A 144,179-nucleotide genomic window follows, 5' to 3' on the forward strand; every position below is an offset into this window, starting at 1 on the left:
CAGACAAATAGATAAGGATGAAGAGACACAAACAAGGAGACAAGAGAGAGGAAACACAGACAAGGAGTTGAGGATGAAGAGACACAAAGACGAGAACGAGGAGACATGGATGAGGAGACGAGGACGAGGACGAGGAGACAAGAAAGAGGAAACACAGACAAGGACGAGGACGAGGAGACCAGGTAGCTGTTGATGCAGCAGGTTCCACATGAGGAGCTGACAGGTTATTACCCCCCCCCCACGTCTCTTCGCCCCCCCCCTCCCCCTCAGGCCTGGACGGACAATAGCGGGACGGCGGGCGCTGACAGGTGCGTCAGGTGTGTGGACGTCAGGGATGAGAGGACGCCTGCAGCTCTGGCGTCACGCTGCCGACTCCGCCGTATCGCCTTTCATACGCCGCCACGGAGACGGGGACGAGGCGGCGGCGGCGGTTTGACAGCGAACGCCACGCTCCACCTGCCAGCAGGACCAGGACCAGGACGAGGACCAGGACGGTGTGCCAGATACTGATGCGTGAAAATGACGAGTTGGCCTCAAACACAACACGACATGTAGCTCTGTTCTCCTGAATGATGCATTCACTGTCCTGGACTTTGATGGTTAATCCCACAACTGTATTTATATATTGTGTGAAATAAAGTTTCTTCTCTTTTCTTTATTCATCATTAGTTGAGTTTTGTGTATTTGTGATGTCATGATTATACATTTTTCTTGTCCGAAAAATAATCAAAGTATCACAGTTAATATGCATGAATTAATTTCACAACACTATGAATGTGTAAAATCAATTATGGTCAAAATATAATGACATACAAAAACATTTTAAGTATCTATCAATATATTAATCCCCCAGGGGAAACGTTTGAAATATTCAAGTCATTAATTGTCATCTAGACCAAATGTTTAAGTTTGTTTTAATCGTTTTTTGTTTTTTTTATTGCAAATGACACGATAATATTTAAATTCCTACCAGTTCAGTGTTACGTTAAAGTCCAACATGCAGCTGTTGTGTAACTTTGTTTCCGTTCATGTGAGTTGCGTTGATCTGCCTCTGTGGTTCTGACATCATCTCTTTTTGGAAAGTGAAGGTAAATACAAATCTTTATGATTAATCAATTATGGCGTTTAATACCGTGATTAATTGTAAATAAGTAATTGTGGCGTTTTACAGAAGAATATTTTTACACCTTATTTCCTGTGTTATTTCATATTTGTGGAAACTGAAGCGACGTGGAGCTCTGAGCGGCGTGGGTGGCGTTCCTCAGCGCTGATAATGAAATAATTGGCTGTAATAGATGGGAGGTATTGGGGCGGGGGGGGGGCTTAACACCCCGAGCACAATTAGTGTGTAAAGGCGGAGATGAGGAGCAAATAATGGCGAGCCTTTCTTTGTCTGCGCGGCGCTGCTCCGTGGATGTGGATGAAGTGACCTGGAAAAGCACAACGGCAACTTTTGCCTCTTGAGTCGCAGCGGAAAAACAAAGGAGGCTTTCAGAGGGCGCCGTGATGTCATCGCCATCAACAACCTGCCTGTTGTCTTCCTCATTAGGAGCACACGCACACACACGGTGTTCCCAGCGTTCCCAGATAAGGAAGCTCCAGTGGAGCTGATACGGAGCTTTAAAACCTGGACCTGTGATCCAGAACCTGAGCCACAGTCACACTGTTCAACTGTTGAAGCCTCAGATCCGTTTATTTCATCTCTTCAGTCCTGAATTTGACCAATAAATAATAAATATATATAAATATATAATGTAATAATATATATCTCATATTTTAATCATCTTGCTGTGAAGAACTTGTTAAGGTTTCATCTACAGGTCGTTAATTACGTGATAATGAAATAACAGTCAATTTCATACGTGTTCTTCATAAAGGTGAAAGTTTACACATGCTTCTCATGCTTTGACCATTATTTCTTGGCAATTTCTAGACATTATGACGCAATTAATTGTTTTCTTGACATTATGACGCAATTAATTGTTATTTCTACATATTATGATGCAAATAATTGTTATTTCTTGAATATTTGTAGACATTATGACGCAATTAATTGTTACTTCTTGATATTACGACAAAATGACTTGTTATTTCTTGGCTACTTCTTAACCCTTGTTAAACTGATTAACAGTCTGATGTTTCTTCGAGTCAAAAACGACGGTGATGTTAAAAGGAATTCACATTAATGAGTTTATTATTGTATTATTATTGATGAAGCCAATAAATACTGGGTGTTAAAAACAAGTAAAGACTCTGACTCCACTCTTATTTGAACTCATATTTGAAATCCAGACCGTTGAAGTGGAGCAGCTCTCTGTGTTTTGTTCCAGTGGAAGCTGAAGTTCAGAGTCTGACTGTGAGCTCAGGAACCAGAGTCGACCTGTGTGTAGTTGTTGTTGTGTAGTAAACTGTAGCCAAATGTCCATTAACACAACATGAGCTGAAACACGGTGATGATGCGTCAGAACAAAGACGACAAACCAACAAACACACAAACACACGTTGCAGTTGCGTGTTGAATTGTGGGAAACTGGGCCGACAAAGTCAAATTCCTCCGAGCCGGGAGTTTGAATTATCATAATTGGAGGCCGCGGTGGAGGAGGAGGAGGAGGGAGGAGGGGGAGGGGGGAGACTTGGCAGCCAGTTCAAAATGTGATATTATGAAGTGAGCGCACAAACAAAAGAGGAGATGTGTCCAGATCTGGCATCAGTTTCTTCTCCTTCTTCTTTTTCTTTGTTGTCAATTTTCTTTTTGAAGAGATGAGAGAAGACAGGCGGCTCTCATTTCTACTCAGTACTAACCTCTTTCCAATTAAAATAAGACTCATTGCCTAAACATTTACTTTTACTACTTCTCACTTGTTTCAAACTAATTTTCACTTAAAGGACAATTCTGGGCAAATTCAACTCGGGGGTCAACTCTTGACTTGCTTCAAGTAATAAAAACTTCTGGGTGCATGTTTGAGTCGCCACCTGACGCTGTCTGTGGAAAAAAATGTACACTTGAAGCAAGTCAAGAGTTGATATTCCTGTGTTTATGACACAAACGGGAGCTTCCGACTGCACCTGAACACACCGAGCGTCAACTTGGGTCTCGACTCCGGGAGACTTTGAATTAGATCTAGTTTTACAAACATGTCGGCTTGCTGGAAGTAAATAAACTTCTGGGTGCATGTTTGAGTCGCCATCTGACGCTGTCTGTGGCTTTGAGGGATGTAAACAGCCTCAGCAGCAGAACTTCAATCCGCTCCCATTCATCGCACAACTACCGCTAAACAGGAGACATTAAACTGAACATCTTCAGATTCCTTCTGTTAGACCTAAAATGTCAGGAAAATACAGCCCCGAGTTGAATTTGCCCGGAATTGTCCTTTAAAATAAGTAGAAAAATCTGCCAGTGAAAGCAAGTTTTTTGTGCTTGTAATAAGGAAGAAAAACTTGCTCCACTATCAGATTTTTCTACTTATTCCAAGTGAAAATCTGCTTGAAAGAAGTAAAAAGTGTCTAAAAATAAACTACTCCTAACGTGATGAGTCTTATTTTAAGTAGAATGAGATTGTTTCGACTAGAAATAAGACAAATGTTCTTGGTAAGAGTTTGAGTTTTTGCAGCGTGACCATGAAACCACAGCGTTGTTTGATCCGGACGAGGAGGCCGAGGAGGATGACCGACCACAGATCTGTCATCGGAGTCCGAGTCTTTGTTGTGGAAGCAGAGGAACCTCAGTGACACACACACACATACACGCAAACATACACACACACACACTGCGGACCCAGAGTGTGTTTTTTAGGGCAGGATCACACCAACACATGTTCAAGCTGGGAGGAAACCCGGGGATTTGAGGAACCATCTGTTAACCAAAGCCTTGGGGAAGCACACTAGGATCATCTTAGGATATTGTTCTCCCCAGGTGGGAATGGCAGCGGCTCCGCGGGGCCCCTCGGGGTCGGAGAGGGGGGAAAAGGGAGGGAAACGGGGAGCTTAAGGAGCCGTAATCTCATTTTCATTCATAACACCCGGGCGCTCCAGGTCGGAGAAGGAAAGGAAACCCCGGCGACGCAGCATCTCAGACGCTGCGAGGAGGTTGCGTAACGTCTCGGACCAGAGCGGGTCAGAACCGGATCTGAGTCGGAGTCTGAGTCTTTGAAATCAACTCCACGGGCAGAAACAACAGGATTAGCTCCGTGTGCAGCCTCATCATCGGACAGGAAGGAGCAGCGGCAGCCGCCCGTTAACAAACACCCTCCTCCTCTATCACCTGGACAAACTCCCAGCAGGTCCCTGAACGCATCGTCCCATCAGTTCACACTGGTTTTAAAATGTGTGTTAATGTTAAAACAGTTCATCCAGTGGAAGATGAAATGATCTCCAAAAGACATAAAGTTACACATGAAACACTCTTTTATCAATATTTTCATCAATATCAGTGTATTATTTTAGTTTTCTACAGTTTCAGAGTGAAAAGGGAAACAAAGCAGCTATGGCACAAGTTATTTCTTGAGTATAAAGAAAAATGGGCTAATGATATCTGGTTTAAACTAAAGCTCAGAACCTATTGCCAGTTGAAAAATGTATATTGTTCAGAACCCTATGTGACTTTGCCACTGGATAGATCCAAGAGATCTTTATGTGGCCAGTTGAGGGCTGGATTCTCCCTCTGGCAGTAGAAGTAGGAAGGTTTAACTCAGTACCTGAGGAGGGAAGACTATGCTCATTATGTAATCTAAATGTAATCGAGGATGAACTGCATCTTGTGTTTCATTGTCCGTTATATGACGAAGCCAGGCAGTTTTTGTTTCAGAAAATGCAAAATGTGAAGCCGGAGTTGTTTTGGGCTGATGATGATGAGGTAAAGTTGGAATGGTTCTTCTGAAAAGAAGTCCCTGGTCAAAAAGAAAAAGTGAATTATTGATGTGAATTCCATGTGGTTTTTGTTTTGTCTGTGCTCTCATGATTTTGTTTGTTGTCTAAATATGAAATGTGTCTTGTAAGCCGCTATAGGCTGGCCGCCTTAATTGGTGCATGACACTTAGGCTAAATAAATATAAATTCAATTCCATTCAGCAGCCTGTAAAAGAATGGGAAACCCAGGAGACTTCAGCTTTCAGATAACTTTGACCAAGGTATCAGACAAGAGATTTACTATTTGGGGGGCTACTAGCTACTAACTATGCAGGGGGGGACAGACCATTTTTGAACATGGAAAAGATGGAAATGAAATATATTTATATATAGTTTGAATGTTTAATTTTATGTCTTTTGGAGATCATTTCATCTTCCACTTGATGAACTGTTCACATTAACAGACATTTGGACCGGAGGGGGGGGGCAGGTGAACTTTTGCATGACATCACTGTATGATCTGATCCAGATGAGTGACATCATAGGACGAATAATATGATTTACAGAGTCGCACTCAAACGTGACACGAGGCCGACGGAGCCGCTTCTGTTGTTCAGGTCAGTTTATCTTCATCAGTCTCTTCAGATCCACTTTCTGCAGCTGGGAATCGAACCTGGTTTGCGGCGGCCCAGTGGCGGTGGCGGCGTGGTGGTGCAGTGGTGCAGCATTGGTTAACTTAACGATCTCCTAAAAAGCGGCTTGAGCTCAGTTAGGAGCATTATGGATTAGTTACAGTCTGCAGGCCGCAATAATTACCACAACAAACAAGAGGCCGCTAAGCCGGCCACTTTACTGCTGCCAGGACTTTACTCCTCCTGCTCCTCCTCCTCCTCCTCCTCCTTCCATCCTCATCCTAATCCTGCTCCTCCTCCTCCTGCTCCTGCTCCTCCTCCTCCTCCTCCTCCTCCTCCTGCTCCTCCTCCTCCTTCATCTTCCCCTTCTTATTCCTGAATCCTTATTCTCCCTCTCTTGTTTTACATCTTCCTCCTCCTTTTTATTCACCTCATCATGTCCTCTTCCTTTCACCTCCTCCTCCTCCTCCTGCTCCTCCTCCTCCTCTCTCCTCCTCCTCCTCCTTCCTCTGGAGGAGGAACAGATTGTTGATGCTTGTTGACCTGTCAAAGCAGCAGAATTGTGGCACAGGATTGAAAATCTAAATCTGCATTAGAGGCTTTTGTTGGGCCTGAGGCGACTCGCTCTGCACGAAGGGTCTTTATCTCACCGTGGAGAGGAGGGGACGACACACACACACACACACACACACACACACACACACACACACACACACACACACACACACACACACACACACACACACACACACACACACTACTACACACAGACACACACACTGCTACACACTACGACGACATTCAAAGCCGACACAAAGTCAATGCAATGTCAGCGTCGCTCAGTTGTTCCCAGTTTCAAGGTGAATTTATCAAGAGTCCAGTTCCTTTAATGTCACAGCAGGAAAAACAATAGGTGGTGCGTTCAAGGACCCTCCGACTTCTGAGAGCCAAGTTGAAGGATCGGGAAATAAAATAAATGCAAACATCAATGAGATCATTTGAAAAGTTGTGTTAAAGTGTGAGAACATTGTGTTTTTATTATATATATGTATTATATAATATTATTAAAGCCACCGTATGGATTTAATCCAAGATTACCGAGGGGATTTACAGATTTAAACTCTAATTTTCAGTTTTATGGCTGAATTTATGATTCAAACCAGAATTATTTAGGATTAAATATGATATAATACAAAGATTATTGATCTGACTTCAGGATTTAAACTAAAGACTTTGATTTAAACTTTAATTCTGTGACTAGATTTCAGATTAAAATGTTTTTTACGGTAGAAAGTTGAATTTTGTCAGAAAATCAATGAATTTTGTGACTTTATTGATGAGATTTTAATCCAAATTGATGGTTTTAATCCAATAACTGTAATCCGCTGATTTAAGAGCTGACGTATTGATTAAAGGAAAGTTTCTGGTTCAGTGTTTTAACGTGATGAAGGTTGTGTGTCTAAACGATGATGATGAAGATGTGTAGGTGCAGCCCATGTGCTGAGTGTGTGTGTGTGTGTGTGTGTGTGTGTGTGTGTGTGTGTGTGTGTGTGTGTGTGTGTGTGTGTGTGTGTGTGATCCTGTAAATCCTGCAGCTTTAAGTACAGACGGAGCTTTAATCTCGTCTGCATGCTTTGTTTGTTTGTTTGTTTGCTGCTGCTGTTGTCCTGTTGTTGTCCTGTTGTTAATCTGCTGCTGGAGACACAAAAGCCCCGGCACACTTTAACATGGGGGGGGGGGGGCTACGGAGGCTCAGGAGGGACAGGATCTACTACTATACACTATTACTACTACTAATAATAGATAGATTGATCGTCTTTGTTATGGACTCGGGTCCATTATAAATAAAAGAAAACAATACACATATACAGAAGACACATACTGAGACTAATATTGCCACTACCACAAATATTCACACTACTACTACTACTACTAATAATAATACTCAAACTACTACTACTGCTACTACTAATACTCACACTACTACCTCCTCTACTGACACTTTTACAAATACTACAACAACTCTAAGTACAACTAGATTTATATTGCAATCATTCCACCAATATTTCTTCTACTATCTACTACTACTACTACTACCACAAGTACAAGGGCTACTACTCCTGCCCCTACCAGTACACATACTACTTGTGTACACAGAGTGTGTTTTGGGGGGGCGGTGGCGGTGAGGACGCGAGGTGGGGTGTGTGTGTGTGTGTGGTAGTGGGTGGGGGGGTTAATTAAAGTGATGCTGATGAAACCAGAGCGAAGCCGCTTCTTATGAGATTAATCTGCAACATTAAGCCATTAAACTCTGATCAGAGTCCTTCATTGATTCAGATCCGTGGTGATTAGCTTCAGTCAGGACGACAGACTGTCCCGTCCGTCCGGCTGGACGCTCATACAACACGGTTATCATTATTATTACCATTATTACTATTATTATTATTATTACACTCTTTATATCATGTCACATCCTAGTCCTGACTGTTCCTGCACAGTTTTCATTTTAAAAAACACAAAAACGAGCCTGAAAACCATTTAAAAATACAATGAAGAAACTTAAAACTGACTAAAAAGACAAAGAAGAGGCTGAAAACCGACTTAAAAGACAAAGACCAGACTGAAAACTGTATAAAAATACAATGAAGAGACTGAAAACCAACTAAAAACACAAAGTCCAGACTGAAAACTGACTAAAAACACAAAGACCAGACTAAAAAACCGTATAAAAAGACAAAGAAGAGGCTGAAAAGTGACTAAAAAGACAATGATCGTTTCTGAGAGTTGAAGGAATTGAATCTTCTGTGGCTGAATATCATAAATGAACATGAAGGTGCTGCTCAGTGTTTGGTTTAATGCGTGAGGAAAAGAAGTTGAAGTTTCTGCTCCACGTCACAGGTCATCCAGTGGATGTAGCTGGGTGGGGGTTGGTGGGGTGGGGGGGCTGCGGTCGCCACTAAACACACCTTCCAGTGACTTTTGTGCAGCTTTGATGTGAGATTACTTTCATAGCGGTGGAGAAAGCACAAGGAAAATATCGGAGTGTACATCAGCGCAGGTCCCTTCCGCTGTCTTCTTAACCGGCGGTTCAACTGTGGCCGTCTTTGTTCGCCCTGAAAAACCCTCGTGAAACACAATTGAAAACTTGGCAACGGCGCGGCAGATACATGGTAACTCAATCTGCTGTGGCTGCTTTAAACTCTATCTAAGGCAAGGTGGCTTTTGTAAAGCGCGGGACAATGGGCCGCTCTGTTGAAGGCACAGAGGTTGATTTTCACCTTTTAAGTGAGGACACCAGATACCTGCCTTTTCACCGCCGCCGCGCTCGGTTTGAGGACAAACTTTCTTTCTCCAGGCCTTTTTCTGAACACCAGCTCAGGACCCAACGCCACAGGAAAATATTGGAATGGTTGGGGAATATTCCTGTTGTTTGGTTGGTTGGTTGGTTGGTTGGCTGGATGGTCGTCCGGCTGTAACCGGATCGGCGAGCTGTCCGCGAGATGTGTCAGATTCAACCACAAGGCCGCGGGATTAAGACGCCACTTTAGAGCACTTGAGCACTTCAAAAGGAGCCTGCCTTTAATAACTTCATCTTCATTGGAGTTTGGCATCACTTTGTCTGAACATCTCATCGGCTCATGGGCCTTCTGAGGCTGAAAACCGACCAGAAACACAAAGACCAGACTGAAAACCGACTAAAAACACAAAGACCAGACTGAACACCGACTAAAAACACAAAGCCAGTTTTGGAATCGGCTCATTGGCCTTCCGTCTTAACCATGGAACCATCAGGAGCTTTTTTTCAAGTTCCTGGAGAACCCAGAACCAGGAACCAAAAGTTCCTGCTCCTGTTTGGTCTCAGAGCTTCTTTCTCCAGGCCTTTTTCTGAACACGAGCTCGGGACCAAACGCCACAGGAAAATATTGGAATGGTTGGGGAATATTCCTGTTGGTTGGTTGGTTGGTTGGATGGATGGTTGGTCGTCCGGCTGTAACTGGATCGGCTCCGAGGCTGAAAACCGACCAAAAATACAAAAACCAGTGAAAACTGACTAAAAAGACAAAATTGAGGCTGAAAACGACTAAAAACACAAAAATGAGACTGAAAACTGAATAAAAAATACACTGAAGAAACTGAAAACCGACCAAAACCACAAAGCCAGTATTTGGGATCGGCTCATTGGCCTTCCGTCTTTATAATATTGGAATGGTTGGGGAATATTCCCGTCGTTTTGTTGGTTGGTTGGCTGGATGGTCGTCCGGCTGTAACCGGATCGGCGAGCTGTCCACGAGATGTGTCAGATTCAACCACAAGGCCGCGGGATTAAGACGCCACTTTAGAGCACTTGAGCACTTCAAAAGGAGCCTGCCTTTAATAACTTCATCTCTTCTTTGGTCTTTGCTCTGCCCTCAGATAAAGTGACGGCCTTCAGCTGCTTCCTGACAAACTGCCCCCCCCCCCCCCTCCCTCCCTCCCTCCCTCCCCACCGCCGCCATTGAGCCAAACACGACCTCAAACCGCAGGAATATTGAGCTTGAATCGGTTTCGAGTGTAGTTTCTCACCGCCAGGCTTCATCAGTGCAACAACACGCAGTAAAACTCGGCGTGTGTTTTCTCCCAGCGACCTCCTGATCCCTCCTCCCCCACCGCTTCAACGCTTCAAACCACAACACATAACTGATGTGGCCATAAACGTCAGCGGCCTTCCAGACGACAGCGCCTTCAAAGACCTCCTCCACTTTTCATCCCTCCGTCTCCAAATCCTTTACAATAACACACACCGAGGAGCTGCCATCAGTCAGAGCTGGATCCTCCGCCGCCAGACACTCGATAGCAGAAAGAGGCTTACGCTCAGAAAGGAAGGGAAAGCAGATGTTTGTCGTCACGGCTCGGAGAGACGCGTACCTGCTGACCTCTGGACTGCAGGTGTCGGACCCGCTGGAGGATCATGGGAGCAGAGCCAAAGCTTCAGGACGGCCACTCAATGGACCAAATGTTGTGTTGAGACGGTTTGGTCCGAGGTCAAGAATGAACTTTTAAATCCAAACGTGGGTCAAAAGTCTTTTTTACAGTGTCTGGGAAAGCTCATGTGTGTGGAGGAGGAGGAATGTCACTGAAAGCTCCAGAACAGAACCACTAAATGGACTTTACGCTCCGACTGTTTAGTCAACGGCTGCGTCCCAGGTCAAGAATGAACTTGACCTCCACAAACGTCAACTCAACAGAGGCTCTTTATGAACTCGGCAGGAAATGAGGCCGAGTCTTTTCTTTATTTGACTTGATTTTCTGTTTCCAACATGAACCAGGATCAAATCGTCCCTTGGTCCAAAGCTTCAGGAGCTTCGGTTGAGTGCCAAAAGGGAGACCTTCTGGATTTCTAAACTAGATATCATGACCTATCCTGGCTTAAATGAGGAGACTGACTATTGCCCTTTGTTATTATAAATGTTAAATGCTGTAGTCTGGAATGGTATAATTGTCAGAAGTTCAGTGGGCAGACAGATTATTTGTGTTCTTGTTATTTTCACTGTTCGGTTTGTCTGTTTTGTTATGTTTCTTTGTGTTGTGTTCTTTCTCCAGGACTGAGATGACTTTCAACCACCTGTATTTCCTCAACATAATTGGGGTTTGGCATCATTTTGTCTGAACATCTTGTATTTGTAATCGGCTCATGGGCCTTCCGAGGCTGAAAACCGACCAAAAACACAAAGACCAGACTGAAAACCGACCAAAAACACAAAGACCAGACTGAAAACTGACTAAAAACACAAAGACCAGACTAAAAATTGACTAAAAACACAAAGACCAGACTGAAAATTGACTAAAAACACAAAGACCAGACTAAAAATTGACTAAAAACACAAAGACCAGACTGAAAACAGACCAATAACACAAAAATGAGACTGAAAACTGAATAAAAATTACACTGAAGAAACTGAAAACTGATTAAAAAGACAAAGACCAGACTGAAAACTGGCTTATGGGCCTTCCATCGTGAACTTCAAAGAGGAGGTGGAATCATCAGGAGCTTTTTTCCGAGTTCCTGGAAAACCCAGAACCAGGAAGCAAAAGTTCCTGCTCCTGTTTGGTCTCAGAGCTTCAGCCTTGACCTCTCCACCTCGGCATGAATCTCTGTTGCTGTAACTTCAGCTGGAGAAACGATGGCGTGACCTGGGCCGACCCCTGAGGAGGAGGAGGAGGAGGAGATGTTCTCACCTCCACCCACGCTGCTGCTCCTCCTCCTCCTCCTCCTCCTCCTCCTCCTCCTATGGAAACTGGTGCAGCCACTGGTGTCTGTGACAGGTTAGTGGGACTAACGACATGGTGCTAATCAGCTTTATTAGTGCCACTTAAAAACCAATCTGTGGGGATCAGACGTGCCAGCTGTCTGCGCTACAGGACGGTCGCCGCACAGGAAACGCCACTGAGGCGTGAGCGACGGCGGTGGCAACGGCGGCGTTAACAGCGAGCGGCACCGAGGATGACGACTCGGCCTCAGGTGAGCAAAGAGGAGGAAGAGGAGGAGGAGGAGGAGGAGGAGAAAGAGGGAAGTGGAGCTGTGATGGAGCTGCTGCCCTCCCACCTCCCACCTCCTGTAATCTGTTGGTGGATTAAACGATTCATTAGCTGATTAGCGTAAATCCATTAACAGCGCAAATGAAAACAAAAGGAAGGGAGCTCCTCTCCGAGTAGAAGAAGAAGAGGGGCGGGAAACCCAGATTGTGGTCCGATCAGACCGAGAGCAGCCGTTTAAAGCTGCAATTAAAGCTCTGGGTCTTAAAGGATAATTCCACTTTATTAACGACGCTGCGTGGGATCTGAACGTCCACACTGGAGAACATCTCATCTACAGGTGAAGATACTGATTCAAAGTAAAACAGGAAACAGCAACACAACAGGGAATGACAGACAGACTAAGACACACAGGAAAACAGGACACAGAAATACTAAATAACACAGGAAATAACTACACAGGACGTGACAGTAAGACAAGACACAGTGAATAAAGTCAAACAACACAAAGGACACAGGCCATGACACTAATAAGGGTTGGCAAGATGCACAGTTCAGAAATATCTTTAAAAATTGTCTTAAAAACTTGAATCAAATGTGTTAAAATGTACATTTTGTATTCATGTTGGTTTTATGTCATTTGAAATGAAATTTGAACCATTTTTTAACAAAAGCCAGACTGAATGCCATGAAAATGTCAAATGGTGTAACCATGAAAGAATTAAAAATATTGAATATTTTATCCAGCTACAGTGGATTTAAGTGTATGTAAAAAATGATGTAAAATATGTTAAGAAACATTGTGTTGCATTGTAAAAGTGAATTTACAAAGTTATTTCTCTTTTGTTGAAGAGTTCAAACTGTCAGGGATTTAAATAAACTGTGTTTTATGGGATGTTTGTTTGCTCTGCTCTATAGATAATTGACCACCATGATGAACATCGTTATCATGGTGGAGTTGGAGCAGCAGCTTCACATCAAACTCCTGACGTTTGATGTACTTTCTATCTGTGGTGTTTTAAAGAGGCGACGCCGGAGCTGTTTTGACTTTACGTATTCTCCTGAATGTAACACGACGCAGAGGCTGAGGCGGCGAGAGGCAGGTCGACAGAATAAAAGCCCCCGCCTGCAGCCGTGAGGCCTGACGTGACTCCGGCCTGGTTGTTTGCAGCTGCTGCGGCGGCAGTGGCAGCGGCGGCGGGAAAACAAAGCGAGAAGCGGACTTTGATGTTTCCAGAACCCTGGTGTTGTGCCGTGTTCAGACCCAGAGCTGCAGCGTAAACACACTCTGAACACCCGCTAATGAAGCCACGCAGCGAGGGGCCGGTCAGCCAGAGTTCAGGCCACGCGCTCGCCACATGTCTGAGGCAACAACCCCCCATCACCACCACCGCCACCACCATGACTTCCTCACCAAACGTCCCTCAGCTCTGGGTCCACATGTGTCCCGGTCCACAAACACAACAACAACACAACAGTGAACGTCTGCTGCTCTGGAGTCAGACACAAAGACTCAGGTCACAGCATCACAACAAACTTTATTGTTCCTGCAGGGAAACGTGTTCAGGCCTCAAATGCTGCTCATCGCAGTCTCCATCACACAGAGACGATACTAAAGAAACCTCCTCAGAGTACAAAGACCAGACTGAAAACTGACCAAAAACACAAAGACCAGACTGAAAACCGACTAAAAATACAATGAAGAGACTAAAAACTGAATAAACACACAAAGACCAGACTGAAAACTGACTAAAAAGACCAAGACGAGGCTGAAAACTGACTAAAAATACAATGACCAGACTGAAAACCGACCAGAAACACAAAGACAAGCTGGAAACGGACTAAAAACACAAAGACCAGACTGAAAAACGTACAAAAATACAAAAACAAGGCTGAAAACCGACTACAAATACAATGAAGAGACTGAAAACTGAATAAAGACACCAAGACCAGACTGAAAACCGACTAAAAAAGCTTAAGTGTGTGAAACGCTGCAGCGGCGAACGGCGAGGGGGGCGGAGCCTCCAGAACGCATCATCAGTCAACAGCTTCTCATGCAGGAGTTGAGTGTGTAAAACCTACAAACATGAACCTGCATTTCTGATATTTGACCTTTGATGTCACCGACACTCGAGGCGTGCGTAAACGCGTGTTTCGACAGGACTCTCCGTGGTTCCTGTCGTCACCAGGGTTACAACACGACGGTGACGCACCAACAAACATCCAGAGGTTGAGCAACAGCGCTGACACACTCCCACTTACTGTAAACCACACACACACACACACACAGGGTCACTGACACACACACGGACCCCAGGAAGCTATTTTATTTTAACTTTCATAAATTGTAATTTTAGTTTCAATTTGTGGAGGAAGAAGTTAAAAGCTCATGCTTACATCATTTTTTTTCATTTCATTTATTTATTTAAAAAGGACAGTGTGCAGTTGCATTAGTTATTGAAAACAATAAAAAGATGGCTGCACCAGATTTAGCAGAGCCGCTAATTTCCATCTGTAGTCCTGTAGTCATGCATGTAAAGAGTTATAATAAAACATTTCAAAATGCATGTGCAACTCGGTTAAATAAAAGTCTGTTGGTCCAGTCATATATTTTGTCATGGTAGTTTTCTTAAAATCTAGTCTCGTCTCGATCTCGTGAACCCAATATCGTGTCTCGTCTCGTCTCGTGAGATGAGTGTATCGTCACACCCCTACTGGAATCTGTAGAAATATAAGTTACCAGAAGAAAGACTTGCTTTATTTAGTTAAAATATGGTGGAATGTGCAGAAAATAGGTATAAATGTTCATTAATTTTCTTCAACTGTTGCATTTTATTCAACTTTCGCTTGATGCAATGTGAAGTTAAAAGATTTAAACTAATAAAACAGGTTTTTTAAAAAGAGACTGTTTCATTTCATTCAATTCTATATGATGGAATATGCAGAAAGAACAGAATGAGGCTGAAAGGTTGCTTTATAGCGTATTCAGGTTGTGCATCATGTTTTCCAGTTACTTTACTGGGTAACACTTTATAATATGTAAGCATTACTTAAGCATTAATAAATACTGAATTCATCATTTATAACACATGAATACTCAGTATGTAGTTTATATAAACAGTTATCACAGTTAGACATCATTGATAAACACTAACTATCTATAAACTACATACAAATGAGTATTCATGCATTATAAATGAAGAATTCAATATTTATTAATGCTTAACTAATGCTGATTATCAAGTGTTACCCAGTAAAGTAACTGGATTGCTTTCTTGGAGAAGTAATCAGTAACTAATTACTATATTCCAAGTAACCTGACCAACACTGCTGGTGTTTTAAGGTGTTTTGACCTAGTTTGTGTGGCGGAGGAGGAGCCTCATCACGACCTTCAGCTGTTATTCAGTTTTCAGTGAATAAAGTTAATTAGTCTGATCACTTTTACTCTCCTCCTCCTCCTCCTCCTTCTCCTCTTCCTCATCCTGCTTCTTCCTCCTCTGCCCCCCGTCCTCCCTCCCTCCTCCTCTCTGTACCAGATGGACACTTGGTGCCCTCCCCCCCCCCCCCCCCCCCCCCCCCCCCCCTCACCCCCCTCCCCCCACCCCCCTCACCCTCCTCACCCCCCCTCCCTCTCTGTGTATTGTCTCACTGGACTCTTTACAGAGATAAGCTCTGAGGATTTCTACGCACGCCAACCTCGTGAACTTGACCCCTGGACCAATTCATCAAAGGGAAAAGCCTGGTGACCCCCCACCAACACAAACAACACCCGCCCTCCTTCTTGTTGTTGTGTTTCTTGTTTTGTTGATTATATTCAGATTTTCTATTGATTTTTTATGGCATTAATTAAATGTATTTTCATGTTTGAACTTTGTATTGATGCAGATGTGTTTTATTGTGAAGGAGCTGCTCTCCATCATCCAGAATTTCAAAATAAAACATGAGAATTAGAAGAAGAACTATTTTCTCTCAGTACTTTATTGCTGAAACTATTTTAATGTATTTTAAATTAAATTAAAGAGATATAATGCTGCAGTCTCAGGTTTTAAACTCTCTGTCTTTAATCTAAATGAGAGTTGCTGTTTTGTTTGTTTAAAGGGATAGTTCACCCTAGAATGATATTTCGCTCATTATCTACTCACCCTCATGTTGACTAAGGGCTGGAAGAATTATCAGAGTCCACCGTCCCTTCTCTGAGTTACAGGGGGTCTCGGCGTAGCAGTGCATTTCAATGCAACGGTTGCAAAGGGACACCAGAGCTCTTCGTAAAAAAAAACACACAAAAAAACATCCAAATACCTCCATGATGCTCGTATGTAATGTCCGTCTTGTGCTGAAGCCCCAAATTGCGTAATTGTCCCGAAAAAAATTAAATAAGTCCACATTCCAAGCATGTTTGTAGCATTAGCTCCTAGTGTCTGTTGTCCGGCTCTTCCGCTGCCAGCGTGCATGCGCAAGGTTCGCACTGAGACCGACTCGCTTCCTTGTTTACCCCGGCGAAGGACTAGAAGCAGTCCGTAATAGCCTGCCTTGCACCGGGACAACACTTTTTCGTGCAATTTTGGCCTCTTAAAACATATTTTAGCCATGGCTGAAGATTTTGATGTCGAGGACGAGCTGCATTTCTTTGGAAGGAAGCGAGTCTCAGTCGGTCTCAGTATCAGTGCGAACCTTGCGCATGCGCGCTGGCAGCGGAAGAGCCGGACAACAGACACTAGGAGCTAATGCTACAAACATGCTTGGAATATAGACTTATTTAATTTTTTTCGGGACAATTACGCAATTTGGGGCTTCAGCACAAGACGGACATTACATACGAGCATCATGGAGGTATTTGGATGTTTTTTTGTGTGTGTTTTTTTACGAAGAGCTCTGGTGTCCCTTTGCAACCGTTGCATTGAAATGCACTGCTACGCCGAGACCCCCTGTAACTAAGAGAAGGGACGGTGGACTCTGATAATTCTTCCAGCCCTTAGTCAACATGAGGGTGAGTAGATAATGAGCGAAATATCATTATAGGGTGAACTATCCCTTTAAGTTTAACAAGTTGAGTTTAATCATCAGTTAATTGCTGTTTGTCCATTAAAATCTTTCACAGTCTGAATTTTAATCTGCTGTAATAATAAACACTGTGATGCCTTCACTGACCCTGGTTAAGTGTTTATTATAGGTGAAGAAGAGGAAGAGATTGGGAGAGGAGTAGAGGAAGTTGAAAGAAAGAGGAGGGAGGAAGAAGTGACACAGTGAGAGGAGGAGGAGGAGGAGGAGGAGAAGGAGGAAATTCTTATTATTATCATCATTTAATCTGTGTTTCCTCAGAGAGAAATCTGAGAATCGTTTCTTGTGTCTGACACATAAATCTAAACGTTTACAGACGCAGAGAAACAAAGATTCCTAGAAAACAGGAAGTTCCTGCTGAGTCATGTTCCTTCTGTCAACGATTATTGTTGTGGTTGTGTTTGGTTTTATGGTTTTTCCCAGTTATGAAACATGATCAGATCTCACAATGTTCATAATATTCACAAGAAGAAACGTTACTACATCATCATCATCATCATCATCACCACCACCGCTCTCTGTTCTCATGAAGACCAGTTCAGTCACCGCTCTGCAGCTCAGAGTTTAGTTTGTAGAAATGTTTTTATGTGACTGAACTGAATTTTAACCTGCAGTAATAATAAACCTCATGATGCCTTCACTGACCCTGCGAGTGTTCGTTATTATTAAAGTCACACAGGCTTTTAGATAATTATAGATCAGTCATTTCTGAGACAGAGGCCCAGTTCCACCTGGTCCACGGGCTGAGAGCTGGAACAGATTAGAGCCGTCAGAACCAACTTCGCTCTACGAACAGAATTCAAAGGTGGAAACTGGCGTCCGAACGCGTGACTTCTGCAATGACGCAAATTAATGTTGCGCATTGCAACGTTCGGTGTAGTAAAACATGTTGATAAAGAGCTGCAGCTTCAAATTTATGAGTTTTTTTGTAATTGCCCGTTTACGACACATGAAGGAAATACTCTGAACTACTTTCTCTTTTGAAGTCCCTGCGCCCAGCAGCTGTGTCTGAAAATTAAAGGGATAGTTCAACATTTTGACAAATTGGCCCATTGCCATAATGCAGTAGTTTCGTTACCTTTATTTGTCGGTGCAAGCTGTTTTTAGAACGGTGGAGCAGAGCCGTGAGCTGCTCAGAGCTACGCTACGGAGGCTCATGGGATTTCTTGGTTTCCCTCATCAAACTCATCAAATACAAAATCCAACAACTCCACAACGCTCTGGTGGACAAGTTGTGACCTGCACATTCACCACGCTATGAGATAATAACACGTTACCAGACAGAGTTGTTTTAGAGGGAAATACAGAGACTGCTTGATGAAAAACTGTCCCTGAAGGCAACGCACATCAGCGGTTTTACATGAATTGCCGTGTAATAAGTGGTATAATGTAAAGTTAGTCTGTGGTTATGGAGAAATTAAGACTGAGACGTCCTTCATCGTAGCCCAGACTGCCTCAAGATGGCGCTCAGAACAGAAACGGTAAATAAACAGTAGAAATATGATGAGCTAAAGAAAAAAAAACTTGAGTATAATTTGAATATTTAACATAAGCAGCGTTAGAAATGTGAATCTGTTGTGGGGGGGGGGGGGTTAGGGTTAGGTAGTAGAGATGCCTGGTGGTGCTGCTCTGAGCAGTGGTGTCAGGTTTAGGAGGTGGCGGCTGACGGCTGCAACAGCAGGAATGCCGCCTGCTGCAGCTGCCCGCCACTCAAGAGGGACCAGGTCCTCTCAGACCGCCTCGGCCCCCCCACCAGGCTGCAGCCCTTCACTTAATCCCCCCTCTCAGACCTCAAAGCTCAGCCACACACACACACACACACACACACACACACACTTGAGCGCGGCGGAGCCTCCATGATGTGGATGTTGATGGAGAGGAGGAGGCGTGGCGGTGCGGTGGCGGCAGAGAGAGACCTGGTCGCCTTCAAACACAGGAAACGGTTTGATCGCCAAAACCTTTAGGTCGTCAATAAACAATAATCAGGTCTGAGAAGGAACATGAAGAGGAACAGCCTGGCTCCAGGACTTCAGAATAAAAGCCTCCAGTTAAAGTTGCACCTAGTGGTTTTAAACTCACAGAAACCTCCTCCCTCCTGTTGTCCTCCTGGGTCAAAGAAGGAAGGAAGGAAGGATGAAGGGAAAGAAAGAAGGAAGGACAAAGGGAAAGAATTAAGGAAGGAAGGAAGGACAAGGGGAGAGATGGGAGGAAATAAGAATGGGAAAAATGAAGTAAAGATAGAAGGAAGGAGGGAACAGATTGGGTCAACTGGGTCAAAAAGAAAGGAAGAAATAAGGACGAAAGGAAGGAAGGAAGGAAGGAAGGAAGGAAGGAAGGAAGGAAGGAAGGAAGGAAGGAAGGGAACAAGGATTGTGGAAAGAAGGAAGGGAAAAAGGAAGGAAAGAAAGATGGAGGGAGGGTACAGATTTGTTCAAGGAAGCAAGAAGAAGGAAGGAAGAAGGGAAAAGGGAAGGAAAGAAAGATGGGGGTATATGGAACATATCAGGTCAATTGGATCAAAAGAGGAAGGAAGAAGAAGTAAGGACAAAGGGAAGGAAGGAAGGAAAGAAGGATGGAGGAAGGAAAGAGATTGGGTCAATTTGACCCAGAAGGACGACAGGAGGGTTAGACACCAGACCTGGAGAGTTCAGGTTTAAACCTGAATCCTGTCTTAAAGGTTCCTGCTCTCTGCAGCTGGATAACGCCATCGCTGCCGTGTAAACACAGCAGGTTTCCTCGCTACCGCCACCGCCAGCAGCGGCAGCGCCAGTAGCGGCAGCAGCGGCAGCAGCAGCGGCGGCGGTAGCGAGGAAACCTGCTGTGTTTACACGGCAGCGATCCGGAGGAGGATGCCTGACATTCCTCCGTCTGCAGGAAGCTCGTCCACGCTCACCTCATCACTCCGACATGTTCCCCCAACGTTTGTACACGGAGCATCAACAGTTTGACAGAAGGTCGCCGAGGGTCGTGGGTAAAATAAGAGGGAGAGGCGTTCAGGGTTCCCCGTAAAAATGACCATCAAGGAAGAATCAGAGTAAACAGAGAGGAGGAGTAACGGAGTAAATTTACTTGAGTACTCTACTTAAGTACATATCCAGAGGATTTGTACTTTACTTGAGTATTATATTTCTCTGGTACTTCTTATTCTTACTTGAATACATTTCCAAGACAAATATTAGTACTTTTACTGGAGTTAATTAGTAGGAAGGCTGAAAAGTACTGGTTACTTTCAGGTCTTTTTCTAAACTCCTATTGGACACAAGCTGTGTTTGTCAGAGAAGGAAACCCTAACCCCTAAAAGCAGCACATCAGTGCAGCTGCTTTCAAAGAGTTCATTCTCACTAACAAGAGTTAAAAGCTCCTTACATTCATTTACAAACAATTAGAGTCATTCATTGATGTGAAGAATAAGACATTTACTCTGACTCTTACTTTGACTTCAAGTACATTTAAAAGCATGTACTTTTGGATACTTTTAGAAGCAAGTACTTTTTTACTCTTACTGCAGTAACATGTGGACTGAGCTACTTTTACTTGTAACGGAGTACATTTTGACCAGTAGTACTTGTACTCTTACTCAAGTACTGGGGTGGAGTACTCTGTCCATCTCTGGGAGGAGGAGTCACTTTATTTTATTGATCGTTTTCTGATTGATCTATGATAAGATGAAAGACGCACACACACTGCTGCTCTTATCTGATGCTTACACACCTTTGAGGGAACACACACACACACACACACACACACACACACACACAAACACACAGACACACACACACAGAGGGAGTGTTGAGGTCAAGCTGCGGCTGCAGGAGGAGCAGAGATCAGAGCTGATAACCCCGCCCACCTCCAGGTCACAGCTACAAGGTTCAGGTTACCTGGGAGGAGGGGGGGGGGGGGGTTGTTTGGACCAAACCCCCCCCCCCCCAACCCCTCCGCCTCCACCACACACACACTTCTCCCTCCTCCTCCTCCTCCTCCTCCTCCTCCTCATAGCCTTGGCCGTGGACTTGAGCGGCGTCCGGAGGAGCAGCTGCAGGTTTGGTTTGTGAAAAGAGACGTAGAGCTGAGTGTGTCCTTCTCTTCCTCCTCCTCTCTCTCTCTCCTCTCTCTTCCTCTTGCTCCTCCTCTCTCCTCCTCCTTCTCTCTCTCTATCTCCTCCTCTTCCTCCCTCTCCTCCGCCTCCTCGTCTTCCTCCTCCTTCTCTCTCTCTCTCCTCCTCCTCTTCCTCCTCCTCCTCCTCCTTATTGTGGCTGCAGATTACAGAAGCAGCAGCTCTGGTTTGTTCCCACAGACTCTTCACACACCTGGACCTTATCTCACACACACACACACACACACACACACACACACACACACACACACACACACACACACACACACACACACACACACACACACACACACACACACACACACACACACACACACACACACACACACACACACACACACACACAGAGCTGCAGCACAGTGACGATAAACACTAACTACATGTACATATATGGTTGTGATCTTTTTCCGGTTTAGTTTCTCTTTTATGTTTGTTTGGTAACACTTTATAACAAATACACACTATTAAGCATTAGTTAAGCATTAATAAATACTGAATTCATCATTTATAACACATGAATACTCATTAGTATGTAGTTTATTAATACAGTTAGTACTTATCAATGATGAGTAAAACATTTTGAACTGTTAATAAACTACATACTAATGAGTATTCATGTGTTATAAATGATGAATTCAGTATTAATTAATGCTTAACTAATGCTTAACAGTGTGTACTTGTTATAAAGTGTTACTAAATGTGATTTTTTCCTTTTCTCTCTGTTATTTAATGATTTATTCTCTACTATATGTTTAATTACTGTTAACCTTGTTGGTTGTGGTCTTTTTTTTTAAATGCTGAAGAGTAGCTGAATTTGCTTAATTTGCTATGGAACCTTCATCGACGATCGATTGGACGGACGCCGTGGCGACGCAGCGATGACGTCGTCGTCATTAACCCCCCCCCCCAGGTGACGGAGCCGCTGACGCGTTCAGGAACCTCTTTCTTTCATCTGCAGCTTTCATATCAGAAGGTCAAACAGCCAGACGTCGATGACGTGTGGCAGAGCGCCGCCTGTCATCAAGGCTTCAAAGTGACTGTGGTTCATGGGAACAGAGGAAGACACACACAGGAAGCTGACCTTTACACACACTCACTCATTCATTCATAAACACACTACAGTGAGCCGTGATGCTGACGTCCCACAATGCACTGCAAACGCCTCTCGCCTCAACAACGTCTTGTTTTTTTTGTTCAAATCGAAAATTAGACCAAGGAAGGAAGGAAGGAAGGACGAAGGGAAAGAAGTAAGGAAGTAAGGAAGGAAGGACAAAGGGAAAGATGGGAGGAAAGAAGGAAGGGAAAAAGGAAGGAAGGAAGGAAGGGAAAAAGGACTGTGGAAAAAAGGAAATGAAAAAGGAGGGAAGGAAAGATGGAGGGAGGAAACAGATTTGTTCAAGGAAGGAAGAAGAAGGAAGAAGGAAGGAAGGAAGGGAGGGAGGAAAAAGGACTGTGGAAAGAAGGAAAGGAAAAAGGAGGGAAAGAAAGATGGAGGTATAGGGAACAGATCAGGTCAATTGGATCAAAAGAGGAAGGAAGGGAGAAAGGAAAGAAAGAAGGAAGGATGGAGGAAGGAAACAAATAGAAAATGAAAACTGGGTTCAAACTTTGTAAAAGACGTCGACAAAGAACGACAACAACTAACATCTTAACACCTGCAGCCGTCACAACAAAACCAAACGTCCGCCGCTGTGACCTCAGGAATTCTCTCTCTGTGAGCTCCGGGTCCCGACGCCTCATTTCCTCCTCGGGCCCGGATGGCCAGGAATCCAGACGCACGCACACGACGGCGAGCTCAGACTCTCTCTGTCTCTGTCTCTGTCTCTGTCCAGAGGAAATGCCTTGATCTGTGAGGCCTGAGCTGAGTTATGGAGCTGGAGGAGACGCGTCCTCCTCTTCCTCCTCTTCTCTTCCTCCTCCTCCTCCTGGACGTCTGACGGGGACAGGACAGCGTCTCCGTCTCCGTCTCAGGGCTCCAGATCCAGATCCAGATCCAGATCCAGACTCACGGTGTTTTTCACTGGGAGCAACAGTGAAGCTGAGAGAGACGTCTTCATGCAGAGACGGATGGAGACACAAGATGGATGCTTCTTCCACCTCCTCGTCCTCTGGTGCTCTTTCTCTCTCTGTCTCCCTCTTTTCTTCTTCTTCCTCCTTCTCCTCCTCTTCTTCTTCCTCATCCTCCTCCTGTTTCCTTCTCCTCCTCTTCCTCCTCCTTGTGTTTCCTCCTCTTCTTCTTTCTCCTGTTTCCGCCTCCTCCTCTTCCTCCTCCTTGTGTTTACTCCTCCTCTTCTTCCTCCTCATCCTCCTCCTGTTTCCTTCTCCTCCTCTTCCTCCTCCTTGTGTTTCCTCCTCTTCTTCTTTCTCCTCCTGTTTCCGCCTCCTCTTCTTCCTCCTCCTTGTGTTTACTCCTCTTCCTCCTCCTGTTTCCTCCTCCTCCTCTTCTTCACCTCCTCCTCTTCCTCTTCTTGTCCTTCCTCCTCCTCTTCTTCTCCTCCTCGTCCTGGTTCCTCCTCCTCCTCCTCCTCCTCCTTGTGTTTACTCCTCTTCCTCTTCCTCCTGTTTTCTCCTCATCCTCCTCCTCTCCTTCTTCCTCCTCCTATTTTCTCCTCCTCTTCTTCTTTCTCCTCCTGCTGTTTCCTTCTCCTCCTCCTCCTGTTTCCTCCTCCTCCTCCTTGTGTTTCCTCCTCCTCCTCCTCCTCCTCCTCCTCCTCCTCCTCCTCCTCCTCCTCCTCCTCCGTGACCTTTGACCTCTGTGCCTCCGCTGCTGAAAATGTCAAATGACTTTTTTTCTTTTCTTTTTGGCAGCGAGACGTTTGGACACGAGTTTCTAAATATTTGATGCGAGTGATGTGCAGCGTGAAACCACACACACACACACACACACACACACACATTGTTCCTGAGGCCAAACCACCAAACATTTTCCCTCCAGTGACGATTTGTCAGAAACAGTAAAAATTAAAAACTGGAAACTTTCAGTGGAAATGACGGAAAATTTTAAAAAGAGAGAAAAGACTCTTTATCTCAGTGTTGTCGTCCCTCAGTCGGCTCTGGTTTCAATCATCAACCTTCACAGAATCTTATATAAAGAGGAGGTCCTGGTCCTGGTCCTGGTTCTGGTCCTGGTTCTGGTCATGGTCCTGGTCCTGGTTCTGGTGGACTGTCGGGTCAGCTGGTCCTGTTTGTGTTGACTGCCCTCTAGTGGTGGAGGCTGTGGATGAGTCCAGGTCTCATGCTGCTCCACAGACTCTCCCCCTCCTGGTTCTGGTCCTGGTCCTGGTTCTGGTCCTGATCCTGGTGCTGGTCCGGGTCTGGGTCCGGGTCCTGATCCTGATCCTGATCCTGATCCTGATCCTGGTCCTGGTCCTGGTCCTGGTCCGGCTCAGGGATCGTCACGGTGGGTTCCTGCCCTGGGTGGAGGTGGAGAACTGAACTGAACGTTGGAAACAGGTGAAGGACTTGAGGAGGAACCGGATCGCTCCGTTGGTTCAGGTGAAAACACCCAGAGCCACCGCCACAAACTGATCTGGACCGGGACCAGAGGAGACCAGATGAGTCGGTCCAGAAGATCAGGAGGTGGAGTTGGACCACCAGGAGAGGACTGGTCACGCCGGGTAATCAATCAACCAATCAGTCCACTGTAACGACTTCAATAAATGAATCCTGGGAGCTCCGGTCCGGTCCGGTCCGATCTTAGATCCGGTCTCTGATCCGGTCTCTGATCCGGTCTCTGGTCATGGTTGTTATTGGTATGTTTTATTGTTGCATTGATTTGGTGACACTTTACAAAAGGTACACACAATTGTAGTAGTTACTCATTTTGATGTCTCACTTTACTTTAGGGTAACTAATAAGTAAAGTAGTAGTTAGTTCCTCATTACTTCCTCATTAGTTCCCCAGTAACTAGTCTAATTTTGTGTACCTTAGTTCCTCAGTAACTACTCATTAGTTACTCATTAGTTACTCATTAGTTATTCAGTAACTACTCATTAGTTACTTATTAGTTACTCAGTAACTACTCTAATCTTGTGTGCCTTATTGTAAAGTGTTAAATCTAAATCATCTTGACCAGCGTGTTGACAGTCGCTCCGTCCACCGGCTCAGAGAGACGTCTGAGCTCAGGTGCAGACGGAGCAGAACCGGTCGGAGCTGGTTAACCGGACTGGTTTGACATGATGGACGGGTCCAAACGGGTCCAGATGGATGGACGAGGCCGGACGCAGCAGAACCGGTCGGCGCTGGCGTGAAGCTGGCGTGAAGCGGCTCCCATGCAGCACACAGAGCAGTGAGAACTGGGAGCAGACTGGTGAGATGTGACGGGACCTCCACCACGAGGGGACTTGACATTCATCTCCTCTCAGATCACTTGAGTGTGACGTTCCCTTAGCCGGCGCCCAGCGTGCAGCCGCGGGCCCTCGGCGGCCGCGCTGACATGCATTGTTGGCGTGTCACTGGGTTTTGGAGAGGGCCACGTGCGTCCAGTGGGCTGAGACAAGCGCTCCCATACATGATGTCAGACATGAGAACGGAGCGTCTCCAGAGCAAAAACACGCTCCCATCTGCATCTGCAGGGGCCCCGGGGCCACAAAGGAAGAGACTTATCTGAGAGTCAGGGGCCCGAGGACGCCGCAGCCGCTTTGTGTCCACAATGACGTCTCGCTCCTTCTCCCCTAAAGCCGCCGCCGTTGAGGCCGATGCTCTCACACAGAACAATCTGAGCAGGTCCGGTTCAAGGACACTCGAGCAGGAAAAGAAAACCACACAATGAGCCGAGGAGGATAATCTGTGGAGCCACAGGGAGGGAACGCTGCCAGGGGGGATTATTGGAAAAAAAACCACCCACCCACACCCAGGCATGGTGTCCCCGTGTGTGTGTTTACACTTACTGCTGACGGAAAACTCTCAGTCGCAATGACGATGACGACAACGATGACGCCGACTCACCTGGAGGGATCCGGTTCATGTTGCATCTCAGACTGAACGATCTTCAGAGCTCAGCAGCTTCAAATGAGGACGTTTGAAAGAGAAATCAAGGATTTACCCACACTTGTTAAAGGAATAGTTCACCAAAAAATGAAATTCATTTTTACAAGTCATTATTGCCTCCCCCTCATGCTCATGAATACCCCTCATGCTCATGAATACCCCCTCATGCTCATGAACCGGAGGCCGGTTCCTAGTCCAACCAAAACTTTATATAGGGCCCGACACAAAAATGTGCATAAAATCCAATCCAAGTGTCCTGAAGGGATATAGTCCAGAGTTTACTGGAAACAACGTAATTTAGGACATTTTTACAGCCTAAACAGTCCTGGATTGAATTTGCCTGGGGCGCGCTCTCACATTCACGCGACATTCAGGACCGTTTAGGCTGTAAAAATGTCCTAAATGACGTTGTTTCCAGTAAACTCTGGACTATATCCCTTCAGGACAAATGGTTTTTGTGTAGTTTGATGGACATTTTTGTGTCGGGCCCTATTACTCTCATATAAAGTTTTGGTTGGACTAGGAACCGGCCTCCCGGGTCTCCAGATGCACTTTGAGGAATAAAAAACTACTCCGGAGTATTCATCAGCATGAGGGTGAGTGAATAATGACTGAATTTCATTTTTTGATGTACTATTCCTTTAATGGGTCCATTTTTCGGTTATATATATCGTTTTGTCTTTATAGTTATTTTGATGTTATTATTATTTCGTGGTTGACTCGTCCAGCATTTCCTAGTTTCTTGGTTTCCCGGATCGCTTAGCATCGTTTATGGTCGGAACTACGATGGTATCTGATCGTCTTCCAACCTCCGACTTTTCGTTCTTGATTAATGAATGAATGAATTCTTGGCAAATGTTTTCACTTTCGTCCGTCCAAGAATTTCACCATGCAAGTGGAGGCTCATGGGAAATGTAGTGTGAAAACACTTTGCTTTACAAAACTCCTCGTAGTCCCTTTAAAGTCCTGAGTTGCTGGTGGACGGACAGAAACATGGTGTTGAGAACGGAGTTTATTTCTGATGCGACTTGTGTCAGATTCTCACGAGCAGCTCTGTGAGAGGTGTTTTCATGATAAACACGGTTCCTGCGGCGGCGTTCCGAGCGTCAGGGGGCGGAGCCGCTGATGAACGTCCTCGGACCTGCTGCGTCTCAAAGACCCAGTGTCATCAGTTAGTGAGTGAGACAGCGAGACGGGACGAGACGGCAGGGGAGTCTGTGTCGACTTCATTGTCCCGCCGGACAGAGGCTGACAGATTTCACTTGGCCTGCAGCCAGCAGACAAACACACACACACACACACACACACACACACACACACACACACACACACACACACACACACACACACACACACACACACACACACACACACACACACACACACACACACACACACACACATTTACATACAAGCGGCACCCTACTCAGCATGGGAACTTTTGGGGCTGCTGGTTTCGATGAATGGACGGCGGAGGCGGAGGCCAGATTGTCAAACTATTAGTGTCAAACATGGATTCAGAGCTGTCGTCCCCCGCCAGCTAATGGAGAAACAAACACTGCAATCATTTATTTTTAATTGAAAAAGAGCGGCGAGCTCCGTGGAGGAACGCCGCTGAACGTGAAGAAAAATGAGGTGGCGAGATACAAACGCAGAGATTCACTCCGTCTTGTCGCGACGCGTGGGAAACAAAGTGGAATCATCTCCTTTAATCTGACGCTGCTCCTCCTGGAGACCAGAACTAATGGTGCGTTCAGGGTCTCTTTGTCAAACAGAAAAATGAAACACTCACTTTGTTGGGGCCGAGGCAATCACGTCGGACCTGAGCGGACCTCACGCCTCAGGAACAAAGACTGGAGGTCTGAGGTTGTGACCGGCCAAGGGTCGAGTCCTGAGGTCTCAGGTTTCAGGTTTCATGTCTTTGGAGATAAAGATCAAGTCTCTCTGTTTGAGGATGAACTTTGAGGACAAGTCCAAGTCTAGATCTGGACCTTTAAGGACAAGTTCAAGTGAAGACCTGAGTCTTTGTTGAGGACAAGTCTCCGATCCTGGAAGGAGAAGGTCCAGAAGTCTTTTACAGGTTTCACTTGTTGTAGGGTGAAAGAGAAATAAATGTTTGAACACCAGTAGATGTGCCCCAAAAGTTTATTAACTGGAAGGTCAAGGTTTCCATCAGAACAGATCTGTTTCTTCTGGACTGGAGGAAAAGAACTGTTTAGATTGAAACTTTTTTTGATCAAATGAATGACAGACATGCATACAAAGAGGATAGGTAAGAAGCCAAGGCTTATGAGGAACCTACCCCCAACTGTTACATTTACAATCTATCATGGTGTTAGAGACAAGATCATTAGGCTTTGCATTTAATACAGAGACAAATTTGAAATATAATTAAGTAAGCTAATCAGACAGTAAAACAGGATGCTCTTGCAGAATTCATAAATCACAGTTCAAGAGAAATGAGGAATAGCTTACTATAGCTTATTAAAGCAATTTCATAAACAAAGAAAAACAATGAAAAGCGAGAAATTATTAATAATTTGGATTCCTTGCCCTTCATGTTGATATTTTTTTTGTTTATTTAACTGTTTTTTTAATGAACAAAAGTTTATTTACTGGAAGGTTGAGTTTATCTGTTTGACCTTCTAGTTAATGAACTTTTGGAGAGCATCTACCGGTGTGCAAACATTTATTTCTCTTTCACCCTACAACAAGTGAAACCTGTAAAAGACTTCTGGACCTTCTCCTTCCAGGATCGGAGACTTGGACCCCGGACCTCAGGTCTTCACTTGAACTCGTCCTTAAAGGTCCAGACCTGGACTTGGACTTGTCCTCAAAGTTCATCCTCAAACAGAGAGACTTGATCTTTATCTCCAAAGACCTGAAACCCTCTCTGACCTCAGGACTTGACCCTTGGCCGGTCACAACCTCAGACCTCCAGTCTTTGTTCCTGAGGCGTGAGGTCCAACAGATAAACTTGACCTTCCAGTTGATAAACGTTTGGGGAGCATCGACCGGTGTCCGATTTCACCTTACTTTGCTTTTTGTTCTGCACCTGGACTCAGTATTCACATGCTTGTAGACCAGTTTAAAGCTCTGAGCCTTGGTCCTGGTTCTGGTTCTGGTTCTGGTGGACCAGCTCGTGTGGATCCAGTCAGATTGGACAAAGCCTCTTCCTGTTTTTCTGACAGCACCATCGCCGTCGTGGCCCCCACCCCCGTGGAACAACAGCGAGGAGACGGTATTAAGGTCAATAGAGGCGTTCAGCAGTCACAGCAAACACGGCAGAGACTCAGGTCTGAATCTGTTTACTTAGGAAAACCTGAGGTCAGGGGGGGTTAAGGCGGCGTTCCTCCAGTCACCATATCTGATTTAGTACGCCATCGGAGCGGGGGAGGCTGGAGGAGGCTGGGGGGTAGAGGGGCGGCAAATAAACTGAGCGGATATTAAAGGTCAAAGGGTCGTCCAACATGTGTTTTCTGAGACAGACGGAGACTGAAGAACCGGAGCAGATGAGTCACAGCCCAGACATGTGGACCAGGACTCAGACCTGGACCTGGATCTGTCCTGGACCAGTCACATGGGTCCAGACTAGGATCCACATCCAGGTCCAGATCTCCTGGTAATCTGATCCGATTCTGGATCGTGGATCGGATCAAATCTTGAAAATGGGTCGTTTCAAAACTTAAAAAACGGATTCTGAGACCAGATTAGATCAGATCACATGATCCGGTCTTGGTTTTAATCTGGATCAAACCCTCAGTTTGTGTTATGTATATTTACATTTATTGATTTATATTCTGCAACCATCACAGTGATAAAGTTAACTTTCGATTATTCCACAATTAAAGAACTTTTCCCTAACTACAGGATAATTTATTGAAATTTGTAATTTAAAGTTTGAATTTGAAAATATATGTATTTGACTGAAGTACTGTATATTAGCTTTTTTACATTTATTTAAACAGCCAGACCAGATAAAATGATCATTATCTGGACTTTGTTCTTCTAGAACTGATCCAATCCAACTTTGCTTTGAACAACTGGGATAAAAGTAAAGATGGATCCTGGATGGAAAAACGGGGGATTTCAAAATCTGGATATTTTTGATCCAGATTAAACCTCAGTTTGGTCCGAATCATCGCTTAGGGGAGAATCTCCTCATGTTGATGTTATATCATCATGTAAACTCAGAGTCTGGAGCTGGAAAATAAAGAGTTTTCCTCAGACTGATCAGTAAAGTTGTGTCCAGTATAAACACGCTCCTGTCAGAGTTTCAGGGTTTTTGGATCGGTCTAATTCCTGAGTCCTCCTGTTTACACAGTGACGTGCTGCTGCCTTGCTCCAGGGCAAGTCGCCGCCGTCCACAGTGCTTTGTTCCCGCGGTATAAAAATCCCAATAAAGCAGATTGTGGGGTTTTTCCCACTCTGGGGAGCGATGGGACTGCAGCTCTGTGGAAGTCATCAGGATCAGATGGCGAGATGTGGAAACCTTTTCTCACGCAACGGTTTTCAAAGATATTCAATCTTATTATGGCTCCGAGGGAAGATTACTTCCACATGGCCCGGGAAACACATCGCTCGTCTGCTACTTACGTCTTTTATTTTCATTTCATCCGAGTCGCTGCACCTGAGCCGACCCGGGTGGCGACTCACCTGGACCAGATCTGTCTGAGACCGGAGCACGCAGGGAAGTTACAGCTGGAGTGGATTCGTCTTTATCCGTTAAACTACTTCAGTTTCTTTATTCATGAACTTTTTAAAGACTTTTCATTAAGTTTTAACCTTTAATCTAAATGTTGAATGTGACTCAGGACTCAGTTTGTTTCAGCTCATTAGAGGTAAACTGAGTTTTCTGTTTAAACTGCTGCACCTGCACAGTTTGTCCACCAGGTGGCGCTGTTGGGTCGCACTCACCTGCTCAGTGTGTCAGTTTATCACATACACACATTCCCAGACTGGGAAAGTCTTAAATACATATCAATATTGATGATACAAAAAATTGAACGTCCATAAAATCGATATATAATAAAATAGTTTCTGTTTTAAAAACTACAGAACCGATCAATGATCAATATTTTAACTGTAACTAAATGAACTGAACCGTCTGTTCATCTTAAACTGCAGATATAGTTTTAATTCAGGAGGCTTTGAATTTATTTATTAACAATAAAACATTTTTCTACTGTTTTTTTTCTATGTCTGTCTAATAAAGTTAATTAAATTGAATTAATGTTTTTCTTTGTCTTCTTTTTCTAATGTAAACTGAAGTTATGATCAATAATCTGAATGTAACAGCAGCAACATTTATTAATATTAACGAGTCTCAGTGGTTGTATTTCTGTATTTCTGTGTGTTGCCTTCAAGGATCGGTGCATAATGGAAGCACGTTGGGGATGACGACCTATTTTTATTTCTTTATTATTTACTAATGTGGCTGTTTTGTTGCTGTGGAGATGTTCTACATGGTTTGGGGCGGGAGCTTTATGTCCCAGTGGTTTTTTTATTAATGTTTGGAAATAAATATAAAGATGTTGTTGTCTGGAGAACTCCTTTTATTTTCTGAATACAGGCTGTTGCCTTCAGGAACTGGTGTTTTAGAGCCATTAGATGTGAAGACAACTGTTTTAAATTCTCCTTCATCCTCACCTCAGGACAGAAAGTTACTGTAGCTGTCTACACCGTCACTGTTTTTAGGGTCCGGGCAGCGCAGCTGACAGGACACTATTGTATTCCTAGGAATTCTTCTTCTTCTTCTTCTTCTTCTTTCTTTCTTTCTTCTTCCAAGGAAGTCATACTTCCCATGGGCGAAAACTCACCAAACTTTGCACAAAGGTTCAGTCCCATGCCAGATTCACTCAACTCCAAGGACATGTGCCCCCCCCTCCTAGGGGGGGCACAATAAGCGTTTAAATTTAAAAACTTTAAAAATTCCTACCAAACCAACGGTAGATGCTACAGTGTTGAAACTTCACCACAATGTAGCCTCAATACTGCTGAAACTTTTGTCCACTTAAACTTATTACAAATTATGAAGTCCATCACTCTGTTTTTTTCAATAACTGTAAAACTTTTAAAATGTATCTCCTCCCACAATTTTTGCTCAATTGACACCAAACTTGCTACAGAGCATCTCCAGACCGTCCTCCACAAAACTTGTTTCTCGGATTTTTGATTAAGCAAAAATTGAGCCTACAGTGCATGAAAACGTTTGACTGCAAACACTACTGTAAACATATACCATCAAATTCTTGATAAATACATTTTCAATCTTCCTGAAAAAAAATGACAATATTCTGGAGTCATGGTTGATGAAGTTTGGCAAATATCAGAATTTTAACTCAAAAACTGAATTTTTGAGAACATTTTGAATTCTGCTCTCATGGGAACAACTGCAGTCAATGTGAGAGTGGAATTTATAAACATCAGATTTTCTCTTATGAAGCAAAACACTTATCATTAAAAACAAATCACCAATATTTCCATGCTGTCAAGATGCAATTTATGTATTATCAGATTTTTGTTTAGATGACTGAATTATTGACATTTTGACCATTTCATCACAACAGCTGCCCGGGCACTGGCTCACCTGAGTGGATAAATGAAGCTACACAGCAGGTCTCACTACCAGCCAATTAGCTCAGTGAGTTAGGAGCTGGTTCTTGGTGTCAGAGATTGTGAGTTCGAGACCCAGCAAGGGTGATGATGATGATGATGACGGATCAAAATGTCACATGTCCTTAAGCTGATTTGCTGTCTAAATGCAATTTATGTATTAAAGCAGATATCAGCTTCACGGCCGTTTCGGCTAATGCTGCGTTCAAGGCAGGCTTTTGAAACAGTAAGTTACAGCTTCAAGTCACAACTACGACTTGGTAGCGTTCCAGGTAACCCGTAGCTCGTGTTTTTACCATCCTGTTGTCTGTGAAAGTTCCCTATAACGGCCACTCGTAACTTCCGACCCGTGAACTCGTACCAGATCGAACTGGTATGACTTCACAGGAAGGAAAAACACAAAGTACGAGTTTCTTTGAACGCACCATGAGTTAGCAGCCCCCGCCCTTGTCAGGCATCAATTGGTCCTCGTGCTACGTCACCACATTCACGCGCATCCCTTGGCTGCACACACAGCCCTTCATGCCGTTCTCTCTCCTCATTGGATAACACTTGTATCCCACAAGGAAAATTTTCTCCTCGGGTTACAGCAGAGCAGAGTGACGGAGAGACTCGTGTTTAGGCTGAAATACTTCATGTAAGTGATTGCTGACGGAAAATAGGACTATTTAGGACTTATATTAACAAAAACATTCCACTGATATCTGCTTTAACAGATTTTTGTTTAGATAATAGAATTTCTGACTTTCTGAAATCTGCCTTGACAACAGCTGCCTGGGCACTGACTCCCTGAGTGGATAAATGAAGCTACACAGCAGGTCTCACTACCAGCCAATTAGCTCAGCGAGTTAGGAGCTGGTTCTTGGTGTCAGAGGTTGTGAGTTCGAGACCCAGCAAGGGTGATGATGATGATGATCAAAATGTCAGTTCACCTCAATATGAAACACAAGACAATTGTCCTAATGGTGGCATCACAGCAAGCCTCTAAATTAAAAAAAAACAACAAATAGCTTGGACTGGTCCATGCGCGAAGGCTCCTAACATCTTAGACTCATAGTAGATGTTTGACAAATATCATTATTTTACCTCAAAAACTGATTTTTCTTTTTACTGTGGTTTCAAATCTGCCTACACGACAGTGAATGGCTTAGTCAATTTGTGAAGCCACTGTTGAACTGCCACTTGTCAATTAGCTCAGTGTGATAGACAATGGTCTTTGGTTCCCGAGGTTGTGGGTTCAATCCTCAACTGATGCAAATTGAACATTATAAGGTCAATTGTCTTGTCTTCCTATTCTCCTGTTTGTTGCTCAGAATTGCCTAAATTTGCCCAAAAGTAGCCCGGACCCGACCCATTGCTGCGCAGCAGCTATAATTTTAGGTTTATATTTGCATTACTACTTTGCCTTTTACTATTTTATCTTGATTGATTTAAGCAATACTACATTTTATCCAATTTTACTTAAACTCTAAATGCACTGGGACTTCTGGGAATTTCATTTGAATGTCCAGTAGTTGGGAAAAGAAAAACATTTACAGTATGTTGTTCACTTATGAAGCCTGATGCTCTAAAAATCAGATAAACGTTTATATTCTACATTATAAATGTTGCTTATTTGACCCGTTTTAATTGAATTTAAATCCCATTTTGTTGCTGAATCCACCAAACTGCTGGGATCAGAATAATCCAGATGTTTTGGACCAGATTAAACCTTGTGGTTTTAACGTGTTACAGTAATGTATCTCCAGTGCAGCGCCAGCAGCGGCCACCAGGTGTCGCTGTTCGATGTGGAATGACAAACTGTGATTAAAGCTCAGCTCATTTACTGCAGAGATTCACACACACACACACACACACACACACACACACACACACACACACACACACACACACACACACACACTGTTTAATGATCAATATATTTATCAGATATTGATAGATACTTATTGACTGTTAATTCGGTCACACAGGTTCAGCCAGTCATTGATTATTTATCAGTTAGATTCTTTATCTGTATCATTTCACTGCATTTACTCTCCTTATCTGGTTTTAATTTAACACATCCACTTGATCATATTCACATCGTATCAATTTATATTAATTTGATCTGATTTGATATTTTATTGATTTGATTTGATTTTATATTTGATCTTTTTTCCTTCAGGCCTCAGAAACTTAATTTTATCTGTCCCTTTATTTTAATTCCAGATGTTTCCACATGTTTCTTCTTGTTCAGGTCAGCTTTAATTTGATTCACTGAAAAAACTAATCAGAGATCAATATTCAGATATTATTATTATTATTAATATTAGATCATTTGATTAAAGAGAGAATAGAATAATTTATCTTGAGACAAAGATGAGAAATACTGGACCAATGAACAAACAGCTGATTTTAGAAAATACTGAATTTAATTTTTCTGAACAAATCGGTTTATGACTAAATTATAATCAATAGTTTTGATTAGTGAACGGAACCTTTATGTTTGAAAACAGATGAGACAGAGTAAATGTAAATAAAAACACGCAGCTCTGTAAATATCACTTAATTATTTATAATAACCGATAATTGATCAACATTAATTGCCTTTAAAATTTAGAGTGATTATTGTTTTGAAACTTCGTCGATACTTTTTTTTTATTAATAAAACCTCGCGCTCAATCAATGAAATATTTTTGATCGCAGACAAATGTGAAGTTATTGATTATTTATAAACACACGGAGATAAAACTGCAGTTTAATTTTAAACGCGCTATATTGATTATCGGACGCGCTGGTGATCGGAGAGGGAGAAAGAGGATGAGGAGGAGGATGGAGGGAGGGAGGGAGGGAGGTCAGAGAAGGAGGAGAAGAAGTGAAGAGAGGAGGAGGAGGAGGAGGAGGAGGAGGAGGGAGCATCCTTCCTCTCTCTCCGCAGCATCCGTCAAACAGCCTCCGCTCCAAAGTTCCGTTTCCTCCACTTCTCTCTCTCCGCGGTGTGTTCGCTTCTTCGCACCAAGTTTCCCGCCGGGGGAGGAACGGAGCCGTGATGCGGAGACAACGAAACTCAACTTTTCACTTGCGACACTCACCACGCTGCTCCTCTTCCTCTTTTTCCTCTTTTTCGGTTTGTTTCCCTGTTGTTTTTGGAGGATTTCCCACTTTCGAGTGAAGTCGCGGCGCTAGATGGACTCACGGTGCTGAGGAGGAGGAGGAGGAGGAGGAGGACCTGCTTCTGCTGCTGCTGCTTCGAAAAGTTGGACTCGAGTTTAAAAAAGAAGAATAAGAGGGAGAAAAAGAGGAGAAAAGGGAGAGGAGGAGAGGAGGAGAGGAGGAGGAGGAGACGAGGAGCAGCGGAGACGGGACACGGGGTGAGTGAGAGTCGGTGTTTTCGTGCCATGTGCTCCGGAGCTCTGATGTCCGAGCTTTAACGCGGCACTTAAATACAACAGAGTGCAACTTTTTATGTCATATATGTATATGTATATTTATATATATATATATCTATAGTTGTAATAATCGATGTAAAGGTGATCGATCCGTCAGCCCGCAGCGGATCGAGGCTCCGGCCTGTGGAGGAATGTCAGGAATCTGCAACCTGAGATTTAAGATGCTGCTCCGCTCTCTTACAACACACACACACAAACACACACACACACACGCTTTAAAACTACTGTACAGATAAATAATTAATCAATTATGAATAAAGATTGATTTGGTTTTATTTTTAATAATAACAAACTGCATTTAAATAAAAAAATTTTTTTAAAGTATGTGCAGTTTATTGAGCCTGAGAGACAGAGCTCAGGGTGAATCATTAAATAAGGAAACACAACTGACCTGGAATAACACACACACACACACACACACACACACACACACACACACACACACACACACTCTGTCACAGTCAGTAGTTTAACGCTGAATGGCCTCTTACATTCATTTGCATCAGAAAAAAAGTTTTAGTGCGTTTTCTATTGTGCAGAATGAAGAGTTCCAGCAGTCAGTGTGTGTGTGTGTGTGTGTGTGTGTGTGTGTGTGTGTGTGTGTGTGAGAAGAAATAATGCCCCCCCTCCCTCCCACATTATTCAGCATGACATGGGAGGAGGAGGAGGAGGAGGAGGAGGTGTGGATGTCACTTTCATCCTGCCCAGAGCTGTCATTTAAACACACACACACACACACTCACACGCACACACATTTACACACACACATTTACACACACACTCTCACACCTCCTGCTGTGACGACTCAAAAGTCTCTTATCCCTCAAAACAACAAGTCCACACCAATTACTGCTGCTGCTGTGGCCCCCGGGGGCCAGTTGTCCCCGAGGAACAAGAGGAGAAAAGACTAAACACACACACATACACACATTCAGAAACACACACACGACGGAAACCTTTTTATTTCCTCTGCAATAAAAAGAAAAAATTGAACCAAATTGTCTGCATCAAAAATCTAAAATATTCTCCTTCATAAAGACAAACTGATCAATAATCAATAAAGCCTCTGATAAATCAACCAATCAATAAATCAATATGTCTAATTACAGTAACTTGCTTTTATCAATTAACTGATCAATTAACTCAAAGAGGAGGGGGGCAACCGCCATTCCGACATCCCACCAGTCCAATAGGCCTCTAATTGTCTAAATGGCAACACTTAATTTTCTATCAAACGTCCCGTCATTCCGACACTTTTTGCCTCCTATGGTCGGAATGACGGTATTTTTTTCTTTTTTTAAACATCTTGCCTTTCCGACAATTCCTTTAATAGCGTATTTTCTCCCCAAAAAAAGATTTTGCACTGTTGGGCTTAGGCAATGAAGAAAGGAGTTGTTTTAGAGGGAAATACAGAGACTGCTAGATGAAAAACTGTCCCTGAAGGCAACACGCATCAGCGGTTTTACATGAATTTCCCTCTAAAACAACTCTGTCTGGTAACGTTGTGTTATTATCTCATAGCGTGGTGAATGTGCAGCTCACAACTTGTCCACCAGAGCGTTGTGGAGTTGTTGGATTGTGTATTTGATGATTTTGATGAGGGAAACCAAGAAATCCCATAATGAGCCTCCGTAGCGTAGCTCTGAGCAGCTCACGGCTCTGCTCCGCCGTTCTAAAAATAGCTTGCACTGACAATTAAAGGTAACGAACCTACTGCTATGACTAAAGGGATTATGGCAATGGGCCAATTTGACTAAATGTTGAACTATCCCTTTAACAACCTCCGTTCAGCTGTTATAGATTTATGTTGGAGTGAATTACACTGTTTGCTTTTACACACACACACACACACACACTTGCACACGCACACTCGTCTTTGACCATGAGAAACTTCCTCTGACAGAAGCCGTGATTACACATGATGAAAACAGAGCTGTGTTTAATGCAACACACACACACACACACACACACACACACACACACACACACACACAGACGCACACACACACACCAATCAAAGGTCGGGGCCCCTGGGGGCCACAGCTAGAACTGGACTTTGATGAGTCTGTTAATTAACTCCTGAAGGGACGACGCAACGTGTGTGTGTGTGTGTGTGTGTGTGTGTAGCTCCATGCTGTGAACACACACGTCCACCATGACATCACAGATCTCAGAGAAGAGTCGGAGCGTCACATCCTCCTCCTCTTCATCCTCCTCTTCATCCTCCTCTTCATCCTCCTCTTCATCCTCCTCCTCTTCATCCTCCTCTTCATCCTCCTCTTCACCCTCCTCTTCATCCTCCTCTTCATCCTCCTCTTCACCCTCCTCTTCATCCTCCTCTTCACCCTCCTCTTCATCCTCCTCTTCATCCTCCTCTTCATCCTCCTCTTCATCCTCCTCTTCATCCTCCTCTTCACCCTCCTCTTCATCCTCCTCTTCATCCTCCTCTTCATCCTCCGCCTTTTAGTACAAGTACTCGCAAAGTACTCACTGAGTTAGAGTACTCACACAGTGTAGGACATTAAAATACTCTAACTCTTAAGAGTCTAAAGTAAAAGTATTCACAAGTATCACGAGTATCAGCAGTAAAAGTATTCACAGTACGATGAGTGGAAGTACTCATGTGTATCAGAAGTAAAAGTACTCACTTAGAAGTAAAAGTAGCCACAAATTAGCACCAGTCTAAGTACTCAGAAGTATCAGAAGTAGAAGTACTCATAGTGCAGTATAAGTATAAGTACTCCAAGGTTAAAATACTCAGAGTAATCAGAAGTAAAGCGGCGCGGTGACGTCTGACGCTCTGACTCACAGTAACGACCAGCGGAGTTTCTTTCTTCCTCTTTGTAGCTGTGCAATGTAGCTATTGCTGTGTTTGATATGAATAAAAACTAAATAAAACTCCGAGCGGAGTTCACGTCAGCTCAGGTGATCTGCAGGTGATTGTTTCACTTGAGCGCTCCGCCGCTGTGTGTGTGTCTGTGTGTGGCAGCGGTGCAGCGCTGACACACACACAGACACACAGACATCTACAGGAACTGCATGTTCTACACGTCGTAGGTGAGCCTACATATGATACGTGTTACCGCAGAATAAAGGACACGAGCAGCTCCGTGTTTTCACAGTGGGACTTTTCTCCTCCACTTTATGACCGTCGTATTAGGCTATAACACATGACGCCAGGACTCTGGAGATATGCGACCTGACTGGGCCGGACTCGTCTTATGAACTTTTTTTTTTCTTTTTTTCTTCGTCTCATGAACATTCACCGTCACTTTATTTACCATGGGCTCCGTTTCTACACATTTCCTGGAGAAGAGAGTCCCTCCCTCTTCTCCAGCTTTAGCTGCTGCAGACTTGGCTTGAGACAGTTTGAAGTTTCCTTTTTTTTTTACCATTAATATTATTTTTGCACTTAAAGAAACAATGCCTTAATTATAAATTAATTAATTAATGCAATTTGGAGTGATGGAATGTTTCAGTTCAAGTTCACTTTCCCTCAATTCCTTTTTTAATTTCAAAATTGCCCTTTTGAGACTTGGGACAGTTTTATTTACTGTTTAAGTTCAAACTGTCAAATTTACAAGTCTGCACTAGCTGTTGTTTATGGTGAAAAGAAAAAAATAAAGAACATTATTTTGTAATAGAGTTGAGCCATTTTCATTTTTTAAGAGGAGATTGAATCGATTCTAATCAAATCGAATCGAATCGAATCGAATCGTGATTAATCGATTTAGAACCTTAGGAATCGAAATCGAATCGATTCAGGAAATTGGCCACAAAACCCAGCCCTACTCAGGAGTATCAGCAGTAACAGTACTCATCGTGTTGTACAAGTAGAAGTACTCAGGAGTATCAGCAGTAACAGTACTCATCGTGTAGTACCAGTGTTGTGTTCAGTGTCAGAGTAAAGTGTCAGTAAATCTCAGACTCACCATGTCAGCTGATGATTGACGGCTCGGTGCAGCAGGAAGTGAGGTGTTCATGGTGCGGCGGTAAAACAGACCATTTGGCCGGCGGGGGGGGGGTCAAAGCAGACAGCCAGAGGTCGGTCGGTCGGTCGGCGTGGAAACCAAGCTGTGGAGACAACAGGATGTCAGTGGTGTTTCCCAGGCGCCTTGAACGCATCGTTATTTTATCACTTGTTTTAACCCTCCTGTTGTCCTCCTGGGTCAAGGAAGGACGAAAGGAAAGAAGGACAAAGGGAAAAAGGAAGGAAAGATAGAAGGAGGGAGGGAACAGATTGGGTCAAAAAGGAAGGAAGGAAGGAAGGAAGGAAGGAAGGAAGGAAGGAAGGAAGGAAGGAAGGAAGGAAGGAAGGAAGGAAGGGAGGGAAAACGGATTATGGAAAGAAAAAAGGGTAAAAGGAAGGAAAGAAAGATGGAGGGAGGGAACAGATTTGTTCAAGGAAGGAGGAAGAAGGGGTAAAGAAGGGAGGAAAGAAGGAAGGGGAAAATGATGGAAAGAAAGATGGAGGGAGGGAACAGATTCATTCAAGGAATGAAGAAGGAAGGGAGGGAAAAAGGATTGTGGAAAGAAGGAAGGGATGGAAAGATGCAGTGAGGGAACAGATCAGGTCAATTGGATCAAAAGAGGAAGGAACAAGAAGTAAGGACAAAGGGAAGGAAGGAAGGAAGGAAGGAAGGAACTAACAAACGAAGGAAAGGAAAAAGAATTGTGGAAGGAAGGGAGAAAGGAAGGAAAGAAGGAAGAATGGAGGAAAGTAACAGAAGGACAACAGGAGGTTTAATGGGACCAGTTTGACCAGAGACTGAACCATTTGTTCACCCCCCCCCCCCCCGACCCATCAGTCACTCATCGGTGAACCAGTCTGATGAGTCTGACTGTTACTTTTCTCATCAATTATTTAACCGATGAGCTCAAACGCTCCTGAACGCACCGCACACACACGACTTCACAGGACGATCAGTGCTATCACTCATCTTGTTGCCATAGTTACGCTGGCTGCTCCCCCCCCCCCCCCAGAATGCTCAGCGTTGGCGGCCATGTTTGTGTGCGAGCTGTCGGCTAAATGACGTCCATTGATCCGGACTCATCGATAATCGATCGGTTGTGTTTGATGATGTCGTGGTGGTGAAGCAGAGTGGTGCATTCACAGTCTGAAGTGACTGTAGGAAATTATGATGCTTTTTATCTGTGAGGTCGAAGCTTCTTCTTCCTATTCTTTTTCTTCCTCTTCTTTTTCTTCCTCCTCTTCTTTTTCTTCCTCCTCTTCTTCTTCCTGTCTTTCTCTTCCTCTTCTTGTTCCTCCTCTTCTTTTTCTTCCTCCTCTTCTTCTTCCTGTCTTTCTCTTCCTCCTCTTCCTCTTCTTCTTCCTGTCTTTCTCTTCCTCTTCCTCCTCTTCTTCTTCCTGTCCTTCTCTTCCTCTTCCCCCTCCTCTTCTTCTTCCTCTTCCTCCTCCTCTTCTTATTCCTCCTCTTCTTCTTCCTGTCTTTCTTTTCCTCTTCATATTCCTCCTCTTCTTCTTCCTGTCCTTCTCTTCCTCTTCTTCTTCCTGTCCTTCTCTTCCTCTTCTTATTCCTCCTTTTCTTTTTCTTCCTCCTCTTCTTCCTCTTCCTCCTCCTCTTCTTCTTCCTGTCCTTCTCTTCCTCTTCTTCCTCTTCTTCCTCCTCCTCCTACTCCAGAAGAGCCAAACCTCCTTCACTCAGCCATTCCTCCTGTTTATCATCAACCCAACAAACTAAACAAACAATAAACCATGACGATGGCGGTGGCGTTGTCGTTGGCGACGGCAGCAGGAGGCCTCATCAGTCGAGGCCTCGGGGGAGCACTTCCTGTCTCTGCTCGCCGTATAAATCCCCGTGTCAGCGTTAGCCTCTATTTGTGCACGATAAACCACCGTCTTTGGGTTTCGGGAGCTGCTGCCACCGCCGCCGCTGCTGCTGCTGCTTCTATTTTCGCCGCCGCTGCTGCTGCACCGGCCCGGCTGCTTTTATGGGATGGCTATTAGTCAAAGGAGAATAGGTGCAGGGGTGCCGGCCATAAATTCCAGCAAGTGGCCCTGGGTAAAGAGGCAGCGCGGCAATGGCGATGGCGGCGGCGAAGGCGGCGAGGAATTGACTAGGTGCTCTGTGATTTTACTCTGCTACGCCGTGACCTTTGGAGGCGAGACAGAGTCGTTTGTTTCGCTGACAGGAGGCGAAGCTCATAACTCAGGCAGCGGCGGCGGCGGCCGGGGAAACCGGTGATGAGCCAAACTGTAACCGCCGCTGCAGGAAACCCCTCATACTCAACTATCAGGGGTAAAACTGATCAATAACCTGATCAGAGTCTCTGTGTAGTGTTGTGTTCAGGAGCCACACAAGACTGTAGGAAAACAGAGATTCCACTAATTTACGTTAAAAAAACGTAAAAGTACTTGCAAGTATCACAAGTTGATGTTCACACGAGTATCAGCAGTAAAAGTATTCACATAGTACGATGAGTGGAAGTACTCATGTGTATCAGAAGAAAAAGTACTCACAAATTAGTACCAGTCTAAGTATTCAGAGGTATCAGAAGTAAAAGTACACATAGTGTAGTGTAAGTGGAAGTACTCAAAAGTATCACAGGTTAAGATACTGAGAAGTATCAAAAGTAAAAGTACTCACTCAGAAGTTCACAAATAACTACCAGGCTAAGTACTCAGAAGTATCAAAAGTAAAAATACTCTTTCAGAAGTAAAAATACTCACAAAGAAGTACCAGTCTAAGTACTCAGATATTTCAAGTACTTACGGAGGAGTATCAGCAGTAACAGTACTCATCGTGTATCAGAGGTAGTAGTACTCAGGAGTATCAGCAGTAACAGTATACTCACTCAGAAGTAAAAGTACTGACAAAGAAGCACCAGTCTAAGTACTCAGAAGTATCACAAGTAAAAGTATTCACTCAGAAGTAAAAGTACTCACACATTAGCACCAGTCTAAGTACTCAGAAGTAAAAGTATTCACTCAGAAGTAAAACTGACGACGTCCTGTGTAGTGTTGTGTTCAGGAGCCACACAACACTGTAGGAAAACAGAGTTTCCACTCATTTACACTGAGTTTCACATGATCAATAATAAAAGTTATTGATTATTAAACAAAAAAAGTGTTTTAATCATATTAAAGGATCATTGCAAACAAAATCTGCTGCTAAATTTACTTTTTATATGAAAGATGCATTAAAATTATTATTATCCGTAGCGTTTCAATTTTTGACGGAGCCGTCGCTAAATCACGTTTAGCTCAACGGAGCAGATCGCATCAGACAGGAAATCCGACACAGAATCAACGTAATACACTTTCGCCCCCTTTCAAAATAAAAGACTAAAAATACACAGTTCATATGATCACAACTTCACATCAACATTACGTCACGGTCTCGGAGATCTCTTTCTAATTATTTTGAGAAACTAAAATATAGAGGAATGTAAACGGCGAGGACTGCAACTGTTAAAAACCGTAAATGACTTTATGAAGCCACTTTGTTTTTGTCATATATATCAATCTTGATGCAGAAATTCGTCAGAGGAAGAAGCTGAATCAACAGAACAAACAGTCATTGACATTACGGGGGAGTGTGTGTGTGTGTGTGTGTTGGGGAGGGGGGGTTGAGGGGGGGTCATTGTTCAGTCTCTGTGTGACCATTGTCCTTAAATGAGTCCCAGTCAACAGTTAATCACTCTGATAACTGAGCTGTTTAAAGTAGTAAAGCACTGACTGTGTGTGTGTGTAGTAGTGTGTGTGTGTGTGTGTGTGTGTGTGTGTGTGTGTGTGTGTGTGTGTGTGTGTATGTGTGTGTGTGTGTGTGTGTGTGTGTGTGTGTGTGTGTGTGAGTGATCACTAATGTGTGAACAGCAAATGTTGAGCCTGACTAATAACAGTGATTTGTGACGGGAGATCAGAGGAGGGCCGGCGTGAAGGAGCGGCCATATATCACCTGTGTGTGTGTCTGTGTGTGGCCGCTCACACCTGTTAGACAGATAAAGACGGCAGCAGTGTGCCACTCACACACACACACACACACACACACACACTGTGGGTTATTTACCTCATCGTGTGTAACATTTATTTCTTATTGTAGGATCTTTTGGACGGAATAGCCCTTAAAACAGAGTGTTAAAGGGCTATTCTGTCCAAAAGATGGAGGTTATTAAGGGTTGTGCTTGAGGGTTTTTATTGACCTCCCCCTCCTGCCCCCCCCCCCCCCCCCCCCCCCCCCAGGTCTTTGAAGCCGGACTCTCATTGTTCTACGTGTCGGAGCTTCAGTCTCGGCCTGAATGAAGCTGCTCAAAGGTCAATAGTCAAATAAACTTTGATGAGCCCCCGCCTCTTCACCCCCCCTCACCTCTGACCCCCAGCCCCCCCCCTCCGTCACCGCTGCCAGAAAGCAGATTGAGTTGTAAACGTCAGTGGAAACACACAGAGAGAGAGAGAAAACGCTGCAACAGATCTGAGACCAGGCTTCTCGTGGTTTCAGTAGTCGATACCAACACCAGTAAAACTCCACGATCCGCGATATTTATTTGATAACACGATTAAAAAAATTAAAAAAGTTAAATAGAACCCTTGTGAAGTCGATTACACGCCAAAACCAAATTTTGAGCATCGCTCGATGAAGCTGTGCATGTCAACGTACTGAGTGTTCAAGTGTGTTGGAGTCTCCTGGTTCCTGACAAGTTCTCCTCCTCCTCCTCTTCCTCCTCCTGTGTCCTCCTCTTCTTCTCCTTCTTCCTCCTCCTCCTCCTCTTCTTCTTCTTCCTCCTCCTGTATCCTTTTCCTCCTCCTCCTCCTTCTATTCCTCCTCCTATGTCCTCCTCTTCCTCCTGTGTCCTCCTCCTCCTCCTCCTCCTCTTCTTCATCCTGTGCCCTCCTCCTACTCTTCCTCCCGTTCCTCCTCCTATGTCCTCCTTCTTTTCCTCCTCCTCTTCCTCCTGTGTCCTCCTTCTTTTCCTCCTCCTCCTCCTCCTCCTCTTCCCCCTCTTCCTCCTCCTGCTCCTCCTGCTCCTCCTTCTCCTCCTCAGGTCATGGACTCCTCAGACAAGAAGGACAAGATGGACGCTGCCGTCGGCGGCTTCGGAGACGTCCTGAAGAAGCCGTCGCCCTCGGAGACCAGAGGTAAGAAGCAGAAGAAGAAGAAGAAGAAGTCTGTTCTTCAAAACTCCTCAGCGATGGGACGAGCCGAGGTCCCGGGGGGTGGGGGGGTGGGGGGGTGGGGTGGGGGGGCTGAAGGTGTTGGGGGGGTTGATGAAATGAAATATACATTTCAAAGAGGAGCAGCTCCTCGCCAGTCAGAGGTGACTTACAGTACGAGTCTGACAGGAATCCTAAACACATCATCACTAATGCAGGAGGAGCCGGGGGGGGGGGGTCGGTGTGGGGGGGTGGAGGTGTGTGTGGCAGCGTTGTGTTTGAGCTTGTAAACGCTGATGAGTCGGTAACATGACAGGAGAGGGGGGGCGGGGGGGGGCAGCAGGTGAGAAGCAGTGTTTGTGTTGTTGAACTAAATGAAGAGCAGCAGCCGTCGTCCTCTGAGCCGCCGGGGGGGGGGGGGGGCATGTTTTAAAGATGTCAGCCGGTGTGTGATGAAAGCAGCGGATAATGAGGCTCAAAGACCTTGTTCTTACCTCCAGAGGATAAAGACGCCACAGAAGAAGAAGAGACGACAGAGTTCACGCTCTGAGTGGCGGATCAGTGATCATCTGACCAGTCGCCAGCGCTCCTCAGACGTTATCGCCAGCGTTGAGCCTCAACGCGTTCAATGAACCATCGTTCATGAACTCCTTCATATTTTGGGCGAACGTGAACTGAACGTACTGTATTTCCACTTGATGAATGTTATTGTGAACGCGTTCTGGCGTTTGTGAACGGCGCTCTCTCAACTAGGGATGTCACGATTACTTGTTTTCACAATTAATCGCGGTATTAAACGCCACAATTAATTAATCTTAAAGATTTCCAAATACCGTCACTTTCCAAAAAAGATTGTTGGAAACACAGAGGCAGATGTGCACCAAAGTGAAGGTAAATGTAAGAAATACTGGTCCATTTACCTAATGTAACATATAATTGGTAGGAATTTAAATGTTAGCGTGTCATTTGTGCTAAAAAACAAACAATGATAAACTTAAACATTTGGTATAGATGACAATTAATGACTTGAAAATTTAAAACACTTCCCCTGCAGGATTAATAATTGGTTAATGGTTATATATTAATAGTAGAGACTTAAAATATCTAGTGTAAATGATTAGTAATGTAATTATATTTTGACTGTATTTGATTTTACACATTCATATGATGTAAAGGAGTGTGCCAGGTTTCCATAGAGCCTTCTGGGTAAAAACCAGCTAAAACACTGTAAACAGGCGTTAATATGTAGCGGAAAAACCAGCCAATCTGGGAACACCTATCAGCTGTTTGGATCAGCGGAGTGATACAGCGCGTGGCGGAGCCATCTGTGTGGAGGAACACTGACCCAGTTGGTTAGTAAAAGATAAACGGTGTTAGAGAGGGAAGTCCAAGTCATTTGACATATTTGAGAATTTTATAAAATAGTAATGCAATAGTAACTTTCCTGGTAATTAATTACTTTCATCACATTCTAACTCAGTTACTTTTTGGGGAAAGTAATACTGGTTAAAACTGCTAAAATAATAGCTGTCTGTAGTTCGATATGGTCTGAGGCAATAATTTTGAAAAATAATAGCTTGTCGCAACATATTGAAAAAAAGAAAAAAGAACTATGAACTAGTTTAGTTTTGGGGGTCCATGCCTATGTTCCCACAGCCTTATGTTCCCACAGCCCTATGTTCCCACAGTTCTAAGATTTTTCTCAAAATTAGGCCCTATGTTCCCACTGGACTCTCTCTATCTGGCCTGTCTAGCCTTTACCGGGTCTTTTTACTAAACTTAACCAACTCTTTTCTTCATTGCCTAAACCCAACCAATGGTGGGACCAAAGGGCTGTGGGAACATAGGGCCTAGTTTTCAGTGACAACAAAAGTTAGAAATGTGGGAACATAGGGCTGTGGGAACATAGGAATGACCCCAGTTTGGGAACCGTGAACTGATTTCAAAATGTCGAATTATGAACTATGAACTGAACTAGTTCATCTGAAAGTGAACTTTCCCAACACTGGTTATCGATCATTAACTATCGATTATTATTTGAACGTTGAAGCCGTTTCTTTGGCGTCGTTCCATCTGCTTTAAAGGGATACTTCACCCAAAATCGATAATTCACCAATCATCTCCTCACCGTCATGCCAAGGAAGGATTTGGAGAACTTTCAGAGTCATCAAAACGCTTTTGGCAACGAGTTTTCATATAACGGCGCCGGTTGGATGGAGTTCACTTTTGAATGGTCCAAAACACACACTATGAAGCATCCAGATACCTCCATACTGCTCGTCTGTACTGACCCAAGTGTCCTGAAGCCGCCACATGAAAAAGTTGTTCACATCAAACATCCAATGGTTTACAACAACGAAGCTACTGCTACAACAAGGATAAAAACAGAGATCAACTTTTCCATGTGGTGGCTTCAGGACACTTGGGTCAGTAGGACGAGCAGTATGGAGGTATCTGGATGCTTCATAGTGTGTGTTTTGGACCATTCAAAAGTGAACTCTATCTGACCGGCGCCATTATATGAAAACCCGTTGCCAGCCGGACCCCCCCTGGAACTCCTAAAGAGTTGTGATGACTCTGAATTAAAAGTTCTCCAAACCCTTCCTTGGCATGATGGTGAGTAGATGATTGGTGAATTATCGATTTTGAAGTGTAGTAACCCTTTAATACAGACAGCTGTCCTGTTGACTGTTCTGTCACCGAGTAAGGTGAGGTAAATACAGAGACTGCTTGATGAAAAACTGTTCCTGAAGGCAACGCACATCAGCGGTTTTGCATGAATTTACCTCTAAAACAACTCTGTCTGGTAACGTTGTGTTATTAATTCATAGCGTTGTGAATGTGCAGGTCACAACTTGTCCACCAGAGCGTTGAAATCCCATGAGCCTCTGTAGCGTAGCTCTGAGCAGCTCACGGCTCTGCTCCGCCGTTCTAAAAATAGCTTGCACCGACAATTAAAGGCAACGAACCTACTGCTACGACTATAGGGATTATGGCAATGGGCCAATTTGACAAAATGTTGAACTATCCCTTTAACACAATCCTTATTTGAGGCTAAAACAGGTTCTTGTTCAAACTGACGTCTCATTAACGGACTCTCCTGTATTTTAAAGGGAACCTCCATGTTTTTTTTTATCGTAGCTCCATTAATTAAAGATCAGAGTGCGTGACCGAAGCTCCGTCGAACACGGACCCCACATCCTGTCGCTGCGTTTTCCAACGGCGAGCGAGCGAGCGTGGAGGACGACAGGAGGCCGGAGGGAGGGAGGGAGGAGGAGGAGGAAGAGGAGGCCATGTTTTAGAGATGTCAGGCGACGCATGATGAAAGCCGAGGATAATGAGGTTAAAAGAGCCGGAGCTTCACCTCCAGAGGACGGAGGTGTGAGGCTGACAGGACACGTTTGAAGTGGAAATGGTGACACACACACACTCTCTCTGTGTGTGTGTGTGTGTGTGGCGGAGATGTCGGTGGCCTGCCACCATGAAGAGACGCCACCGCCGCCGCCGCTCTTTAACCGTTGATGAGAGGACGTGGGCGTCTCCACACGTCGTCAATATTTCAACAAAGCTCGTTCGTCACATGTCGTTTAAATCCACACGGAGACACCGAGTGTGTCTGTGTGTGTGTGTCTGTGTGTGTGTGTGTCTGATCGGGTTTCACCTGCTCACACCTACTCTACAACTTCCTGCTTCGTGTGATGTCACCGGAGTGGGCGGGGCTTCAGAGAATCAGAGAATAACAGCAAATAAAAGCTCAGATTTTATTCTTTGTTTAAACTTTAACTTTGACTTTGGTCACTTCCTGCTGCGAGGCGAGGTTATTAGTGTTTTAGGAGAAAGCCTCTGTCAGACCTCTGAAGATTAACTTTTTCCCTTTTAGTTGCATCCATCCCATAATGTTCAACCTAAAAACTCAAACTAAGCTGATGTTATCTGACTCAACTTTAGTTTTACATTGTTTTGATTTAGTTCTGGTTTTTGGAAACATTTATTTTTATTAAGTTTAATTTAGTTTTAATTAACTGTAACGACCCTGCTGCGAGGCGTTCGTGGGCCCTGGTTATTTCCTGTTGCAGGAGATTTACTGGTGAAGGCTGAGTGGGTGTGTTTTATTTTTATTTTTATCTCACTTGTTCTCTGAGGTTTTAATCTTCCAGCACCTAAAATAAAAACTCCCTCCATAACTCTTCCTCCCTATCAGCTCCGTCTGAGCCTCGTATTTTAATCTTAAATAAACAAGAAGCGGCGACGCAGCCCCCGTCTCGGCCAATCAGATACAAGAGCTTAAAAACCATGAAGCGTGTGTCTGCCACGGCGGCGCAGAGACAGAGCAATTACTTATGGCAGTAATATGCATTATTATTCCAGTTGCCAGCTCCTGATAAGTGAATATGCAGCAGATGAGACCGGGTCCTTGAACCGCGTGCACCTGAACGCACCGTCTGATAATATACGGCCGCTGTTCCAGCTGCTTTTATTGTCGCCGTATGTTTCGGCGTTGGCTGCAGGATTCCTGTCACCTCAGTCATGCCCACCTCTGAGCCCCCCCCCCCCACCACCGCTCAACCCCCCCCTCCCCTTCCTGTTTTATATTCCCGTCCCGCGTTATTTATTTAGAACAATTTCCTCTCTATCAGAGGACAGGGCTAATGCCGAGTTTTAATATGTTATTTACACATAAAAACAACCTATTTACAGCAGCGGAGCATGTGTGTGCAGGAGGAGGAAAATGAATGCCCCCCCCCACCAACTCCGTGCCTAACCCCCCCCCCCATCGCCCCCTCTCCACTCTGTTATATCACAGTTTAACAATCTGGATTGCTAATAGAACCATTTATCATGGAGCGGTCATTTGTTTTATGTGAGCGGCCCCGGTCCTGTTCCCAGAGGGGGGGTTGGGGGTTGGGGGGGTGAGGGGGGGGTGTTGGGAATAATGAAGCTCAAGTGAGAGAGTCACTTTGTTTAAACAGTGGATCCGTCGCCCCCTCCCACTCAATTAGGACGGACCCAGGTGCGCCTGTCTCTCCTCCTCCTCCGTCCGTCCGTCACCACCTTTGTTCACATCCGCAAAAAAATAAATAAAATGTCTTAATCAGATTAAAAACTTCTTGAGGGATTAGAAAATCTGAATCCACTGTTTATATGGGCGCAAAATCAAATAGTATATATATATATATATAGTAATCAAACGCTTATATGGATCAAAAGGTACAGAAATGCTGTTTAAATAATTCAAGAAATCCGCTTATAGAGTTCATTTTGGGTCATTTTATGAATGAAAACATGTGAAAAAACTATTTTAAAACTACTGTTAGCAACATGTATTTATGTTATTTCTTACTCCCATGATTCCTTGCTGGACGTGTTTGCAGTTTATGTTCAGTAAAAAATAAGAAATAAGTCACCGATCTGCACTACGAACAAACAGTAGGCCGACTGTTTTTTACTAAACTGCAATTCCCTATTTATAGTTTTAACTGCAGTAGCTGTACATTACTGTGCTGCATTGAGTTGTGTCTGTGCAGGGATTAAACTTGCACGGTTAACCTGACTGCACTATGTTTGCATGACATGATACAACATGAAATAAAATTCAGTAAATGCTGAAGCTGAACATTTCCTTACATTGTTCTCATTGAAAAACTATACAAATGGCATTTAGATGATGTTCTGCGTGAAAATTGAAGTGAAATAATAAAAAAATCGGTTATAATAGTCTCTGCTCTGATCACTATAAACAGTTTCCACCCTAATCCAATCAAGTTTTATTCAGAATAGCAGCATATTGACGTCCAGAGTCGTCTAATTTCCCTAAAATAGACGCGAAAGTGGCTCAATTTTTCCCAATCCATGGTTTTTCCCTGCTAGGGATGCACATGATGAACCGTTTAACCGATAACTTTGACCGATTCATCAACTCATGGGGGCGTGTCGACACGTGCAGACTTCCACTCCTACCTCCACAATTTGTTTTCCGATTGAGCCAAATCAGATCAGAATCTTCCAATTGAGACGCATTTTTATTCCGATCAGCCTTTTATTCTGAATATTTGTGTCCATGTAAACATAGATACTGTAGCTGCAGACTTTTATTTTGAAGGACCAAGCTGCAGCATCCAGTCAGACTGGCGGCAGCGTGACTCCTGGACTCAAGTTCAGTGTCATTTACTGGGACTTGGCCTCAGCAGCAGCAGCAGCAGCTTTTTAGGCTCGACTCCCCCCACCTCCTCCCCCTCCCTCCCCCCTCTGGCCGGGCCGGGGGCTCTGCTGCTGCCCGGCTAATAGATTCAAATGAGCGCTTGTATTTCCTCTGACAGCACACATCTGTCTGCCGGTCGGGGCCGGGCTGGGGGGTGGGGGTTGGGGGGGGCCGGGGTCCGTTGGTAATAATAATAATAATAATAATAATAACGGAAGGTTTTTAGAGAAAAAGAGTGAAAATGACAGAGAGAGGACGGTTATCGTTCATTCAATCTGATTTCTGCTCAATTGGATAAATGTGGAGTTATTGCCTTTTCAGCAGCTGCTGCTTTATTTAGAAATATATTATATATCATATATATCATATATATAGTGTATGATATATGAAGCACAGAGGGGCTGAAGCTGATTGGCTGCAGGCGTCGGAGCCTCTGATAGGAGGATTCAGTGAGTTTGACCCTGAGGCTGCAGGTAAACCGGTTCAGATCTGGATGTTTGAATACGTCGGTGACCTTTACCGTCGAAGCCGTTGTTGTCGCAGGTTCGAGCCCGCCCGTGCACACCGCCGCCGCTGCGCTGCGCTCTGCTCTGTAAAGTAAAGTAGGCCAGAGGAAACGAGCGGCGCTGCTAATGATTTGATGAAGCGGCTCTGGAGCCTCGTCACATACATCTCACTGAGAGTGAGTCTGTCATCTCAGAGGGAGATTGATGGATCCTCCCTCCCTCCCTCTCTCCCTCCTCCCTTCCCAGTCTTTCTGCTGAGTGTGGCCGGTCCACAGGGAGGGGCCCCGGGTACTTAGCGGCCCCACAGCTCTCTGGGTGGGGGGGCGGTCGACCTGAAGAGGCTCAGAGCCGCACGCCGTCGGACTGCTGACGAGCACAGACACACAGGAGGAAGGAGAGGAGGAGGAAGTTATTCTAACATAATAACCATAATAACAATAATATTAATAACAATATCTGTTTATAGACTGATTTGTTTTAGATCATAAATATTGGTTCAATAAGGATTTTTATATTTTATATTTTATTTATATATATATATATATATATATATATATATATATATATATATATATATATATATATATATATATATATATATATATATATATATATATATATAATATATATATATATTGCTGCTACATCTGTCTGCATTAAGTATTTTGTTTCAGAATGTTGAACAGCTGACAGATGATCCTTCGGGATTAATCTATCTATCTATCTATCTATCTATCTATCTATCTATCTATCTATCTATCTATCTATCTATCTATCTATAATAACAATAATCTGGTTTTATTATAACAGGATAAACTCATTCATAAATGATGACACTTTACATTTTACAATCCGGCTGCTCTGATCAATTATTAATAATCAGTTTTTTTTATTTTATTTGATTGTTCACACTGTTTTAATCATTTATAAGAACTAATAATTATTATAACATGAAGTTGTTTTTACACATTACATTAACCCTGTAAATCACATTAATTGATCAGAGATCGCAATGAAAACTATGTTTATTATAGTTTATATTTCATTGAGTGTTAACTGAATTAAAAACAGAATTATTGATCATTTATTGATCCTTATCTTTACTGTGATTTACCACCAAAATTTAATTTGATTTAATTTTGCAGTTTGAATTAGAGAATTATTTTTATTTCTAGTGGGCGTTTTTCTACATTTTCTGATCCCATGTGAACGCAGCTCGGCTGAGTGAGTGAGGAGGGTTTTAAAAGAGCTGCTTTAGCGATAAGGACACGTCTCGTTATCGAGGGGGGTTAGTGAGTAATGGATGGTGCAGCAGAGCAGCACTGGGACCAGTGGGGGGGTGAGAGGGGGGGGGTCAGGACCAGTGGCAAAGAAAAATGTGTCAGAGAAAAAGACGACCACTAATCTTCCTGAGAAGAAGAAGAGGTGGAGAAGACGAAGACGAAAGAAAGAACTGTCACTAACTCTTCTGGGGGTTAAAAGCAGCTCAAACGCAGAGATGGACAGAGTACTCCACCCCAGTACTTGAGTAACAGTACAAATACTACTGGTCAAATCACAATGTTCTATAAAGCTGCAGAAACACCTAGAAAAACAAATACAATGAATGGGATCATAAGAGGACAGCTACTGTCATTTTCACGACTCAGGTATAGTTTTGAGTTGACAAACGCAGTCGAGAGCGTGGCTACTTTGGCGGTATCCTCATGGGGAGGGAGGACGTAGATCCCAGTGGAGAGCTGCACTGTGATAGGTTTCCTTCTTTGACAAACACAGCTTGTGTCCAATAGTATTTTAGAAAAAAAAGAGCAGACCTGAAAATAACGAGTACTTTTCAGCCTTCCTACAAATTAACTTGAGTAAAAGTAAAAAATATTTGTCTTGGAAATGTATTCAAGTAAGAGTAAGAAGTACCAGAGAAATCTAATACTCAAGTAAAGTACAAATCGTCTGGATATGTACTTGAGTACAATACTCAAGTACATTTACTCCGTTACTGTCCACCACTGCTCTGTAGCTGGTTCTGCAGCTCGAGGCCCCGGCTGTACGGCACCGTTTACCAGTAATCACAGTCAGTCAGTCGGCTCAGTGCACTGGGACTCACACACACACACACGCGCGCGCGTGTGCGCTTTGTAAACATTTAGCTTGATGACTTTCCAAGATGGCCTGCTCCTCTTTTATCTGCAGCCTCAGTGAGATAGAGAAGTAGAAACAGTCTGTTTTTAGCCGGGCGGAGGATCGCTGATGAAAAACCCGTTGGTTGTTTTCAGTCATTACGGAAACTTGTAAAAAAACTTGGCCTAGATATTTAAAAGCAGCGATGTAGAGGAAACGGTCTGGTGGCTGCAAACATGAACGTTTACTGGCCAACAACAACAACAACGCTACAGAGGCTCATGGGATTTCTTGGTTTCCCTCATCAAACTCATCAAATACACAATCCAACAACTCCACAACGCTCTGGTGGACAAGTTGTGACCTGCACATTCACCACGCTATGAGATAATAACACAACGTTACCAGACAGAGTGGTTTTAGAGGGAAATTCATGCAAAACCGCTGATGCACGTTGCCTTCAGGGACAGTTTTTCATCAACAGTCTCTGTATTTCCCTCTAAAACAACTCTGTGTGGTAACGTTGTGTTATTATCTCATAGCGTGGTGAATGTGCAGGTCACAACTTGTCCACCAGAGCGTTTTGGAGTTGTTGGATTGTGTATTTGATGAGTTTGATGAGGGAAACCAAGAAATCCCATGAGCCTCCGTAGCGTAGCTCTGAGCAGCTCACGGCTCTGCTCCGCCATTCTAAAAATAGCTTGCACCGACAATTAAAGGTAACGAACCTACTGCTATGACTATAGGGATTGTGACAATGGGCCAATTTGCCAAAATGTTGAACTATCCCTTTAATCCAATGTTTTTTTTTTGGTTTATTGAATTTGTTCTAAATGAATTCTCCTGTGAGTCTCAGAGTCTAAATGCAGGAACATGAACTGTAGCACAGTGAAAGGAGGGAGAAGGATGGACTGCAGCGTCTTATATAAACATGTGGGGTCGTGGGACACTCAGACTGGTACGACTGATGGATCTGCACGAGCCAGAGAGTGTGTGTGTGTGTGTGTGTGTGTGTGTGTGTGTGTGTGTGTGTGTGTGTGTGTGTGTGTGTGTGTGTGTGTGTGTGTGTGTGTGTATGTGTGTGTGTGTGTGTGTGTGTGTGTGTGTGTGTGTGTGTGTGTGTGAGTGTGTGTGAGTGTGTGTGTGTGTGAGTGTTAGTTTAACTTGTGACCCAGTGAGCAAACACAGGGATCAGTGTGTGTGTCAGTGGAGTGAGTCTGAGATCAGAGGATCAAACTGAGCGTTAAATAAACACGGAGCAGGAAACAGAGTGAACACGGAGGACGATCCGTCTGAAAACCAAATAAAAAGTCAATGCAAAGATGCAGCCGACTGCTGCTTTATAAATAAATATAAAAGATTTCAGCACGTTTTCAATATCAACAAATTAACTTCTGCAGCTCAGAGTGCACTTCTTCCTTCCTTGACTCAATCTGTTCCCTTCCTCCATCTTTCTTTCTCTCTCACTTTCTTTCCCTCCTTCCTTCCTCCCCTCCTTTCCTCTGTCCTTTCTTCTTCCTTCCTTGACCCAAACTGTTCCCTTTCTCCATCTTTCTTTCTTTCCTTCCTCCCTCCCTTCTTTTCCTCCATCCTTCTTTCTTCTTCCTTCCTTGACTCAATCTGTCCTCCATCTTTCTTTCTTAAATACAATTAACTTTTGATCATTCAACAAATTAAGAACTCGAAATGTTTTTTTTCCCCAACGACTTGAATTTTAAATAAAATTTGAAATTTGAAATTTCAGTAATGTATATTGATTAACTTTTTAATGAATTCTTTATGGCTCAGATCAGCCTTCAGTCTGACACACAGTCACATTTAAAACACTCAGTATCTGGAATCTGGAAAAGTTTGTATCAGGATCAGACTGATCCGATCCAACTGGGATCAAAGTAAAGACGGATTATTGATTATTGATCCTGGATGGAAATACAAAACCAAGGTCACGTTGATCCAGATGAAACCTTTTGAACAACTGGACCTGCGCCGTCTCTTTCTCTTGTGAAGATCTCAGCTCAGCTCTGAGGAGACGGACGCCACGGCAACGGCGAAGCTCTGACCACTCATGTGCCACAGATGTGTTTGGTGCATCCACCCACTCCCCCGTCTGCATTCAGACACGGAGAGAGAGAGAGACGGAGAGACGGAGAGAAGTGACAGAGAGCAGTAAAACTCAGACTAATGAAACTGTCTCTGGAGGTTTTATCGTCTCGTATCGTTCTGGAGGAAACGGCCTCACCTCCTTTTACTGATCCACAAACTCCAGAACCAAAACAACTCATACAACCTTTACACCAAGAAGAACCTGGTGCTGGTTCTTTCCCTCCACCATTCCTTCTCCCTTCCTTCTTTTCCTCCATCCTTCCTTGACCCAATCTGTTCCCTTCCTCCATCTTTCTTTCCTTCCTCCCTCCCTTCTTTTCCTCCATCCTTCCTTGACTCAATCTGTCCTCCATCTTTCTTTCTTTCCTCCCTCCCTTCTTTTCCTCTGTCCTTCCTTCTTCTTCTTCTTTACTTGACTCAATCTATTCCCTTCCTCCATCTTTCTTTCTGTCTCTCTCACTTTCTTTCCTTCCTCACTTCCTTTCCTCCGTCCTTCCATCTTCTTCCTTCCTTGACCCAAACTGTTCCCTTCCTCCATCTTTCTTTCTTTCTTTCTTTCCTTCCTCCCTCCCTTCTTTCCTCCATCCTTCCTTGACTCAATCTGCCCTCCATCTTTCCTTCCTTCCTCCCTCCCTCCCTTCTTTTCCTCCATCCTTCCTTCTTCTTCCTTCCTTGACCCAATCTGTTCCCTTTCCTCTATCTTTCTTTCTTTCTGGGATGGGAACCAAATTCAGTACTTTTATTGGGACCGGCCGAATTCCCACCGAAGTATCAAGTATCGATTCACGTGAAGTCAAACGGTTCCATGTTTTGGTACCTGAACGCACCTTTACCTCTTATTGCCGACATCTGGTGAAAGTTTCATGTCAATAGCTCGATTAGAAATCTAAGGAATCTGAGGAAAATGTTGTTGCGTTCGGCGCTCCTTTTCCCCACTGTACGTGGGAGGCGTTCGACGGGGTTCGACACAGGAAGTCTGGTACCAACAGTGGGCGGGTCCCACATCCAGCTGTCAATCACAGGATGGATTCAGCTCTGTGGCTCGTTTCCCCTCGGACCAAACGCTCCGTTATTCCACGTTATTACACAGCGTGTGTGTGTGTGTGTTGAGGTGGTGACAGGCCCGAGGCGTGAACCAGCTGCCGTCGGAGCGCCGCCGCCGCTCTTTACTGAGTTACACTGGAGCTAATTGCCTTGTAAGTGCTGCAGAAAGCAGCTGGAGATTAGCAATAACAGCTAATTACCTCGGCTGCGCTGGAAATCAAAGCGGATAAACACACAGAGTGGTGTTTGTCTGCCAATTACAAATCTTTTACGAAGCCGCCGCCCGTCACAGTCGGCGGCAGCGGCGGCGGCAGAAGAGGAGGAGGAGGGGGCTTGAGTTTCAGAGAGCAAAGCAAACATTACCCGAGCAACTGTGAAAACACCGTTTTGCTCTTTTATTTTTTTGTCTTTTAAGTTTTTATTCAAATCCAAACGTCATAAATCAAAAGACTTTAAACAAATCAACCATATTAAACAAAAATACTCATTACAGTAACTCATATTTTTTCATAAAGGAAAATAAATCTAAACCGAAACGTGGAATAAATATTATTCACTTCTGCAATGCAACACTATTTTACAATATTTGTCAGACGTTAGTTAAAAGAAAAGCTTTTTGTTTTGAGGACATGACCTGCTCAGTGTTGTTAAAATGCATTAAAATAAAATCTATTTCAATTTAATGTTTTCAGAAGAAAGTTAAAGTACACTTAAAGCCACTGTAGGTGGATACATATATAATGTTTATAATCTGATGCTTTTAAAACACTTTTTTACTTATTAATTCTCATTTATTTAAAACATTTTTTTATTTGTCACTGACCCATATTCATATAAATATAAATATATATAAACATACTAATCCCAGCCCATAAACAACGCAGCACGTCGCCCAACACACAAAAAAACACATTTTCTCTTCCTCTATGATCCAGAAAACGACCCAGACCTGGAAAATGTGGAATATTTTCCCTCGTAAACGCGCTGAACTAAGCGGTTCCCCGTCATCCGGCCTCGTGTTCGACTTCCACGCTCACGCAGCCGTTAAACATGATCATGGTCTCAATAAAGTTTTTTTAAATATTTAAAATTGGAGCCAGAGTTCAGGTCTCTGACGTCGTTGATGAGGTTTCTGTCTCTTCACTGTTTTCTTTTCTTTTCTTTCTTCTTCCGCCTCCGGTCTATTTCCCTTCATCCAAACTCCTCCCACTCTCATTGGTCCTTTGTTACCGTGGCGACCCCCACGCCACCCGGAGGTCACGGCGTTGGACGTCTCCTCCCTCTCCGCCTGACTTCACCCACTCTTTGTACTTCTTCTGGGGGGGTTGGGGGTGTGGAGGCGTCTCGCTCCGTCGGCCTCACGACTTTCCCATCGCCTCAAAAACACACACAAGCTCTTCATCAGGCACAGCAGAGGATTCTGGGAAAACGGCGCCCTCTGAACTTCCTCTATCAGCTCTGACGAGATGGTGTTTTTAAAAAGTGTTGGATTTGAGTTGAGCCCTCAGGGCCACCGTACTGTCTCCTCCTCTTCCTCCTCTTCTTCTTCCTCCTCCTCCTCCTACTCCTCCTCTTCTTCCTCCTCCTCCTCCTCTTCCTGCTCTTCTTCCTCCTCCTCCTCCTCCTCTTCTTCCTCCTCCTCCTCCTACTCCTCCTCTTCTTCCTCCTCCTCCTCCTCTTCCTCCTCTTCTTCTTCCTCCTCCTCCTCCTACTCCTCCTCTTCTTCCTCCTCCTCCTCCTCTTCCTGCTCTTCTTCCTCCTCCTCCTCCTCCTCTTCTTCCTCCTCCTCCTCCTACTCCTCCTCTTCTTCCTCCTCCTCCTCCTCTTCCTGCTCTTCTTCCTCCTCCTCCTCCTCTTCTTCCTTCTCCTCCTCCTCCTCTTCTTCTTCCTCCTCCTCCACCTCCTCCCCATCCTCCTCCTCCTGCTCAGTAACCTGTGAGGTCGTGGGAGTAACGACTCATCTCTGAGTGATGGGGAAACTCGATCACCGCTGACGTCCCGCCGCCCGCCGGGCCTCCTTCTTTTTTTTTTTTTTAAAGTATATTTTTTTCGGCTTTTTGCTTTTTATTTGATAGTGATGACAGTAGAGATAGACAGGAAATGGGGAGGCAGAGAGAGGGGGAATGACACGCAGGAAAGGTCTGCCCGACGCGGGATTCGAACCGGGGACGCCTGCGGCGAGGACTGTAGCCTCTACATGGGACGGCCGCTCTACCCACTGCGCCACGCACCGCCCGGGCCTCCTTCTGATGCCGCGGTAACAGGAGCCGCTGCCACGAGGCCGAGGCCCCGACATGAAACCGTGTCTCATGCAGAGACTGCTTGATGAAAAACTGTCCCTGAAGGCAACGCACATCAGCGGTTTAGCATGAATTTCCCTCTAAAACAACTGTCTGGTAACGTTGTGTTGTTATCTCATAGCGTGGTGAATGTGCAGGTCACAACTTGTCCACCAGAGCGTTGTGGAGTTGTTGGATTGTGTATTTCATGAGTTTGATGAGGGAAACCAAGAAATCCCATGAGCCTCCGTAGCGTACACCTTGCACCAACAATTAAAGGTAACGAACCTACTGCTATGACTATAGGGATTTTGGCAATGGACCAATTTGCCAAAATGTTGAACTATCCCTTTAAGAAAGTTTTGTGAAAGTGGGTAAATCTGAAAATGCCGCCTCAGCAGACGCCCAAAACGGATCTTCAGTGCAACTGAATGATGATGTCATACCCAGATATTCCTTGAAACGATGTTGTGTTTACGTGAAACTTTTTCAAAACGAAACGAGAAACAGGTCGTTTTGGGAGAAGCAGTGGAGCGGTGAAGGATCTGAAGCCGCCGCGAGGAGCAGGTGATACAGCTGATACGTGCAGCTCCTGCTCTGGAGGCTAATGGCTCTTTTAGACTAATCGTCCCGCTCCTCCTGTGCTTTGTCTTGGAGCCATTGGTGGCGTTTTTACCGGGAGCTAATTATCCAGAGGAAGCAGGCCGAGCCGGGACGGAAACAAGGTCAGGAAACACGAGCATTAGCCGGGCGCTCATTTATACCACCTCTTTGTTAATAAGTGGACGGAGCCGTCACAGGGAACTCATTAGACGGGACTCTGAAGATGAATCGCCGGGACGAGGACGAAGCCATGGGAGGTTTTTTATTTATTTATTTATTTATTTATTTATTTTGGTCAGCATTATGGAGCTGTGTGTGTTTCATCTGCTGCTCCAGTTGCAGAGCGACGCTGCTTCGTCTGAAGAGTTCCTTCAGCTGAGACACGACAGGTGAACAGTCAGAGTAAAGATGAAACTATCAGATCCACAGCTGGATCCTCGTTAAAGGAATATTGCCTCCCCTCATGCTGATGTTTTTTATTCCTCAAAATGCATCTGGAGACCCGGGAGGCCGGTTCCTAGTCCAACCAAAACTTTATATGAGAGTATTAGGGCCAGACACAAAAACGTCCATAAAACTACACAAAAAACATTTAATATTCCTCCACACTGCTCGTCCACTGCAATCCAAGTGTCCTGAAGGGAGATAGTCCAGAGTTTACTGGAAACTACCTAATTTAGGACATTCTTACAGCCTAAACAGTCCTGTATCGCCCCAGGCAAATTCAATATAGGACTGTTTAGGCTGTAAAAATGTCCTAAATGACATTGTTTCCAGTAAACTCTGGACTATATCCCTTCAGGACACTTGGACTGCAGTGGACGAGCAGTGTGGAGGAATATTAAATGGTTTTTGTGTAGTTTTATGGACGTTTTTAGGATTTCGTTGGACTACGAACCGGCCTCCCGGGTCTCCAGATGCACTTTGAGGAATAAAAAACTACTGAATTTCATTTTTTGGTGAACTATTCCTTTAAAGATCCTCTTCCTCCTCTTTTTCTCTGGTGCCTCAGCGGCTCAGAGAGAAATCTCTTCTTCTTCTTCTTCTTCTTCTTCTTCTTCTTCTTCTTCTTCTTCTTCTTCTTCTTCTTCTTCTTCTTCCTCCTCCTCATCACATCATGTTCACATTGTTTCAGCAGCTGCGGTTTGACTAAACCAAACAAACCGCCTGTTCGATTCCCACAGCTCATCAGCTCAGTTTGATGTTGAAGCTCTTTTCAGTTTCTGCCGTTTCTCTGCAACTCTTCTAGCTCAGGTTGTTTTAACCGTTTCAAAGCGTTTGTATAAAGACTGTGGAGGAAATTAGAGAGCAAGCGCTTCTGTCTCCGTGGACGACGACGGCGTGCCCGTGGTGCGAGGACGCCGGTGAACAGACGCAGGGTGTAATCACACCTACAGTCCAGCTTTTGAAGATCAGCATGTGTTTAGGAAACTGTCCTCTCTCCTCTGGGCTCCGTAAACTCAACCTGTTTACACCAGCGCTCCTTTAGACGTGTCATCGCCGCAAAAAACAAAACAAACCAAGCCCCCGTCCTGTAATTTCACCTCCTCTGTGGAGATGATGATGCTGGAGGAGGAGGAGGAGGAGGGATGAAGGTCTCCTGGTGGACGGAGAGTGGGAAAGTGTTAATCTGGATTAGAAAGTCAGTTCTCTTCAGACTCGACTCCTTTGTTTCCCACCGGCTTCTGTTTAGCAGAGAGGGGGGTCAGTTTGAAGTGGGTGAAGAGGGTTTTGTGTGGAGGTCGAGTGTGAAGACAAAGGCCACGATGGAGGAGGAGGAGGAGGAGGAGGAGGATTATCATGTGGTTAGTGAAGATGGAGGATGGATCTGAAGCTCAGGGTGGATGGAGGCTTCTGATTGGCCGAGACGATGCTGCTGCTGCTGCACGATTTCAGTTCAGTTCATATATAAAACTGGTTGGATATTGTGATTAATTGTGCAGCCGTGCTTTTATTTTGAAGGCGGGAAGCTCTGATTTAACCTGAGCTGTTGTGTTGTTGTTGCATTTCATTGATAAAAATGTCTTAAAACCCGTTAAACTCTCAGTTTCTTATCTCAGGTCGACTGAACTGTGGCGTTAAACCTGTTGAAGTTCAGACTCCATGGACGTCAGAGTTTCCATCACAGGTTTCCGCAAAATAAAAGCAATATTTCTGAAATGTCGAATAAGTACAGACTACAGTTGTTATTTGCAGGTGTTTCCATTGAAAGGTGGTGTAGCCTAACTCTGGTAAAGTCTCGTCTCACGATATATAAAACTTTTATATCGATACGTCTGGAAAACAACCACCTCATGACAGCGTAAAAATGTTTGAGCGATATTTGGGACGTTCCCATTACCAGTTTTTAATTGCGATATTTAGGTTTTGGATTAAAGCTGGATGTTTCTGCAGGATTACTGGAGATCTGTCCTAAAGGCTGAAGCTCCTTTTTCTGTGAGTTTGACGTCCAGAGAGAAGTTGTAAAACACTGTTGGAGCGTTTCCTTGTTTCAGTTTCATATAGTTTCATTAGTTAGTTAGTTTATCCAGACGTTAGGACGGGTCGGGGCGTAAAATACGTTGATTCATTTCTTGATGGAGGCTAAAATGTAGCTGCAGAAACTCTGTGTGTGTGTGTTGAGTGAACTCCTCTGAGCTCATCTCTCATTCCCTCTGATATCAGAGACAAAGCTGGTTCAGGTTTCCTGCTGCGGCCGCGTTGTCCGTTTGAAGGTGTTTACACAGGAGGAGAAAGGAGGAGGAGGAGGAGGAGAAAGGAGGAGGAGGAGGAGAAAGGAGGAGGAGGAGGAGGAGGAGCAAGAGGAGTAGAGGAGCAGAGACTGGTCGTCCTGCTCTTCGTCACGCACGGCGTCGCAATGTCAAACGTCAGCGGAGCAGAAACGGTGACTTCCTGTTCAACAGAACGAGTCGAGTGCTGACGAGACAACACACACACACACACACCTCTCCGTCTATTTTAGTCTACTTGGTTCTCCTCTTCCTCCTCTTCTTACACCTCCTCCTCTTCCTCCTTCTCCCCTCCACCTATTCCTCTCCCTCCCCCCTCTCGCTCTTCCACTTCTTCCTCCTCCTCTTCTCTTCTTCCTCCTATTCCTTCTCCTCCTCTTCTTCACCATCCTTCTCCTCCTCTTCTCCTTCTCCTCTTCTTCTTCCTTCCTCTTCCTCTTCTTCCTCCTCCTCCTTTTCCTCCTCTTCTTCACCTTCCTTCTCATCTTCCTCCTATTCTTTCTCCTTCTGCTCTTCTTCCTTCCTCCTCCTCCTTTTCCTCTTCTTCCTCCTCCTCTTCTTCTTCCTCCTTTTCTTCTTCCTCCTCCTCCTCCTCCTCTTCTCTTCTTCCTCTTCTTCTTCCTCCTCCTCCTCCTTTTCCTCCCCTCCCTCCTCTCACTTCTCTTCTTCTTCTTCTTCCTCCTTCTCCTCCTCCTCCTCTTCCACCTCCTCATCTAGGTCTCTGTTTAATTTACTGATGAGCCCGTTGCCTCCTCCTCCTCCTCCTCCCTCTCCTCTGCTGCTCCTCTCCTTCCTGAGGCGGCGGCGGTAATCCCAGGCGCCCCCCTGGCGAGGGCGCCGGCGGGGTAATATGGATGTTAGCAGGGGAGCGCGGTGACAGCCCCCGAGAAGAGAAGCAGCCGCGATTTAATTCATTGTATTTTAATTATCGGCGTGCCTTCCTGCGGCGGCGGCGCTCGACGGCGGCCCTTCATCACGCGGCCGTCCGGGCGGATAATAAACTTTAGCTCTCGGGTAATTACTTAATCTGGACAAACCTGTGTGTTAAGCAGCGCTATTAAGCCGCGCGGCGATCCATCAGCCGCGCGTTGGAGGTGGCTGATTAACGCCGCGCCGCAATCAGTCTTTGAACCCGCGCTAGTCTCGTTAAGTACCTAAATTACACAAACAGCATGCGGACAACACGCCGCGGCGCCTGACACGGCGAGCAGCGCAGGAGGAGGAGGTGGAGGAGGAGGAGGAGGAGGACGCTGCTGCTTCACCTTCAGCCCAGTGATGCATGGAGGTGATTAACACGTGGCCTGAGAGCAGCTGACGGCGCCTGATAACTCACCACCGTCGCCGCCACGCCAGGGCCGCACACTGAGGGAGGAGGAGGAGGAGCAGGAGGAGCAGGAGGAGGAGGAGGAGGTTATTTAAAGGGACAACAAGGAGTTTCTATTCGGTTATAAAAAAGTCTCATATTAATGTGGATGAATCTACGTTACCACTTGTTAATGGCTCCATTTTCGATAAATATATCGTTCTGTCTCTATCGTTATTTTGTTATTATTAGTGGTGGCGGAAACGCTGGTCGAGCCGACCAGCGTTTCCTTCGTGGCGAGTCCTGAGAATAACGCAGCCAAATCGCCGATTATGGTCGGAACTACGACGGTGAACCTCTTTGAACCTCTGACTTTAATTATTGATGAATGAAAACATGAGTCTGTCTTGCGCCGGTCAAAGAATTTTACGGTGCGGAGGCTCATAAATGTAGTGTGAAAACACTTCGCTTTTCCAAAACTTTAAAATAACTAGTAACTAGTAACTGTAACTCAAGTTACTGAGGAACTAATGAGTAGTTACTGAGGAACTGAGGTACAGAAAATTATAGTAGTTACTGAGGAACTAATGTACGCAAAATTAGAGTAGTTACTGAGGAACTGAGGTACAGAAAATTAGAGTAGTTACTGAGGAACTAATGTACGCAAAATTATAGTAGTTACCGAGGAACTGAGGTACAGAAAATTAGAGTAGTTACTGAGGAACTATTACTTAATACTATTACTTAACTAATCATTAGTTACCTTAAAGTAAAGTGAGACATCAAAATGAGTAACTACTATAATTCTGTGTACTTTAGTTCCTCAGTAACTACTACTACTCTGTAACTTATTGTGACCTAAATGTTACCAAACTGTTTAAAACGAGTGAAGTCGGGTCTGACAGCGTCAATAAAACCTTCAACGCACTTTGACTCAAACCGACTGGACGGCGTCACCGCCGCTGCTGCAGGTGGAGGCCGAGGCCGCAGCTCTGACTGTGAGAAACCGAGCTGCGGCTCCTCCAGACACTGGAACAAACGCTAGCGAGCAGAGACTAATAGATGAGTGGAGCCTGAGCCTGAGCCCCCTCGCCCCCCCCCGGCTGACGCTGCGTTCAGGGCCCGTGGGGGATCGGGGCCCCGTGAATCAGGTAAACACGCCTCTTGAACTCTCACGAGCGTTCGCCTTTTGTTCCTCCTGCGGCCGGCAGAACAATGGCGGCTGTCGCTGTGATGGAATAAGGCTGCACCGTCCGTCCCTCCTCCCAGGCCGCAGGGAGGGGGGAGGGGGGGGGGGGGGCATCGCCGCAGCAACACGGCCTGGATGACGAGGTCGGACACCTGACAAGGTGACGAGGATCAGGTCGGATTACAGCGTCCAGACCTGTTGTCAGGACTGAACATCAAACTCACGTCTGGTTTATTGTAAGACGATAAAAACACTCTCACACCTGCTACAAGAGAATTAAACATATATACTGTATATACATTATACCATTAAATACCAACACAAACACAACTCATTCTACTTAATGAGACACTGATGAGGTCATCACCTGAACCACATCTGGTTTTAGAGGAAGATTATAAAACCACTGCTGGGATTAAACATTGACATTATCCCACAAAAACTCATTTATAAACTCTTCCTGAGTTCAAATATTCTTGCTGTGTTGTTTAGGAATAGATATCAACATGTTTTCTTCTATTATTCAAGGTCTGAAAAGACTTGATATTTTTTCTTATTTAGACAAGTTTAGTCATTTTAAAGCTCTAAATTAAAATATTTTTATTTCAATTTTGGGAGAAATGTTGTCGGTAGTTGATAGAATAAAACAAACATTTTTTCAATTTAATTTTACTCAAACACATACCTATAAATAGTAAAACCAGAGAAACTGATCATTTTGGGAGTGGTCTCTTCATTTTTTTCCAGAGCTGTATATACATATATATATATGCATATATATATACATGTATATATATATCTGATGTGGACTACGGCAACATGACAGAGTCAAACGCAGTATTTCCTCCTTTGAGTTTTCCTGAGTGTGACCTTTACAAGTGAAGGATTTCCACTCCTCTCCAGAACCTCGTGCTGTGTTGACCCAGATTTAGCAGCTCTTTGTCCCCCTCCCCCTCTCCCCCCTTCGCCCCCCTCCCTCCTTGACCCCCCCCTCCTCCCAGCTGTTATGAATGGTGCATTAAGTCGAGCTGCTCCTTGAATGGACGCTTTAGCTCCCGCTCACTCTCACACACATTCAGACTCCTCAGAGGTGATCACACCAGACTGCAGCTACAATGGAGACACAGAGTGTGTGTGTGTGTGTGTGTGTGTGTGTGTGTGTGTGTGTGTGTGTGTGTGTGTGTGTGTGTGTGTGTGTGTGTGTGTGTGTGTGTGTGTGTGTGTGTGTGTGTGTGTGTGTGTGTCTTTGTGTCTGTGTGTCTGGCCGCTGGACGTTAACAATTGTTCCTGGTGACAATTCGTCATTTTCAAGTTAAAAATCTGTTTCTGCTCGATGATCAGTTTAAACTGAAACATCTTCACATTTAAATTCACTAGAGCCGCAACAATTAATCAATTAATCGAACAATAATCAATTATAAAATTAATCGTCAACTATTGTGATAACCCTAACCCTAACCCGAGTTATTCAGGTTAAATCCACTTCATTTATTTTATATTTTTTGCTAGAAGCATACATCTGACACTGTAAATGCCCGGTGTTTGTGGCGGTCCGATTTAAACGCGGCGACGGTGGCGGTCGTCTGAAGGGAATCCGGCTGAGAACGAGCTCACACACACAAAACACAATAAAACGAGACAAGAGAGCTATTTCTGTGAGGCGTTCAGGGACCGGGGGTTCTGTCTGTCCGTCAGCCTGTCAGGGCGCAGAGTGAGAGGAATGGACCTGGAATGCTGACTCACCCAGGTCCCGGGCCCCTGGGAGCGCCGGGAGGCCTCGCTCGCCGCTCGCCGCCCGGCCCAGAGCAGATAATGATCCGTGGCCCTGACCCCTCCGCTCGGAAAAATCCCAGGTCACCCGGCAACACTGGTGTGTGTGTGTGTGTGTGTGTGTGTGTGTGTGTGTGTGTGTGTGTGTGTGTGTGTGTGTGTGTGTGTGTGTGTGTGTGTGAGACTCAGGAAGAATTTTAATGCGGTCCAGATATCAGCTGGCTCACCTCTCCTCTCTCTCCATCTTTTCCCTCCGTCTTCCTGTCGTCTCCGATCCGGCAGCTCGGAGACGAGACACACCAGGTTGTAATTAGACCTGCAGCAGGAAGGGCGAGCGAGGGAGGACATGATGAGGGAAACACAGAGAGAGAGAGAGAGAGAGAGAGAGAGTTAGTCGGTGCCCTCGTGGAGCTTTTCCAAAAAAAAAAAAAAAAAAAACCAGAGGGGAAAAATGTTAACAAGAAACATAAACTCCATAAAGTGGGTTAAAGAGCCGCTGCGGTTTTGCTGCTATCGCTAACAGCTAATTAGCTCTGATGTTGTGGGTAAACTTCCCACGTCCGAGACGACGCCATGAAAGAGAAGACGGCCTTTAGTGGAAAATAAAACAGGGCCGTTAAAGGATGCACAAGCAAACGAACTGAGCTCGTTAAAGAGGAACCACTTGTTAAATCCACCTTCATCGCTCAAACCTGGGCCTCCTCCTCCTCCTCCTCCTCCTCCTCATCGCAGCATAACAACACAAACGTGACCACAGAAACGTCTTTAAAACAAAGATTTTTAAAAAAACATCTTCAACATCGTTTTCTCACCTGGAGGCTCAGACGAACCGCGGCCCCTGAATGCATCACCATGTCTCTGCAGCCCTGAATAAAATAAAAAACACACAAAACACAAAAAACAAACCGTGAATATAACAAAGACTCAGCCCCAGTTCATCTTCATCATTGATAATCTAAAGGCAATGCATTCTGGGTAAAATAAAAAGAAAGAAAGAAAGAAAACCAAATAAAAGTGACGGACAGAAGCCGTCTCACAAAAGACTTAAGTTGTAAAAACTTCTGGTCAGTAAACGACAGCCACCTGAGGAGAATCGGACTCGTGGCTTGTACTTGAACGCACCATGAGACGTTTAACGACATGCTATATGAATATTAAGTATAAACATATTTTTTATGAATGCCATTATTAACGTCCGTCCTCACCACACATAACATAACAAACATTCATGTATTTTCTAAATGTGTAACCCCCAAAATACCAGTTTTAGTGATAAAGGTCCCTCTTTTATCTTTTTAGGAAAAACACAAAAAGTTTATTTTTTCCCATCCCACATATGCACATTATAATTTTTCTGAGCCTGAGAGTGTGAAAATTTGGCACCAATATTGATTCTCTCAAGTTGTGGCTGCACTTGAGTTCAGTGCATGAAAAAAAACAATAAAACATGAACTTTTTAAGGGATTTCAACACCAGGGAACGGGAAAATATAAATACAACTAAAAATCTAGTTGCAATGGTCATGTATCATTTTGAATGGGAGTCAATGGCACAAAAAAGCAGTTTAAAAGGCGTATGAACAGTGGTGGACAGTAACGGAGTAAATTTACTTGAGTACTGTACTTAAGTACATATCCAAAGGATTTGTACTTTACTTGAGTATTGGATTTCTTTGGTACTTATTACTCTTATTTGAATACATTTCCAAGACAAATATTTTTACTTTTACTCGAGTTAATTCCTGGGAGGGCTGAAAAGTACTGGTTACTTTCAGGTCTTTTACTATTGGACACAAGCTGTGTTTGTCAAAGAAGGAAACCTATCACAGTGCAGCTCTCCACTGGGATCTACGTCCTCCCTCCCCATAAGGAAACCGCCAAAGTAGCCACGCTCTCGACCGCGTTTGTCAACTCCAAACTATACCCGAGTCGTGAAAATGACAACTGCTGTCCTCTTATGATCCCATTCATTGTATTTGTTTTTCTAGGTGTTTCTGCAGCTTTATAGAACATTGTGGTTCTAAAAGCAGCACATCAGTGCAACTGGTTTTAAAGAGTTCATTCTCAAAAACAAGAGTTAAAAGCTCCTTACATTCATTTAGAAACAATTATAGTAATTCATTGATGTGAAGAATAAGAAATTTACTCTTACTCTTACTTTTACTTAAAGTAAATTTAAAAGCATGTACTTTTGGATACTTAAGTACCTTTAAAAGCAAGTACTTTTTTACTCTTACTCGAGTAACATGTCGACTGAGCTACTTTTACTTGTAATGGAGTAAATTTTGACCAGTAGTATTTGCACTCTTACTCAAGTACTGGGGTCGAGAACTCTGTCCATGTCTGGTCGTGTATCATTTTGAATGGGAGTGAATGGCACAAAAAAAGCAGTTTAAAAAGCGTATGAGCGACGTAAAGAGAGAGAGTTATAGAAAAATAAAAACATGTCTAGGGAGGATGTGATGGGATGTGTTTATGTTCTGGTCCAACTTCTCTGACTTCACCTTGGAGAGAGGAGGAGGCTGAGCGAAAAGCAAACAGAGTCAGAGTGAAGCTGCTGCTCATCACTGGGGGGTTGTGGGGGGGTTGAGGCGCTGTCAGTCGTGGTTTTCCCTCCACAGTCCGTCATCCCGTCTCAGTTCAAAGAGCGAGGCGCTGCAGGTCTTTGTCAAAAGGCCCGGCTGGAGATCTTTTATGTTGGAGATGTAGGATTCCTACGGACGGACGGAACCACTTTGATTATTTATTTATTCCACTTCTCTTGTGTGATCGCGCCAATATTTTACACGAAAGTGCTCGGCTTCGCTCCGAGACTCACGCTGCTTTATTGTAGCTCTCTCTGGCTTTGAAATCTGCTGCTCGCCTCCTTTTATTTTGTGTGTGTTTTTTTGTTTTGAAGTTTCCCTCCTTCATCTAACCCTCTCTTCTTCTTCTTTTTCCTCCTCCTCTCCTCCTTCCTCTCCTCCTTCTTCTTTTTTCTCCTCCTCTTCTCCTTCTTCTTCTTCCTCCTCCTCCTTCCTCTTCTCTTCTCTTCTTATTTTTCTTCATCTTCCTCCTCCTCCTTCTTCTTCTTCTCCTCTTTCTCTTCCTCTTCATCTTCCTCCTCCTCCTCTTCTTCATCTTCTATTTGAGTGATTGCCCCACTGATTTATTTATTGAGTTTATTCTTAGTTAAATCTGTATTTTCTTTGGTCACTGTAGAACTTTAACAACATGAATCTGGTAGAAATGTAAATAAAGTGTGTCTCTCCTTCTCCTCCTCCTGCTCCTCCTGCAGCCCACCACCACATGTTCCCCACCTTCCACACGCCGATCCCCATCGACATGCGGCACCACGAGGGCCGGTACCACTACGAGCCGCACGCGCTGCACCACGCCATGCACGGGTGAGTGTTCCTCCTCCTCCTCCTCCTCCTCCTCCTCCTCTTCCTCCTCCCTGTCTCTGCTCTGACCCATCACACTCCTTCACTCCAGCTTCAGTCTTCAGTTGCATCTCCAAGGCAACGCTCAAGTGACACTGTCAAAAGATGACGACGACGCGCTGACGTCCAAAGTGAATAATCAGCGCAAAGTCTGAAGTCTGAAGAGTGACAAACCTCCTCTTCCTCTTTCTTCTCCTCTTCCTTCCCTTTCTCCTCCTCTTTCTCCCTCCTTCTCCTCCTCCTCTTCCTTCCCTTCCTCCTCCTTTCTCCTTCATTTTCCTCCTTCTTCTCCTCTTCCTTCCCTTCCTCCTCCTCCTCCTCTTTCTCTTTCTCCCTCCTTTTCCTCTTCCTTCTCCTCCTTTTTCTCCTCCTTCTCTTCCTCTTTCTCCCTCCTTTCCCTCCTCCTTCTCCTCCTCTTTCTCCCTCATTTTCCTTCTCCTCCTCCTCCTCCTCCTCTCTCCTAATCCTCTTCCTCCTCTTCTTCTCTGATGTTTCTGTCTCTCTGAAACTTTATACTTTTTTTTATCTGACAAGTCTTTGTAGAAACTACTCCACCAATCAAAGCTGCATGGTCGCCCATCAGTCTCCATGGCAATGAACTTTAAAAAATGTTGCCACACAAAATGATCACTTTAACATCCAGTCTGTGATACATATATACATATGACACACAGACTTTTAATGACAATTCAGTAGAAATAGTGAATTATTTTGTTTAAACGTGCGTGAGGCGTTCAGTTGCTTCAGTTTTTTTCCCCATTAAACTAACTAACTGAGATTAACCGTATGAGTAAATGAGTAAAAACCCATATTGTTGAGATTTCCTCCAGGTGATAGTCCAGACCTTTTGTTCAGCCTCTCGTGTGAAACCTGAAGCAGTGAATTAATGCGGCCACGTTCGGCCTCGCTCCATCACTGACGGCGTCCAGCAGCTCTTTATATTCATTAATGGCTTGTTGTGTGGACTTAATCTGTGTGGTGCAGCCATGTTGCCCCCGAGCCAGCGCTGTAATTAAACCCCCCCCACCCACCCCCCAGAGTAGAGGTAGAGGTCAGGGCCGCGGCTGCAGCGTGTGGCGGTGCTGGGGCTTCAATCACCGACACTGGCCCATTTATTTACTTTCCTCTTATACACAACATCCCACCACACAGGACTCTGATCCGTCGCTGGGAAATCCCCGTTTTTGTTTCGCTCGGAAAACTGCAGCGTTTCACTCAAACATCTGGTTTTAAACCTGAACTCTCCTCCTCTGTGTCTCTAACCCTCCTCTCCTCCATGTGCAGTTGTTTCCAACGAAGCCGGTGAGGAATCAATCAGTATTTCAGTATTTCCACCTTAACTCTGTAGTATTTCCACCTTAACTCTTTAGGATTTCCACCTTAACTCTGTAGTATTCCCATCTTAACTCTGTAGAATTTCCACCATAGGTATTTCCACCTTAACTCTGTAGTATTTTCACCTTAACTCTGTAGTATTTCCACCTTAACTCTTTAGTATTTCCACCTCCAACTCTTTAGGATTTCCACCTTAACTCTGTAGTATTTCCACTTTAACTCTGTAGGATTTCCACCTCAACTCATTAGTATTTCCACCTTAACTCTTTAGGATTTCCACCTTAACTCTGTAGTATTTCCACTTTAACTCTGTAGGATTTTCACCATAGGTATTTCCACCTTAACTCTGTAGTATTTCCACCTTAACTCTGTAGTATCTCCACCTTAACTCTGTAGTATTTCCACCTCAACTCTTTAGTATTTCCACCTCAACTCTTTAGGATTTCCACCTTAACTCTGTAGTATTTCCACTTTAATTCTGTAGGATTTCCACCATAGGTATTTCCACCTTAACTCTGTAGTATTTCCACCTCAGCTCTTTAGGATTTCCACCTTAACTCTTTATGATTTCCACCTTAACTCTGTATTTCCACCTCAACTCTTCAGGATTTCCACCTTAACTCTTTAGTATTTCCACCTTAACTCTTTATGATTTCCACCTTAACTCTGTATTACCACCTCAACTCTTCAGGATTTCCACCTGAACTCTTTAGTATTTCCACCTTAACTCTTTAGTTTTTCCACCTTAACTCTTTAACTCATGGAGCGGTGGATAAGGTTATTTATCATCTACCATGTTACCATGTGTATATCTGTGTAGTCTTATTTGTCATCAACAAGAGATTACGGGTTACGGGGCGCGTTACGTTTGTGTGGCGGTGTCGCCATGGAGACGAGAGCTGGGACACCGGGTCGGAGGCTCTGATCTTACGAGGTTGGTTTTCAGCCAAGAGACGCTCCATTCTCCCTGGAACTAGTTACAAGGCATTGATTTAACCAGAACTAGGACTCTGGAGCTGGAGACAAGGGACACATGGAGCTGTGTTAAGGTGGAAATCATCTTTAAGGTGGAGTTTTTCTTTAAAGAACCGATCGGAACAAACTCTGGAGCAGAACATTTACAACCTGCAACACGTTACTTGTTACCTTCCCCAAAAAGTTAGAGTTATTACATTATAAAGGTAACTAATTACCAGGAAAAGTAACTATTGCAGCTTTTAACGGGTGTATTATTATTTTGTGACGGGACTTCTTGTGTCAAGTAATGGTTATAATGGTTTTAACGGGGAAACAGAAACAATGTTGATTACTGGCGTCATTTATTCCCATCACTGGTCGTGGTGCGTTCAAGAACCTCCGCAGGGGAAGCGTTGTTGTTGTTTTCATTGAGAATGGAGCGCGGTGACCTCCTGAGCTCGCCGTGGCACAGTTTTGAAGCTGTGAAGTTACTTTATCACCGCGGAGGAAAAGAGAAAGAAGAAGAAAAAGTGGCGGCGTCCGGGACAAAAAAAGTCAATAGACTTCTCCAAATAGTCCTCTTCCATTTAAATTCACAGATTTGATGGTGATGCATACTTCGCGCCTGGCGGCAGCAGGGCTATTCATCACGGCGGCCGGGAGGCGGGGGGAGGCGAGGCGAGGGGAAGGGGGGGGGGGCGGCTGTCCGTGGACTCGGCCACCTTGATTAATGTGATTTGATCTTGACAGTGGACCCCTAATTCATCAAGACCTTGATCTGGCTGTCGCTCCCCCCTGCCTGAGCCAAATTCACCTAATTACAGGAACATTGCGCAGCAAATTAAGTGCGGTGTCATTTGTCGCCTGGTGCGGCACTTTATTATCCAGCCGTGGCAGCGTGTCAGAGGTCCCCTCCTTGATTGTCTAACATGACATGTCGCCGCCGTCCCCTTTATCATTGTTTGCATATAGCGTAATGAGAGGGCTGGTTATTTTGTCAAGCCTGTCATAAAAAAAGCAGGCAAGGGGAAGCTGCTGCTGCTGCTGCTGCTGCTGCTGCTGCTGCTGCTGCTGCCGCCTCCACCGCCAGGAGGAGGAGGAGGACGGACGGGACAACACATCCAGTTAGGAGTTAGGAGAGAAGTGAGAAATTCAGCCCATTGTTCGCTCAAATCAGCTGATAACAACGTGCAGACGTGGACAAAATAATTTGTACCGTTGTGTGAAAGAAAGAAAAACCCACAACTTGTCACTGGAACAACTTGATTGAAACTGACTAAAGTGAAAGGATGAAAGCAGGAACGCTCTCCCAGGAGGTTAAGGACCAACTGTTCCTACTGTGAAACACTGATCAGGCTCGGTTCTGCTCTGGTTCTGCTTTGCTGCACTTTTAAAATCTTTACTTTAAAATATGTGCAGGGTTCAATGAAATCTCAAAGTGTTCTGCAGCCAGATGTGCTGCCCAGTGTCTGAGTCTCAGGACACGGGGTCAAGACCCAAAACAGAGAAGAACTAAACACTGGACGGTTCTGAAGTGGCCTTCTCCTGTGATCCTGAACAGACAGTTTGATCACCAGGAGTCGACAGGTGCAGAAGCCTCACCTCCAATTTCCACCGGATCTGTCTCCGCTCCGTTTGACGCATCAAACCCGAGATCACAGAGAACTACAAACTATGGCGATAACATCTGTTTAAAGTGAGATTAAACAACAGCTCACTTTGTCTTTCTGAGGTCGATTACTTTCAGTTTGTGTTAGATCAGGTGTGTTGTATGGTAAAATATAATAATAATAATAATAAAATAATAATAATAAAAAGTTCTCCAGCTCCAGGATTAATATTTTCTCATCCATGACATCCTGTTTAGCTTCAGGTTCCTCTGATTGATTGATTGATTGATTGATTGATTGATTGATTGATTGATTGATTGATTGATTGATTGATTGATTGATTGATTGATTGATTGATTGATTGATTGATTGATTGATTGGGTGAAACAAACGTTGACAAAGTGATGATTCACGATCGTAAAGTTTGTCGTTGCGTTTTATTTTGAATTTTACCGGATGCTCGGTGCGTTTGAATTGGAATTGGAAATGCTCTGATTGACTTGAATGGGATCGAATTGCTGCGGCGTTGGCAAACGGAGTCGGAGCAGAGACGGATCCAGTGGAAATTGTGGGTTATTGAGAGTTACAGAAATCATCTGACTGCAGAGATTGGCTCCTAAGGCTCTGCAACTCAATATCAAGTTAGATGAAGTTAAGTGTCGAGGTCTGTTTCATCAGTTAGTTTGTTTTTTAAACTACCGTAAATTCTCCAATTGAAGCTTTTATATTCTTCAGCTGCTGAACCGACCCGTCTTCTATCAGAAACAGGCTTTTATTTAATTTAGAACAAAGATGAAACTCCTCTCCACTGGTTCAGATCCAGAGCAGCATCATTTACAAGTTTAACCAGCACCGATTACACACTCGTTGTGGGTTTTTCTTTCTTTAACAGAGCGGTTCCAACGTCTGTTTTATCACGTGATGCAGGAAGAAGAAGCTGCACTTTAATCTCCAGGAGTAAATAACAAACACCAGACATCATCAGACAGGACTGAGCTCTGTCTTTCTTTCTTTCTTCTCTGTCTCATCAGCACCTGTGGGTCCCTGTCGAGGCCTCGGCTGCTGATTGTTCAGTCTAATCTCTGAGTTGCTGTAAACTTCAAACAGCAGCAGCTCTTCATGTTGCAGCATCGGCTCCCCGAGGCCGAACCGCTCGACACGCCCGGCGGCCCCGCAGTTCTGAGCTCCTGTCTTATAAACGTCTCAACGGCTCAATCTGAAGGAGTAAAACACCTCCTCTTCCTCCTCCTCCTCCTGCGTCTTCTCTGCTCCTGTCCTGGCGTCACCTCAGGTCGCTGGACTCGTGAACGTTCAAGAGTACAAACGTAACGGAGGCACCGTCTTCTGTTTGTTTGTATCTAGGTCATTTCTCCCCGTGCACGAGGAGGGGGGAGGCGTTTGGGGAGGGAGGGGTGAGGCGGGGGGTGGGGGGGGTTGTTGCCTGTTAAGTTTGAGGCGTTGGACTCATAAACCTACAGTGGGAGTTTATTCAGCAGCCGAGCAGCGCGAGAAGTGATTTATCTAAATCACACGAGCTCCCTGAGCCCCGACACCGGAGACGAGACTCACTGTCACACGGTAATTCATCTCTGGTGTCGCCCACAACACACACACACACACACACACACACACTGAACACACACTGAACACACACACACACACACACACGCTGTGGTTGCCTGCCTGCAGAGGAACGCCATTCACATCCAAACACATCGTCGTTGTCGTCGTAGCTCAGGAACAACTTCCACCTCCAGCTCCTCTCACTCGACTGGTTCATTTGTCTTTAACAGATTTTATAACGACAGTGATGATTAATTAAAGAAAACATCAGTTCAAAGCAGCAGGTTTTGGTTTTTGGGGCCGAAACCGAGATATAAAGAAGTAAAATACAGTGGTGGACAGTAACGGAGTAAATTTACTTGAGTACATATCCAGAGGATTTGTACTTTACTTGAGTATTAGATTTCTTTGGTACTTACTACTCTTACTTGAATACATTTCCAAGACAAATATTTGTACTTCTCATAAGGATACCGCCAAAGTAGCCACGCTCTCAACCGCGTTTGTCAACTCCAAACTAAACCACGAGTCGTGAAAATGACAATTGCTGTCCTCTTATGATCCCATTCATTGTATTTGTTTTTCTAGGTGTTTCTGCAGCTTTATAGAACATTTTGGTTCTAAAAGCAGCACATCAGTGCAGCTGCTTTCAAAGAGTTCATTCTCAGAAACAAGAGTTAAAAGCTCCTTAAATTCATCTAGAAAAAAATGAGTAATTCATTGATGTGAAAAATAAGAAATTTACTCTTACTCTTACTTTTACTTACTAAGTAAATTTAAAAGCATGTACTTTTGGATACTTCAGTACCTTTAAAAGCAAGTACTTTTTTACTTTTACTTGAGTAACATGTCGATTGAGCAACTTTTACTTGTAACAGAGTAGATTTTGACCAGTAGTATTTGTACTCTTACTCAAGTACTGGGGTCGAGTACTCTGTCCATCTCTGGTAAAATATCAGTCAACTCTGCAGGAAAACGTGTGAAAAAGCCTCTTGGTCTGGATGAGAGGTTTCTAAATGACGACATCATCATCATCATCATCGTCACCTGCACTTTAATCTGTGACCCTGAACTGAGTGTGAGTTATTAAAATCGCAGCCATGATGAAGTCACGCAGCTCATTAACGGAGCTGATATCATGTGAGCACCTGCTGCAGCCGGAGCCAGGGAAAAAAAACAAAAAACAACACAACACTACAGAGGAGAAGGTCACGTCTGCCGCCAGCCAGGTGTGAATGCCGTCATGCTTCGTTAACCTAAACATTACAACCTCACGGCGAACGCAGGTCCACAAACCCAGACGACGGAGAGATCGCAACAGGAAACCTGATGGATCTGCACGAAAGGAAAAGTCCGGTCCAATGAGACACGACCGAAGATTATCGACTTAATAGAGGTGACAGCGCCCCTGGAGGTCTGAAGGAAGGAGTACGATGATGCAATCGAGCTGCAAAGACCAGAGATACGAAGCTGTCGGCCGTCTCCAGACGTTAAAGGAATAGTTCACCAAAAAATGAAATTCATCTGGACCCGGGAGGCCAGTTCGTAGTCCAACTAAAACTTTATGAGAGTTAATAGGGACTGACACAAAAACGTCCATAAAACTACACAAAAACCATTTAATATTCCTCCACACTGCTCATCCACTGCAATCCAAGTGTCCTGCGGGATATAGTCCAGAGCTTACTGGAAACTACATCATTTAGGACATTTTTACAGCCTAAACAGTCCTGTATTGAATTTCCCTGGGGCGCGTGAACGTCAGAGCGCAATCCAGGACTGTTTAGGCTGTAAAAATGTCCTAAATTATGTAGTTTCCAGTAAACTCTGGACTATATCCCTTCAGGACACTTGGATTGTAGTGGACGAGCAGTAAGGAGGAAGATTACAAGGTTTTAGTGTAGTTTTATGGACGTTTTTGTGTCAGGCGTCACACAAATGACTGAATTTCATTTTTTGGTGAACTATTCCTTTAAGTGATGTTTCCTGAACCAGAACCGAAGCTGCAGCTGGAACAAACTCTGTATTCGGTGTTTGGATCTGAGGGCGTCTTCAGAACCTGGCAAGTTGTTTTACTGAAACGGGGAGAGCTCTACTCCATGGTTTCTGTTTTTCCCGGGTATATAACCTCCTTATTCTGGGTTACGATTTCTGACCAATGAGAGAAGAGTTTGACCGGTTGGGAACACAAACGATGACCCAAAAGATAAAAACATGCAACAGTTGCATCGTTTTGAATCGAAACAAAGCCAACAATCCACAACTTTGTCGTCTTCCTGTGACAGAGCGATGCGACTCTGTCCAATCAGATCAGAGTATGTACAGGTCATGTGACCAAGCCGTCGACTGGTTGTTGCAGCAGCAGCAGCAGCTTGTTATCCCAGTAAACACAGACGGACAGGCTGAGCTCACCTGCTGGCGGTTACATGATGAGAGCATGATGAATTATTGACTCACTCTGAGGGGGTTATTATCTTTTTAGGAGCAAAACCAGATCTTTATCTTCTGCTCAGAGACAAAGACAGAAAACATTGCCTCAGTCGTGATGCAATCCCAAACCGTCGGTGCTTGCTGCCGCTAATGAAGCTCTGGTCGGAGACGGGGAGATAGAGCCAAGACGGAGCGGCGGCGGCCAAGTTCCAGATCTGACAGGAATTAACTTCAGACTCCGATTTACTTTAAAAAGCAAAACAAATAAAAACAGTTTGTTTCTTTGTTTTTGTGCTGACGGCGACTTTGGCTCCGGAGGCCACTGTGAAACATGAGGTCAGCACATTTACAGGATTAATAACACCTTTACCTGCTCTTACTCCTAATGAATCCTCTGCTCTTGTACAGTTTTACAGTTTTACAGTGTTTCAGTTTTCATTTGAAGTATGAAGTAAAAGATGCAGCTGCAGCTGGAGGAGGATCTGACTCTCTGATGCTGATACAGATGTGAACCTGGTGATTAATGAACAGCTTCATCGATTTATTGCAAACAGTGAAAGAAAGAAATTAGTATGAGTTTGGAGTTTTAGCTCCTGGAGCTGCGTTTTATAACGATATGAGAACATCTCCAATAAAAAAAAACTGGCTGAAACAAGTCGGCACAGGGCTTTCTGTGCTTTTATTTTGAAATATTCAGTGTTGTTGCTGCTGCCGTCGCTGCAACCTGTTTGTACGTGAACTTTAAAACACTACATTTCATTTTAGTGTGTTTTTATATAGATTTTTATTGTGTCAGAACTAGGGATGTCACGATTATTGTCAGAGAAATAATCAAAGTATTACGATTGTCACGATTATTATGCATTCATTGACTGGAGTCACAGTCGAAACTGTCAAGCAGGTAACATCATTCTTGATTTCATTGTCTCAACACGAGAAAAAAATAACTAATATATACGAGAAGACAAAATGAACATAATCAATCTATTTGCAGCATCTGTTAATATAGGACCGATAATTAATCCCCCAAGGGAAATGTTTTCAATATTAACGTCATTAATTGTCCAAACGGCGTATTTATTTTGACGTGTGGACAAGATAAACGGATATTTACCAGAGACGTTCTATATTTGTCACGTCGCGCACCACAGCTTTTTGTCAGGTTACTATAGTAAACAATATGCTATTTCCTCTCTCTCACCACTTTGTTTACAAACTGTTGTGGAAGAAATGGACGTGTACAAGATAGTAGAGCTTCTATCAGTGTTAACAGGACTTCTGACCTGTTTGTAAATAAATGTACAGGTTCTGTTACAGAGAGACAGAGGCGATGGAAAGCGCCATGGCAGCCACTTCTACATAATCCAGACGATCCTGCAGACCACACCGGTTTTGGAAGAGACCCGGTCAGCACGGTTATGACACGTTCTACGACAGCGTTTATGCGTATTCGTGTGTGGACATAGATATTTTAATACCGAGAATATTTGACAGTAAAAAAAAGTCTGTATATAAAATTCACGTCATCGCTCCATCCATCACAGTTTCTCTCTACAGTCGAGCCAACTCACGTCAGACGACACCGCCAACGCCTCCAGGACATAAGTCTGACCCCCCCCCCCTTTGTCGTCTCCACGGTGACCCTGAGTTCACCCCTCCCAGATCAAAAGCCTGATAGAGGAACTGAGTTAGACGTGACATCACCCTCCGCCAGAGATGGCAAAAGTACCCAGATTCTTTACTTGAGTAGAAGTAAAATTACCTGTGTAAAAAACGACTATGGTAAAAGTTAAAGTACTGATCCAAATATCTACTCAAGTAAAAGTAAAAAGTACAGGCTCTGAAATGTACTCAAAAGTATTACTAAAAGTGAAAAGTATTTCTATTGCACGATTCACTGCAAAGCTAATAACCACACAATAATTCATCAGGAATCCATTTCATCAATGTTATTGTTTGAACAAACATTAAGTTTACCTGCCAGACACAAGATGTATCCTAAAGTACTTCACTATAGTCAATTGTAGGCGTTTGTATTGTACAAATGAGAACAAAGGGAGCGAGACGACCCGGCGGCGTGATATGACGACCCCGACCCCACTGAGGAGGAACTATGAAGCTCGGGTCGAGCTGTCATTTTATTTTGCCGCGGAAATCCTGATATGTATATAAAAAAAGTAACAAGCCTTTTTGGGAAATGTAAGGAGTAGAAAGTACCGATATTTGCGTTAATGTACTGAGTAAAAGTAAAAAGTTATCAGAAAAATGAATACTTCTATAAGTACAAAGTACCCGAAAATTCAACTTAAAGGGACAATGAGGAGTTTTGGAAAAGCGAAACGTTTTCACACTACATTTATGAGCCTCTGCGCACCTAAAATTCTTTGACCGGCGCAAGACAGACTCATGTTTTCATTCATCAAGAATTAAAGTCAGAGGTTCAAAGACGATCACATACCGTCGTAGTTCCGACCATAAACGGCGATTCGGCGGCGTTATTCTCATGACTCGCCACGAAACCGAAAGTAAGGAAACGCTGGTCGGCTCGACGAAGTATTTGTAGAGTATTTGCTTCATGGGTCGTAATGTTACAGAATTATACGTAACAAAGTATTTGTACTTTGTTACTTGCCATCACTGCCCTCTGCTCTCAGGTTTACAGTCAGGATGTGTGGCTGCGCTCTGATTGGCTGATGTTGTTCTCTTTGTTCTGCAGCCACGGCGGCCTGACGGGCAGCCCCGTCATCTCCGACATTTCCCTCATCCGCCTGTCGCCCACCGCTGCCGCCGTGGCGACCGGCGACTCCCCGTTCAGCCCGCCGCACCACCCGTACGTCAACGTCAACCCCCACATGGAGCACTACCTGCGCTCGGTGCACGGCAGCCCCACGCTGTCCATGATCTCCGCCGCCAGAGGCCTCAGCCCCGCCGAACGTAAGTCCACCGCCAACCTTTCACAATAAAAGCACACACACACGTGTCGGCCCTTGAGCCAGGGCCGACACGGTAAAATATTTAATATTACATTTTTAAAAAAGGAAGAAATCTGAGAAAATTAATGATTAAGTGTAAAAACTGAATATTTCATGACAAAGAAAGACTAAATAATGACAGACTGATGGTTCCTATGGAGGAGCGATAATGACCCTGCAGCTGTTTCCAACCTGAGCTCCAGAGTGACGCAGCCGGAGCCACATGATGATGATTAACTTCATGTTTTCACAGTTTTCCCTCATAAAACATTTATATCACTCATTTCAGGATCTTTTTAACCTTTTCAGAGCTTTTAAAAAGCATCTTTAAAACGAAACGATGTGAGTCAGAGAGTGAAAACCCAGTGAAGCGAAGCTGCTGTGGACAAACAGCAGAGGAACCTTGACCTGTTACCTCTTACAAACACAGAGTAAACCCTGTGGAAACTGATAAAAGCAGGAGAAGAAGAAGAAGAAAGCGGCGGCGGCGTTGCTGAATACTTATCCGTCCTGTGCAAACCGGGCCGGACGTGATGACAAGTCTGAATTACAATAACAGATCGCAGCGCGGCCGCTCGCCCTCAAATAAATCTTCTTTTTACAGTCTGTCAGCGCTAATGTGCCGCCGCTGCTTTTAAACTTAAATAAGCGCCCGCCGCCGCCGTGCACGCCGTGTGCCGAGATCGGGCCGTGATAGAGCCGAGAGCGGATGGAGGAGGGAGGGGTGGGGGGGTGAGGAGGTTAATAGCTGCTGAGAGACGACGAGGCCTCGGCTCCGGCTCTGGAGCTGAAGTTTTATGTTTTCCAGGTGAACTCTGTTTTTTTTTCCTGTTGGACGGTCGGCAGGTGGAAACTAGATCCTGCGAGCGAGAGGCGAAGGCATGAAGTCACAGAGAGAGAGAGAGAGAGAGAGAGAGAGAGAGAGAGAGAGAGAGAGAGAGAGCTCAGAGTCCTGATGTCGTCTGAAACATCGCTTAGTGGGGGAGGGGTGGGGGGTAAATCCATATCGCAGCCTCAGTGGCCCTGATGCTTCTAAAGCTCTTCACAGTGTCCAGATGTTGCAGCTGAACACAAACTGTGACGCAGTCTCATACTGTATAAACTCATTAAAACTCATTAAAAAAACAACTTTTTAGTTCAGTTTCCTGCTTCGTGTTGTTTAGTTGCACGGAAAAAAAACTTTAACTCACTTTTATTCAACTCAACAAACTGAACAGATCTGAAACTTATATTTAAAAGTTGTTAGATCTAAATTTAAATATGAAATATGGGCCAATACCTATGTAAGTGGCACATAGCCATTGTTTTTATTACAGAAAAGGGCACTAAGAATAATACACAATGCTAAAATGGGCAACGTCTTTTTCTGTGTGTGATTTGTCCGTTTGTTAAAAAAGAAAAAAAAATCTCACAAATAAAATATATATATAAAAAGAATAATTTCAGGGAACACTCAAATGGATGATTTGTTTGCAGGGCTGCTGAAGCTCAGAGAGTTGTCTAATTTGGGAACGCTGTTGATTGTATATAATGCAAAAAAAAAAGGACTTTTTCCTGCAAATTTGCAGAAGTATTTTGTTTTAGTTTCACAAGACGTCAGGAAATTTAAAATATCAAACGGCACCAAGATAAAACAACGGAATTCATTAACAGTCAAAGAGAAAAGTTGTTCAAATGTTTTTCAGTTTAAGAGGGTACATGAGAAAAAGGCGGGGAGTTTATATAGAAACATGTTGTGATGGAACGAATAATAAAATTAATGAATAAATGAAATTAAATAATTATTATACTCCCCCTCCAGTGGCCCATGAGCACCTGAAGGACCGTGGGCTGTTCGGCCTGCCCCCCCCTCCGGCCGGCGCCAGCCCGGCCGAGTACTACCACCTGATGGCGAGCCACCGGAGCCCGTACGGCGAGCTGCTGATGCAGGGCGCCGGCGCCACGGCGGGGGCTCATCTGTCCGACTACATCACCCCCATCGACGGTGAGTCAAAACAAATCCAGTTTTTATGTAGAACCTTTCACAATAAAAGCACACACACAGAAGAGCTTGAGCCAGGCCGAATGTAAAGGTTCATCTCAGACCTTTCACAATAAAAGCAGGAGGAAAAAGCAAGAGGAAAAATAAAAGTTGATTATCTGAGATTTTGATGTTGCAGTAATAGATACTGATATTTAAAAACACTAATATTCACCATATTGTAGTGTTTTTTTTTAATCGATTTATGACCCGTTTGTCTTCATCTATCAGAGCCGATCAGTTTGTACTGATGTACAGTATATTTACAGCATGGTTCGGGGCACTGGACCCTTTGCAAAGTAATAGAAGTCGCCTTTTTAATTGTGTCATTGCATAACTATAACTCTTTAATTTACAGGCTGTTAATTATGTGATAATGTCAAGAAATAGCCAAGAAATAACAATTAATTGCATCATTATGTCTAGAAATAGCCTAGAAATAACGGTGAATTCATAGTAACGTCATGTTTTTCATAAAGGCGTAAGATTTACACATGCTTTTCATGAATTTTTTGGGGGAAAGGCCAGAATTTTTTTCCACCAGGTCCTTTGCAACTGACCGATATTTCTACACAATCAATCGTTATTGGCTATATTTCTATCTAGACATTACTGTGAAATTGACCCTTATTTCCAGGCTATTTCTAGACATTATGACGCATTTAAGTTATTTATTGGCTATTTCTAGACATTATCACATAATTACCAGCCTGTAAATTAAAGGGTTACCTGTCATTGCTTCTAAAAGGTACATATGTGTAACAAAACAGCTAATTTACACACTCTCGATGGTAAATAACAAATTTCAACAAATCTGAGTTGAAAAGTTAATTTTTAAAAGTCGCTGTGCACTCAGCTTTGCATGTTATTGAGTTTTACACCTTCTTCCTGTGCGATATTTCACAATAAAAGCCATTCGAGAAGAACCCAGGAAATTGTAGTGACAACGTAATGCGTGACAACGTAATGCAGTTTAAAGCAATAACGACGACTCTGGTCACTATTTTAGTCAAATAAAATAAAACATCTGTGAGGGACTTCCGGCGGAACGAGGAGGATGTAAGACGCGTTTCGCAGAGGCTCCGCTGGAATGTGACTTTTTCCATACTTTTATATGACACTTTTTCATTATTTGCGCCGGCGTTAAGCTCTAATATTGCAGCCTTTCACCATATGTAAAAAAAAAAAGTTTTGTTTGCGGGCGCTCAACGATGGCAAACCGAGGGAGAGGTGAAGCCCCCAAAGCACAAGCAGGCCGCGGCAAGCCCCGACTATCACCTGAACCACAGTCCCCAGCCCCAGGTCAGCCATTTGCTAATGCTAATGCCGATGCCACCTTGCTGCAGAGCATGAGGAAAATGATGAACGAAATGCGCTCAGACATCCTCAGTAAGTTTGAAACTACCATCTCAACAGCAGTTAAAAGAGAGATCGTGGCGGCTTTGGAGCCCTTTGAGAACAGACTTGCTTCCTATGGCGAATCAATCGCAGACCTCGAGCTTTCGGCTAATGCTCACGACACGGAGCTATCCGACCTCCGAGCTAATGTTAGCAAGCTAACAGCCACTGTTGACTCCCTGTCAAAGAAATGCGAGGACCTGGAGAGTCGTTCAAGGTGGAATAATATTCGCCTAGTGGGCCTGCCTGAAGGCACAGAGGGCCCTCGTCCCACCGAGTTCACTGCCCAGCTGCTACAAGATATACTCGGCCTTGATGACAAACCTATGCTGGACCGGGCCCATCGCACTCTACGCACCAAGCCCAAGGACGGCGAGCCCCCTCGTCCACTCGTCATGCGGGTAAACCTGTTTCAAGTCCGGAACCAAATTCTACGTCGAGCCGGAGAAGCTTCCCCGCTTTCCTACATGGGCAGGAGGATCTCGATCTACCCCGACTTCACACCGGCGGTGGCTAAGAAGCGGGCCGCCTTTGCTACAGTAAAGAAGGAGCTCCATTCCTGCCCGAATGTCAAGTTTGGCCTCCTCTACCCGGCAACACTACGCATCACTCTGCCCGGCGGGCAGACCCACAGGTTTGAGGATCCGGCCTTAGCTTCGGATTTCATTAAGAAAAACATTAAAAAGGGAGTCACCCCTGACTCTATTTAGCAGACATGTTGGCTTGCTATTTAGCTGCTATTGTTGCTAGCCTTGAGGACTACACTTACTACTCACCCTGGATGCCTCGTATTGTGTTCAGTGAGCTGCAGTTCTGATGGGACACAGACTTTGTTTTCTTGTTACTTCCTGTCATTCTTGATTTTCCCTAACATGGCTCATGGTGATAATTTGAGTGCAGAATACCTCAAGCATAAACGCTTTCCACTTATTGTTCAATAAGATTGTTTCGTGTATTGATGTATTAGTCAACCTTAGCTATCCGGCTCATTTATAAGTACATTTATTACAGTGTAATTTCATTGATTTAACCCCATGTCACAATTCCAACGCCTAGGTCGTTGTAGTTCATTAGTAGTTTAGCATAGGCTCTCCTTAGAGCTATACAGGTGTGACAGATTGTTAAAGGGGGTACATCGCGCGCATCCCGTTTGGGGGGATGCTTCTGCCAAAGTTCATGTGGGTGGGTGTATGGGTGGGAGGGATAATGTATGTGTGTGTTTTTATGCGTTTGTTTCTGGTTTTCTTTCTTTTTGTTTCACATCAGTCACGTTTTTACTTTCAGTTTTGCTTCAGATCATCACTCTTACATAATGCTTCCGTTAGCTAGCTATGACTTCAGCCAATGTAACATCACCCAGTGGGTGTGCCATTAGTTTTACAAGTTTCAACTGTAAAGGGCTTAATAATCCGATAAAACGAAGTAAGATACTGCACCACCTTTACCATCTTGGTGCCCAGGTAATTTTCTTGCAAGAGACCCACCTCAAAGTCTCAGACCACTCTAAATTGAAGAGGGGATGGGTAGGTCAGATTTATCATTCCTCATTTCAAGGCAAATCTCGCGGTGCAGCTATTTTGTTACATAAATCTGTTCCCTTTGTGCACTCAAGTACTATCTCTGACCCTAATGGTAGATTTGTCATAGTTACTGGCCAGATTCACAACACCAGGGTGGTTTTGACTAATATTTATGCTCCCAATTTTGACGATGATGCTTTCTTTAAACGCCTTTTTCAGACTCTCCCTGACTTGTCATCACACCACTTAATATTAGGTGGAGACTTTAATTGCTGGCTTGACCCTCAGCTGGACCGTTCCTCCCCCAGAGCTTGCGCTCCGTCCAAGTCAGCGAAGGTAATTCAGTCCTTTATGGAGGAATTTGCTGTCACTGATGTCTGGCGTTTTTTGAATCCTTCTAGGAGGGAATATTCATTCTTTTCTCATGTCCATCACACTTTCACCCGCATTGACTGTTTTTTGGTCGATAATAGACTGCTCTCATCAGTATCTACTTGTAAATATGATGCTATAGTTATTTCTGATCACGCCCCTATTTCCATGAATATATGCTTTAAGAACTTTAATTCTACGCGTGCACCATGGCGTCTTAACACATGCCTACTTTTGAATGATAATTTTGTTAACTTTGTGTCTCAACAAATTGATTTCTTTGTGAGCGTAAATAAAACACCCGAGGTGTCTGCCTCAGTACTATGGGAGGCCTTAAAGGCATACATCAGGGGGGAGATAATCTCCTACACAGGATATGAGAAGAAACTTAGAAAGGAGAAATTAACTAAACTGACACAACGCATATCTGAACTTGACAGGTTATATGCTACTCACAAAACTCCAGAGCTATACAAAGAGCGCCTTTGTCTACAGGCAGAATTTGATGTTCTCACGACTCAGCGTACTACTGAACTTCTCCTACAAACCAGGTCCCAGTTCTATGAACATGGAGACAAGGCCAGCAAATTGTTAGCACACCAGTTACGCCAGGAATCATCATCTCACCTTATCCCACAAATTCATACTAACTCACATAATACTACTGAACCCATGGAAATTAATAATGCGTTTAAAGAATTTTACATGTCTCTCTATTCATCTGAACAAGACAGCACTCCTGATTTTGATAATTTTTTTGAAAACTTGGACATTCCCTCACTTGATCAATCAGCTGTGGAAAAGTTAGAGAGGCCAATCACCACTGCTGAACTTAATACGGCTGCATCCTCTCTGCAAAATGGGAAGAGTCCTGGGCCAGATGGCTTTCCCTCCGAATTTTTTAAAAAGTTTTGGCACAAGCTTGCCCCTCTGTTATTAGATATGTTCAACGAATCATTTGAATTGGGCCGCCTCCCTCAAACTCTCAATCAAGCCTCCATTTCCCTTCTCCTAAAAAAAGGCAAGGATCCGCTAGCCTGCTCCTCTTACCGTCCAATAAGTTTATTGAATGTTGATTTTAAGTTGTTATCCAAACTATTAGCCCTACGCCTGGAATCCTTTCTCCCCTCTATCGTTTCCTTGGACCAAACGGGGTTCATTCGAAATAGGCACTCTTTCTCTAACCTTAGACGTTTGTTCAATGTACTTTACAATGTTTCCTCTTCCAATACCCACGAAGCCGTAATATCATTAGACGCCGAAAAGGCATTTGATAGAGTTGAGTGGGATTACCTCTTTTATGCCTTGGAGAAATTTGGTTTTAAAAATAATTTTATTTCATGGATTAAGTTGCTCTATTCTGCGCCGCAAGCCTCAGTCAGGACAAATAATATCCAATCAGAATATTTTCACCTGTATCGCTCCACTAGGCAGGGTTGCCCTTTGAGCCCCCTATTATTCGCTATCGCCATCGAACCTCTCTCAGTAGCCCTTCGGTCTAACCCCCTTATTACAGGCATATTTAGACATCATACTCAGGTGAAAGTTTCCCTTTACGCGGATGACCTTCTTTTATATGTTTCTAACCTGTCTGTCTCAGTTCCCGCCGCTCTTGCCACCCTTCATTCATTTGGTCAAATATCTGGGTACAAATTAAATTTAAATAAAAGTGAGATATTTCCCATTAACCCTGCTGCTAAGATGTATCCCTTGAAAGATTTCCCCTTTAAAGTCGCCAATTACAGTTTTGTCTATCTTGGAGTCCATGTTACACACAAATTTGAAGACCTCTACAAGGCTAACTTTGCCCCCCTATTGATCCGAATCCAGAAAGACTTTGAACGATGGTCTCTGCTTAATCTGTCTTTGATTGCACGTGTCAACTCTGTTAAAATGAATATACTCCCAAGACTCTCCTACTTGTTTCAATGCATTCCCCTCTTTCTCCCTCAGTCTTTTTTCCGCAAATTAGATAGCCGGATTTCAGATTTCATCTGGAATAAGAAGGTTCCTAGGCTACGTAAACAATATTTGCAAAGACCAAAGTCTCTGGGAGGGCTAGCCCTACCGAATCTTAGGTTCTATTATTGGGCCACCAATATCAGGACTCTTAAATACTGGCTTGAATATGAGGCTTTTGATCCTCCTCCAATATGGCTAGTTATGGAAGCAAGGTCAGCAAATCCTGTCTCCTTGAAAGCCTTAGTGCACTCTCCTATTCACTCGTCCACTCTTCCCTACACCAAAAATGTGATTGTTAAGACCTCACTCAGGATCTGGGTCCAGTTTAAACGCTACTTTGGCCTACAGACATTCTCCATTTATGCACCACTAGCAGCTAACCATGCTTTTCCTCCTTCCCTCATAGATTGTGTTTTCTTACGGTGGTCAAATTTTGGTATTCATAACTTTAAAGACCTGTATATTAATAATGTATTTGCTACTTTTCAGCAACTTTCTGATAAATTCTCACTTCCCAAGCAACATTTCTTTAGATATTTACAAGTCCGCAGCTTTGTTCATGACACATTTCCTAGCTTTCCTAATCTTCCCTCTGATTTAACTTTGGACAGTTTCCTGACACCAATTCCTACTCTTAAAGGCTCTATCTCGTATATCTATAACCAAATTAATACTTTACGTTCAGAGCCCCTAGACTTAATTAAGTCACACTGGGAGGAGGACCTGGGGGTGGCAATATCAGAGGAAGACTGGGCAGAGATCTTGAGACGGGTACATAAATCTTCTATTTGTGCAAGACACAGTCTTATTCAGTGCAAACTTGTCCACCGTACCTATTATACTAAGGCTCGACTGGCTAAGATCTATGACAGTGTGACTTCAACTTGTGATAGGTGTAAGCAATCTCCCGCAAACTTAATTCATACACTCTGGCATTGTCCTTCTCTATATAATTATTGGACTGAGATTTTCAATACCCTGTCAGAGGTAGTTGGGGAGGAAATAAAGCCAAATCCTCTGAGTGCACTTTTTGGGGTTGCTCCCCCTTCCCTCACTAAGTCCAAAAAGGATGTACTAGCTTTTGCTACCCTGTTAGCCAGAAGACTAATTGTAATTAATTGGAAATCAACAACACCGCCCTGTCATGCCCACTGGATTAAAGATACCCTTTATTTTCTTAAATTGGAGAAAATCAGACTATCTTTATCTAGCTGCTCCAGTAAATTTGGGAAATTATGGGGTCCATTCTTACAATTTGTTAAGACGACAGATCTTCCACTTACCCCTGACTGATGTGACAGAAGCGACTTAGAAGGGTATGTTATTTCTGCTGTGTTGAAGGTCACATGCCGCTATTCTGATTTATGATGTCTGTTGCTATCTCAATTGCAGTTTACTATTACCTGACTGATGTACCTGTGTTTCTTTTTTTCTTTTTCTCTTTCCTGATCTATTTTCTTTTAGATGTCTATTGATGTCCTATTCTTTTTTTTTTTTTTTTTATTATTATTTATTTTATGTAATTAATTTTTTTTTTTTTTTTTATTTTATTTATCTATCTTTTTATGGCTGTTCTAGTTCTGTGAGTTGTTCGGGTATGCAACAATACTTTAATGACCACTTTTGTTTTCTGCTGTTTGTGCTTTTTCAAAAAAGAGTCTACTTTATTCTTTGTAAATGTTTTAATACAATTGTACTCACCTGCAAAACCCAATAAAAAAAAGTTGGAAAAAAAAAATAAAAATAAAACATCTGTAAAGGTCACTCAATAAAATGGTATTTTATCGTTTTAATTGCTTCTTGCAGTTACACAAGCACCACCAGGGGTCAGAGTCCCGCTGGTTGAGAAACACTGGTGTACAGTATCTGAACAGTACAGAGCTCTGAATGTCAGGACACTCCGTCATCAACGTGCAGCAGTAAAGGGCACTTCAGCTCTTTTACACCGGGCTAACGTCTTAGCTCGCAGCGGCGGCGGCGGCCCACCCTGCTCCATCCAATCGGCTGCTTTGACACTGATTAAGGAGAATGAAATTCCAGGTGGATGATGAAACAAAGATCACAGGAGAGACGTATAAATAAAGAAGCCTTGTATACATTTTTTATGTCAAACTACTTCAAACGGCCCTTGAGCTGAGTCGAGTCGAGACGGGGCCTTCCTTCAGGTTTCTGGCTGCGAGCACCCACCGCCGCCCCCCTCCCTCGCCACCGTCCACCCGCCGCCGCTCGCCAGCGTTTTTCCATAAACATCCAGGACTTATTGTGTCACCGTGACATTTCCAGCACCGCCGTCGCCGGGCAGCGAGGTCGCAGCAGGTACGCTGAGTGTAACCAGCGCCGACCTTATAAGGAGGGGGGGGGGGGGGGGGGGGGCACCAAGGTTGTTATAGTTTTAAAATTTTAATTAGCTTTTATTCTTATTTAGTTTTTCAGTTTTTATTTTAGTGGAATTGACTATTTTTTATTTAGTCTTTGTCTTAGTTGTAGTTTTTCAGGTTTTAGGAGAAAGCTTCTGTCAGACCTCTGAAGATGAACTTTTTCCCTTTTAGTTGCATCCATCCCATAATGTTCCCATCACTCCTCATCAGAAAAGACAACTACAACGCAACAACTACAACTACATGCCGATTTCCAGCAACACGTCAGATTAATCAACATCAACAACAAAACGTCTGTTCAGGTTAAACCTCAATGTTTCTGATGCCTTCATGGAAACTCAGTACAAACCAGCGCCGACTGTCAAACTATCAACTCGCCTCATTCATGAAAGTCACAAACAGGGAGAAGTTGAGCCAGGTGAAACTCTTTCATGCTGAAGCCAAAACGCATCAGGTTCCTTCAAAGGAATGAGTCAACGTACGTTCACACCCGATCTGGTGACCCAGTTCGTTTTCATTTTAAAACACATCTCTTTTACTCTGAAAACTCACTCTGGGGTTGTGCTTTATTCTGAAAACTCAGGTTGTGTGGGATTTGGAAAACTTTAGGGTTGTGTTTTAGGTGAAATATTCTGGAGTTAAACTTTATTCTGGAGACCCAGGGGTTGTGCTTTATTCTTTAAACTCTGGGGATGCGTTTCATTGTGAAAACTCTCTAGGGTTGTGTTTTATTTTGAAATCTCTAGGGTTGTGTTTGTGTTTTTAAAACTCTCTGGATTTTGAAAACTCTGCGATTGTGTTGTATTCTGAAAGCTTTGGAGTAGCATTTTTGGTTACAATCCACGTCTTCCTGTTGTGTTTTAAAATGAAAATACAGCGTCACCGTCTGTGAGTTTTTCACATCACACTGAGGTGAACCGGCTCTTTCACACACGTGGTGCGTTCACTGACCCCGACACACAGCGGGAGACTTTTTTTTCCCAGAAATTTCAAAAAAAAAATCTAAAATTTCACGCCATTGGCCCTAATTTGGACGTACATTGACTAAAAAAGGGTGGTTAATTATTACAGACTGAGGATGGAGGCATCGTTTGAACCTTCAACCTCCTGCTTTCTAATAGCGGCGGCTGCTCATATAAATTACAACAGAGGAGGGAGGAGGGGGGAGGGGGGAGGGGGGGGTCGACCCGAGCTTTTCCATTGGTCCATTCATCAGGGGAAGTGGCACATTAATAAACACATCTCCCCAGAGGTGAGAGGAAGTAACAGAGATGAATTCGGCTGCCAGTCGTGAACGGCTTCATCCAAGCCGCCGCCGCCGCCGCCATCATCGATAACACACACACACCTGATCCTCTACACCTGCCCTTACACACACACACACACACACACACACAACCATCATCATCATCATCATCGGCCGCAGCTCCATCTCAACTGAAGATACTTAAACGTCTAAATTACAATAATCCTGGGACGGTTAACGCGTCCTGGGACGTCCCAGCGCTCATGTTTTTATTCTTCGTCTTCGTCTGTGGATTTCTTCTGTCATCATTCAAATTCCATATGTTAATGGCCTCAGAGCGCCACCACGCCGCCGCCACCACCGTCCAAACACACAACATATGTTAGAGATTTGTACCGGAGGACGGGTTCTCAGAAAAACAGGTTGAGCACGATTAATCTGAGGAGGAGGGAGAGCGACGTCGACAGGAAGTGAAGGTTAGAGACGCAGCAGCGAGGTGACCAACCTTCTCATTTTGTATTTACGACACCGTCACAGCAGCTCGACCGTTCATTCAGTCGTTAAAGGAGCAGAAAATATATAAAAACACATTCTAATTTAATGTATTTAAACTTTAAACTTCAGGTCAGACATCAAACTATGTTTGATTTTAGCCTCTTATTATTATTATAATGATGATTCCCAAGTAAAGCGACTTGCGCCGACTGAACGATGATCATGTCTCAGATGCCGCCGTAATCTCTGGTTGATGACAGATAAGACTACACAGATATACACATAGTAACATGGTAGACAATAAATAACGTTATCCACCGCTCCATAGATTGATTTCTCACCGGCTTCTTCATTGTTGGAAACAAATGCACATGGAGGAGAGGAGGGTTAGAGACACAGAGGAGGAGAGACTAGAGCTCGAGAGGTCAGATTTAAAAGCAGCAAAAATAAATAAATGAAAACACATTTAAATTGAACGCAGAGAACTAACTGATAACACACCCTGCTATGCAATAAAGTTTATTTGATTTGATTTGACTGAGTCCCAAGCACAAACCCCTCATTCGCTGCTTCTTCATTTCATATCAATATAAACTCATGATGTGTTATCAGTGTTTTCTTTTTCCGATATAATTATTGATTAGGGAGAAGTCCGGTCCGTGTGTCTGGGGATCGATCCGATCAGATCAGATCGCTCTGCATACATTTCCTCACGCTGCAGATCAATTCTGTGTAAATTGGCCTCATTTACCACGAGTGGCGCCGCAGCCCAGAGCCTCCGATGCTGATCTGAGTAATTACAGGGAGTTATCCTGGACAGATTGATTAGTCGTGTCTGGATCTTAATGGCCTCGTCGTGGCGTGGGCCGCCGTCGCACGCAGTGAGGGTTAGCTTAGCATGAGGGCTAGCTGCCTCTTTCTTTCCTTTCCTACCTCCTTCTTTCCTCCTCTCTCTGCCTCCTTTTTTCCTTCCCTACCTCCTTCTTTCTTCCTCTCTCTACTTCCTTCTGTCCTTTCCTACCTCCTTCTTTCCTCCTCTCTCTACCCCCTTCTGTCCTTTCCTACCTCCTTCTTTCCTCCTTTCCTACCTCCTTCTTTCCTCCTCTCTCTGCCTCCTTCTGTCCTTTCCTACCTCCTTCTTTCCTCCTCTCTCTACCCCCTTCTTTCCTTTCTTACCTCCTTCTTTCCTCATCTCTCTACCTCCTTCTGTCCTTTCCTACCTCCTTCTTTCCTCCTCCCTCTGCCTCCTTCTTTCCTCCTCTCTCTACCTCGTTCTGTCCTTTCTTACCTCCTTCTTTCCTCCTCTCCCTACCCCCTTCTTTCCTCCTCTGTCCTTTCCTCCTCTCTCTGCCTCCTTCTTTCCTTTCCTACCTCCTTCTTTCCTCATCTGTCCTTTCCTCCTCTCTCTGCGTCCTTCTTTCCTTTCCTACCTCCAGAGTGAATTGTGGGAGACGTGTGGAGTTATTTAAGGGAAAGGTTTTATTTCTCTCTCTCTCAGATTTGTGTCACTGGGCCGGTTTCCAAGCCGACGCAGTGAGCGGCGCTTCCTGACTTTATTTAATAATATCTCCGTCCGTCGCCGGGGAAACAAATGGCTCCGTGTATCAGCTGTGAATCAATCCTGAGCACTTATTGATAGGGCCGCTCTGTGTCCGTGGGGGTTGGAGTGTCGCGAGGAGGCTGCAGCGGCATCCATCACCTCCCTCCTCCTCCTCCTCGCCACTTTAACACCGCGCTCCTGGAATAACACGGCGAGGAGACGGCGAGCAGCGGAGGGGAAGGAGGAGGACGGGGAGGAAGAGCCTGTTTAGATTTGAGGGATCATTCCTTTAGATTGAGAGAGTTTAGAGAGTCTCATGTGAGCGGAGGAGAGGAGGGCGCAGCGGCGTTCATCATCACCCGTCACATCGTAGAAAATTTTAAAAACGGGTGTTTCCAGGTTTTGTTTCCCTCGCTGACCCCGCGTGGACTCACCTGTCCGTTATCCGTTATCCGTCCACAGTGTCGCGGTTCTCCAGCCCCAGACTGACGCCGCGCCTCAGCAGGAAGAGAGCGCTGTCCATCTCGCCGCTGTCCGACGCCAGCATCGACCTCCACACCATGATCCGCACCTCGCCCAACTCGCTGGTCGCCTACATCAACAACTCACGCTCCAGCTCGGCCGCCAGCAGCTCCTACGGACACCTGTCGGTGGGAGGGCTCAGGTAACTCACCTGGAGCATGCTGCTGTCCTTTCCTACCTCCTTCTTTCCTTTCCTACCTTCTCCTTTCCTCCTTTCCTACCTCCTTCTTTCCTGTCCAACATCATCCTTTCCTTTCCTACCTCCTTCTTTCCTTTCCTCCTTTCCTACCTCCCTCTTTCCTTTCCTACCTCATCCTTTCCTTTCCTACCTCTGTCTTTCCTTCTCTACCTCCTTTGATCCTCCTCTCTCTGCCTCCTTCTTTCCTTTCCTACATCCATCTTTCCTTTCCTACCTCTGTATTTCCTTCTCTCTGCCTCCTTCTTTGCTTCCCTAGCTCCTTCTTTCCTCCTGTCTACCTCCTTCTTTTCTCCTCTCTGCATCCTTCTTTCCTTTCCTACCTTCTTCTTTTCTCCTCTCTGCATCCTTCTTTCCTTTCCTACCTCCTTCTTTCCCCCTCTTTCTGCCTCCTCTCTCTGCCTCCTTCTTTGCTTCCCTAGATCCTTCTTTCCTTTCCTACCTTCTTCTTTCCTCCTCTCCCTTCCTCCTCTTTCTGCCTCCTCTCTCTACCTCCTTCTTTCCTTCCCTCCCTCCTCCTTTCCTCCTCTCTGCCTCCTCCTTCACTCCTGATGATCCTGATGTTCTCCCCCCCCCCCCCCCCCCCCCCCTCCCAGCCCGTCCTTCCCCTTCCCTCACCCCATCAACCCCATGGCGTACCAGCAGCTGCTCTCCCAGCAGCGAGGCCTCAGCGCCTTCGGTCACACTCCGCCCCTCATCCAGACTCCGCCCTCCTTCTCCGGCCGCCAGCCGGGCCTCGGCCTCTCCTCGCTGCCGCCGCCGCCGTCCGGCCACAACGACCTGACGTCCAAGGTACAACACACACACATACACTAACACACACACATTAATAATCTGATTGAGTGATTCTGTCTTATACCTGTAACCAACTTTTCTTCTTCCCTTCTTCTCCTCCTCCTCCTCCTCCTCCCCTCAGAACCCCGGCAGTGACTCGGCCGTCAGCAGCACGGTGGAGCCTCTGATCACCAAGAGGTCAAAGGTGAAGAGCGAAGTCGAGGGACTGAGGTCTTTGTCTCCTTCTTCACCGGTACGACATTAAATTTACCTTCTGAAAATGTTTTTCCTTGTCAGTCAAATGAGAAGTTAGATAAAACCAGAGACAGAGGAGGAGGAGGAGGAGGAGGAGGAGGAGGAGGAGGAGGAGGATGTTTAATGAAGAGATGAAAGTCTGGATGAATATTTAGACTCAGACATCAGAGGCCTTTTACAGACTGAATGATGTTTCTGTTTGTTCTGTTTTATTTGTGGTCATGGCCCCTGGGGGGAGCCTCCTCCTCCTCCTCCTCCTCCTCCTCCTCCTCCTCCTCCTTCTTCTTCTCCTCCTCCTCTTCTTCCCCCGCTTCTCTCTTCCTCCTCCTCCTCCTCTTTCCCCACTTCTCTCATCTTCCTCCTCCTCCTCTTCCTCCTACTCTTTCTCCTCTTCTCTCTTCTTCCTCCTCCTCCTCTTCTCCTATCCTCTTACTCCTACTCTTCCCCATCTTCCTCCTCCTCCTCTTCCTCCTCTTCTCTTTTTTCTCCTCTTCCCACTCTTCTCTCCTCCTATTCCTCTCCCACCCCCTCCCCCTCTTCTCTCCTCCTCCCACTCCTACACTATTCACTCCCCCCCCCCTCCTACTCTTCCCCCTCTTCTCTCTTCCTCCTCCTCCTCCTCCTCTGACCCTCGCTGTAACACATGTCTCTGATAAAAGAAAAACTCCACATGATAAGAGCTTTGCATCCATTCATTTGGTCTCTCCTCCTCCCCCTCCTCCTCCTCCCACCTCCTCCCCCCACCTCCCCCCTCCTCCTCCTCTCCCTGGCCACTGTAAACTGTGCCAGAGCACTTCATTTTCATGAAATATTGGCCGGGCTTTATTGTCATCTGAGGAGCCTTTTTCTTCTCAGTTCCTTTTGACAAATTTGCGGCTCCTCTCCGATCGCGAGGCAGGTTTGGACTTGATGCATGGGGACGGCGCCGCGCAACGGCGTCTTGGGGCCACCAGAATTGATGAAGATAGTGTGTGTGGGGCAGAGACAAACATGCTGCAGTCAGCATCTTGTGTGTGTGTAAAAGTGTGTGTGAGTGTAAAAGTGTGTGTGCTACAGGAAGCCGGGTGGGACAAACCGTGTGTCAGGTCCAGTGTCTCTGTGAGGACGGACGGAGGTTTTACAGGACGATTAACTCGCCAGGAGAAAAGTCCTGCAGGAGGAAGAGGGAATGAGGTCATTTTTATAAAAGTCGCTCTGAGATGAAAACATTTTTACAAACTGACGTCTTTTATTAGAAAATGTTTCTGAACTGAGAGCAGTTTTTTTTTTGTTTTTTTGGTGAAGTAAGTGAAGCAAAAGCACAGTTATTAATTTTTATTGGTTTATACACGGATCAATAAGTTAATTGAAACATAACAGGCAGGATCAATGAGTCATGGTGGTTTTATGTGTATAGTTAATTACAGAGGAGTCAGATTTAATAGTTAATTTCTGTTGCTTTTGTTTTATTTTCTGACAAAAACTCATTTTAATCTCAGAGTTTTTTTATCTTAAAAATATAAAACATCTTCCTTTTTTTTTTTAAACTGAGAATATTTAATTAAAAATAATTTCTGGAAGCTTCAGTTATTCATGGGATTTTATAAACTTGGGTTTTTAAGTGGACAGAGAATTTTTTTGTGGAAACTTTCTGTGGACAGATTTAAACACAGCTGTGACGTTTCTGGGAGGTTTTTAACTTTAAACTTCAGCACTGACATCACAATCACTCTCTCTGCCTCCTTTCCTCCTCTCTCTTCCTCCTCTCTCTTCCTCCTTCTTTCCTTTCCTACCTCCTTTGTTCCTCTTCTCTCTACCTCCTTCTTTCCTTTCCTACCTCCGTTTTTTTAAATGTTTTTGTTATTTATGTAAATTAAGAAACTTTCCGTGGACAGATTTAAACACGGTTGCGATGTTTCTGGGAGGTTTTTAACTTTAAACTTCAGCCTCTTCCTTTCCTTTCCTACATCCTTTGTTCCTTTCCTACCTCTGTCCTTCTCTACCTCCCTTTTTCCTCCTCTCTCTGCCTCCTTCTTTCCTCCTCTCTTTCCTTTCCTTCCCTACCTCCTTCTTTTCTCCTCTCTCTGCCTCCTTCTTTCCTTTCCTACCTCCATTTTTTAAATGTGTTTGTTATTTATGTAAATTAAGAAACTTTCCTTAAACAGATTTAAACACAGTTGCGACGTTTCTGGGAGGTTTTTAACTTTAAACTTCAGCAGTGACATCAGAACGTCACAGAGTTGAGTGCAGTAGAGTGTGTGTTTGTTTATTTCACACAGTTTACACACTTGGTCTGTGTTTAAGAGCAGAAATGTGCAGTGTGTGTGTAGATTGTGCGCTGCCTGATTACAGACTGTGTGTTGGTCTCTAATTGAACGCCTCTGAGGTCAAACAGCTGGAGTCGTGTCCACGTCGTGTGCTCAGCGGCGTGAACACGTCTGACTCCTTCACCCTCTGTTTTAGAATCGCCACGGCAACCTGCTGGACCTGAAGGACGACGTGGACCGGGACGAGTGCAAACAGGAGCCCGAGGCCGTTTACGAGACCAACTGCCACTGGGACGGCTGCAGCAAAGAGTACGACACCCAGGACCAGCTGGTCCACGTAAGTCCTGTCCTCCTCAGTCCTCCTCAGTCCACCTCAGTCCTCCTCAGTCCACCTCAGGAGAGACCTCAGGGACACCGGTCTCTGGATTAGGGATGGGAACCTTTCACATTTGAATCGATATGGTACCGATAACAACATAATAGTACGTTGTTACCTTCTGGCAACAGGTGCATTTTAACAAGTTTTCATTATTTAATAAGCAAATAAATTGCATGGAACTATTAAAAATTAAACTTTACTAACATATTAGTGTACTTTTTTTTTCCAGACAAAAAAGGCATCAGAAAGTTCTGTGTTAAACTCCGTAGGTTAAATAAAAAAACAATGAAACAGGGGCGGTGCGTGGCGCAGTGGTTAAAGCGGCTGTCCCATGTAGAGGCTACAGTCCTCAACGCAGGCGTCCCCGGTTCGAATCCCGCGTCGGGCAGACCTTTCCTGCATGTCATTCCCCCTCTCTCTGCCTCCCCCTTTCCTGTATCTCAATATGTACTATCAAATAAAGGCAAAAAAGCCAAAAAATATGCTTAAAAAAAAAAAAAAAAGACAATGAAACGCAGCATAAATTCTGCAAGGTGACGATTTTGATGAGAAGCAGAGAATATGGACGTATTGACGAGAGGAGGCTTCGTCCTCCTTTAGATCTGCTCTCATTACGTGACGAGGACTTAATTGAACGGTACCGTTGCGATGAGAAGAGGTACCCATATTTTCTGGTACCGGTTCTGGTATGGCTGTTTTTCAGTCGGTGATTTAAAACGACGGGCTGGCGGTTATCACTCTTAAGGTATCGTCTCTCATTTCAAATGATGGACGAAAGAGACATAGAGAGTGTCAGAGGTGGTCATGTAAACCTGAATATCTGGTCATGTATATGCCTTTAGGGATATCCCCATTGAAAGGAACATTAATTCTGCATGTATTGCCTATTCGCAAGGAATCTTGCACTGCAAAACTCAAAATTTTACCAAGAATATTCATCTTATTTCTAGTCAAAATGTCATTTCTAGTCAAAACAAATCTAATTCTACTTAAAAGACGACTCATCATATTAAAAAGTAGCTTGTTTTTAGACACTTTTTACCTCTTTCAAGCATATTTTCACTTGAAATGAGTAGAAGAATCTGATCGTAGAGCAAGTTTTTCTTTCTTATTACAAGCACAAAAAACTTCAAGTTAATTTTTTAACTCATTGAGTGCCAACCACGTAATTTCTCGTTTTTCGTTCCCATGCGTTGAGTGCCAAAAACGAGATTTCTCGTTTTTTGCTTCTTTTTTTTTCAATTATGAAACTAGACACTTTAACACACCTTATGTGTAAATTTGGGGACTCTACGACGAGTAGAACTGAAATAGATGACAATCAAAAACTCATGACAGCTCACAATCTGGAAGTTTTTATCATAACTCGGCTTTTGCAAATGGAGTTCTGCATGTGGATGCAGCAGCTGCTCTGCTCTCACCAGCTCCGCTCCAGCAGCTCGGAGCTGAACAGGAAGCTCTCAGCCGACAGTCCCGTCCGGTCTTCATCTGGAGCAACACTGTGTCCTCCCCAAGGTCCTCCCGCGGTAAAATGTGATGATCCCTCGGTCAAAGCAGACCGGCATCACCGACCCGTACCACAGAAGGACCGCGACCACCAGTGGGGCCGGTGTTTCTGACCTGCTGTGGCCGAGAGACCATCACGTTCCGCGGCGAGAGGCTGTAACACGGCACGGTGCGTCTGTGTTATTGTTGTTTAGTGGCGCCCCCCCGCCCCCGGTGGTAGATTTGTGAATAAAACAACAATTGTTGTATATATTTATCTTACACGAGCCCTTTGATCCAGATATGCGAGTGTCAGAAGAGCGACAGGCGCAAACAGAGCACCTTTCATAAAAGGCGCTCTATCTCCTTTTCTAGAAAAAAAGCAGGGATTTTGGTGAAACCCAGCCATGTTTAGCTTGACTTTTCTCAGGAACGGAGGCTCGTAGAAACAAACGGTTTGTGGCCATTTGAAGCATAAAGTTTCACCTTTCAAATGAGCCACAGTATGTGTTGGTGGCAATAATATACAATACACTGTGGCTCTACAAAAATCGTCAAAAATCGTCAAAAATCGTCTAAACTGCCGGTACACTTGACTAAAACTTTGGAAAGGAGCGCGGCACTCAATGAGTTAAAGGGACAACAAGGAGTTTTGGAAAAGCGAAGTGTTTTCACACTACATTTATGAGCCTCCGCGCGCACCGTGAAATTCTTTGACCGGCGCAAGACAGACTCATGTTTTCATTCATCAAGAATTAAAGTCAGAGGTTCGAAGACGATCACATATCGTCGTAGTTCCGACCATAAACGGCGATTCGGCAGCGTTATTCTCATAACTCGCCTGGAAACCGAAAGTAAGGCAACGCTGGTCGGCTCGCCCAGCATTTCCGCCACCACTAATAATAACAAAATAACGATAGAGACAAAACAATATATTTATCGAAAATGGGCCCATTAACAAGTGTGGGTAGCGGAGATTCATCCACATTACGTAACGTGAGACTTTTTTATAACCAAATAGAAACTCCTCATTGTCCCTTTAAGATGATGAGTCTTATTTTAAGTGGAAAGAGATGAGTTTTGACAAGAAATTAGACATTTTGACAAGAAATAAGACAAATATTCTTGGAAAGATTTTGAATTTTTGCAGTGTGGTCTTTGGAGTACAGGAACTACTTGTTGTAATATATCCTGATTGATTACAAAGGGTTATTCCGAATGTTTCAGAAACCGGAATATTGAACTGAACCAGAGTATCGACTGCATGTAAACGTAGTCTATGATCTCACGTCTCTTTTCTGCTTTAATAACGGAGCAGCTCTGCTTCATTAACTCTCACATAAAGAGTCCGTGTGTCTCTAATTAGTGCGACTGAAGCTCGTCTGTCGTCCTCGGAGACCGAGAGATGGATCTGCAACAACACGAGTGGACAGCAGCAGCTCACTCTTATCTTATCTGTGTGTGTGTGTGTGTCCGTGTGTGTCTGTGTGTCCCGCAGCACATCAATAATGACCACATCCACGGAGAGAAGAAGGAGTTCGTGTGCCGCTGGGACGAGTGTTCGCGGGAGCAGAAGCCCTTCAAAGCTCAGTACATGCTGGTGGTTCACATGCGCCGACACACCGGGGAGAAGCCACACAAGTGCACGGTGGGTAACGGATGGCCTCGCCGCGCCCCCAGGGCCCTCGCCACAAGCCGCCACAACCCCCGAGGGCCGCCACAACCGCCGCCACCGCCGCTCAGCCTCTAAACACTATATATATATATATGTACACACACACACACACACACACACACACACACACGAACACACCCCTGGGAAACAGGAGTGAAGATTTCTTTCTTCTTCTACTCATGGCCGATTATAAAAACACATAAATCTCACTGCAGCTGTTTGATGTGTGTGTGTGTGTGTGTGTGTGTGTGTGTGTGTGTGTGTGTGTGTGTGTGTGTGTGTGTGTGTGTGTGTGTGTGTGTGTGTGTGTGTGTGTGTGTGTGTGTGTGTGTGTGTGTGTGTGTGTCTGTGTCTGTGTCTGTGTGTGTCGTTGTGCGTGTGTGTGTGGAAAATGTCATTAACAATTAAAAGAGGCTGAAAATATTAATTCAGCTGCGGGTTTTTAATCTGGATTCTTTTTCATATCACTGTTTATAAATTCTTCTACAGATTCAGTGACACTCGGCTTTATTTCTGCTCATTAAAGAATTCAATTATTATTATTAAATATTATTATTATTATTATTAACAGTTTTTAAAATAATCTTAAATATATAACAAGGCTGTAAATAATGATGCTTTTATTCTACAGGTTATTCTCAGCATCAGCTGATTAAACACTGACAGAGGAAAAACAAATGTCCAGATTATTTTATATAAATTATATATATTTCCTTTATTCATTGATCATTTTATCTGTTGTTTTGGTTTATTCATGTTTTACTTTTTACTATTTATTGTTTAAACTGATCCAATCTACTTTAATCTTATAAAGTAGAATATAATAACTGATATGAATTCCTCTGAAACTGAAACTCTCTTTTAATTATCTGGTTAATGTCATATCTAAAGGTGGACATCTGTTTTTTAATTTTAATTTTTTTGAAGCAGATTATTAACTGTGGATTTATTGGTAAATTTACCATAAAAACATTTAAATCAGTGACTAATATTAATGTTCACTGTCAAATTAACATCTTTATATTCACGTTTTAATATAGATATTAATTCTCTAATTTATTTTAGTGTAACGTTTTTGTAGTTTTTATTGCAGGTTATTGATCCAGGATTTAACACTAAATATAAAGTTTAAACATTCAGCTGCATCAGGATAAACCATGAGGCCTGACTCACGCTGCTCTCTGCTGCCCCCTGCAGTTCCACAGCTGCTCCTTCCTCCTCCATATGTACCTCCTCTTCCTCCGCCTCGCTCCTTCTGTCTCCTCTCACCTCCTCCTCTCTCCTCCTCCTCCTCTCTCCTTCCCCCTCGATATGTACAGTTGATCACTTTGGTTCTGAGAACAAGAAAACAAGTCAAACGCTGAGTCTGTTCTCAAGCTCCTCCTCTCTCCTCTCTCCTTCTCTCCTCCTCCTCATCTCTCCTCCTCTCTCCTCCTCCTCTCTCCTTCTCTCCTCCTCCTTCTCTCCTCCTCTCTCCTAATTCTCCTCTCCTCCTCTCTGCTCCTCCTTCTCTTTCCTCCTTCTCTTTCCTCCTTCTCTTTCCTCCTCTCTACTCCTTCTCCTCTCCTCCTCCTCTCTCATCCTTCTCCTCTCCTCCTCGTCTCTCCTTCTCTCTCTTCCTCCTCTCTCCTCCTCTCTCCTTCTCTCCTCCTTCAAGCCCTTCCTCATCTCTCCTCCTCCTTCTCTCCTTCCCACCTCCTCCTCTCTCCTTCTGCTCCTCCTCTTCCTCCTCCTCCTCTCCTCCTTCACGCCCTTCCTCCTCTCTCCTTCTGCTCCTCCTCCTCTCTCCTCCTTCACGCCCTTCCTCCTCTCTCCTTCTCTCTCCTCCTCTCTCCCTCTGCTCCCCCTCCTCCTCTTGCTCCTCCTCCTCTCTCCTCCTTCACGCCCTTCCTCCTCTCTCCTTCTGCTCCTCCTCCTCCTCCTCCTCCACCTCTCTCCTTCTCTCTCCTCCTTCACGCCCTTCCTCCTCTTTCCTTCTGCTCCTCCTCCTCCTCCTCCTCCTCTCTCCTTCTCTCTCCTCCTTCACGCCCCTCCTCCTCTCTCCTTCTGCTCCTCCTCCTCTCTCTCCTCCTTCTCTCTCCTTCTGCTCCCCCTCCTCCTCCTCCTCCTTCTCTCCTCCTCCTCCTCCTCCTCCTCCTCCTTCTGAATGAACAGTTATGACACACTGTATTCTCTTCAACCCTGTAACGATGGAACAGCCGTCTGTGGTGTGTTTGTGTGTCAATGTGCTTCGTATGTTTTATGTTTTCAACTCTGCTCCTCCTCCTCTCTCCTCCTCCTTCTCTCCTCCTCCTTCTCCTCCCTCTCTTCCCCCCTACAGTTTGAGGGCTGCTCCAAGGCCTACTCGCGGCTGGAGAACCTGAAGACTCACCTCCGCTCTCACACGGGCGAGAAGCCGTACGTGTGCGAGCACGAGGGCTGCAACAAGGCGTTCTCCAACGCCTCGGACCGGGCCAAGCACCAGAACCGCACACACTCCAACGAGGTACACACACACACACACACACACACACACACACACACACACACACACACACACACACACACACACAGGCTGCAGACGTCTGTGTGTAAATAACGAGCTGTAGACATAATGAGCACAACGGCCCACAATGCATTAGGGCGAATCATGCTCGGCGCCGGACCACCTGCAGACGGGAGGAGGAAATGAAACCTGGAAGCGTTTCAGGGCGCTCGGCTCGTATCCATCAGCGAGGGGCCGAGGGGGAATTCAAACCGCCAACACACCGAGGCTCAAATACCACACACACACACCTGTACAAACACACACACCTGAGCATAAATGTGTGTGTGTTATAGTATTATAGTTTTAAAATTGTCATTAGTTTTTATCTTTATTTAGTTTTACAGTTTGCTTTTTTATTTCAGTTTAATTTCAGTGAGTTCAACAAGTGAAGAATTTTAGTTTAGATTTTATTTTAGAGGAATTAACTAGTTTTTATTTAGTCTTTGTCTTAGTTTTTATTCAGTCTTTATTTAGTCTTTGTCTTAGTTTTTATTTAGTTGTTTTTATTTAGTCTTTGTCTTAGTCCTTATTCAGTTTTCATTTAGTCTTTGCCTTAGTTTTAGTTTTTATTAAGTCTTTGTCTTAGTTTTTATTTAGTTTTTATTAAGTCTTAGTTTTAGTTTAGTTTTCATTTAGTCTTAGTTTTCATTTAGTTTTTATTTAGTCTTAGTCTTACTTTTTCAGGTTTTAGGAGAAAGAAGAAACGATACTAACCGTGCTGACCTTCCAAACGTGTGTGTGTGTGCAGAAACCCTACGTCTGTAAGATTCCCGGCTGCACCAAGCGCTACACCGACCCCAGCTCTCTCAGGAAGCACGTCAAGACCGTCCATGGCCCCGAGGCCCACGTCACCAAGAAGCAGCGCGGGGACCTGCCGCCGCCGCCGCCGCCAGGGCCGCCTCGGCCTCCGGCGGCGCCCAGGGAGAACGGCGAGAACGAGGAGACGGGGCCTCGCGGTGACCGGATCCACAGGGAGGTGAAGATCTCAGGCGACGGCTCCCCCAGAGGAATGGAGGACTTCCTGCACGTGAAGTCCATTAAGACGGAAAGCTCCGTGGTAAGATGGCGTCTCTCTCTCCCTCCGCGCTGCGACTAACCCCTGGGCCTGTTGATCAATAGAAAGATATATTGATTATTGGTCCGTCAGATCACAGCTGCCTGCACCTCCGTCTCCTAACTCTCCAACCTCTCCTCTCTCTCTCTGACTCTCCTGCTGGACAGACCTTACTCAGGTGAGCTCACCTCTGCAGCATGTTCATCGCCATCGTGCTGTCGCTGCACCTCATCGCTCAAAAGTCCCAAATTCTCTGATTCCAGCTTCTTAAATGTGAATATTTCTGGTTTCTTTGTTCCTTTATGACAATAAACTGAGTCTCTCTTTGGTTTGTGGACAAAACAAGACATTTGAGGACGTCGTCTGGTGGTTTGGGAAACACTGATAAGACATTTTTCAACATTTTATTGACCAAACAACTAACCAATTCATCATTTAAATGATCGACAGATTAATCGATAATGAAAATAATTGTTAGTCACAGCCCTAATGATTACTGGTGTTTTATTTAAAGTCAAATAACTTAAAGAGGATCTAATGCTACAAAAATCCAACTCATTACCAGTTGAAATAATCAGTTAAAAACACATTGATGAGGTGATTAGCAGATCAAAACACAGAGGCAGTAAACTATTATTATTTAGTTGACCATGTTTAACCCTTCAGAGTCTCTCGTCCTTGTAAAACCTCAGTCCTGTGAAACATATTCAATTTACTGACTTCCTTGTTTTCAGGACAACCTGGGCTTTCAGAATATTCATCCTGTAGTGGCGTCATATGGATGTAGGAAAAGATATATGATCAGAAAAATGAAGTAAATGAAATATATTTCACATTTATTTGTTGGAAACACAGAAAATTATTACAAACTTCTTTTTAGACACTATTAACGGTTCTTTAAGGTCTTGGGGATTAGGGGGGGAAGAATAAGGGCTCTAATTACATAAAATACTGTATATTATTTATTTTCTGTTTTAAATTTTGGGAATTCTGTTTTTTACTCTTATTTTCTACCCAAAGAGTGTGTTTTAATTGTTAATGGCCTAAATGTAGACAAATTAAATAGAAATTATTTTATTAATTGAGGTAACAAACAACACTTTTCCTCGATGCAACATTGCATTTACGGCTGAGCTTTTCCAACAGTCGCTATCACACAAGGCAACAGAGCGACATCTTGATGTAAATGAACTCTCTACTCCGTAGGACTACTCCACTCCTGGATGAGCTACAGACTCACCAGTGGACTCTTTGTAAAGGCCGAAGTTTCCCGATTTCAATAAAAAAAGAATTACATCGCTGTCATTCGGTGTTCCAACAATACGATGGCACCGAGCTCAGAGGGTTAAATCATAAATGTCTTTAAAATGACAATAATCTAATAACTCCACTCACTGTAAAAACAGAGCTGATGAAAGCTGCAGCTGGATTAATATTCCCTCTGTGGGAGTGGAGCCATCATCATCATAATCATCGTGAACACTGTGATCATCACTGTGGCTTTGTGGCGTCCAGACCTCAGAGACGATCAATCGCCTGCTCTGATCAATACGATCATTAAACTTCCTCTTCCTCCTTCTCTTCCTCCTCCTCCTCCCCCTCCTCCTCCTCGTCCTCCAGATGTATCAGTCCAGCCCTGGCGGTCACTCATCATGTAGCAGCGAACCATCGCCACTTGGCAGCACCACCAACAATGACAGTGGAGTAGAGATGGCGGCGCTGAGCGGGGGAGGGGGGGACAGCCTGGGGGACCTCAGCTCCCTGGACGACCTGCCCCTCGTCCACTCCCTCGCCTTCGAAGACACCGGCGGCGGCGGCGGCATTGGCGTTGGCGGAGTCGCGACGGCGGTGGGTCTCCAGCTCCGCAGCATCCAGCTCCTGGAGCGCCTGAAGAAGGAGAAGCTGAAGACGGCGGCGAGGGACTCGTGCCGCTGGGCCAACGTCCCGACCCCCCCGGCCCTCGCCACCAAGCTGCCCCCCCTCCCAGTCGGCGGTGAGTGGACACAGTTCACGGCGTGCGACAGTCGGGATGTCACAATTATAAATTTTCTTGGTACAATTATTGTCAGAGAAATAATCACGGTGTTACGATTATCACGATTATTATGCATTAATTCATTTCTTAATTAATTAATTTCACAACATTATGAATGTGTAAAATCAAATATAGTCAAAATATAATTACATTACTCATTGTTTACACAAATATTTTCAAGTATCTATTAATATATGACCAATTATTAATCCCCAGGGGAAAATGTTTGAAATATTCAGGTCATAAATTGTTATCTATACCAAATTTTTGCGTTTATTTTAATCGTTTTTTGTTTTGTTTAGCTTCTTTTTTTATAAAAAATGACACGCTAACATTTAAATTCCGACCAATTCAATGTTACGTTACCAGTATCTGTGCATTTACCTTTTTTTTGCGCACATCTGCCGATAAGGTTCCAACATCAAATTTTTGTGAAAGTAACGTTATTTAGGAATCTTTACGATGAATTAATTGTGGTGTTTAATACCGCGATTAATTGTGAAGTAAAGTAGTAAGTACAAGTACAAGTACAAGTAATCGTGACATCCCTACGCGACAGTTCACTCAGAAGGTCAGTCAGCTGATTTCTGACGGCGTTCTCCTCTTGCTTGTCCACAGGTTTGCTCCCCGGTCCGGCCGTGGGTAAGCCCCGCCCCCTTTGCGAGCGGCGGGACAGCACGACCAGCACACTGAGCTCAGTGTTCACGCTGAGCCGGCGCTCCTCGGGCGTCTCCCCCGGCTGCTCCTCCTCCAGCCGCCGCTCCAGCCACGCCTCCACGTACAGCACCGACCGGCCCAGCGCCCTCAGCTCGGCCGACTCCTACTACGACCCCATCTCCGCCGACATCTCCCGGCGCTCCAGCCAGACGAGTGGCGGTGGCGGTGGGGGTGGGATGTGGGGGGGAGGGGTGTGCGGCCCGGACGGCGCCCTCAGCCTCACGCCGGCGCAGCACTACCACCTCAAAATGAAATACGCCGCCGCCACTGGGGGCGCACCTCCGACGCCGCTCCCGTACATGGACCGGATGTTCCTGCTGACGCCCCAGGAGCCCCTCCCCCCCCCCACCGCTGCCGCCGCCACCCGGAGCCTGATGCCCCATGAGGTCCCGTCCTCCCTCCCCCGACGCCGGGCCAGCGACCCGGTCCGACGGGCGCCAGCAGACTCTCTGATCCGGCCGCCGCCGCAGATGCAGCGCTACAACAGCGTCGGCGCCCTGCATGGCAGCGGGGGAGGGGGGGCCACCATGCGGCCCCACCCCCACCACCGCGCGCCCCAGTTCGGCCACCGGCGCCACCCGCCCAGCATCTCTGAGAACGAGACAACGATGGCCGAGGACGACCTGGACCTGGACGTGCTGCCGGACTTCAGCTTCGGCGCCTGCAGAGCGTCGACCAATCAGACGGACTTCCAAGGAAACCAGAACCTCCAGCAGCAGCCGTGCTACCAGGGACGGACCAACCTGAACCAGCCCGAAGTCCGAGGGAACCTGGCGGTCGGCGAGGTGCAAGGGAACCTCGCCGTCCTCCAGCAGAACCAGAACTTTGGATCCGTGTTCAACGACCTGAGCGCCAACCAGAACCGGACGATCCGGAACCTCGCGACCACGACGGCAAACGGCTTCCAGAGGCCACCAAACCTCAACGACGCCCTGAGCTCTCAGTGCAGGTTCAACCGGGCCGCGGCACCCTACGACCACAACGGCAACAACAACGCCACCACCTACAGAACCACAGCGGCGCCGGTCCACGGGAATGCACTAAGCCCCACCCTCAAACAGGAGCCTGTTGACATGGAGACGGATGGCGTGCACTTTGCTGATGCTGGATTTCAGCCCGTGCAGGTTAAAATGGAGGACTGTGACGTCGCTCTCTTGATTCCACATCAGCGCCACTCGAACACCATCTCCCAGAATCCCTTGCGAACCGCGACGCATCATCACCTCCAGCCACGGCCGCCATCGGAACCCAAACCTCTGAACCGGCACCAGCAGACGAGGATTCTGGGAGTTCACTCGGACGATAACGCCGTGTACTACACCGGGCAGATTCAGGTGTTTGAGCCCAACGGGAACTTGGACCTTCACGTTCCTCCGGTGGCAACCGTGCCGCCACCGGACGACCAGCAGTCGCTCAGAACCGTGGACTATAGCAGCACCGCCGCCGCCGTCGCCCTGCAGATTGACTTTGACAGCATGTTGGACGACGGCGACCGCTCCAGCTTGGTGTCGGGAGCGCTGAGTCCCGGTCTGTTCCAGAACCTTTCCCGGAGCTCCTCTCGCCTGACCACGCCCAGGAACTCGGTCACGCTGCCGTCGCTGCCGGTGGCAGCGGCAACGGGTAACGGCGGCAACATGGCGATCGGAGACATGAGCTCGCTGCTGACGGCTCTGGCAGAGGAGAACAAGTTCCTCAGCTCCATGTCGTAGCCCCAGATGTGCAGACGCTCGGCGAGTTTCCACTGAAGGAGTTCCTGGGAAAGTGACGGGGGAGAGGAACTTCACAGTAACGTCCTCCGTCTCGGACGCCGTGTCTCCACTGCAGAGCAGAAAACGTCGGACTCCCAAGGCCTCGTGCAACAGTTTCAATCGTTTTGCGGCATTTTTTTTACTTTACTTTTTACTTTTTTACTACTTTTTTTTTACTTCTCTTGTTCATGTCGTTCTCCGTCCACTGATCATACATCTTTTTCTGGCCGTGTAGACGCTTTTTTTTAAAAATGCGTTTTAAAATGCCGCTTATTTTGGGGTTTTCTCTTGGCGTCACATCCTGCTCTGAGTTATGGCTCTCAATTCGAACAGAATTCAAATTATTTAAAAAATGAGAACATTCGAAGGTGGAAACTTACATTTGAACGTTCATGTGCCTTCCGCAACAGCGCAAATTACCATTGTGTGTTGCAACATTCGGGGTAGTAAACATGTTGATAAAACAATTTTGTTGTTGTGCGCGACATAGAGCTGCAAAGTTTTTTAATTGCTAGTTTATTCACACTACTCGCACACCTTTTTTTCCCCAAATTTGCGGACCACTTGCGTGCCGATCAAGGATCAACTGCAATCCGTTACACTACTACTTATAATATTTCGATTTCCCTTCTTAAAGTTTTATATTGAGTTTGTAAAACATTAAAAATTTGAATATGAATATTTAAGAATTGTTAGAAATTCAAATCTGATTTAGGGGTAAGACTGACAGACCTTCTCTGAGTCTGACCAATCAGCACAGAGTAAATAAAAGGAGTCTTTCAGGGCCGATCTGAGTGCCTACCCCGAGGCAGGGACTCGTTTAGCCCCTGTAAAAGTTCCTGCAGTGGAGACACATTGCGCACCAACGGCCTCGTAAAAATGACCCCTAAGTTTCTGCCGTGGAAACGCCGCCTACTGATGATGTGACTCCTCCTCCTCTTCTTGTACAGTTGCATTGGTTTCATTATTTAAAAGGACGGTTGGTTTTCTACCTTTTGTAAAAGCCATATGTTTGTTTGTCCTGTGTTGATGTGATGGTGGTGCAGATCTGCAGTGAGATCGAGGACTTTTACTAAGTGCCTGGCTCAGCCAATCATACGGCCACATTGAAAATGAAGTGTACGTGCAGCCAGGTAAAACATCTGGACTGGATCATCATCATCATCATCATCATCATCACCGTCACAGACTTGGGTCGTTTCAGCTGAAGCGTAGAGCGTCCTCCTTCGTCCTCCTCCTCCAGTTTACAGTGGCTGTCCTCAGCGAGTGATTATGGGATGGCTGCGTGGCTGCTCAGATTAACTGTGACATCTCAGTGTCAGGCTTCACACTCTTGATATGTGACTGGACTCATGAACCCATGGGAGCGTCGAAAAAAAAAAAAAAAAAAAAGAGCTGCAGCAGACGTCCCAGTCCTTTTGTACATGCTTGTTCTGCTGCTTCTATGTAAATATCATTTGTACATTTTTAAAAAATACAATATTGATTTTTCTAAATAAATACTCTCTGTGTCGTTCTTCATAGCTCTTCCCTGCTTTCATTAAAGGGATAGTTCAACATTTTGTCAAATTGGCCCATTGCCATAATCCCTATAGTCATAGCAGTAGGTTCGTTACCTTTAATTGTCGGTGCAAGCTATTTTTAGAACGGCGGAGCAGAGCCGTGAGCTGCTCAGAGCTACACTACGGAGGCTCATGGGATTTCTTGGTTTCCCTCATCAAACTCATCAAATACACAATCCAACAACTCCACAACGCTCTGGTGGACAAGTTGTGACCTGCACATTCACCACGCTATGAGATAATAACACAACGTTACCACACAGAGTTGTTTTAGAGGTAAATGCAGAGACTGCTTGATGAAAAACTGTCCCTGAAGGCAACGTGCATCAGCGGTTTTGCATGAATTTCCCTCTAAAACAACTTACCACGAAAACAACTCCGTCTAGTAACGTTGTGTTATTATCTCATAGCGTGGTGAATGTGCAGGTCACAACTTGTCCACCAGAGCGTTGTGGAGTTGTTGGATTGTGTATTTGATGAGTTTGATGAGGGAAACCAAGAAATCCCATGAGCCTCTGTAGCATAGCTCTGAGCAGCTAACGGCTCTGCTCCGCCGTTCTAAAAATAGATTGCACTGACAATTAAAGGTAACGAACCTACTGCTATGACTATAGGGATTATGGCAATGGGCCAATTTGACAAAATGTTGAACTATCCTTTTAAACTACCTTATATTCAGGTATGAATGGAGGACTTGGTCCGGTTCAATCCTCTGATTATCCTCGGCTCCGTCTCCTGACGGCGTCCTGTGGAGGGAGGAGTGTTGATGGCTTCAATAATTCAGCAGCCAAACTTCAGCCTTTGAAGCCACGCCGCCGCCGCCGCTCTCGCCTTTGCCGACGACGCACTTTCCTCCTTCTCTTCTTTGTTGAATGTCGGACGCCACGTTCTCCAGACGCTGCTGCACCGTTTGAAACAACTTTCCCTCCCTGACCTCGTCTCACCTCGGCCTCCACGTCATGTGAAACCCTCGCTGTGCGGCGCGCTGATGAAAAAGGACTCTAACAGGAGGGGAAGAGGCCGCTGCTGCCGCCGTTAGCCCGTGTGTAGTAGAAGATTAGCCCTGACAGAGCGGCCCAGAGGACACCGCCGCTCACACCACATGAAACAAAGCAGCCGAGAGCGGCGAGCGCTGAGTGTTAGCGAGAGGAACAAATGATTTTAGTCTGTCAGGGAATTCAGCCGAGGACACGTTTGATCTGCGGCTTGTGAATTCCTTATTCTGTGTGAGATGTGAAAACAGCCCCGGGCGGTGAAATCCAAGCAGCCCCCGGACAAGAGGCCGGCACCGGCACGCCATCATCACGCTTTAGCACCACCTTCATTTATTGATGGAGATAACGAGCGAGCCGGATGAAAGGACGGGCTGCGGCGCCCCGTCGACTAATTCACACATTAGAATAATAATAATTACATTTAAGGGAAAAAAGATCAGACGCACGGGTCTCACCGGTTCAGAAACAACTCAGACACGACAGAGAGGACTCACTTCCTGTTACCGCGGAGCTTTGAACTTCATCTATGACATTAACAAAACTCTGTCAGCGAGCGGAGGGAAATCCCACGGCCCCTGAACCTACCTCCACCTGCAGGTTTCTGAGTTAACGGTGGATCCATCTAAATCTTTCTGTTAAATTAATAAAAAATGTTGCTTGTATCACAGACAAGACATTAATTTATTTTCATTTATCTTATTTTGTTTCTTCTTCCAGTGATAATAAAAACAACATAACGATGGAGATGAAATAATAACTGAGCCTCGTTCTCATCCAGATGTTTTAATTTAAACATGTAGAATATATATTTTACATATTATCATTTATAAATATAATTTAAATGTAGTTATTGAATAGGTTTAGTAGATTTCCTGGAGGTTCACACATATTACAGCATAATTTATCTAATTAACTCTGATCTGTGTTCAATTATTAACTGTGTATATTTAAGATTAAATTTAATTTTACAGGTTTTAACACACAGAGTGAAACTAAACACTGTTTCTGAGGGTGAAAAACACTACAACAAGATGAAGGAGACACTTTTTCTAAATTTACATATTATATCATTTTATTATTTTATCTGTTCATCGTTTTTATCTTTACTTCCCATTTTCCAGTCCATTCAATAATCTTAATATTCATAAATAAATAATCCTGATTATGATTTCTGTCATAATGAGTTAACCCAGTACCCCCACCCCCTGCGCCCTCGTCGCCCTGTGGGGTCATGCGCCGAGTCTCCTTCGTTAAGCCTGCCGCCGTGACGATATGGAAAGTGACGAGCGGGGGCGGCATCCAATCAGAGGACGCAGCGTGACGTGAAGGAGACTGAGCTCAGCTTCCTGATGACACCACTCACATCTGAGATATTACTGTGATATTACTGCTCATGTGACACCGCGCCGCCGCCATCGCCACCGCCGCCGCTCTGCTGTCAGCGCCCATGATGGATGGTCGCTGACGCCTCATTCATTTCTATTAGACTCATATGGAAATTCCCCCCAGAGCCCGGCCCCCGCCTCCTCGAGCTGGAAGACTATATTCATTTAGGAATCAATTTGAGAGACTCGTGGTCAAACTGGCAGCTGAGGAGTGTGTCTGTCTCCATTTGGATGTGAGTGTGTGTACGTTCACACACACACACACACATGCACACACGCACGCAGCCTGACGTCCTTCTGTTACAACCTCCACACCTCAGCCAACTGTTCACGCGTCTCTATGAAAACCTGCACAAAACACACACGTCTGCTGCACATCAGAGCGCTGGAGACACACACACACACACACACACGGGAATAAAGTGTGTGAGATCATCACAGGCCTCAGAGCCAACACACACACGCTGAACACACACACTCATACTACGTTACACAACAGAGCACCAACTACACCAGTGGCGGTGTACTCCAAATAGAACCCGAGATATGTCCTAATTAATTAATACAGTACTACTTAAAGGAGAATTCCGGCCATTTTTGACCCCTAAATCGTTGTCCTGATGGTCACCCGGTGTTGGTTGGAGCAAAAAACGTGACTTAAATTGATGCAGGCAAACCAGAGTTACACCATGGCTAGACGGAGCTAGGGATAGCGACAACGCTAACCTATGGGGGCAATTCTTTCAACCACAACAAACACACAGAAAACAATCAAATATCTATGGTACATGACTGGAATCCTTAGAGACACCACTGAACTCATATAGTGTACAGTATAAACAGTATAAACTTTGTGTTTTTGCATGTAGCCACTCACCTCAGATAGCCGAACTCTGAAACATCCTGGAAAGACATTACTATCCCATCACAGAGCGCCAAAAAGCGCCACAAAAATCAACAGTCGAGCAGTGCAGTGGTAATGTCCATAATATCTCCGACCATTTATTTTTGTAAAGAAATCATCACAACAAGGAAAAAGTGTTTGTTTCTGTGGCAGGTAGAGCAGGCTCTCTGCGATCGGATAGTAATGTCTTTCCAGGATGCTCCAGAGTTAGAACATCAATCAGTGTTTCCCAAACCACCAGATGTCGTCCTCAAATGTCTTGTTTTGTCCACAAACCAAAGAGAGACTCAGTTTATTGTCATAAAGGAACAAATAAACCAGAAATATTCACATTTAAGAAGCTAAAATGAGAATTTTGACTTTTTTTCTTAAAAACTACTCAAACTGATTATTAGATTATCAGAATAGTTGACGATTTAATAATTGATTATGTGCGATTAATCGATTGATTGTTGCATCTCTACTTTAATCCTGTTTAATATTTACATTAAAGGTTCATGAGGCAAGATTTGTGAAGAAATGCACATGCGTTCTAAGTTTTTTACTGCTAATGGGCGATGAAGCGTTCAAAACCAAAAAGAATGAGCCCACTCGCGTATCTCTCTGTTGCCTTGAACAGGCTGTGTGCTGCAAAATGCGCTGCAATTCTGGGTCCGAATTTCCCGCGCTGTCCGCGGATGTGACGTCAAATGACGCTGCATGCGCGTCCTTGACAGCTTTCCGCCGCTTGCGACCAGCAGCGGTCGGCGGATGTCTTGCAGCCTGAACAGTTATGTGAGCAGCGAGTAGAGCAATAACGTCACTTACTTAAATTTTAATATTTTTTCAAGTGACAGTTTAGATTCCCAATCTGTTGTCAGTTTATCCAAATAACGTCTGTAAGTAGATTTGCTCCGACATTTTTCGGAGGAGTGCACAGCCACACACGAGCGGCAGCAGCGGCTCGTCACAGAGGCTGCAGCCGGGGAGCTGAGCTCATCGGCCGGGCAACCTCTGTTCTCCTCCCAGGGAAGAAAACGAGCCGAGTAACTTACCCACAGGTTTTTAGAGGTTTTCTGCCGGCTGGTTGAATTGTTTTAAGGAGATAAATGCTGGTCTCATTGATGAAATCTAACAATTGTGGCAGTCGCATTAGTTCATTTGAATGAAAAGTGAAGCTTCAGGTGTGTGTGAGCAGCGCAGCCTTGGGGCTCTGTACGTACAAAAATCACCATATTTATCATATCACCATATATTTGTGTGTGTGTGTGTGTGTGTGTGTGTGTGTGTGTGTGTGTGTGTGTATCGCTAATGAGTTTTATTCCTTGATCTTGCCTCAAGCTCCTTTAATAAATAACTTTAAAGTCAATAAATCTAAATCAACCTCTAATAATTATTGGAGCTGTACATTATTCTCATTGAGCGTGTTGATACAGTTATCTGAAGAATTTGTTTAGTTAGTTGAGAAGTTTGAGGGCATGTTTGCCTTTATTTTGAAAGGACAGGGAGAGACAGGAAAGACCTGCAGCCCTGTTTTATCATTAAATAAGACTGAACCAGGTTTATTTTTCTCATTATAATAATAATAAAACCATAAAAACAGCTGCTCACCTCAGAGGTCAAGGTCTGGAGATGGAGAGACGTCCTAGTCCTGGTGAGAACAGTTGGTAAAGTCTGTAAACACACACACAGATAATTAGGTTTATATATGGTATCTTGCTTTATTTAGTTATTAATTTATTTATATGCATGGTTTGTGTATATTTATATGAAATGTACTGTACTCCCATTCTTTGTCTGTCTTTTAATTTTTTTAATTGTCACGTGGACTATGTGTCTGAAATAAAGAAGTATATCTGTATAATAAAGTATAGCATGTGTGAGATGTGTTTCATAGTACAGAGGCAGTGCTCTAAATTTAAAATAAAAACTATAATAATAATAACATAATAAATATAATCATACATTTTATTCATGGAGCATTTTTCCCAAAACACTGGTGGTCGACAGTCAAACGGACTCAACCCTAAAATAACAGAGATTTATTCAGTCCACAGGAGAAATTCACGGGGTCTGACAAAATTAAACTATGTTTAAACCCTTCAGAATAAAAGCCTGATAAAATACAGTGTGTGTGTGTGTTTAGTGTGTACTGGGATGAGTACTTATTATTATTATTATTATTAGTTTATTTGGGAGGGACAGTGCATGCTAATGAACATTTCTTCACTAGGAATAAAATGTAAGCAAGCCGGAGTGTAGCCAAAGGCTAATTTCTATCCGTTGTCCCCAGAACATTGAAAAGCAAACAAAAAACAAACAACAAAAAAACAGCATCGCCACACCAGAGACACACAAACAGCAATAAGAAACAGATAAACAACAGCAAAAAAGTGGACAACAATTAGGCAGAGAACCAACATCGCCAATACCAGTATACTACAGCTGGACGGCTCAGTACAAGATGTGGGACAGTGGGTGATGTGGAGGTGGACTAGAGGGATGCAGCAATGCAAAAACCAGGTCATAACTCTTGTTGGGGTATATGAGAAAGTGAGGCTATGTATAAGCAAGATGGGGTAGAGTGCTGCAATACTTATTACAACTGCAACTAGTGCTATGTAATATGATAAGGTACCAGCAACAGATAGACAAATATGTAGCACACATTACTGATGGTCACAAGTCTGGTTTTCCCTTAAAGGGACAACGAGGAGTTTCTATTCGGTTATAAAAAAAAGTCTCACGTTAATGTGGATGAATCTCCGCTACCCACACTTGTTAATGGGCCCATTTTCGATAAATATATCGTTCTGTCTCTATCGTTATTTTGTTATTATTAGTGGTGGCGGAAATGCTGGTCGAGCCGACCAGCGTTTCCTTCGTGGCGAGTCATGAGAATAACGCAGCCAAATCGCCGTTTATGGTCGGAACTACGACGGTATGTGAACCTCTTTGAACCTCTGACTTTAATTATTGATGAATGAAAACATGAGTCCGTCTTGCGCCGGTCAAAGAATTTTACAGTGCGCGCGGAGGCTCATAAATGTAGTGTGAAAACACTTCGCTTTTCCAAAACTCCTCGTTGTCCCTTTAACCATGATTTCAACGAGGATTTAAAGGTTACCAGGTTTGGGCATTCCCTCATTGAAGGTGGGATACTATTCCATATCGCACAACCTTTAACAGACAAGACATTTTGAGTGAAAGATGTCCGTCTAAATGCGAGTTCACAGTCGCCTCTATCAGTGGCTCTAGTCATATGAGAGGTAGAGCCACGGATAGCCTTTTATGTGATAAAGGTGTTTAGTGGAGGGGGTGCCAGGCCATGTAGGACTTTGTAGATGAGACAGGCAGATTTAAAATTCCTGTGATTAATAAAACTTAAAAAAATATATTTGTCTAGGATATTGCAATGATGATAGGAGAGGGGTTTTTTGTCCAAGACCTTCAGAGCTTTTTTAAAACAAGATTCAATAAGTCTGATGGTGGAAGCACTAGTATAGGACCAGGTGGTGATACAGTAATCAATATGAGAGAAAATCATGGAGTGTAGGAATGTGAGTGCGGCACTATCTGTCAAGGAGGATCTGATTTGTTTAAAGTTATGTAGATTGTTACAATGTGTGACTTATAAACAGATAATATTTATTTTATTCATTTATTTGGTTATTTGAAAAAGGGACAGTGTACATTAACAAAACATTGTGTAAAAAAAAAAAAAAAGTTAATGTACCTGAGTTACAGTAGCTGACAGCTGCTCATTTTCATCAGTAGTCCCTCTGCCTGGTGTTAAAAGGGCATCCTGAAATAAATAAGAACCACAGCAATAAAATACCACATTTTAGATGTAACACATACGCATTATTATATACACAGTTATAGACAGTAAAGGCACATCAACTATTGCATGACGCTCTTATATACTACTGAATAAAAGCAGCATCAATGTTTACATTTTTGTTTGTTAAAAAGCCATTTTTCTTGGCATTGTGCTTAACTGAGTTGTATCATGAAGATTAACGTGGGTAACCTCTTCGTGTCTGTTTTCTATTCTGTGTATAGACTTTTAACCTTAATATGAATGGGGAAGATTTCTAACACATGTTTTATCCATTTGTCATGGTGTATTGCCTGTGTAAGGTAGGTTTTATATGATATCTAATGGTGCATTCACACCGAAAGCATCAGTAGCTTCAGTAGCGGCTGGCAAAGCTCTGTTCACCGGCATCTCACCCAGAGCGACTGATCTCGCCGCCTGCCGGGGCTCGAGCTTTGGCCAAATTGGCGGCACTTTGAAGTTGAAATGGCGTATTTATATTGATGCTTTTTGCTGATATGTTGGTTAATGTGCATTGTCCTAATCAAATAAATGAATAAATAAATTAAATAAAGCAATTATCTTCTTCATTATGGGATCGTAGGATAAAAAAAAAAGCCTTGGTCACACGTCAGACATTCACATGAACAGTCAAAATAAAACCCAAGACATGAACAAACACCATTAGCATTGCTAAGCTAGTAGCCTAGCACGTAGCATATTTTCTCCTCTGTCTCCGTTAAATAACCACATATACGGTGACTCACCGTCTGTTTTTCTTTCTTTCTTTCTCTGCTTCTGTGTTTCTTCCTTTCTATCTTCCTTTTGTCCTCTTTCTCTTTTTATGGTCTGTTTTTCTTTTCTTTTCCGTTTGTTCCGGACACTAAAATAAATATTGACAATTTAAAGATGGCGCCGCGGCAGCCGCCTATTCTGCTGTTACGTCACTACGTCACTGCCGCTCGTCAGCTCGTTAACCGTCGGGTTCCTAAAAACAATAAAAAAAATATATATATATTTATATATATATATGTAATAACCTTCGGGTTCCTCTAGAATTGAAAGGAAAAATAGCGGTTATATATTTTGTTTTCTTTTTGGTTCCTCCTTCCTCTCGCGCCTCTCGAGGGCTGGACTGAACCACTTCAAGTGCAGACGGGGGGTGGCAGGTCCAAGGATGAGCAGCACCGAAAGTGAACTACGACGGAAAAACCAAACCGTTAGCTTCATCAGCATCGTTATTAGCATCGTCTCTATTAGATACCAGAGCGGTGATCAGCTCATAGGTCATTATATTAAAAAATATATAATATAATGTGCTCATAACTTCAGCGTCCTCACCCCATGCCTCACCCCCGCCAGTCCCACCCAACATGGCGCGTTCGAGAATCAGAAACACTTTATTAATCCCAAAGGGGAAACTGTTATCACAATAATAATCAGTATTTAGAAGCCATTAAGATTGGTTATTTACACTATTATAATATATTCCAATACGTTACACAGAAGCCTAATGTGTAAGTAAAGGTGAATAAGAGTGTATTAGTTAGACCAGGCAGGGATAACATTAGTTGCTCACTTTAGTCCTGTTTCCATATGTGAAGAAGTAGCACGGTTAGGTAGCACCCTGTGGCAGACAGAAGGAAAAATAATAATTTTGAGGCATGAAAGTATTTTCCCCCTCCATGTATTTTTTGTGATAGCTCTGCCTGCTTTGTAGCCTGGTTAACTCATCAAAATTCAATCAGGTTTATTGTGTGTCTATTTAGATCGGCTATCTTTCATGTAAGTTGTTAGTGCTATAATGGTTTAGTTGTTAGCTGTAAGTTGAGTTACAGGAGTCTGGGTTAGTTAACAACAACAACCTACTACAACCAAAGTTTTAATTGCATCAGTTACTAATATAGGCCTAGGCTACTTGAGACACACACACACACCAATTATGTTAAAAAGTCATTTAAGTGCAGGATAAAAAGCTTTCAATATCAAGTTTTTGTCATAATACTTATTTGGGATGAATTGTAACATTTCACTCCTTGTGTTTGGGACTAAATGCATTTTCTGTTTGTGCTGCAGCGTTAACACCTAACACATCAGACATATGGAACTAGTTTGTCTCACATTTAAAAGCACCGGCTTAAAAGACACAGACAGAAGTGTCGCTCTCCCCCTGTTCATATTTATATAATAACAATAAGTTATCAGGCTTATTCTGTATGATAAAGATCTCATGGATAGTAATAGATGTATATCTATGTGAATATCCACTGATATTAAAGTGTCCAGGTGTGGATCATCTGTCTCTGATGGACAGATGAACAGCAGACATCTCTTTTTTTTTCCTGGGGGGCCCTGAGGGACGGGTCAATGTATTATTAAGCTGCAGCTCGTCTCATTTCAACGGGGCCACGAGTCACCGGCTGCTTAATATTAACAGAGGCTGCACGGTGAATAATGGCGGAGCAGCAGCAGGAGGAGGAGCAGGAGGAGCAGGAGGAGGTCAACGACGGTGCGTTCAGGTGTCAAGAGGACAGAGACACCGGTCCTCTGCTCCTCCAACAGGACGCTCCACTGGTCTCCAGGCAGCTCTGCAGCCTCCTGAACCAATGACACAGTGACCTGACACACACTCAGAGCTGGTCTGGGATCTGTTCTCTCTCTCCCTGCACGCTCCGATGCGTTCAGGGCCTGTCAGAAACTACAGCTACAACTAGAGCCAGAGGAAACACTAGTAATGTTTCATGTCTGGGCAAGGTTTTTCTGCCTTTTCATTTTATTTTGAATATAAATAAACTAATAAAAACAGACTTCTACTTGAATCAAACCACAAAAAGACACAAAAATATCCTTTTTCATTTCTATTTAATATGAATATTCCTCCTCTCATCCTGATTTATTGATCTTTACAGTTTCACCTTCTGTCAATAAAACAATCAGAACATCCAGTTCCTGTGTGTTTCCAGTGTGAATCTTCCTCAGACTAAATATTAATAGATCATCTTATAATTAATTAGCTTCACACACGTCTCTGATGATGAAATATGAAATTACAGCACATTCTCATGCTGGGGGAATTTCAAAATAAAGGCGCGTCTGGTTTGTAACTCAGGGCTTCATTCATTAAATATCATTGTGTGAATATTCAGTGTGTTGAACAGAGTCACTGTCACAGGTTTCACATTCAGTTTAGTTATTGATTTTCCCTGATATTATGGTATTTGGAGGTTATTGATCAGTTGTTGTTCTGGTTCTGTTCTGTTTTGTTTTGTTTGTTTGGCCAATCAGCAGCGAGGCGTTCAGTGTCATGAACTAATACATCGTTAATATTCATGAGATGTTTCTATGCAAAATAACATCTGTTTTCCAACAAGGTGCCATCTGTGTGAGGGGCGAGCCAAAAGATCACACACACACACACACACACACACACACACACACACACACACACACACACACACACACACACACACTCCTGCACATTAACTTTACCTAACTGGTTTTATCATTAAAGAACTTGTTGTCTCTTCTCTGACTCTTTGTTGATGAGGAAACATAATAATAATAATTATTTGATTTAATTTGATTTATTGTGATGTGGGAGGAGCCACGTCAACGTGAGTTCAGTCACTGGTCGATTTATCAACACGTTTCTACAAAACACTGAAATAAAAGTTGGATTTGATTTAAAGATGTGAAGAGTTAAAGTCGGAGCAGCTGATGGAGTTTATAGTTTCACATCAACTCTTCACTCGTGGAGCTGAGAGGAGGATGATGATGAGGAGGAGGAGGAGGAGGAGGAGGAGGAGGAGGAGGAGGAGGAGGAGGAGGAGGAGGAGGAGGAGGAGGAGGACGGAGGGTCGTGTCTCCCAGCAGCAGCTGAGGGAGGTCGTCTCCACCACCTCTCCTGGTCTCCAGGCTCCTGCAGGTCTGGACCCTCTGGAGGCTCTGAGGATAGAGGAGGTCCTCATTAAATCCTCCCCCCTCCTCCTCCTCCTCTTCCCCCTCCCCCCCCTCCTCCTCCAGGTGTCAGGTGACAGCTGCAGGGTTCTGATGAGGAACCAGGAGACAGAGGATCCATCAAACGTCCTGGATTCAGACGGTTCTGTGTGAGAAGAACCAACAGTGATCAGTTTGTTAATGTTTGTTCACCTGGTGGTGAAAAGGAGCTGACAACAGAAGGAGGAGGAGGAGAAGGAGGAGAAGAAGGAGAAAGAGAGGAGGAGGAAGAGGAGGAGAAGAAGAAAAAGAAGGAGGGGGAGGAAGAGGAAGAAGAGGAGGAGGAAGAGGAGGAAGAGGAGGAAGAGGAAGAAGAGGAGGAGGAAGAGTAGAAGGAGGAGGAAGAGGAAGAAGAGGAGGAGGAAGAGTAGAAGAAGGAGGAGGAAGAAGAGGAGGAAGAGGAGGAGAAGAAGGAGGAGGAGGAAGAGGAAGAGGAGGGGTGGGGGGTACAGAGGGAGGTCCTGGTCCTGATGATGTCATGGTCTCCTCCGTCTGACGGTCACTGTGGTTACTGATGTCAGGCCAAAGTTAACAGACCCCCCCCTCTGCCCCCCTCCCCCCGTGTGTTTATGCAGAGCAGGTCTGAGCTGTCAGCAGCTAATCATTACAGGATGATCGATGGTGTTTATCCTCTGATGATGGGACTCACCCCCCTCCCCCCTCACCCCCCTCCCTCCAATGATCAGTGTAATAAAGGACAGATCAGCCACAGAGTTATTGAATTATCAAACCATCATCTGCATTAATGCTGCAGAGACGACGGAGACGAGAGGAGAGGACGATGACAGAGACAAGTAGAGTCCAGTAGAGACTGTTAGAGTCCAGTACAGTCAGTTAGAGTCCAGTAGAGACTGTTAGAGTCCAGTAGGCTAGAGTCAGTTAAAATCCAGGAGAGTCCAGTAGAGACAGAGACCAGTAGAGACAGTTATAGTCCAGTAGAGACCAGTAGAGACAGTTAGACTCCAGTAGAGTCCAGTAGAGACAGTTAGAGTCCGGAAGAGTCAGTTAGAGTCCAGTAGAGAGGAGAGACAATTAGAGTCCAGTAGAGTCCAGTAGAGACAGTTAGAGTCCAGTAGAGACAGTTAGAGTCCAGTAGAGTCCAGTAGAGACAGTTAGAGTCCAGTAGAGTCCAGTAGAGGCAGTTAGAGTCCAGTAGAGACAGTTAGAGTCCAGTAGAGTCAGCAAGGGTCCAGTAGAGTCCAGGAGAGACAGTTAGAGTCCAGTAGAGTCCGGTCCACCTTCCCTGTGTCCTTGACCCCCCTCCCACCACCACTACAGGTCATCCATCATGTCTGTCAGACTCTGTCAGCCAATCAAAGCGCAGGATTCTCCTCAGGTGACCACAGGTGTTGTGTGTTGTTGTTGTCGTCCTCAGGTAGAGTGTAAATAAAGTTGAGTGTGTTTGAATGAGTGAAGTGGAAGCTGCAGCTGGATCCTGTTCTGTTAAATAATCATGATGAATAATCAAGACGTGACTCCTCCTCCCCCTCCTCCCCCCTCTGAGACCTGTCAGGTTGACACTAACTGTCGGCCCAGTGGGGGAGGGAGGGGTGAGGAGGGGGGGGGGCAGGTTGTCTCCATATTAAACAGGCAGATTAGACCCGTTAAACTGAGGGCAGAGCAGCTCCTGGACCTGAGGGTCTGAATCTCATCAGGTGAGGGAGGGGGGAGGAGGAGGAGGAGGAGGAGGAGGGGGAGGAGGAGGGGGGGGGTTGAAGGGGGGAGGATGGGAGTCGTCCCGGCCTCCATCACATCGTCCACATCCGCAGAACTGGAAGTGACCTGCTCCTCTTCCTCCTCCTCCTCCACCTCCTCCTCCTCCCTTCCCATCATGCACGGGGGCGGCGGGCGGCGGTCTCCCATGAGCCTCGGCTTCGCTCGCCGCCATCTGCCGTGATTTATAGAGAGCGTGTGATGATTTATGGGCCAGTCATCGCACAATGAAGTCGTTCTCTTTCATTTGCAGCGACCTCCCGACCCCGACGCCACTCCCAGCCAGGTTGGGGAAACGCTGCTAATCACCCACTATGAGGGGCTTTAAACAGGGGGGGGGGCAGGGGGGAACAGAGGGGGCTTTAATGAAATTAATTTTCAACAGCGTGTGAATACAGATGAAACAGACGACACGGCCACCGAGAGAGAGAGAGAGAGGAGCTGCTGCAAGGCCTGATGGGAGGAGGGAGAGGTTAGAGTTAGAGTCCAGTAGAGACTGTTAGAGTCCAGTAGAGTCAGTTAGAGTCCAGTAGAGACAGTTAGAGTCCAGTAGAGTCAGTTAGAGCCCAGTAGAGTCAGTTAGAGTCCAGTAGAGTACAGTAGAGTCCGCCCCCCCCCCCCCCCCCCCCTTGACCTCCCCACCACCAATCAGAGCGCAGGATTCTCAGATGCACCAATGAGACGATGTGTTTAAAGATTCATCCAACGCCCCCAACAATGACCGATCACCTGATCAATACATCCCTGATCACATCTATCTGATCGTCATGGAGACGATAAAGCTCCGCCCACTGCTGCTTCAAACAGACCTGAACCTGTTGAAGAGAAAATAAAACGTTTTGTCAAAGAGAAAAAAACTTTTGTTCAATCGTGGTTTTATAATATTTTAAAATAAAAATGTATTTTAAATATTTTAATAATAATAAAACTTTAAATAATTAAATGAAATGAATGTTTCTTTTTCTGATCGTCAATACTGATCAGCAGTCCAGATGGATCAATACCTTCTTTTTACAGTCTATGATCAATACCTGAGCAGCAGCAGAGAAACGATCAGTGTTGAATCTAACAGCTGCTGGCGCCACCTGCTGGAGGTTAATGTGTCACACACCCGTGACTCTGTGGTGCAAGGAATCATGGGAAATGGAGTTCAACATGTAGAAGCTCAGTCTCAGAGGTTCCTGTTCAGTTATTGATTGATTTATTGATTATTTATATTATATAAATCTATGAAGCTTTTTAAGGTTTTAACATCAGATTTGTTTCCCTTTTCCTTAAAGTTACTGTTTTTATTTTGTGTTGATGATGATGATGAAGGACAGGAGGCGCGGTAGAAGTCTGGTCATTTATTTCACGTTCTTCATGAAAGTCTATCACAGGTGAAGGAACCAAACAGGTAAATATGTACAAACAGACAGAGACAGAGCAGATAAATAGAGAAACACAGATAAAAACAGGAGCCATGCACCAAGCGCAATGTACAGCTACAGTTAGTAGAGATCTGGACCCAAAGGCACAAAAACCAGGAAGTCAGTCACATGCAGACCCACCTCAGGCGCCGCAGAGAGTAAAGGGACACGTGTGTGTGTGTGTGTGTGTGTCGTCACGGCGACCGGACGACGGAGGGTTAAGGGGGAAATAAACATTCGGTCCGGTACAGTACGAGTAACAGTCGGAGGGTTTGAGATCCAGTAAGGCTACGACGACGACGACGCGTTCACTGTCAGTCGGAGATCAGATGCACATCCTGGGAAATGTTGTCAAATATGGTCAAATATTGATTATTGATCAGCTCTAGGCTCTGTATCAATAACACCAGGACTTCCTGTGACGTCACAACAAAGTCACATCGTCACATATTTAGTGTTTTCTAAAAATGTTGATCGACCAGTAGAGACAAGTAGAGTCCAGTAGAGACAGTTAGAGTCCAGTAGAGACAGTTAGAGTCCAGTAGAGACAGAGTCCAGTAGAGACAGTTAGAGTCCAGTAGAGACAGTTAGAGTCCAGTAGAGACAGTTAGAGTCCAGTAGAGACAGTTAGAGTCCAGTAGAGACAGCTGTAGTCCAGTAGAGACAGTTAGAGTCCAGTAGAGTCCAGTAGAGTCAGTTGGAGTCCAGTAGAGACAAGTAGAGTCCAGAAGAGACAAGTAGAGACAGCTGGAGTCCACTAGAGACAGTTAAAGGTCCAGTACAGTCAGTTAGAGTCCAGTAGAGTTAGTTAGAGTCCAATAGAGATGAGTAGAGTAAGTTAGAGACAAGTAAAGTCAGTTAGAGTCCAGTAGAGTCTGTTGGAGTCCAGTAGAGACAGTTAAGAGTCCAGTACAGTCAGTTAGAGTCCAGTACAGTCAGTTAGAGTCCAGTACAGTCAAGTAGAGTCCAGTAGAGACGAGTAGAGTAAGTTAGAGACAAGTAAAGTCCGTTAGAGTCCAGTACAGTCAAGTAGAGTCCAGTAGAGACGAGTAGAGACAGTTGGAGTCATATCAGGACTTCCTGTGATGATCTGTGACGTCACAACGAAGCGACATTGTCACATGTTTAGTGTCAAATGGCGGTTCAGTGTTTTCTAAACATGTTATTGGCTCTTATGGATCATGTGACTCTACAACAACATTTCCCACCATGTGACACTCGACTCCGACTGTTGTTGTTGTTTTTTTAACCTTCAAACTCCCTGTGTGGAGGGAGCGTTTGTTTGGACGAGCCTGGCGCGGCAGACGGGCGGAGTTTAGCACCAGGACAGCTGGAGGAGGAGGAGGAGGCGGAGCTTGTAGATACAGTACACACAACAAAAAGAGTTGGATATCCGGCGCCTTCGTTTAGTGTTAGAATAAGCAGCAGTTAACGAGTCGTTATAGGTGCACTTTACTTTGAAAAACAAAAAAACAAAAACACAAAACCACGTCTGGGTTTATTGCTAAAGTCCAAACATCCACCTGTTTCCTCTGCTGGTTCAGCTCAGTAGCGTCTCATGGTTCAGATTGTCAGATTCATTCAAATGTTGCTGCTCTCAAAGTTTCACATCTTATTTCATTTTTTAAAAAACAGGTCCAAAGTCCAAAAAAAGAGCGACTTACATTCGATTATTGATCAGCCGATCGGGGGCGGAGCTTCTTCACATGGGTTTTAAATACTGATACTGATACTGATGGATTCATATTCATATATTAAAGCGTTTTGGTCACAGTAGTCGTCACTTCATGGTTCACATCGTTCAGGAGAAGCTGCTGCAGCTCCTTAATACTGTCGCTTCACCACAATACACACAGGTGGTTGATTGACACATTGATTATCGATCAGATTGGATCTGTAACAGGTTTAATCAGGTTTCAGAGCCGGACTGAAAAATGGAAAAAGGAAATGAAGTGGTTTAAGTTTAGTGTTATTTACTTTAGATAAATACTTTCATTAAAGTTCAGGTTAGTAAAGTTAAGTTTAAAATCAGATTGTCAATAGAACTGATCCATAAATTAAAGTGGCTGTTTTTTTTTTACATGTTTCAGTCCAGGCTGGAAAAATCAATCTCCACTTATTGATTAGTGATTGGAAACTCTTCTTCTTCTTCTTCTTCACAGGTAGAAACTGTTTTTTGTTTTTTTAACACTGAATCTCCTTCTTCTCCGTTTAAATCTCTGTAGTGTTTAAAATCATTGGCCCGCCAAATGATCATCTCATAGAAACGTCAGGCTGTGGAATTTCTAAATAAAAGCTCGTGCTGGACCCTTGGACTCAGCCTTTTTTCAGACTGTTGTGCCACTTTGTTAAAGTTTAAAAAAAAAAAAAAAAAAAAATCTGGAAAGTGTTGGTGTTGCATTTAAGACTGAAGCTCAATCGACTCTTTACATTCAACAGACGACAGGTTGATGTGTCAAAGCAAAAAGACGATTAAAGGTTCTACGATGAAGAAACACCAAACTCCTCCTCCTCCTCCTCCTCTGAGACAGGAGGAGGAGGAAGAAGAGGAGGAGGAGGAGGAGGAGGAGGAGGAGGAGGAGGAGGAGGAAGGTGGAGGTTCAGGTTCTTTTTGAAAACACCTCCTCAAAGATCTCCTTAACTTTCAGGACGATAAGAAGAGATGGTCTCAGGTCCAGGTCCAGGTCCAGGTCCAGGAGGAGCAGGAGCAGGAGGAGGAGGAGGAGGAGGAGGAGGAGCAGGTCAGTAGGAGGAGATGTCTGAGGAGCTGCTGCTGTTGCTGGTCGACGTCTGCGCTCGTTTGATGTAGAGATTCAACAGCTTCATCTGTGGGAAGGAGAAACAGCACCAGAGTTAGACTCCACCCCCTTCCTGTATAGTCCCCGCCCCTTCTCCCTTGGCCCCGCCCCCTTCTTCTTTTTTCTTTTCTTTAGGATCAATACCAGAGCCCGTCTATTGACGAGCCTTGCCACTCTCCATTAGCCCCATTGTATCGAACTTGGTTGCAGTTCCACCAGAATCCCACTAGGAGTGCTCGCGGGCGAGTGCAGAATGAATGGGGCCCTATGGAGCTAGAAGGCTACATTTGTCCCTTTCACCTGGTAATAGTCAAAAAATTGCAAATATTGTTGTATTTTCTGCAAGATCAATATGGATTATAGGTTAAAAGTGAAATTGTTGAGAAGTTTTGTCCTTTTGATTTCCTACAGGTTGGGCTGTTGTTGCCCATAAAACGCTAGCATTCTGCTAATGCATGCTGATTGGTCAGTGATGGACTTGCGACTATTTACGACCAGAGATCCCACCTGATGACACAATAGCTGTAAAACGGGCGAAAAGCTGTTTTATTTCCTTCTGTAACGCTGTTATTATGCACTTTATTAACTTTTAATATTTTTTCAAGCGAGAAAGTAACTGTTTAGTCCCCCAATATGGGGTCAGTTTATCCAAATGAGGCTGTTTAGAAGTCTGCTCCGATGTTTTTGGAGAAGTGAAGCTCTACCTGTGGAGCAATGACCGGGACATCACAGCGGCAGCAGCCGGTCTGCTGACGTGCTCGGTCGGCCAGCCTCTGTCGTCGATCCCGGCGGAGAAAACGGTCGCTAATAAACTTACCCGTAGGTTTTTAGAGGTTTACCACCGGCTGGTTAAATTCTTTTTAGGAGGTAAATGTTGGTCTCATTGATGAAATCTAACAATTGTAGCAGTAGCATTAGTTTATTGTTTGAATGAAAAGTGAAGCTTCATGTGTTGGACAGAGAGCAGTGCTGCCTGGGGCTCTGTAGCCTACGTTCACCACAAATACATGAATAATGTTTTACAATGAACCGATCGTCTGCATTAAATGTTTTTATTATTATTATTATTATTATTATTATTATGTTATATAACATGGTTAGGGTCCGCGGTTCTGTAGACGGGCTGGACGGGCTGTCATCGTGCTCTGAGGTGACTCAGAAATGACCGTAAAGCAGCACCTCTTGTCTGTGACATCATCATGTTTTTTGAACAGCTTTTTAGAACAGAAAAGTGAACTTAAAAAATCAAATATTCAGCCAAGTGCATTTTATTGCTTCAGTCTTTTGATAATAATATTCAAATTACTTGACAAAAAACTATTTCCAGAGAAAAGTGGATTTTTAGGGGTGTATCCCCATTGACTCCCATTCATTCTCCACTGGCCTGCGAGCGCCCCCACATGGACAGAGACGTGTTCCCAAAACCCAGAAGTTGGACGAGAGTGGCACTTCTCCTCAATATTAGAAGTTCTCTGTCAATACCTGAGCAGCAGCAGCAGCAGAGGAAAGATCAGTGTTGAATCTAACAGCTGCTGTCGCCACCTGCTGGACGTTAATGTGTCACACACCTGTGACTCTGTGGTGCAAGGAATCATGGGAAATGGAGTTCAACATGTAGAAGCTCATCCTGTTCATCTATTGATTGATTGATTTGATGGTTTGACTTTATTCTACACATGTGTCTTTATCTGTTATAAAGTTTCATTTGAAGCTTTTTAATGTTTGACATCAAATTATTTTCCTTTTTTTATTTTTTTTATTTGCTGCTGTATAAATAATGTTTTACATGTTTTCAATGACTTTGTTGCCTATATTAGATTTGTATTTATTTAGTTTAGTTCATTTATTGTTAGTTTATTTTATTTAGTTTAGTTTAGTTAGTTTATTTTATTTAGATTAGTTCATTTATTTTATTTTATTTTCTCTAGTGTAGTAGTTTACCTTGCTGCCGGTCAGCTGGGCCAGGTAGGGCTTCAGCTCTTCTCCAATCACAGAGTAGATGGCGACGAGGCAGAAGACGCTGGCCTTCCTCACGCTGCTCTCCGTGTTGTCGTAGCCCTGAGGACGACGGTTACCAGCGGTTACCAGCGGTTACCAGCGGTTACGCCACAGAACGGGTAACAAGGTCAGAGTTTGGGGGGTCGGGGAGGGGGGGCGGCGGTCTCACCTGCAGCAGTCCGGGGATGACGTCGGGCAGCAGCTGGTGCAGCGTCTCCTTGGCGACGCGCTCGATGGCGCGGGTCTGCATCTTGATGGCGGCCAGGTTGACGGGGTAGTCGGCCGTCTGCACGATGGGACACAGAACCTTGATGCACTGGTCCGGCTGGATGGAGCCCGCCATGCTGGAGGCCGCCTCCTCCGCCGCACGCACCACCTCAGAGAGGAGAGACAGGTCAGACCAGGACTAGAACCAGGACCAGGACCAGGACCAGGACCAGGACCAGAACCAGGACCAGGACCAGGACCAGGACCAGAACCAGGACCAGGACCAGAACCAGAACCAGGACCAGGCCCAGGACCGGGACCGGGGAGCCTCACCTCCTTGTGCGAGTCCTTGTGAGCCTCCAGCGTCTTCATGATGGTGAGCTCGGCGTAGTTCTTGAAGCGGGCCGGCTGGTTCCTCAGGATCTCCTTCAGGACTCGCAGGGACAGAGCCCGGATCGTGTGCTGAGACAGAGACACAGGAGTCAGAACCAGAACCAGAACCAGAACCTGAAGCAAAGTGACCCTAACTGGCTAAGACCGACTGCATGTTAACAGTGTGAGCTAAAATATCAGGAAACTTAATCCCCAGGTTGAGTTTTCCTGACTGGTCCTTTAAAGGAGAATTCCGTCCATTTTTGACCCCTAAATCGTTGTCCTGATGGTCACCCAGTGTTGGGGGGGGCAAAAAACACGACTAAAATTGATGCAGGCAAACCGGAGTTACCATGGCTACCCGGAGCTATGGATAGCAACAACGCTAACCTATGGGGGCAATTCTTTCAACCACAACAAACACTCAGAAAACAATCAAATATCTCTGGTACATGACTGGAATCCTTAGAGACACCACTGAACTTATATAGTGTACAGTATAAACAGTATATTCTTTGTGTTTTTGCATGTAGTCACTCACCTCAGAGTCAGACAGCCGAACTCTGAAACATCCTGGAAAGACATTACTATCACAGAGAGCCTGCTCTCCCCGCCAAAGAAACAAACACTTTGTCCTTTGACCGTTTCTTTACAACAATAAACGGTCAGAGATATTATGGACATCACCACTGCACTGTTTCTACTGTACACTATATGAGTTCAGTGGTGTCTCTAAGGATTCCAGTCATGTACCAGAGATATTTGATTGTTTTCTGAGTGTTTGTTGTGGTTGAAAGAATTGCCCCCATACTTTAGCGTTGTCGCTATCCCTAGCTCCATCTAGCCATGGTGTAACTCTGGTTTGCCTGCAGCAATTTTAGTCGCGTTTTTTGCTCCCCCCAACACTGGGTGACCAACAACTATTTAGTTAGTTAGTTAGTTTCATTTATTGTCCACGGTGTGGAAATTTGTTTTTGGTCTCATAAAAACAACAAGCAGGACAACAACAACAAGAACAGCAACAACAACAACAACAACAAGGGGGTCAAAAATGACTGGAATTCTCCTTTAAGTTGCTGTGTGTGGGTCTAGAGATTGTGGGTTGTGGTTCTGGGCTCTGACAGGTCAGGTGTTGTGGTCCCAGCAGTCAGGACGCAGCGGGACAGTGTGTGTGTCTCACGTCTCGGTCCCCCAGCGTCTCCAGCAGCAGCAGCAGCGTGGTCTTGAAGTGCTCCTCCCAGACCACCAGGCTGTCCTCCCGGGCCACCTTCAGCAGCTCCAGCAGCGTGGCCCTCCGCTCCTCGGGGCCCCGGTCCAGAGCCTGGACCTGGGACAGCTCCTTCAGCAGCTCCCCCACCAGCTCCAGCTGCTCCGCCGGCCCCGCTGCAGGGACAGGGACAGGGACAGGGACACAACCAGGACCAGGACCGTCAGGTTTCTGTCTGCTATGGGGTTTTTAATGTAAACACAGTCCAGTCCAGTCTAACAAAGTCCAGTCCAGTCCGGTCTAACAAAGTCCAGTCCAGTCCAGTTTAACAAAGTCCAGTCCGGTCTAACAAAGTCCAGTCCAGTCCAGTTTAACAAAGACAAGTCCAGTCATATAAAGTCCAGTCCAGGAGGAGGCGTTACCTGGGAAACCTTTAGGACTCAGTATCTTGTTCTCCACGCTCTCCTGCCGTCGTCCTGCCAGAGGAAACAGGAAGTCATTTCACAGTAAAAACACAGCAGGACTTCAACTCAAACCCCAGGTGTGTGTGTGTGTGTGTGTGTGTGTGTGTGTGTGTGTGTGTTGGGGGGGGAATCGAACCCTGACCGTCTCTCAGCGGCTCCACTGCGTCCTCGTACAGCGCCCCCTTCAGGCCGCCTTTCTCCAGCGAGCCCACGCCGTCGCTGTAGTTGTAGGGGTTGTAGTCGCGGAGGCGCGGCGCGGCGAAGGAGCGCGGCGACGGCGTGTTGAGGAGAGACGACGTCTTGTTGTCCAGAGCCGTGCGGCCGCCGTCCACCACCTCGCCGTCTGAGGAGGCTCCGCCCCCCGGCTGAGGAACACCACACAACGAGTCAGAACCAGAGGGGCGGGGCTTATTATACTGGATTATACATTACTATTATTATATTACATGAAGACTAATATTTTTTGTATTACAAGTTTTGTCAAATTGTATGTTTAAATATATATATATAAATATAAATATGCACTAATTTGCATATATTTCCAGAACAGAAATGTGAACAATGGATAAAGCTACTTTGTTTTATTTTGTTGACATATTAGAGTCTTTAGTTTTTACAAAGGAGGATTGTGGATATCTCTTTTTATCACTCTGTAAATGAGAAAATACTGTCAGCAGCCCTAAAACATCTAATGTCTCCATGTTTTTAGTAATGAAATGTTGTATAAATGAGGCTGTGAATGATATATCAACAATCCCCTCTGTAAAAACCTTCAGAATATAGAAAGGGATCAAAGTGGAAGGTTTGGTGTCTGGAAGTGCTGCTGAAGTGGAGATTTCTAGCTCAGAGTCTGAGTCTGAAAAACTCTGAAAAAACTGAGAAAACGGCCTTTAAAGACTTGGACTGTAAAATTACAGAGATTGTTATTGTCAATCCTACTTTTAGGATTTGTTGCTATGATCCAGAGGAAATGACATCATTGTTCAGGGGAGAGAGAGCTTTCCTCACCTTGGCCTCCCCCCTCCTGAGCGGCTCCCCCAGCTCCTCCTGGCTGCGGTAGCTGTAGTTCTGGATCTCCTCGGTGACGCCTCTCAGAGAGCTGTAGATCTCCTCTGAGTTCAGGTTCTCGCTGTTGAACTCCATCAGGCTGCAGGGACACAACGGGACACAACGTGATGACATCATAGGGTCACAACGTGATGACATCATAGGGTCACAACGTGATGACATCACAGGGTCATCATCACCAGGAACGTCTGAGGAACCTTCCTGCTGATCCAGGACCACTTCAGGTTCAGGTTCAGGTTCAGAGAGACTCTGGTCCTGGATCAGCACAGACGCTCTGAGAGAGACGATGGACATGGACCAAACGCTACTTCCTGCTTTTAACAACAGATTACCCTTTCAGAATAAAAGATGCAACTTTCACTTAATGATCAGGAAGTTGATTTCAGACTCTGGGAAGTTTGGTCCATGACCAGGAAGACAGACACCATCCAGTCCAGTCCAGTCCAGTTTAATCTAGTCCGGTCCATTAAAGTCCAGTCCAGTCTATAAAAGTCAGGTCTGGTCTAATAAAGTCTGGTCCAGTCTATTAAAGTCCGGTCTGGTCTAATAAAGTTTGGTCCGGTCTAATAAAGTTCGGTCCAGTCCAGTCTAGCAAAGTCCAGTCCAGTCTAATAAAGTCCAGTCTGGTCCGGTCCAGTCTATTAAAGTCCAGTCTGGTCCAGTCTGGTCCAGTCCGGTGCGGTCCAGTCCAGTCCGGTGCGGTGCGGTGCGGTGCGGTCCAGTCCGGTGCGGTGCGGTGCACGGCCTGCATGCTGCCAGACGGACACAGGTGGAGGCGGCAGGTGAGAGAAGCGGTGACGCAGGTGAACAGAGTCTTAGCTGCAGCAGATGGAGGCAACACACAACAGGTGAGTCACAGGTGGGAGGGGTTTCACAGCACGACCAGGTGACAGGCTCCGCCCCCTGTGACATCACACTCCTCCCCACGCGTCGGCCATCTTTTATATAAAGACTCTGTTACTGTGATCGAATCTGATTCTTCTGAACAAACGACTGTGAAACCCCCGCGGAGGGAAGGGGAGGGGGAGGAGGAGGAGGGAGGGGGGAGGAACAAAGGGGGCGGGGTTACCTGGGTGAGAAAGCTCGCCGCAGGACCTTGAGGGAGGAGTGGGCAGTGGGCGGAGCAAGAGGAAGAGGGGAGGGGAAACCCCACAGACGACTGCAACCAGGGGGGAGGAGAGGAGGGGAGGGGGATCAATCAATCAATCAATCAATAACGATCCATTAAAGGGATATGCCAACTTTTTTTTTTTTCGTGTCTTGCCTCACTCCCGAGTCCATGACAAGCAGATAGACACCATCCTTTCGACTGTGCGTGCAGTAACAAGGGAGCTAGAGCCGTATCGCCCGTAATTAGCTTAGCTTGCCTCCACCTAAAGTCGCTAATTATCTTAGCTCAAACGCTGGAAGTGTATAGGTAGTGTTAGCCTGCCTCCACCTAAAGTCGCTAATTAGCTTAGCTCAAACGCTGGAAGTGTATAGGTAGTGTTAGCCTGCCTCCACCTAAAGTCATCAGAGAAACTCTTCAGCAACTCTAAACGGAAACCGGCGGGCCGATCTTTGTCTCAGAGCTGACAAAACTCTCCGGTAAGGCATCTTGAGCGGTCAAATGCCGCTAACGGGACGAGAACGGTCAAAACGGAGGGTTCAAACAAAGACGGTTTATTTTGGTTCAAGCTAGCTACATCGAGGGTAGGTTAGCTTCCTATTTCAAAGTAAAAGCACAAATTCTATCGTCATGGTTTTCTGTATGTAAAGGGCAACGGGTGTTTTATTTTGTGAAAGTAGCCAGAAGTGCGTTGGTCACAACGGCTAGCTTGAGTAGTGCCGAATTTGTCCGAACAAAATTGTAAACAGCTGGTATTTAGACATATTAACGACACACTGCTGATCTAAACGGCTACTTTCTCGCCTAAACATGTTTGAAATGTTGATAAAGTGATATATTTACAGAGTTTAGAGCTAAAATGAAATCAGCTTCTGACTGCTGATTTCAGGCATGCTAACACTACCTATTGAGAGTGAGGAGTTGTCATCACAGCTCAGAGCCCCACCCCCCTTCTCCGCCATGATGGAAGGATTCCGGCGGCATAAGCCTTACTAGTCTATAGTCTAGTCTAAAACAAAATTACTGTTTTACAATGCCTGGAAATCACTGCTGTGTTAAAAACTGCTCCAGTGATGTACTTTCTCCTTATTCTTTTTTGTAATTTGTTGATCTGTTGATCTGTTGGTGCAAAAAAGAGCTAGAATTTAGTCGCGTCTCTGTGATGTTCTGATGATGTTGCCCCTGGCAACCGATAGCGTCTCCTTCCATCATGGCCGACCGGCTCAAACCCCGCCCAGATCAGACCAAATCGGCACGTGACTCCTCACTCTCAATACACTTCCAGTGTTTGAGCTAAGCTAATTAGTGACTTTAGGTGGAGTCAGGCTAACGCCTAAATTCCACTGATGCGGAACGGCTGCAGATCTGCTCCGGTACGGCGGCGGAGCCGTTACGTATTAATTATAATCACCGTGTGAGCGTCCACCGACTCCGGGTCCGCTGCGTCGTGGGTCTGGAACGGCACCGGCATCCGGCAGCCCTCGCAAAACACTTTAGGTGGAGGCAGGCTAACACTACCTATACACTTCCAGTGTTTGAGCTAAGCTAATTACGGGCGATACGGCTCTATCTCCCTCGTTACTGCACGCGCAGTCGAAAGGATGGTGTCTATCTGCTGGTCATGGACTCGGGAGTGAGGCAAGACAGGAAAAAAAATGTTGGCGTATCACTTTAAGGAGTAACCATGACGACATCACACAGTAAAACGAGTAGTTCAAGGTGCTGCATAAAAACCAGACGATGGTCACCCATGCAGCAGCAGCAGGTGTCTGTGCTACAGGAGTGGGCGTGGCTAGTAGCCAGTGGGCGTGGCTAGTAGCCAGTGGGCGTGGCCAGAGCAGCCTACCTGGGGGACAGGCCTCCGTGGGAGCAGTTGGTGGGGGAGGTGAGGGGGCTGCTGCGGCTGCTGGGCTGGCGGGGAGGAGTCCGGGCAGACGAGTTACTGGGAGACGCCTGGAGACACAAACCCATCCATCAACATGTTTGATTATTGATTACTGATCATCACTAAAACATTATTCATACCCCTGTCGAATTTCTTAATATATTCTGTTACAGATTAATATTATAACGAAAATGATTGATACCTCAGTGATACTAAGACAAAAGGCCGCAGGATGTTGGAACAAACCGTCCTCTTTAAGGGTTTAAAGCATTGAAAACTATTTTCAATATTTCTGAGGGTTTTTTTTTTTACCAGTTTTCTGACTATAAACGTTGACTTGTTGTGACATTTCAGTCATTTTCACGTCAACGCTCAGTGAGGACGTTGTAATAACAGAAAGGAAGGAAAAGGAAACAAAAAGGTGCAAAGTGTCATCAACAGCATTCCCACTCTTATCTTGGAATCATTTTCCAGGACTTTTCCAAGATGTTACAGTATAAAAAAATAATCGTTTCAAAGATGAATCGAGATTCTTAGTTGGACGATTCTGAATCGATGCAGTTATGTCAGAGAATCGATACTTAAATTCTAATAATTCATTCAAGTTTGATGTTGTTCACATACAGAGACAGTTATTAGTTTGATTTTAAAGCGCAGGGGTTTTCCTGCATAGGGAAAAATTGGTCAACCATCTTCCAGGTTTTCCAGGATGAGTGGGAACCCTGATCAAGAAGTACCAGTGTGTGTGTGTGTGTGTGTGTGTGTGTGTGTGTTACCATGACGATGTTGGCGCTGGCGTTCCTCAGGTGGTTGTGCAGCAGCTTGGTGGTCCCGTCCTGGAAGGTTTTGGGCAGCGCTCCGAGCAGCATGGTGAACTCAGGTGTGTTCAGCTCGAACAGCGCGATCAGCACCACCTGGGCCGCCTGCGCACACACACACACACACACACACACACACACACACACACACAGAGGTCACTTCTCTTTCCTGCTTCTTCCTGTCGCCACTCGTCCGTCTCTCTGAGCTGTAAATAAAAACATCGTCTCCTCCTCCTCCTGTTGTTGTTGTTCTTGTTAATGAACAGAAGGCGTCAGATTTTCTGAGCCGGAACCTGAAGGCAACACTGAGGTTAATGGTTAAACAGCAGCAACCATGCAGCAGGTTTCGTCCAATCAGACGTGAGCAGTCAGTGAAGCAGACCAGAGAGCCGTTTCCTGTCTCGGGCCCTTTCAGATTAAAGTTAAAAGTCAGTAAAGAATCATGCAGAACATTCTGGAGAAGAAACAACGACATTTGAACGAGCAGTTAACAACTGAAGCTGCGTTCACACGGCAACACTTTAAACTGTTGTGCTTTGGGCTGTGTTTTATTTTGAAATACCTTTTTTTTTTTTTATTGGGATTGTTCTTCATTTTGAAATGTCTTTGGGCTGTGTTTTATTTTGAAATACCTTTTTTTTTTTTTACTGGGATTGTTCTTCATTTTGAAATGTCTTTGGGCTGTGTTTTATTTTGAAATACCTTTTTTTTTTTAAACTGGGATTGTACTTTATTTTGAAATGTCTTTGGGCTGTTTTTTATTTTGAAATACCTTTTTTTTTTTAATAACACTGGGATTGTGCTTTATTTTGAAATCTCTTAGGGCGGTGTTTTATTTTGAAATAGCTATATTTCTTGTGTGTCATGGTGTGGACGCAGCCTCAGCCTGTTGACAACATGTGGAACGTGGAACAGCATGAGTTAGTGATGTCAGCGGCCGTCCAGCAGCTGCTCATGCCGTCTGTCTACCTGTTTACACCTGTCCTCCAGGTTGCCCTCCCCGGGCAGCGCGGCCACGGTGGGGGGTCGCCCCCACAGCTCCTCCCCCGCCCAGGTGTGGAGCGTCTGGCGCCGAGAGAGCAGGTGAGTGGAGGAAACAACTCAAACAACACAAACAGGAAGCCACAAGGACAAGGAAACAGGAAGCGGGCGAGGCTGCTCCTACCTTGCGGACGTCGGAGCTCTTGGGCTCGGTTGTCCAGGTGATGATGCGTGAGACGGCGAGGCGCGTTTCGCTGGAGTTGACGAAGTCGGCCGGGTCCATCTGCCGCGCCAGCGCCTCGATGTAGCGCAGGATGGCCACCTTCACCTTCAGGTTGGGCGTCTGCGTCTGGTCCACGATGAAACGCATCAGGATGTTGAACTGCTGCTCGTACGGGAACGAGTCTCTGCAGAGGGACGGACAGGGACAGTCAGCTGCGTCCAGATGTGTCCATTTAGAAAACGGTGCGTAGGAAAGATCACTACAGGTGGTGTACGGAGGAAACGCGTGCACACAAAACCTTTCAGATTTATACGGACGCACATCCTCCGCCTGTTTCCTTTTATGAATCACAATCAAGTCTAAAGTTGGCGCTTTGCCCCGCCCACATGGTAATAATAATAATAATACATTTTATTTAGAAAGCGCCTTTCACGCCACTCAAGGACACTTTACAGCAGTTAAAATCATCAAGCACCAAAACACAGAATAAATCATCAATAAACAACACCAAAACACAAGAGCACAGAATAAACAACATTAAAAACATCAGTAAGAATGAATAATGAAAAGAACAAACAATAAAACTGTGCAGAATACAAGGGAAATGTTAGGGTGAGGGGTGGTGAAGTGGATAAGCAATTTGGTGGGTTTTGAGTTTTGTTTTGAAAAGAGGGAGAGAGTCAATGTGCCTATATAAGGGGAACGCTGTTGATGAATATTCATTCAGACCAAATCCAAGACAGGAAAAGAGCCAAGAAAACAAATGTGAATGTATTTTATACTAATATGTACAGGTGCATCTCAATAAATTAGAATATCATGGAAAAGTCTATTTGCAGTAGTCCTTTCTTGAACAAATCTGTTCTCTCCCTCTATCTTTCCTTCCCTTTTCCCTTCCTTCTTTCCACAATCCTTTTTGCCTCCCTCCCTTCCTTCCTTCCTTCCTTCCCTTTGTCCTTACTTCTTCCTTCTTTTTTGACCCAATCTGTTCCCTCCTATCTTTCCTCCCATCGTTCCCTTTGTCCTTCCTACCTTCCTTCCTTCTTTCCTTTTGTCCTTCCTTCCTTCCTTTCATCTATCCCTTCGTCCTTCCTTACTAACTTCCTTCATTCCTTCCTTGACCCAGGAGGGTTAAATGAATAAATACATGAAATGTTTCAACATCTGTGTGTAATGGATCTATATGATGTGTTAGTTTCACTTTTAGAACTGAATGACTGACATAAATAAACTTTTCCTGTCGGGGTTCTCCAGATTTGCACATTCCCCCGTTCCAGTTTCTTTTCTATAAATCCCAAGCGCTGCTTCCAGCCGGCGCACAGCACAGCGTGTAGAAACTGACCTGGTGACGTCCAGCGCCTTCTGCACCTTGGCCTGCACCGAGCCCAGCAGGTCAGCACCCATCTTCTTCAGCAGCTGGGTGAGGAGGACGAAGAGCCAGTCCTGCAGCTCGTCTCTGTGCAGGACGATGAAGTCCACCAGCGTCTCCAGGAACATGCTGAACACCTGAGAGAGACAGAGACACAGTGATGCATGATGGGAAACGGAGCGGCGAGGAGATGAAGCAGCTGCAGACTGACGCTGAGGGACACTTACTCTCTGGAGGAGTGTGTGTGTGTGTGTTAGGTCCACAGCAGCGACGAGCATGCAACAGAAAACACACACTGTTAGCTTGTCCTGCAGTTAGTGCACGCACGCACACATACATACACACACAGACACACACGCACAAACGAAACCAGTCGTTGTCTCACCTTGCTGTGTGGGTCTGCGAACATCCTGGTGAAGATCTCACACAGCCTCTTCAGCTCCACGCGGCTGTCAGAGACACACACCACCGTTACTGACTTGTGTACATTGTGTTTTATAGTGTTTCATGTATTTTACTGGTCGCAATTATAGAATAAGAGTGTGTGTTTTATTTAAAGTGGAGCTGAGTGTGTGTGAATATACACTGAGTTCTTTAACTGTTGCACAAGCAAATCTCATCTTGTCTCTGTACAATTAAAACAAAGACCTGTTTAAGGAAAAACAAAGAAAAAATGCCTTTAATTAATCTGGCATTGTCACAATACCAGATTAATTAAAGGCATTTTTATTAACTCAAGAAAGTGCCTTGGAGTTTGTCTTTTTTTGTTTTTCCACATTCCTTGGATCCCTCTCCAAAGAGCACCTCTGGTTTTTGAGAGAGAAGTCCATGAAGCGCTCCTCGTTTTGAACATTTTTTAAAGAGCTGTTTAACTGTGAAAACAGCTCAGACCTGTTAGAGACCAACAGGTAAAACATTCAAATTCATTTATTCAAAGTTAAATTATAAACTTTATTGATTATCCATCTGATTATCTGTCCTGCTGCAAGCGCACAATTTATATAATATATAGAATGTATAATGACCTCCATAGACTGTAATATAAAGTGTATAATCTATATAACAGCGGTACTCAATAGGCGGCCCGCGGGCCGCATCCGGCCCGCCGAACCTTCCAATCAGGCTCGCGACTGAGTTCTACTAGTTTACATATTACTGTATACTGTATTTCTCGGGCTCCGTGCGCCTGTAAGTCAAAGCGCTGGGACATGGAAACACCCGTGCAGCGTTTGTGTGTGCCTGTGAGGCCCTGCACTGGGATACAGAAACGCTGGCGAACTCAAATCACCATGCGCGTGTGTTTGGGGAGCGGGCTGGACTGCAGGGTTTTCCCTGCCTGTCTGCAGAGACCGTGGGTGATTTTGACCACCGTCTTGGTTCAACTGTGTGTGCATCATACATGGGGGGCCGTTCAGATGAAGCGTCTTTTGCGCGAGCTCAAACCCATTCAATGTAGCCGCGCGTCATGCACGCTCACAACTCAAAAGCCGTAGCCGCGCACATTTGATGAGACGCAATTGTTTTTCCGTGCACGTCTGCGGCGCACAGCTGCACGACCTGCTTCTCCCCCGCTGTTGTGTCCCGGTTCCATCGGCCTGTGTCTCCTACTGTTTCCCACTGAGCTCTGCCTCGTTTGAAAGGTGAAGGAAGCCCGTGTGTGGAAAGACGTCGCCTCCGAGATGTAGAATGTGTGTTATAGAAGAGAAACACACATTTCAGGACCAATGACTTGTATCCTCAGAACAGAGTCAGACATGTCCTGTGATGGTCAGGTCATATTTAAGTTGAAAATCACAGGGCATGTCTCAGGATACAAGTCAGCAGTGTAAAGCTCCAGATATGTAAATGATGATATGATAATGTCAAGACATTTACAAAACACCGTGAAGTGTATAAATAAAAATTATGTGCTTACAAGTAAAATAAAAATATTTAAATTATTAGACGAAAAAGGTGAATTTAATTTTAATCTAGGCCTATTTGAAAAATTTCTGATCCATCTGTCAAAGTAAAGGTGACTTTGAACGGCGGCGCTTTTATCGCTGATTCTTAGATGAAACTCAGCTCGTCACCTGCTCCCGACCAGGTGACGAGCTGAGCATCAGTTACCATGGTGATGTAGCCGGCTCCAGCCCCCAGGCGAGCTGACCCACCTGAGCATCCTCTGGCTCTTGAGCAGGTTCTGCAGGCCCAGCAGCCCCTCCTTCCTCTCAGACCAGTTGGCGCTGGCGCAGTGGTTCAGCACCTCGGCCACGTCCTCCGTCTGGCGCAGGAAGTGCGGCGCCATGCCGCCGTTCCTGGAGCTGTAGGAGCGCTCCGAGCAGGCGCTGGACGCGTCGCTGTTGGCGTCGTCGTCCGAGTACATACCTGGAGACTCGAAGCGCCGCCGCACAGGCCTCCGCTGGGGAGGGGGGGGGTAAAGGGTTAACCACTCCTCTAATGAGAGCTGCAAGTGACTAACGAGGGGGCGGAGTCATGCAGCTAAGGGGGCGGAGTCATGCAGCTAAGGGGGCGGAGTCATGCCGTCATGCAGGTGTGATGCTGCACATGCACGACGCTGAAGTTAGTTTCTGGTTCGGCTGTTACCAGGAAAATTAACTCAACGTGTGACTCTATGGAGCTATTATTGTTGCAATATTATTTGCAAATGCGTATCTCAATCTGTGTGTGCGTATTCAGATCTGTGTGTGCGTATTCAGATCTGTGTGTGTGTAATATGATCTGTGTGTGTGTATTCAGATCTGTGTGTGCGTATTCAGATCTGTGTGTGTGTATTCAGACCTGTGTGTGTGTAAAAAAAATCTGTGTCCGTATTCAGATTTGCAAGTGAAGACAAATCTGCAAGTGCATGCAAAGATCTGTGAATGTGAACACAGATCTGTAAGTGTACATAGATCTGTAAATGTGTAAACCGATCTGTAAATGCGTACATAGATCTGTAAATGTCTGTCATCACTTACAACTCAGGCAGGAGCTCTCAATTGGCTGTGTTTTTACACGTGACTTTTGCAACACTTCTGCCGCGGCAGATCTGTGATCTGCAAATGTGTAGAAATGAGATTTGTCTGTGACCTCAGTGATCCTTTGCCCTGAGCTCAGGCTCACAGGCTCACGCTGCCTGGCTGCAGTACCGCGGTCCGTGTACTAAGTATAATTCAATTACGTCGTTCACTTTGTACCATGAGAAATGTCGTTTTTACTGGGGTAAATGGTAATCGTTTAGGAGGCGATTTGTTGTGAATTAAGTATTTAATTCGTTTCGGAGTTTTTCTTCTTCTTTCTTTTAAATTGTCCGTTGCTGTAGCCATCAAAACGCGGAGCTTTACTTTGAAGGCTGGTTCCGGCTCTCGACTTCCTTTTTCAATTTTCATTGTACAAGTTGGAGAAAGGAACAAGCGGGCACTTCGGTGCGCTGAATTGCGTTGTACATCTCACGTCAATCAAACAGGAAATACCGGTAAAAACGACATTTCTCATGGTACAAAGTGAACAACGTAATTGAATTATACTTCGTACACGGACCGGGTCGGTACTGCTACTGCAGCCAGGCAGCGTGAGCCTGTGAGCCTGAGCTCAGGGCACAGGAACACTGAGGTCACAGACAAATCTCATTTCTACACATTTGCAGATCACAGATCTGCCGCGGCAGAAGTGTTGCAAAAGTCACGTGTAAAAACACAGCCAATTGAGAACTCCTGCCTGAGTTGTAAGTGATGACAGACATTTACAGATCTAAGTACGCATTTACAGATCGGTTTACACATTTACAGATCTATGTACACTTACAGATCTGTGTTCACATTCACAGATCTTTGCATGCACTTGCAGATTTGTCTTCACTTGCAAATCTGAATACAGACACAGATTTTTTTTACACACACACAGGTCTGAATACACACACACAGATCTGAATACGCACACACAGATCTGAATACAC

At 44.7% G+C, this 144,179-nt stretch overlaps 2 protein-coding genes and 1 long non-coding RNA gene across 3 annotated transcripts in view; 2 read left to right on the forward strand and 1 right to left on the reverse strand.

The window, feature by feature from the left end:
- Positions 1–24,286, forward strand: part of LOC311001087 — a 441,127-nt gene extending 416,841 nt beyond the window's left edge. Inside the window, exon 3 of the long non-coding RNA XR_014596132.1 lies at positions 24,261–24,286. This is a non-coding gene — a long non-coding RNA (uncharacterized lncRNA). The remainder of the gene's footprint in view (positions 1–24,260) is intronic.
- A 20,932-nt stretch (positions 24,287–45,218) lies between these two features.
- LOC310997648 (zinc finger protein GLI2-like) lies at positions 45,219–109,942 on the forward strand (the record flags this gene model as incomplete). The annotated part of the gene is made up of 13 exons (XM_083987427.1): positions 45,219–45,291; positions 70,426–70,534; positions 81,182–81,399; positions 83,239–83,421; positions 94,831–95,032; positions 95,683–95,878; positions 96,003–96,113; positions 98,558–98,698; positions 101,724–101,873; positions 104,221–104,385; positions 105,176–105,484; positions 107,102–107,534; positions 108,135–109,942. The coding sequence occupies exons 1-13, from the start codon at positions 45,228–45,230 to the stop codon at positions 109,940–109,942; spliced, it is 4,089 nt and encodes a 1,362-aa protein (XP_083843553.1). The 5' UTR covers positions 45,219–45,227.
- A 16,718-nt stretch (positions 109,943–126,660) lies between these two features.
- Positions 126,661–144,179, reverse strand: part of LOC311000639 (CLIP-associating protein 1-B-like) — a 37,487-nt gene continuing 19,968 nt past the window's right edge. The window contains exons 24-38 of the mRNA XM_083991379.1: positions 142,396–142,643; positions 140,628–140,691; positions 140,216–140,379; positions 138,835–139,057; positions 138,639–138,734; positions 137,628–137,774; positions 136,813–136,919; positions 133,799–133,937; positions 132,933–133,155; positions 132,749–132,802; positions 132,300–132,502; positions 131,081–131,209; positions 130,710–130,916; positions 130,484–130,600; positions 126,661–128,570 (exon numbers count right to left, since the gene is read on the reverse strand). Of these exons, the coding sequence (XP_083847505.1) occupies positions 128,487–128,570; positions 130,484–130,600; positions 130,710–130,916; positions 131,081–131,209; positions 132,300–132,502; positions 132,749–132,802; positions 132,933–133,155; positions 133,799–133,937; positions 136,813–136,919; positions 137,628–137,774; positions 138,639–138,734; positions 138,835–139,057; positions 140,216–140,379; positions 140,628–140,691; positions 142,396–142,643 (2,205 nt within the window). The 3' untranslated portion in view covers positions 126,661–128,486. The remainder of the gene's footprint in view (positions 128,571–130,483; positions 130,601–130,709; positions 130,917–131,080; positions 131,210–132,299; positions 132,503–132,748; positions 132,803–132,932; positions 133,156–133,798; positions 133,938–136,812; positions 136,920–137,627; positions 137,775–138,638; positions 138,735–138,834; positions 139,058–140,215; positions 140,380–140,627; positions 140,692–142,395; positions 142,644–144,179) is intronic.

This window comes from Trachurus trachurus (genome assembly GCF_905171665.1).
Source record: "Trachurus trachurus genome assembly, chromosome: 2".
Taxonomy (NCBI): Eukaryota; Metazoa; Chordata; class Actinopteri; order Carangiformes; family Carangidae; genus Trachurus; species Trachurus trachurus.